The sequence below is a fragment of the Sus scrofa genome, chromosome 13, assembly GCF_000003025.6.
Source record: "Sus scrofa isolate TJ Tabasco breed Duroc chromosome 13, Sscrofa11.1, whole genome shotgun sequence".
In the NCBI taxonomy this organism is placed as follows: Eukaryota; Metazoa; Chordata; class Mammalia; order Artiodactyla; family Suidae; genus Sus; species Sus scrofa.
In genome coordinates, this window is record NC_010455.5 from 83506189 (window position 1) to 83650367 (window position 144179).

The 144179-nt window shown below is 41.5% G+C and overlaps 1 protein-coding gene across 1 annotated transcript; it reads right to left on the reverse strand.

Annotated features, from left to right (window-relative positions):
• On the reverse strand, nucleotides 1419–86741 carry PCOLCE2 (procollagen C-endopeptidase enhancer 2). Its single transcript, XM_005669917.2, has 9 exons — nucleotides 86214–86741; nucleotides 85135–85243; nucleotides 30629–30884; nucleotides 22780–22904; nucleotides 18205–18341; nucleotides 12837–12991; nucleotides 7949–8032; nucleotides 4891–5058; nucleotides 1419–2006 (listed from the first exon to the last, which is right to left on the reverse strand). Exons 1-9 carry the CDS (start codon nucleotides 86294–86296, stop codon nucleotides 1876–1878), a joined length of 1248 nt encoding a protein of 415 aa, XP_005669974.1. The 5' UTR covers nucleotides 86297–86741; the 3' UTR covers nucleotides 1419–1875.

Below are 144179 nucleotides of genomic sequence, written 5' to 3' on the forward strand. Positions count from 1 at the left end.
GGCTACAGCTCTGATTAGACCCCTAGCCTGGGAACCTCCATATGCCACAGGTGCTGCCCTAAAAGGACTAAAAGACAAAATAAATAAATAATTTTTTAAAAAGCACAATACTCAATTTCCAATATCAGATTTTTTCCTTATTTTTTAATTTTTTTACTATTGTGTACTTTGTGTAATTCCCAATTATGCATTTTTGCTGGAAAGTGATGCCTGTGTGATACCAGTTCTTTGAACTTAGATAGAATTTGTTTCAGGGGGCTGTAAGTGGTCAAATTTTGAAACTGTTCCATACTGAGATTAAAAGTGAGCTTTTTGGGAGTTCCCATTGTGGTGCAGTGGAAATGAACCTGACTAGCATCCATAAGGATGCAGGTTTGATCCCTGGCCTCACTCAGTGGATCAGGGATCTGGCATTGCCGTGAGCTGTGGTGTAGGTTGCAGGTGTGGCTCAGACCTGACATAGCTGTGGCTGTGGCGTAAGCTGGCAGTTGTAGCTCTAATTTGACCCCTAGCCTGGGAATTTCCATATGCCACGGGTGTGGCCCTAAAGAGAGCTTTTGGTTTTATGTCCATCAGGTAAACCTAGTTAACTATGTGGTTCAAATCTTCTATATCTTTATTTTTTTCCTCTTAAATCTTCCAATTACTGAGAGAAATGTGTAAAATCTCCCACTATGACAACAGACGTGTCCATTTCCATTTATACTATGCCAGATTTAGTCATATATTTTGAAGGATATTATTAGTAGCATACAAATTTTAGAATCGTTGTATCTCCTTGTAACCCTCTTCATGCTGAGAAATGCTTTAAAGTCTCTTTCCTAATATTAATAAAGCCACATCTGTTTTGTTTTAGCAAGTATTTGTCCGGTACATTTATGTTTTTCTATCCTTTTCAACTTTTCTGTGTCCTTATGTTTTAGATGCCTCTTTCAAATAGTACATAGATTTTGTTTTTCTAATCCAGTCTGATAATCTTTGGCTTTGAATAGAAGTATTTAGTAATGTATATTGAAATTATTGATACATTTACATTCCTACCATCTTATTTTGTGGTAATGGCAGTGAGGGCACTGGGTTTGGAATTAAGACATCTGAACTTGATTGCCTGTTCTCTCTCTTGGGAGGTGTGTGTTTCAGACAGGTCATTAAATATACCTGAGCTTCCACTTCTACCTCAAAAATGAAGGACCTGATCTAGATTCCTGAGGGACAGCGTTCCAGCTCTTACATTCTCTGGTTCTGCAGGGAAGAATTATAGTCTGTTTACATTGCTGGATCTATCTAGTCCCTGCAGTTCTTGGAAAGCTCTCTTAGTAAAGTATAAATTGATACAAGGACAAACTTATAGGTAAAGGGCAGGGAATATTCTTTTTACTGTGTCCCACCTTCTATAAAAACAAGTTTAATGGCTGTTATATAATCATTTTAAAACTTTTTATTAAGCATTGATTTAAAAAATGCGAGAGAAGTCTGTAACACCTCAGAGCAAATGCTTGAAGGTAAAACAAATATCACTATAAATATTGCACATAGAAAATATCTTTTTTTACATCTTCACACAACTCGTTTCTAAAACATCCTTTTACAGAGATGTATAAATAAACTGCTTCCAAACTGTCAACGCTTGATACATTTAGTCTCTTGTCACCCGACTATGTCTGCAAGTTTCCAATTGAATATCTGCTCCTCTTCTATGCAGGCAACAGAACTTCCATCAGCGATATCGGAGGTCGAATACCTACATCATGTGAAGAGTAAATCTTTCTGAATGCTCAATATTTCAGGTTATAAATTTTCTTTTTCTACTGAGAAAAAAAAATAGATCTTTCAAAGGCAGTGACAGAATGCAGCTTAAATGGACATAGTTCACCGTTAGCATTGCTTGTTCTTCAAGGCATTCAGCAGCTTCTGATTCTTGGTCTTGAACATCATGATAAAGCTGTTTGGCATGATTCTGCCTCGCCCGTCTTCGCCCACTTGGCCCATAATAATGTAATTTAGACCTAAAACAGAATATAAGATTAATTTTTTCTCTCTATGCATGTGGGTTTGAACAACTTAGACTATAACGTACCTCTAGGAAAATGCTGTATCGATATAATTAGATATTGATTCTATCTAGGATAAAATCTGCTTTATGGCTCTCATCAGAAAAACATCTAAATTCAATCAAATAGCATGTGCCAGCTCTGCTAACACTAGAAAACCGATGGAGTGACTAGATCCAGGCCTGTCCAGCTCTGCAGTGGGTCTGGTATATTTTACTGAGTGTCACTCTGAACAATACACTGTGTTCCTGTGAAAGGCACTCCCTCCTCAAGGGGCCTCAGTGCTCCCTGAAGCGCTGTCTTTATTAGATGGCCTCTTACGTCCCACAGTGGATCTGGATTTCCTCAGGCATTTGGCAACTGATTATCCATTGTCTTCTATTGTTGTCTTGAGCTTTTTTTTTTTTAACATCTCAAACATTTATTGCTTGCTTTTTTTTTTTTGGTCTTTTTTTTTTTTTTTAGGGCCGTACCCACAGCATATGGAAGTTCCCAGGCTAGGGTCAAATCAGAGCTGTAGCCACTGGCCTACACCAGAGCCACAGCAATGTGAGATCCGAGCCGAGTCTGTGACCTACACTACAGCTCTAGGCAACGCCGGATCCTTAACCCACTGAGCGAGGCCAGGGATTGAACCTGTATCCTCATGGATGCTAGTCAGATTCACTTCCACCGAGCCACAGTGGGAACTCCTCAAACATTTATACCACACAAGTTTTTTTGGAGGCCTAGGTGGATCATATACTTCTTTACATTCTTACAGGCCCTTGCCAAAAAAAAAAAAAAAAAGGTATTAAAAAGTACTTAAAAAGACAAAAAAATTAAAAAATAAAAAAGTACGTATATCTGTTATACTATTTCGTTATATACCAATGTGTCTAGCTAAGTTAGGCCTAGACTGAGCATTGTTGGATTCAACTCTGAAGATTTATATTGCCTCAGAAAAGTGAACTAAAGGAAGTGTGTGTTACCACATCCTTTATTCTCCCTTTCTCTGCTGCGTGTCAAAGAAGAAATACATGTTTCCTTTTTCTCTTGCATGAGCCTTCCTCAGTGGGCTCACACTGTCATCATGGTGGTCTTGAACCTGTGAAAGCTTGGGATGCTGGTCAGGTAGATGCCACTAGAAGGCTGGACTGCTAGCATCATTATGAGACCTTACAGTAAGTACCTAGATATGCATTACTTGCTGTTCCTGACAGTTCTGGAAAGAAGTGTTAACTTTTACAGAACCTTTGCTCTTCCCGCTAAAGAGTCAATGTGAGGAGTTCCCGTCGTGGCACAGTGGTTAACGAATCCGACTAGGAACCATGAGGTTGTGGCTTCGATCTCTGGCCTTGCTCAGTGGGTTAAGGATCCGACATTGCCATGAGCTGTGGTGTAGGTTGCAGATGAGGCTCGGATCCCGCGTTGCTCTGGCTCTGGAATAGGCCAGAGCTACAGCTCCGATTAGACCCCTAGCCTGGGAACCTCCATATGCCAAGGGAGCGGCCCTAGAATAGGCAAAAAGACAAAAAATAAAGAATCAATGTGAGGCTGCTGGCCTCCTGGTTTTTTGGAACAATCTGAATTCATCATAAAGCCTTCTTGAAGTGGGGATTCTGTATTTCTCTCTGTGTGTGGGGTTTGCTATGTTTTGGTTGTGGAGGAGGTCTGCAACAAGACTGAGGAAAGGCATGAGTTGACACTGGATAGAGAAGTTGTGGTATGTCACACAGTGGAATACCAGGCATTACTGCCCTTCCAAACAGAGAGATCGCTATGTGCTGTCGAGGGAAAGATGTCCACATATATGTCATGTGGGGGGAAAGTTCAGTAGAATATGTGTAGCATGATCCCCTTTGTTTACGTGGTAATGTGCATACTTTATAGCAATAGAATTTTCTGGAAGGAACTTTTCAGTGTGCCTCTGGGGAAAGGGAAAGGGCATCACTTTTTATTTTATATCTTTCTCTATTTAAATCAACTTTTTAAAAATCATAGAACATACATTACTTTCAAAACTTCAAGACCTGTTAAACAATCATGTGCCTCTGACTCTGGAGTAACTTTCTTTTTCCAAAATTTCTCTTAATAAACTCATTCCCATCTATGGATTTAACAATCCTATATCTACAAATGAATCCCAGATTTTTAATTCTAGGCCACATATACCTCTATCATCTGAACTCCAGCTCTGAATTTGTTCTTTGATGGATATTTTCCTCTAAACCTAGTATTGGCACCTGAAGTGCAATAATTGAAAACCTCTTTCTCCTGAACTGCTCCTCCTATCTGCTCCCTGTTGGTCCAACTTCAAATGTTTTTTGGATTCATTCATCATTTCTACTACCTCACCACCTTCCACAAGGCACAGGGATTGGAGCCCAATTCTGCCTGATTCCAAAGGTCCTCCTTCTCCTTTTTTTTTTTTTTTTTTTGTCTTTTTGCCATTTCTAGGGCTGCTCCCACAGCATATGGAGGTTCCCAGGCCAGGGGTCTAATCGGAGCTGTAGCCGCCAGCCTACGCCAGAGCCACAGCAATGCAGGATCCAAGCCGAGTCTGTGACCTACACTACACTCACGGCAACGCCGGATCCTTAACCCACTGAGCAAGGCCAGGGATCGAAGCCACAACCTCGTGGTTCCTAGTTGGATTCGTTAACCACTGAGCCACAACGGGAACTCCTAAAAGTCCTCCTTCTTAACCAGAAGGAAGCAATACATTAGCCCTGATTTTATGTCCCTAGATGAGCCATGGCATGGACAGATCCATGACTTGCTCAGATGAGCCTTTCTCATCCCCCTTTCTCCCCCCGAGCTCCCCCGGAAGAAACACTGGTGTTTTCCTCCTACTCACCTCTTCTGAGGAGAGGGCACTGCTTGCAGACTACGATGACCTTGGCACTCATGTTCTTGCCAGCCTGCTGAACTGCCAGATTTCCCTCTTTATAGATGTTGATGATCGAGATTGTGGCGTGCAAACTCCCACCTCGAGGGATGGTGGTGATAACTGTGCCAGCCAAGACTGCAGAAGAAAACGTTTTTGAAATAACGGGACAGTGAAAGCAAATGTAAGAAGAATTGAAAATAATGTATATTCCTCTAAGTTTCAGATAGGAAAGATTTTAATGTTAGAAAGAAGGCCCTGAGAGATTTTGATTCTGCCCCTTCGTCACCACAACTCGGTGAAAAAAGTCGTGGAGCTGTAATGCTACCCCAGTTGTTAGGCCTTGATACAGAAGAGAGAAAGCAAAATACCTGCCATATTGCAGTCAACTGCTGAGACAGGGACTCGTTCCACTGTTTTATCCAACATGTGGATCAATCACCAAGTAAGGAATGGACTCATGAGCCTCGATCTGTGAATACTCAACAGGAACTTGTATCTTTAGAAGCAATACCATACTAAGTGCATGGTGGGGCTTTGAGCCATGTGGATCTGAGTCCCCACGTCTGTGTGGTGAGCACCTTCCTTTCTGTGTCTCCCACTGGCTCATCTCTCCTTGAACTTTGATTAATCCTATAGATCCCCATCTCTAATCAACAGTAAATATCTGTCTTTTTTTTTCTTTTTTCTTTTTTTTCTTGGTCTTTTTGCCTTTTCTAGGGCCACTCCTGCGGCATATGGAGGTTCCCAGGCTAGGGGTCTAATCAGAGCTATAGCTGCCAGCCTTTGCCAGAGCCACAGCAACAACGCAGGATCCGAGCTGTGTCTGTGACCTACACCACAACTCACGGCAACACCGTATCTCACGGCAACGCCAGATCCTTAACCCACTGAGCAAGACCAGGGATCGAACCCGCAACCTCATGGTTCCTAGTCAGCTTCGTTAACCACTGAGCCGCGATGGGAACTCCAATATCTGTCTTTTTCTGGGTCTTTTATATTCTCTTTCTTATCCACCCTGTTGATCTCATTTAACAAGTATAGAGCTGGGGTATAAACACATTTTCTTGCTTAAAAAAAAAAAACTAGTAAAATTCAGTTGCTTTTCATTACATAACTCTCTTTTTACTTTGAGACACTTAGAGAAAAAAAGTGTCATTTCTGAGAAAGAAGCTGTGTTTCTCAAAGGTGGGCTTTTGATATTTTGTCAGGGAGAGACTTGCAAGCGACGCACGACTTGCATGGAATGACTTTTTTATGAACCCTGTCCCTACCTAGAAAAACCAGAAGCACCCCTCAGTCATTGTGACAACCCCAACTTGCCTCTAAAGGATTGTTACCAATGCTGGTTGAGAACCAGTGGGCCACTGGAGATAGTATTGGATCATTTTGCCGTGTGAGTGAGTCACAGTGGAATAAATTGGGCTTTGGACTTGGCTGCTATGACCCTTTGAGGATAAAGTGAGAACTCACTCCTTATATAGTGTGCAAAGCTTACAATGTCAGAATTCTTATCATGCTTTATTCTGATTTCCAGGGGTGAGTGTTCATTGCAAAACATCGGTTGGTAGCTGAGCGAAATCAGAGGGCTCTGAAGGACAGGGAGGGAGATTTCCCCAAGCTCCTACAGAAGTGTTGCTCCCTGGATGTGGGAGCAATGACACCTGGTGCTATTGGTTTTCATGTTCCTGCCAGTTATTTGAATCTAAGCAAGCAAACTCCAGTAAGATTTAGAACCCTAGAGTCTTCAGTGCCTTCACATCTTCACTATAAAATGAACCCTCTGGGCTGCATTTACCACTTGGCATAAAAAAACGCAAGGGAAGCCTCTTCCAGGAACTCCTTTGTTTTGGGTAATCTATTGAGGGTGCAGCAATTTTCTTTTCCTGAAATGACTTTTTTTTTTCCCCCATGACTGCACCTGTAGCATATGGATGTTCCCAGACCAGGGACTGAATTCGAACCACCGCTGAGAACTATGCCACAGATGCAACAACACCAGATCCTTTAACCCACTGGCTGGGCAGAGAACTGAACTCTCTGCAGTGACCTGAGTGGTTGCACAGTCGGATTCTTAACCCACTGTGCCACAGCACGAACTCCTGATAAGACTTTTCTCAAACGTTCCTTTTAAATATAACCAACATAAGTAAACTCGATATCTTTTGCTCTTGAGTGGTTTTCACAGAAAGTGCAATTTTTTTAATTGCAAAAAACTTTTAGAAATTCTTTTTTTTCTTTTTTGTCATTTTAGGGCTGCACCCACAGCATATGGAAGTTCCCAGGCTAGGGGTCAAATCGGAGTTGTAGCTTCCGGCCTACACCACAGCCACAGCAATGCTAGATCTGAGCCACATCTGTGACCTACACCACAGCTCACAGCAACACCAGGTCCTTTAACCCAGTCATCAAGGTCAGGGATCAAACCCAAGTCCTTAAGAATACTGGTCGGGTTTGAGCCACTGAACCAACCACCACGGGAAATCCCTGAAATTCTAAGTCATTAGGTAATATCTTCTCAGGTTCCAATTTATAAGTGTTTCCAAATGGATTTCAGATTTCCAAGTTTTAATTTAGTACTTTGGAAGGACACTACAAAGGAAATACTTGAATTTTTTCTGAGAGAGGCTAGTGTGGATATGTTTCTAATTTACTGAAGTTGAACTACAGATGTGTGAAAATATACTCAGGACGTGAAAACTATGTGAGAAAAAAAGGACACAGATTTTTTTTCAGGAAACCTGAGCCAGCCAGAACACATAGAGCGACAGCATCACATTCCAGGCATCAAATGATTAAGTTTATGTGGAAAAACGTGTCTTTTCTGCATAAGTCTTTTTCTCAGTTGTGAAATCTAAAGCTTTGAATGGCGTAAGTCAACATACTTTAGTGAGCAGGAAAATATTTTCTTGGGTAAATGAAGAGTGTAACTGACCCTGTACCATCACATTCAAGGCAATTCCTTTGAGATTAAGCATGCAGTTTCGGGTTTCTGAGGAAAAAGGAAAGGCTGGGTTTTATTTCTTACCAAAGTTACTTGAACAATAATTGCTCTCTGGAGTCCCAGTCCGTTTACACTTTTGTTGACATAGGGCCACGGTGGGTTTGACACCTTAATTCAAAGAAGAAAGACATAAGATTCAGGAAAATGAATTCAAGCATAATTGGTGTTTATCAATGTAAAATCCGCCTGTATTTCTCTGAGCCACCAATCTGTCGTTGCGATGAAATAATTAAAACACACGCAAAGGAAATTCTTCATGTTACCAACTCCTGCTCTAATTTCCTCAGGGTAATGCAATACCCTCCGCTGATTTTAAACTTGAGATCAAAGATAACCCAAATTTAGCCCTATTCTCTTCTTCCTTTATATATAACTAACGCTATAACCAAAAATAGATAGAGCCTCACCTACCAGGCTTTGAAAAACCAAGTACAACAAACATGAGTGCGGGAGATACAGTTTAAAACTTTTCACATTAGAAAAGGAATCTCACCGGGTTCCCCTTGAGGGCGGAGGGAGCCTTCTTGGTGCACTTGAAATATACAATTGCCCAAAAGTGAGTAGTACAGGTTTGAAGGAGCACTGCTCACATGAAAAAGTGTATTCTATCTCTAATTAGATGCTGCCATCACTAAACATTTTTTTTTTTTTTTGGAGCCTGTCATTGCCTATAAAGATGGGGACAAATTTAAAATTATAACTAAATAGATAAACACAGTGGTTCTCAATCTGAGGTGATTTTGTCCACTAGGTGACTTTTATTAATATCTGGAAATACTTTTGGTGATACTACTGGTATCTAGTGGGTCGGAAAACCAGGGACGCTGCTAAACATCCCACAGTGAACAAGACAGCCCCCAACAGCAAAGAATTATGTGGCCCAAAATGTAAACAGTGCCAAGGTTGAGAAACTGTGGGTTAACAAAATGAAAATATTTAACCTTCAATATCATCATTAAAAATGTTTCCAAAATATTTGCTAATGATTCACTTATATGTGGCAAGATGCTAGGAAGAACAAAACAATTGTTACAGAACTGTATGTGTTGGGTAAGAATCTGCAATTGTAACACTGCCCTTTTAAAGATGTTCTGCTAACTCCTCTGTGAATTTACTCTGAATATGTACCCCTGCTTAACTCCCCAAAGGGTGCAAAGTGCATTACAATATTAAAACATACACAACTGGATTTCCTACTGTGGTGCAGTGAGTTAAAAAGCTGACTGCAGCAGCTTGGTTCAGAGCTGTGGCTCAGATTCAATCCCTGGCCTGGGAACATAGATATGCCACAGGTACAGCCATAAAAAATAATAAAATATACATGATTTAATGTTAAAATACACATAACAGCAAATATATACGTGTGTGTGTGTGTGTGTGTGTGTGTGTGTGTGTGCTTATAAAAGAATGAGAGAATGCTCAGAAAGCATTTAGAGGGGATACTGTTCCAGGAGTTGAGGACCTAAATTTACCTAATTCGCTGGGTCAAAAGGTAGTAGTTAGTGGCTCCCCTGTCTGATGGGAGAGCATCTTTTTACCTGGACCCTGGAAACCAGCTCCTTCTCAGCCTCAGAGCATTGGTCTGCAGGATGGGTGGGCATTCTACGCAGCTCCTTCTCTCCCTTTGGCACCTTCCTGCTCTCTTGCCTTTATGCCATCAGTTACCCCAGCCCAACCCTCCTCATCTTATTGTCCTCTCTCTGCCCCTGCACTCCCCAGCAGGTCTCTGGCTCTCAGCCTCCTCTCCATGTGCCCCTGTGACCTTCTGGATGGGTCCTCCCTCCTTGGGAACAATCCTTACACGTCCCTGAGAGATGGTCCCTCTGCTCCATCTCCATCTCTCAGCCCCAGGCTCACATGTCCTCCTGCTGATGTCCTGTCACCAATCTCTCAGATGTAGACAGCCTGTTTTCCAGTACAGCCTGCTCTCTCTCCAGCTTATTTATTTACTCTCGGACTCTCATGATGACTTGTTTTTCTATGTTTAGAGGTTCAACACATTGACCCTTCTCATTTCCCCCACTCCATCAATCCTGGCCCGTCTTTACTTCCTTAGTTATTCCCTTAGTTTCCGTGGTCCAATAGTTCAGTCATTTTCTTGACAGTACCTTAAACTCCCCTTTCTTCTGTCCCTCAGCCCTGTAGGAGCCTCTGCTTTTTTTTTTTTTCCCCCTGTGTCTGTACTCAGACAGTGGAAAATCAGATCTGAGGCAGAAACTGGTGTGATAAAAATGAGTTAAGTTTGATATGTTTTCATTTAAATGTCTAGCAGCTGCAAAATACGAGGACCCTCATCCACATGACAAGCTGCCTCCAATTTCCACAGCTGTTCTTCAGATTTCCCCAACCCCCAGGGCTTCTACCTCCTTCTCATTCTCAGCATGTGACCTAGCCTATTTTCTGGAGAATAAAAGTCATAGAAGAAGACGTCCTTGAACCCCCACCACCCCTCTGAGTTGTCTTCCTGCACCCTCACTTCCCTTCCTCCCCTCAGAGAGAAGCCTGCCCCGCTCTGGTCTAAGGTCTCCTGCGAGTCCTCTGGAGGCCAGACCCTCCACCTTTGTGGAAAGTTCCTCCTCAGTTTATTCCTTGGCTTCACCAAGTTCAAACCCAAGGGCTGGACCTGTGCATTGAGATGCTGGATTTACTGTTTCTTCACCTTGCTCCACACGCTCCTCACCGCTGCCTGGGTTCTGTCTGCGCAGCTCCACTCACACAACCCTTGTCAGTCTCCAGTAGCCTCCACTCATGAATCGGAGGGGGATGTTTTGGCCCCGCCCTTTGTTTGAAGTCTCACCAGCACCTAGCTCTTGCAACAACTCCCTTCTTAAAACATTCTCTTCCATGGCCCCATGACACATGCTCCTACTTTCCCCCTTCCTCCTTAGCTGCTTCTTTTCTATCTTCTTTGCCAGCAGCCCCTCTTTATAAAGTTGGAGATTCTAGAGATTTGGTTCCAGCCCTTCTTCTCCTTTCCCCATAACCTCTCCCTAGGCAATTGAATTCTGGACCATGGTGTCAACCTCAGATGTTGATGACTCTCAGGTTTATTTGTGTATTTTTTTATGGCTGCTCCCACAGTGTATGGAAGTTCCTGGGCCAGGGATCGAATCTGAGCCACAGCTGCAACTTAACGCCACAGCTGTGGCAACATTGGATCCTTGAACCCACTGAGCTGGGTGAGGGATCCAACCCACAATTCTACATCAACCCGAGCTGCTGCAGTCAGAGTCTTAACCCACTGTGCCACAGTAAGAACTCTGAGGAAAATTTAAATCTCTTGTTTAAATATCTCTTCTGGTCTGGAGGCCCATAGCTCTAACTGTCCACATGCCATCTCCACGTCACTATCTCACAGAGGCCTCAAGCCCAACAAGATCACAGCTTAATTTTTGAATCTACCTCTAAACCTATGAATCTACTTCATGAATTGCATCATTATCCCCAGAGTTGTGCAAGCCAGGGACCTAAGTGGCATGCTCCCTGATCTCTCTTGTCCAATTAACTGCCAAGCCCTGTTAAAATTTCCCAAGGTCTATGGCTACAGGTGCTGTGGACCATGCTTTAGAAAACAGTGGAAAATCAGACCTGAGGCAGAAGCTAGTGTGATAAAAATGAGTTAAGTTTGATATGTTTTAATTTAAATATCTAGCTGTTGCAAAATATGAGGAGATAGTTACAAATTCATGATTGCAATTTCAGAGAAAGTTCAGGACTGGAGGTAAAAGCTGGGGAACCACATGGGCACAGACTCCAAAGAATAAGGCCAACAGGGTCCTCTGAGATGAGCTGGAGAAACACTGCTGTAACACGGGGCAGTACGATTCCAGGCCACAAGGTGGCACACTTGTGGAGTGCTCAGAAAAATCTGTCCTACAAGTGCCTGTTCTCAGTGATGAGAGCCCTACCTGGGTACCAGCGGGAGATGGTAGGCAATAAAGGATTATTTCAACCTATTTCACATTGTAATCATAGATCCTTCCCACTTTTTTTCTCCTCCCTGGATTTAGATTTTGAGATCTGAGGCCTGAAATCCTGGTGGGTAGAGGTGACAGGGTATAGAGATAAGGCACAGGGACCTACTCCTGTGTCTCCATTTCTTGGTTCATACCCAGACCAAAGTTTCCCAGCTGGGTTCTAATAATTCATCAAATATTTTTGTTTAATTTATTCCAATTTGAAAAAATAATATATTTTTGTATGACACATTTTGGAGCACACCAGGAAAAAAAAAAGTCCAAATACTAGCAGATGTGAAAATAGGCAAGTATCAGGGTCCTAAAACTCTAACCTAAAATGCCGCAGTTCTTTGTAATAAAAACATAATTTTGTAAGTTCTAGGGAAGAAAAATTAGGCTTATGATGACCTGTGCCTATAATAGGGTTCCTAATATTTTTAAGTGACCATAATTCTCTTAGACAACATTTAAAAAGTATTAGCTTGTAAGCATTCTTACACCTTTTTTTTTTTGTCTTGTCCTTTTAGGGCCGCACTCGTGGCATATGGAGGTTCCCAGGCTAGGGGTCTAATCAGAGCTGCAGCTGCTGGCCTACGGCCTAGGACACAGCCACAGCAACACCAGATCCAAGCAGTGACTGACAGCTCACGGCAACATTGGATCCTTAACCCACTGAATGAGGCCAGGGATCAAACCTGCAACCTCATGGTTCCTAGACGGGTTCGCTCCTACTGCGCCACGATGGGAACTCCCTTTCTTACACTTTTACTTTATACTTATACTTTTCTTTCATTAATGGAATCATATTTTTCTCTTACCTAAGTTTTCATCTTTATTTAACTGATTTTAGTTTCCAGTATTTTCCTCTAATTTACACTTTTTTTTTCCTACTTCAGAAGAATTATTCTTATACTCCTCAAATTTGTGTACAAATTTCAGAAGAGAAAACTTACTTGTAGTCACAGGGTAGGTGGTGGTAACAGGTGGTGCTATAGTTGTTGGCAATTTTTTTGGCCTGAATTTGTAGTGACCAATAAATCCATCTGCAGTTAAACTTAAGTCTGATAAAAACTGAATGAGAAGTTCATTTCTCTCAGATACAATTGGCCTAAAAGAAAAACAAATTTTAAATGTATATATATATTTAAAAGTTTAAGTGGCATCTCTCTGAAATGTAGAATCTTCTAGCTTTCCATCAATTTCCGACAATAGATTACTCTGATTAAACTGAAAAGCTAAAGTACTTAAAAAGGTGAGTCTTAATCTGCTCAACATTATTGTTAATAGCTAACATTTACTGAATGTTTGCTCATTTAGGCATTGTGCTTTATGCAAACTGTCAAATTCTATCTTCACAACTAAACCCTATTGTTACGATCCCCTGTTTATGGGATAGGTAATTGAAGATGGGAGAGTTTGAGCAATTTGTCCAAGGCACTCAGCTGTTATGTGCAACAGTCAAGATTCAAACCCAGGACTAAGTGACTCTAGAGATGGTGACAGACATTGGGACTGATGTAAACACTGAAGCTGCAGCTGGTTCTTCACGAGCACCCTGGGGATAAGAAAGCCATGCAGGGTTTAATGGGACTTTCATTTCATTTTTAATGTTTTTTTTTTTTTTTTTTTTTTTTTTTTTTTTTTTTTTTGCTGCATCCACAGCATGCAGAAGTTCTGGGGCCAGGTATTGAATCCATGCCATAACAGTGATCCAAGCCCCAGCAGCAACAACATCAGATCCTTAACCTGCTATGCCATCAGGGAACTCCTAATGATAGTTCTTACACATGCTGCAAATGAAAACATTTCTGCTTATAATCTGGGAAGCAAAATGCTGTGAAGGAGAAACAAAGTGACTACTCTGTTGTGGTCATGAACACCATTAAGAATTCTCATTTTGAAGTTATTTCAGGAGCTCCCGTCGTGGCTCAGTGGTTAACAAATCTGCCTGGGAACTGTGAGGTTGTGGGTTCGATCCCTGGCCTTGCTCAGTGGGTTGAGGATCCAGTGTTGCTGTGAGCTGTGGTGTAGGTCCCAGATGTGGCTCAGATCCTGCGTTGCTGTGGCTCTGGCGTAGGCCGGCAGCTACGGCTCCGATTAGACCCCAAGCCTGGGAACCTCCATATGCTGCTGCAAGTGCGGCCCTAAAAAGACAAAAGACAAAAAAAAAAAAAAAAAAGTTATTTCAGAGGCATGCTGGTTAGTTGGTACTAAAGATTTATTGGCGAGTATAACTGAGGCTCAGAAGCTCTCTGAAATCTTAGAGTATAGCTAGATTATACAAGAGCGTAGTTGTGTTTACTCTTCGGCTATTGCTATTTAAACCTTGGTTTAAAAATGCTGTTTGGCTAATTTTATTCTAAAACTATTGAATTCAGAAATAGAAAAAGTTAAAGTTATTTAATTGGGTTAACTGGTGGCTCAGCTAAACTCCTTTTTTGAAGCATCTTCTCAACTGAACCACTATTCTTTTTTCCCCCAATCAAACCACTTCTTAGGCATCATGGACAGTAACTAATGAGGCAACTCTTCCCCCACCTACCAGCTGAGCACAGTGGGTTAGGGGAGGTTACCTCTGGACTTGACAGAACCTGTTAGAAAAACTGCAGGATCTTTTCTGTCCTGAAGGTTATTGTCTTTTGAACCAAAGGATGAGCAAACCTAAGAGCAAGGCTTGTGACCTACATTTAGAGTTTCAGTCACAAAAGTGACCAAGTTCATTTAAATAAAGCTTCTGAGAATCAAGCATTTAACAGAAATAGTTTATCTTGCTTTGGAAAACACATTCTATTAAATAAATACAATGTGCATGAGAACTACATACAATGTACCATACAACTACAATAACAAATAAGATATGTCAATCTTGTTTAGATGATGAAATTACCAAAAGCACTTACTATAAAGCAGCAAAGAAAACCAAGAGCCAATCAGGTCAGCCTTCCAGACATGCTGTTATAATTATAGTGATCATTCACTGCCTGTGCTATGAACTAATCTTGGAAGCGCTATATTGGAAGCTGAATTTTCTCAGGGAAGAGTATTTTAGTAACAAAGTTATATTTTAGTTATGCTGCTACTGAGCTTCAGTATGAATGTGACAGAATCACAGCGCCATAAATGTACTGAGGGCCAAGTATTGCATCTGCAAATTAATGTTACAAACCACCAGCAAGGCAAGAGGAAACCTCATTTGGACCCACTCCCCACTGGCACACCCTAGGAATGAGGATGCTGTTTTGTCTTACAGAGCTGGGTGTGTGAGTTGTCTCTGCTTTGTCATCTCACAGCCTTTCTCTTCCTCAGTCACCACAGCCAACCAGTCACCATGTCCTGCCAATTCTGCCTCATAAATATTCTTTCATCTATCTCCTCCTCTTCAGCTCTACCACTAAAGCTGTACCTGGACCACTGCCACAGCCTCCTCATCAGCCTCCCTGCTCCTCTTTCTAGGACGGGAGTTCTAGAGGCACTGGTCCTGTCACTTCCCTTAACTGCACTTGGAGGGCTCCCATGTGGAGCCCAACTCAACCCCCAGCCTCCTCTCTCTCTGGGCCCCCACTCAAAGTTTAGTCTCCAGAAGAACATATATTTCCCCTGTGTATCTTTACTTTTATTTTTCTTTTTTTCAGGACCACACCCGTGGCATATGGAAATTCCCAGGCTAGGGGTTGAATTGGGGCTGCAGCTGCCAGCTGCAACCCACGCCATAGCCATGGCAATAAAGGGTCCAAGCTGCATCTGCAACCTACACCACAGCTCACAGCAATGCTGGATCCTTAACCCACTGAGCGAGGCCAGGGATCGAACCTGCATCCTCATGGATGCTAGTCAGGTTCATTACCGCTGAGCCATGATGGGAACTCCTCCCCTGTGTATCTTTACTGACTAGTCCCCTCTGCTTGTCTGTCCTCCCATGTGCCTCTGACTAACTCAACTCTTCCTTCAAGATTCAGATTCGAGAGACATAATCTCCTCTCCTAAACCTCTCCTGACCTCCCTACTTCTTGTCCCAGCTGGTCCAAAGGACTCCTTGTCAGAAATCCAACCAGGACACCCTTTACCCATCTGCCCATTTACCTGTCTGCCTTACTTTGGTGCCTCCCACTACTTGCCTCTGTATCTTCTATTTATCTTTGTGTTCCATGTGCATGCCACACGCCTGAGGTGTAATAAGTGTCTCTGAACTGAATTCAGTGGTATTGTCTTGAATCAGGCACAGCGGTGATGAAGTGATGTCCCACCAACCACTACTCTCCCCCCACCCCCTCGAGTCACACATTTAACGGGGGGAGGGGAAGCGCCCCAATTGGGTTTTCTCATTTTCTGCACTGCCCTATGCCTCAGATCCCCTGACGAGAGAAAAATATTCCTCTGGTCAAAGTGTGAGTTGGTGGGCTGGTGGTCCAGCTACTCCAGGCATTGTCTCGGAAGTGAGTGATGCTCAACAGCCCCTCTCCCATCACCCCTCCCCCATCCTCTGGAGGCAACCAGGACCCTGAGTTTTGTGCTGCTCCTCTCCCTTCCTTTACCTGCAGATTTACCTATACACAGGCATCATGAAACAATGTATTCCATAAGTTCACATCCTTTTAAACTTCACATAAATGAAAGGATACTGTGTCTTTAAAATTTTTTTTTTTCTCACCCTCAATAACTGTGAGATTCTTGCTCTGTGTTCACTGATGTATACTGTGAGCTATAACAGAACTTAACTCTTCTCTTGTTGATCAACAGTGGGCAGTTTACTGCCCCCCCATTAAAACAGCACTAATGAGAACACGCTTGGATGTGTCTTGTGATGCACATGGACTAAAGTGTCCTTGGTGGACACCCCAGGAAGGCCAGGTGTATAACCTACAGTAGGTGAGAGGACATAAGCTCATGTTCGATTTTGTCAGATATTGCTAAACTGATTTCCAAAGTGGCTGTACCAATTTACACACTCTTCTCAAAGATTTATTCACTATACAGCTTCCTTCTTTGGGGGATGTCTTTCCACGTCTTTTGCCCATTTTTTCAACTGAGTTATTGTCTTTTCCTTAATTTTTAAGATAGCTTGATATGTTCTGGAACCTAGACCTAGGTCTTCGTCAAATATGACAAATGTTTAACAAATATCTGTTTCCCTTCTGTACCTTCTCTTTTCCCTCTCTTTAAGGTGTATTTGATGGGCAAAAATTCTCATTTAAGTTGCTCATTTAAGGAGTTCCCACTGTGGCTCAGTGGAAACCAATCTGACTAGTATCTATGAGAACACAGGTTCGATCCCCGGCCTTGCTCAGTAGGTGAGCTGTGGCGTAAGTTGTAGACTTGACTCAGATCTGGTGTTGCTGTGGCTGTGGTGTAGGCCGGCAGCTATAGCTCCCATTTGAACCCTAGCCTGGGAACTTCCATATGATGTGGGTGCAGCCCTAAAAACCAAAAAAAAAGGAAGTTTCTTATTTAAGTTCCCAATCCATTTGTAATTGATTTTTGTGTGATATAGATATGAATATAATTCTTTTTTCCTATATGAACCAAAACTGCCCCTACATCCTTTTTCAATAGGGCCCTCCTTTATCTGCTCACCATCTGTGTGTCTCTGAGATGTATTCAATCTGCAGAAACAGATTGGCCTCTCTTTGGTGTTTTAAAATTTTTCTCTCTTTCTGTTAAAACCACACTGTCTTGAGAGGGATAAACTAGGAGTATGGGAGTAACATACACACACTATTCTATATAAAATAGATAACTAAACATGCAGTACGTTTCAGGCTTGCTTGGTGACAATGACCAATAGTATGGAAGCATAAAGCCCCAAGTCCAGGACAGATCCCTGATCACATAAAATCACTGGATCTGTAGGAATCTTCCACATTTCCTCATCTGCATTCGCAATAATCAACCCCCTGATTTTCGCTCAGAATTTTCCTCACTCTACTGTGATGCTTGACGTCATCTTTGCAGGGCAGTGAAGTACCTGGGCCCTGGCTCAGCATCTGCCTCTGGGGCATCACCATCTCTGCTTTGGTTTCTCTTTGGGTGCCGAGGCCTCTCTCCACATTCCCATTAATGTTGCTTGGTCCCTGGGTTGGCTACTGTCTGTGTTGGTGCTGTAAGGCATGCATCCCACTGCCACGGAACTCAGGGATTTGTGAACAAAAAAACCCAGCACAAAACCTTCCAGAAGATACAGTATAATAGGACAGCTTAATGAGACACAAGTTTTGGGCCCCTAAAATATTAACGAGTTAAAACAGGTGCTACTAGAAAAGGCTAAAAAAAAAAAAAGACACACAAAAAAATCGAAAAATAATAAATAAAACAGGTGCTACTTACGCCGGGGGGCTGTCGCCACAATACTTCCCAATTCTTTCCGCGTCATTGATCTCCCCACCGTTGAACACAGCCACGTAATCATACCGGCAGTAGTTGTCACGCTCAACATCAAACTTCTCAAACTCTAATTCTATAAGCTTTTGTGAGAGCACAAAATTAGAATTGTCAAAGGGGCCTTGCAGAATAACCTCAAACAGACTTCTTCCTCTCCCCAGATTTGCAAGGTACCATGATTTTCCTTCGCAAAAATAATTTTAAAAAAAGTATCCACTTTGTTCAAATTTTTCTTCTTCTGTTTTCATACTTTTTCTTTACCTAACAAAACTGTGGTATTCTTTTGCTTTCATTTTTAATCACTCCAAAAGATCGTGTTAAGCCTGGAACAACACTAGTTGAGAACTTAAGCTTGAAAACTCTGATCACTTAACAGCTAACAAAGTAGAGAAACACTACATAACCCCAGGAAACTCTGTTAAGACCTTTTTTTTTTTTTTTTTTTTTTTTGCTTTTTAGGGCTGTACCCATGGCATATGGAAGTTCCCAGGATAGGGGTCAAATCGGACCTGCAGCTGCTGGCCTACGCCACAGCCACAGCCACACCAGATCCAAATCGGAGCCACTTCTGCAACTTACACTGCACCTTAGGGCAACACCAGATCCCTAACCTACTGAGCGGGGCCAGGGATCAAACCCGTGTATTCATGGTTACTAGTCAGGCTGGTTATTGCTGAGCTGCAATGGGAACTCCCCCCCCCCCTTTTTCCTATGTTAAGACTTAAATTGGGTTTGTGTTGGAGTGGGAAGGGGGCTTTATACCAACTTCATTCTTCTCTAGAAGAAACCTAATAGAAGTATAAAATTATTGTCTACGATGTCCTCCATTGCAGTGTGTGTTGGAGTGTGGCGTGAGTGTATGTGTTTGAGTGGGTGAGAGCAGTGGACACAGCTGTCCTCCTTTTGAGGGAAAGAGACTAACATTCCCATCACATGTAAAGAAGTCAAATTCTTTAGGACCAGAGGTTCAGGAAAGTGGGAATTGATATTATGATGTCTTCTGGAAGTTGGTCTGAAAAATGTGCTGGCTGGAGCTCTCACTGTGGCTCATGGGGTTAAGAACCCAACATAGTTTCCGTGATGATGTGGGTTTGATCCCTGGCCTCACTCAGTGGGTTAAGGATTCAGTGTTGCCATAAGCTGCAGCATAGGTCGCTGATGCAGGAGATCCCACGTTGCTGTGGCTGTGGTGTAGGCCAGTGGCTGCAGGTCCATTTCTCTAGCCATATGCCACGGGTGCAGCCATAAAAAGAAAGAAAAAGGGAAAATGTGCCTGCCAAGCACAGTCTCTTGGTGATATGGTAGATTTTTCGGAGGCTGCATAGAAGCATGGATAAACAAAGTCTGAGTTAGATTTCCAAAATATTTCTTTATTTTTTGCACTGGTACCAATAACAGCGTCCTAAATTATTCAAGTCGACAGGAAGTTTTGATCAAAGAGGCAATCATTCCCTTTTATAGGCAGATTTTTGGAGAGTACCTCCAGAGTGTGAATCAAAGGATGTCTCACTGGGTTCATAAATATTCCTGGCACCCAGATGATTGGTCCCTACTCTTGCTGGGTAGTAGGTGGACAGGCAACCCTTCCTGATGCTCATGGAAGGTAATAACTCTATTAGGACAGGCACATTGTTATCAGCTATTAGCTAACAAAGACTCAGTGATCTGAGTGACATAACAGCAATGACATCACAGAGAGACACAAAGGTAAATTTTGGCTTCAAACTTAATTGCTAAATATCTACATATCTGCCAACTTTAAAAAAAAACTGGCACCAGTGATGGGTGAATAATAGCTTATTCATACTTAACACTGCTTTAAATATTTCTGGAGTTCCTGGTGGCCTGGCAGTTAAGGATCCAGCTTTGTCACTGCAGTGGTTCTGGTTGCTGCTGTGGCGCAGGTTGGATCCCTAGCTGGGAACTTCTGCATACTAGGCACATGACCAATAAAATAAAATAAAATAAAATATCTCTGCTTTGGATCCTATAACTTCTCACAAGTTAGTAATAAAATGCTTTCCAGGTTAGTAAAAAATTGACTAAACTTGTTCTACTTAGAAATTAGTCACATATCGACTTCTGCAAAGAAAATAAAAGTAGGAGGTAAAGGCAAAAGAAAAAAAAATGAGTTTTTAATAGAAGAAAATACCTATAGATTTACATAGAAATTACTTAGGACCTAACTTTCTCATATTATTTTTTGCATTTGGACAGAGTTTCCAGTGATTTCGGACATTACAACCATGATTAAAAATTCAATTGGCTGAAGCCAAAAGTCACATAAATAAAACCCCGATTAAAATTTAAATAACAGGAGTTCCCCCTGTGGCGCAGTGGTTAATGAATCTGACTGGGAACCATGAGGTTGCGGGTTCGATCCCTGGCTTCGCTCAGTGGGTTAAGGATGCAGCATTGCTGTGAGCTGTGGTGTAGGTTGCAGACACGGCTCGGATCCCGAGTTGCTGTGGGTGTGGTGTAGGCCGGCGGTAACAGCTCCGATTTGACCCCTAGCCTGAGAACCTCCATCCACCACTGGAGCGGCCCTAGAAATAGCAAAAAAGACCAAAAAAAAAAAATATATATATATATATATATTTAAATAACAAAAAAATGGACAAAAAGATACTAAATTGTAATCTGCAAGTATAACCAAATTGAAATTATTTAATCTAACATAATTACAAATAGAGAGAAGTGATCAGTACCATCTCAAGAATTACACAATGGCTTGAATGTTTGAGAAATTTAATTTTTAAATGTTATTTAAACTATAAAATGTTCAAGAGATTTATCAACTCTCATTATCAAATAAATGAACATATTTTTTCCTCTTAAAAATAAAATTGAGTTTTGAGATTATGATCAAAGTGTGTGTGTGTGTGTGTGTGTGTGTGTGTGTGTGTGTGTATGCTCAAATCACTAACATGCATGGAACATGTGCCTGAACAAATTTTTTTTTTTTGTCTGTTGTCCTTTTAGGGCCACACCAGCGGCACATGGAGATTCCCAGGCTAGGGGCCTAATTGGAGCTGTTGCTGCCGGCCTATGACACAGCCACAGCCACAGCCACACCTAATCCAAGCCATGTCTGCGACCTACACTACAGCTCACGGCAATTCCGGACCCTTAACCCACTGAGTGAGGCCAGGGATCGAATCTGCAACCTCTTGGTTCCTAGTCGGATTCATTTCTGCTGCACCACGATGGGAACTCCAATATGCCTGAACAATTTTCTATTAAAGAAATGAATAAATGGCAAATAGTATTTGTGTAATAAGCAATAAAAAGATCAGTTTAGAAGTTTCTAAAAAGTAATATCATAATGCTCACCTTTAAAATCTGTAATGTCTGTAATAATAACAATTTTTTAAAAGTGATTTTCAAAACTTTACAACACAGGTCTGGTATAGTCCCATGCTAAGTTCTGACCTGCAATTAATACCTGAAAGTGGTCCCTGGAAAGGGTAAAAATACATATAACCACAAACTAATACACAGTGGAAAACTAGACTGTTTCTGTTGATTGTTTTAGAGCAATGAATAGTTATTTGTGGGAAAGCTGCACAAATTTTACTTTATTTTGTTTTATTTTTTCTTTTTAGGGCTGTGGCATATGGAAGTTCCCAGACTAGGGGTCAAATCAGAGCTGCACCTGGCAGCCTACACCACAGCCACAGCAATGCCGTTCCAAGCCACATCTGTGACCTATGCCACAGCTTGCGGCAACACCAGATCCTTAACCCACTGAGCGAGGCCGGGGATCGAACTTGCGTCCTTGTGGATACTAGTCAAGTTCTTAATCCACTGAGCCACAAGGGGAACTCCTGCACAAATTTTACTCTATTTTTAAATTTTATTTATTTTTGGCCACACCTACAACATGTGGAAGTTCCAAGACCAGGGATTGAACCCACATTACAGCAATGACCTGAGCCACAGCAGTGATAATGCCAGATTCTTAACCTGTTGAGCCACCACGGAATTCCACAAATTTTATTTTAAACAAACAAACAAAACCACCCAAACAAACAAATCCAAACACCACAGAGGACACCAACTTTCACATGAGACATTTTGTTCTTAGAAAAGATGATGTGGTGTGTTTACACTGGTTTTGGTAAAGCAAAATGTTCAGTCTGTTTTTGATTTGGTGACTAGGAGGGCTATTATCAGGACCTGATACTCGGTGAGCAAATGGTAACCCGAGGTTACATGTGCTTGGGGATTTGTCACTGCTGCTTATAACCCCAGGCTTACATCTTCCACAGGGTTGAACGATCTCATGTGGGATTTGCTTACCCTTTGTATTTCAAAACTATTTTCATAATTATACGTCTGCAATCTGAAGCTAAATTCATGACTTTGCAAGTCAAACAGAGCAAAGGCCATTTTAATCTGGGTTTTTGCATGTAGAAGTACTGTGTCCAGCAGGACCTCCTCACCCTGTATCCTTAGCCATTCACACCATCTGGGCAATTCACACATGCGAACTTTCTTCATATTTTCAGGGAATCTCACCTGATTCTTTGGGGCTACTATGTGCCACACACACGCGACTCCTGCAGGGTAATCACGGTCTGGCCAGTTGGGGGTTTTGAAAGAGCCGGAAGGTCTTTCAAGGCGTCCTCCACAATACCGATCCCCTGAAGTTATTAAAAATGCAGAAAAAAATCCAAGTTTATGGTAATGCAAACATATGGAAATTAGGGATTTGGAATATTGATAGTCTAGTAAATAAAGGCAATGGGAGAAGCTCTTAAATTTTCTCTTTAATAAGTGATTACAAAAAAAAAAAAGTGATTACATAGTCTCCCCTACACACACACATACACACCCTGCATCAATACAAAAGTAAAGGAGTAAAGTCAGGGCCATAGCTTCTTTTCCCATTTTTTTTGGATGTGACAAAACATGTGGGCATGCACTCATGCAGGCATAACTAATCATACAGATCTTAAGAACTCTCAAGACAAGGGTACTTATTAATAAGGCTAAAATCCATGCCCATGGACAAAGTTTGAATTAGACAATTCTCATTACTAGAAAACTTTTCATACTATATATCTTTAACAATTTTGTTTGTAAAAACAATACAACTTTATACATTTTCAGCAATACAGAAAAGCAATAACAGTGGGAGTGACTTCTAGATTAGGCCTATATGAGGTAAGCTCTCTCTCTTTTGGTCTGAGAAAAGTGACTGCTCCAGAAAAGTCTCCTAGACTAACAGGTACAGGTGTCTTAGGGGGCCGCTCCATCCCTCATAGCTCACCGTGACTTTGGATGGGGTTCTGGGCATTGGCAGTTCTGCTCTGAATGGAGGCTCTCTCCTGGGGCCCTCAGGAAGGGGTATGGGTGTTGCCAGGACCAGCTGGAGGTGCCCTCACACCAGACAGCAAGGCCCTCTGTGTCATGCAGGGATGGCCAAGACCTTGTGTTTCTTCACCCAGCATCCCTCAGCTGCACTCTGTCCAAAGCCTGTGGCTCCTCCCTCACCTGCACAGAGATGGCCTGTGTGGGAGAGCAGACCATCCCCCCACCTCTTCCTCTCTTTCTCCTACCCCAGATCTATAAATTCATTTTGAGTTGAGACTCAGCAGGGCTGGGGCCTCCCCCTTTGCACAAATGGCATTAACTCAGTAGGAGCTTCCAGAAGTTTCACCACAGCTGAACTCAGCAGCATTTCTGACTGTTAGGGTATTAAGATGCAGGTTTTAGTTTCATACTTGGCTTTCTTCTCTTTTTTCTTTTTCTTTTTTTGGCCATGCCCAAGGTATGTGAAAGTTCCTGAGCCAGGGATCCAACCTGTGCCACAGCAGTGACCTGAGCTGCTGCAGTGACAATGCTAGATTCCTGCCCTGTACCAGTACTGGCCCCTCTTCTTTGGGATCGAACTGGGTTTCCCAGACATGCCTGGACTCCTAGTAAAGCTATTTCTTCCTTGGTTTAAAAAAAAAATTTAAAATTAAATTTGGAGTAAAATTACCTCGGATCCCATTACCCAAAACTAAGCACAATTAGTATGTGACAGACATCATTTTGGACATCTCTGTGCATATGTACTTAAAGATTGATAGAAATAATTTTAGAAATATACTTTAATATGTTTTACATTAAGTTTTACTTTGATTTAACCAACAAAGAAAACTGAAAGGAATTAATATACTTTAATGAAATTTTTTTTTGACCCAGAAGCTAATCATTCTTAAAAGGAAACTTTTTTTTTTTTTGGTCTTTTTAGGGCCGCACCCAAAACACATGGAAGTTCCCAGGCTAGGGGTCGAGTCAGAGCTCTAGCCACTGGTCTACACCACAGCTCACAGCAACACTGGATCCTAAACCCACTCAGTGAGGGATCGAACCCACGTCCTCATGGATACTAGTTGGGTTCCTTATTGCTGAGCTACAATGGAACTCCCAAAAAGAGAGTTTAAATTTAACACAATGGTATCATGAAAACTGAGGTTCGAATAACTTCTATAACTTTTTATTCATTGAAAATTTCAAGCACATACAAAGCGAACAACAATATAATGTATCTGTATGTATACATCATCCAGTTTCAACAATTATCATCATTCTACTGTTATTTATATCAATATCACTACCCAATGCCCACCACCTACAATATGATTTTTATTATTATTTTACAGGTTTGGGGGAGGTAAATTCAATACTTGGAAATGCACAAACCTTAGCTGTGAAAATTTGAAAAATGGTTTGCCACCTGCGTGAGCCACATTGCTATGATGACAACAGAATCCATTTCCCACAAAATCCTGTATCCCTTGCCAATCTGCTGGCACTTTTTGAAAACTTTCACCTTAGATTAGTTGTATTCTAAAGGTTCATCTAAATGTAATCATACAATTTGTCATCTTCTGTGTCTGACCTTTCTGGCTTAGCACAAGGTCTGAGTTGCATCCATGTTGCTGTATGTGTGGGTAGTTTGCTTCCTGGCACTGCCAAGTGGTCTTCCAGGATATGGAAACCACAGCTTGTTCACCCATTCTGTTGATATTCATTTGGGTTGTTCCCAGTTTGGGCTACTGTCAATGAAGCTGTGAATGACCATTTTTGTACCCATCTCTTTGTGGACATGAATGTTCATTTCTCTTGCATAAATATCCAGGAACGCAACTGCTGGGCTAAGAGTAGATGTAGATGTTTAACTTAATAGGAAACTACAGAAGATTTTCCCCAAGTGGTTGTAGCATTGTATAGCTCTTTGAGCACATCTTTGCTACCATTTAGTGCTGTCAGTTTTTTCAGCCAACTTGTTGGTTGTGTGATGTTACCTAATATAATTTAATTTGCATTTCCTTGGTAACTAGTGACACTGAGCAGTTTTTCATGTACTTATTAGTCATTCGTATTTCTTTTGTAAAGTACCTGTTCAAGTGTTTGCCAACTGTATTTGTTTTTTGTTTGTTTGTTTTGTTTTGTTTTGCTTTTTAGGGCCGCAGTCACAGCATATAGAGGTTACCAGGCTAGGGGTTGAATCAGAGCTACAGCTGCTGGCCTACACCATAGCTCACAGCAACACCAGATCCTTAACCCACTGAGCAAGGCCAGGGATCAAACCCGCAACCTCATGGTTCCTAGTGGGATTCGTTTCCACTGCGCCCCAATAGGAACTCTGGCCATTTTTATATTTAGTGAGATCTTTATTTTTTTATTATTGAGTTATAGGAACTCTTTATATATTCTGAATACAAGTTTTTTATCATATATTTTTGCAAATATTTTTTCCTATTACATGGGTTGCCTATTCATCTTTGTAACAAAGTCTTTTTATAAGCATTAATTTAAATTTTAATGATGTTTGCATGCACATATTTTTCCATTCTTTTATGTTCAATCTTTTTTTTTTTTTTTTTTTTTTTTTTAATCTTTTAGGGCTGTATCTGTGGCACACGGAGGTTCCCAGGCTAGGGGTTCAATCAGAACTGTATCCACGGACCCACACCAGAGGCACAGCAACACGGAATCCAAGCTGTGTCTGCTACCTACACCACAGCTCATGGCAATGCTGGATCCTTAACCCACTGAGTGAGGCCAGGGATCAAACCCGTGTCCTCACAGATGCTAGTCGGGTTTGCTAACTGCTGAGCCATGATGGGAACTCCTTCAATCTGTTTTTTATGAAAAGTACTTTCTTGTAGACAATTATGGTTGGGCTCTGCTTTTTAACTCATTCTAATAATTACTGTCTTCTAACTGGAGTGTTTAATCCTCTATGTTTAATGTGTTTATAGATAATACTTGGTTTTAGTGGGCCAATTACTATTTTGTTCTATTTGTCTCACCTTTTCCTGTTCCATCTGTTCTTCCTTTCTTGCCTTCTTTAGGCTAGCTGAATAATTCTGGTATTCTATTTTAATCTTTTGGCTTTTAGCTAAAATGTGTGCATTTTAATGGGTTCTCTAGGGACTGCAATAAGCATCTTCGATTTATCACAACCTATTCAGAGTTAACAGCATATTTCTTCATGCCTTAAGTACTTCCACTTGCTTCTCCATCCTTGTCTATTGTTGTCATATATACTACATCATATATTATGTTTGCCACAACACAGCGCTAAAGTTTTTTGTCCATTTCGTTTTGAAGAGATACATGTGAAGAAATTAAGAGAAGAGTTCCTACTGTGGCACAGTGGGTTAAGGATCTGGCATTGCCAGAGCTGCAGTGTAGGTTGCAGCTGCAGCTTAGATATGATTCCTGGCCCAGGAAGGAAGGAAGAAAGGAAGGAAGGAAGGAAGGAAGGAAGGATGGAAGGAAGGAAGGAAGGAAAGAAATTAAGAGAAGAAAAGAAAATAATAGCCCTTTATGTTTGTTTGTTTGTTTGTCTTTTTGCCATTTCTTGGGCTGCTCCCACTCCCACGGCATATGGAGGTTCCCAGGCTAGGTGTCTAATCGGAGCTGTAGCCACCAGCCTACGCCAGAGCCACAGCAACTCGGGATCAGAGCCGCGTCTTCGACCTACACCACAGCTCATGGCAACACCGGATCGTTAACCCACTGAGCAAGGCCAGGGATTGAACCCTCAACCTCAGGGTTCCTAGTCAGATTTGTTAACCACTGCGCCACGATAGGAACTCCCAATAGCCCTTTATGTTTACCATTTCCAGGGGCCTTCAACCCTTCCATTACCTGTGGGGCCATTTCCCTTCAACTTGAGGAACTTCCTTCAATATTATCTGAAAATGTCTTTATTTCACTTTCAGTTTTGAAGGCCGGCTACAGAATACTGGGTTGACAGTTTTATTCTAGCACTTTATCCTCTGCCTCCACTGTTTCTGATTAAAAGAAAACTATCCTTCATACCATTGTTCCTCTGTATGTAATTTGGTTTTTATCTGGTTGATTTTACGACTTTATCTTTGGATTTCTAGAATTTAATTATGATGTGCTTAGGTGTGTGGCTTCATTTTTATTTGTATTACTTGGGGTTTGTTGACCTTCTTGGCTCTATAAATTTATGTTCTTCACTAAATTTGGGTGACCTCAACCTATTATTTTCTTTTTTTTTTTTTGCTTTTTAGGCATATGGAGGTTCCCAGGCTAGGGGTCGAACTGGAGCAATAGCTGCTGGCCTACACCACAGCAACGCAGGATCCAAGCCGAGTCTGTGACCTACACCACAGCTCACAGCAACACCGGATCCTTAACCCACTGAGCAAGGCCAGGGATTGAACCTGCGCTCCCATGGATGCTACTCAGTTTCGTTAACCACGGAGCCACGATGGGAAATCCTTGAGCTATTATTTCTTGAAATATTTTTTTCTGCATTATCACTCTTTTTCTTCTGGGACAGAAATTACACACATGTTAGACCCCTTGATATTGTCCAGTGGTCGCCAAGGCTCTCTTTCTTTGATATTTTTATTCCTGGTTTTTCAGATTGAATAATTTCTATTCAAATCCACTGCCTTTTTCTTCTATCATTTCCAATCTGCTTATAAGCCCATCGGGTAAATTTTAAAATTTTATATTCTGTGTCTTTCAGCTCTAGTATTACCATTTTCTTCTTTTTTAAATAGCTTGTTTCTTTTCTGAGATTTTCAATCTGTTTGTTACACATATGGTTCCCTTTAAATCCATTGTAAACATATTTATAATAGCTGCATTAAAGTGCTTTTCTGCTAATTGCAATCTCTGAGTTATTTGGGGATCAATTTTTAACTTTTTTTTTTTTTTTTTTGTCTTTTTAGGGCCACTCCTGCGACACAAAAATCCTAAATCAGGAGCCCCTAGCCTGGGACCCTCCATATACCACAAGTATGGCCCTAAAAAAGCCAAAAAAAAAAAAAAATCCTAAATTAGATGGTCTCGCAGTCTCAAAAAAAGTACTCCAAGAATTATTTATTAAGTACAATCAGAAGAATGTACCTTCATAATGTGGTGACTTGGCGCTCAGTCCTTTAAGCAAGTAGTCAAGCATGGCCATAGTTGCCAAGAGCAGTAGGGAAGGACTGACTTTTTTTTTTTTTTTTTTTTTTTAGGTCTTTTTAAAGCCACACCCTCAGCATATGGAAATGCCCAGGCTAGAGGTCAAATTGGAGCTATAGCTGCAAGCCTATGCCATGGCCACAGCAACACAGGATCTGAGCCTCGTCTGTGACCTAAGCAACCAGCTCCCAGCAACGCCGGATCCTTAACCCAGTGATTGAGGCCAGGGATTGAACCCACATCCTCATGGATACCAGTCAGGTTCTTAACCCAGTGAGCCACAGTGGGAATTCCTGGGGGTCAGTTTTTATGGACTGCTTTTTTTTTTTTTTTTAATATGGAATACTTTCTTGGTTTCATCACATGATTGGATACTGGATATTATGAATGATACATTACAAAGTCTCTAAACTGAGTTGTGTTCCCATCAAAAGTGAGTTTTATTCTAGCAGACATTCACCTTGGTCAGACCCAAGCTCAAAGTCTGTTGCCCTGGCAGTGGGCAGTAGCCATCGTCTCTGTTCGTTTTTTTCACATTCTATATGATAATTTTGTGCCAGGCCAACTGGGCTCTCCCCCATGTATGCAGAGTTTAGCTGTTAGCCAAAGATTTGGGTGGATTGTGTGTGTGTGTGTGTGTGTGTGTGTGTGTGTGTGTGTGTGTCTGTGAATTTTTTAGTAGCTCTAAGGCAGGATTTCCTCTTAAGTGTTTTGGCTGCTCTGTCAGCCCCGGATTCTGTACGCTAATATCTCAAACCAATGATGTTGCGCTATAGCCCAAGGCAAGAAAAGATTAGGGAAGTGCCCTCAGGCAAAAGGCTGCAAATTTAAAGATCTTAACCACTGCAGGTGTCCTCCAAGGGTAGAGGTTTCCACTCTCAGGAGCTTGCATGTACTGACACAAAAATATTCCAACTTGTAGTAATAGGTGAAAAGTAAAATTTGTGAAACAATATGAATGTATGATTCCACTTACATATTTGAAAAGTTATTGCAAAAGCATATGATACAAGTGCACACAGAAGGTAGGGGAACCATCGGCCCTGACTATTTCTTTTTTTTTTTTTTTTTTTTTTTGTTGTTGTTGTTGTTGTTGTTGCTATTTCTTGGGCCGCTCCCGCGGCATATGGAGGTTCCCAGGCTAGGGGTCCAATCGGAGCTGTAGCCACCAGCCTACGCCAGAGCCACAGCAACGCGGGATCCGAGCCGCGTCTGCAACCTACACCACAGCTCACGGCAACGCCGGATCCTTAACACACTGAGCAAGGGCAGGGACCGAACCCGCAACCTCATGGTTCCTAGTCGGATTCGTTAACCACTGCGCCACGACGGGAACTCCCGGCCCTGACTATTTCTAAGAGCGGACTGCAACAGGGTGAAGTGTCTCTATTTCTATGCAGTTTTACCTGATGAATTTCTACATTTGATTTTTTTTTTTTTTTTTTTTTTTTTGGTTTTTAGGGCCTCACCCGAGGCATATGGAGATTCCCAGGCTAGGAGTTGAATTGGAGCAATAGCTGCCGGCCTACACCACAGCCATAGCAATGCCAGATCCGAGCCTCGTCTGCAACCTACACCACAGCTCACGAAAATGCTAGATCCTTAACCCACTGAGAGAGGCCAGGGATCAAACCTGGAACTTCATGGTTCCTAGTTAGATTCATTTCCTCTGTGCCATGATAGGAACTCCAACATTTGAATTTTTACATTTGATTTTTTATTTTACTTGAATTTTTACATTTACATCTGATTTTTTATTGGTCTCACTGATTAGGCAGCATTTCTTAGCTCTCTGAGAAGAACTCTTAAACTTTAGATTAATAAATCCATGTAAGGTACCTAGAACAGTGTCTGGCACACAGTAGACATTCAATAATTCTGAGGCCTTATTATTGTTGTTATGCAGATACAGTACCTCTTTCATTGGGCTCAGCGGCAGTGAACATGGCCATGAAGCCATTCCCAGCTGTGTTGGCGTCAGAAATCATCTGCACCATCATCTTGTTGCCGCTGGACACGAGGGCTCCAGGCCGGAATGTGCCGCAGAAACGGCCAATGCGCTGGCCGTTGGCGTGGCCGTTGTATACATCCACAAAGTCATAGCGACACAGGTTGTCACTCTCCAGGTCTATGAATCGGAAATTAAGAACTACTACTTTTCCCTCGGGAACCTGCCAAGAAAAGGGCCAAGTGGAAAAACCATGTCATGAAAACATCTGAAGCATTCCTATCTAGCCAATTACTAAAATGAGCAGATAATAGTATGATACCTGAGATGCTGCTTTTTCTTTCCTCTGAACTAAGCCAGGAAAGGGTTTCTACCATAATGCATTCCTAATAAAATCTAAGTATCTGTGCTTTTTCGATAAATTCCAAATTCTCTAGAGATCTTATTCCTAAGGCGTTTGTCTCAACAAAGCTGCAAAAATTGGACCAGTCTCAGTCACTGATAAGTCATTGCTTACAAAGAATACCAAGCCTGATTGAACATCACCACACATTTGCATGTTCTAAAACACCATGGCACCCAGAGATATTGCTTGGAAACATTTGAAATGTCATTTCTCTCAAATAATACAATTGGACAATCTCAAGATATAGAATGTTTCTATGAAGTTCAGACTGAAGGGGTGATTTGACAATTGTGCAGTTAATTTATAGATAATTAACTCTGGGTCCTGAAAAATCCAGATTAACTATCTATACTGATTAGATTGAGTACTTGTTGAATTATCTCTTCTCAAAGCCAGTGACTTTTCATTTGTTTGTTTTCTAGGTGAAAACTGTATATACCAAGCAGCCTTGAAACACAATACACTGATTAAAAAGGTGTGTTTTCACCTTCTCAAAAGATTTTGTTCACCATAATTTCCTCCATATAATGCATTCCTCCCTATTCCCTCACTACGTAGAAAAAAAATGATTACAAAAGCATTTGGAAGGATTCTTATATAAGCCCTGTTTCTTTCCCAGTTCACACTATCTTTGAATTTCCTCATCCAAGCTGTTTATGCATAGTCTTGATCAGATTTGTTTCACACTTAATAGCATAAGATTCATCCTGTAAAAACTTACAGATGACAAACATCAGCGATTTAAAAAAATCTCACAAGCAACACTGGTTGGTTTATATTCATCTTAATTAACTGTCTCAGACTCAAGGATCAACAGGTGCTTTTACATACATATGGCTTCTCCATGTTGGTAAGTTCCCCATGTTGGTGAGTGCCATGAATTTTTTTTCTGATGATAAGAAGTGTTTCAGTGCTATCTGCCCTTTTTTTTTTTTTTTTTTTTTTTGTCAAACAATACACACCCTAACGGAGACACTGTAACAGTATAGTCACGAAAAGGGGGATATTTTGGCTTTGCCATGGTTGCATTCTAAATGCTGGAAGCTTAAGTGTGAATATCAGAAGCTCTAAAGCCATAGACTAAGAAGCTGATAGCAGAAAATGCAATTTAATTTTTAAGCATTCTGAGATAGCTTTTGTAAAATGTAATTTTTTAATAATTTTTTTTTTTTTATTTTCCCACTGTAGAGCAAGGGGGTCAGGTTATCCTTACATGTATACATTACAATTACATTTTCCCCCCACCCTTTCTTCTGTTGCAACATGAGTATTTAGACAAAGTTCTCAATGCTATTCAGCAGGATCTCCTTGTAAGTCTATTCTAAGTTGTGTCTGATAAGCCCAAGCTCCCGATCCCTCCCACTCCCTCCCCCTCCCATCAGGCAGCCACAAGTCTCTTCTCCAAGTCCATGATTTTCTTTTCTGAGGAGATGTTCATTTGTGCTGGATATTAGATTCCAGTTATAAGTGATATCATATGGTATTTGTCTTTGACTTTCTGGCTCATTTCACTCAGTATGAGATTCTCTAGTTCCATCCATGTTGCTGCAAATGGCATTATGTCATTCTTTTTTATGGCTGAGTAGTATTCCATTGTGTATATATACCACATCTTTAATTGTTTTTTTGATTTGTTTTTTCACATACAATCTCTATCCCATGATCAGAAAATTATCAAAATGTGATGCTACATCTGTAACCTTGAATATAAGCAAGCTTTCTGTGAATTAGTTGAAAAATTCCCAGCCAGTGTGCACAGCAAAGGAAACTATAAAAAATAAAAATAAAAAATAAAAAGACAACATATGGAATGGGAGAGAATAGTTGCAGAGAATGTGACCAATAAGGGCTTAATCTCCAAAATATACAAACAACTCATATAACTCAACAACAAAAACCAAACAACTCAGTTGAAAAAAGGGCAGGGAGTTCCTCTTGTGGCTTAGAGTTAACAAGCCTAACTAGTATCCATGAGGATGCACGCTCAACCCCTGGCCTCACTCAGTGAGTTAAAGGATCTGGTATTGCCATGAGCTGTGGTATAGGTTGCAGATGTGGCTTGGATCCCACATGGCTGTGGGCTGTGATGCAGGCTGGCAGCTGAGGCCCTGATTCCACCTGGGAATCTAGCCTGGGAACTTCCATATGCTGCAGGTGTGGCACTAAAAAGCAAAAAAAGCAAAAAAAAACAAGAAAAAGAAAAATGGGCATGGGCAGAGGAACTAAATAGACATTTTTCTGAATAAGACATACGGATGGCCAGTAAGGACATGAAAAGATGCTCAACATGGCTAATTATTAGAGAAATTCAACTCAAAACTATAATGAGGTACCACCTCACACTAGTCAGAATGGCCATCATTAGTAAGTCTACAAATAAATGCTGGAGAGGGTGTGGAGAAAAGGGAACCTTTCTACACCGTTGGTGGGAAGGTAAATGGGCAAAACTACTATGGAAAACAGTATGGAAGTTCCTCAGAACACTAAATATAGAACTACCAAATGATCCAGAAATCCCACTTCTGGGCATATATCTGGAAGAAACCATAATTCAAAAAATATTGAAAAAACATGAATTCAAAAAATTCAAAAAACATGAATTAAATACATGTACCCCAACGTTCAATTCAGCACTATTTACAATAGCCAAGATATGGAAGCAACTTCAATGTCCATCAACAGACAACTGGATAAAGTAAATATACAATGGAATATCACTCAGCCATAAAAAAAGAAAGGAATAATGCCATTCACAGCAACATGGATGGCACCAGAGACTCTCATACAGGTAAAGCAAGTCAGGAGAAAGACAAATACCACGTGAAATCACTTATATGTGAATCTAAAATGTGACACAAATGAAACTATCTACAAAAGAGACTCGAAGACATAGAGAACAGACTTGTGGTTGCCAAAGGGGAGGGGAGAGGGAGTGGGATGGACTGGGAGTTTGGGGTTAATAGATGCAAACTATTACAATTTGAATGGATAAACAGCAAAGTTCTGTATAGCACAGGGAACTAAATACAATCCTCTGGGATAGACTATGATGGAAAATAAATTTTAAAAAAGAATGTGTGTATATATATACATATATATATGTATAGCTGAGTCACTTTGCTATATAGCAGAAATTAGCGCAACATTATAAATCAATTATAGCTTAATAAAAAATAAAAAGAGGAAAAATTCTAAGCCAGGGAAAACATTTTTTTCTTTTTCATTTTTTTGGCTGCCCCATGGCCTATGGAGTTCCCCAGCCAGGATCAGATCTGAGCTGCAGTCATGACCTAAGCCGAACCTGAAGCAACACCAGATCCTTAACCCACTGTGCCAGGCTGGGAATTGAAGCTGCATCCCAGCACTCCCAAACAAGATGCTGCCAATCCCACTTCACCACAGTGGGAACTCCAGGAAAAACATTTTAAACTAAATTAATTTGATTAGGATTATCCTTGCATGAAAAATGACAAATTTTTGGAAATATATAAACTCTATGGAGGGCAATTCAGAGCTATAAGACTCATCCAGCCACAGAATGAGTGTAGATGATAAAGGGAAGGGATCTAAGGATGGAGACCTGGGGCATTCCAATGTCATCAGGCCTTCCCGATGAGGTCCAACCACCATAAAGGCTGAGTCAGTAAGTAGGAGGCAACTCGAAGAATGTGGTGCCCAGAAGCCGGGTGAAGACAGTGAGTCACGGATGAAAGATGGGTTGACTAAGTCAAGTGCTGCTGTTGAGTCAGGAAGATGAGGACTGAGAAATGACCACTGGATTTAGCAACCAGAGGTCACTGCTGACTCCAACAAGGCTGTTGTGGGGGAGCAGTAGGGACAAAGCCTGATAAGAGATAAGAGAAGATCAGGATCAAGGGAAAATGAATGGAGTTCCCATTGTGGTGCAGTGGAAATGAATCCAACTAGGAACCATGAGGTTGCCAGTTCCATCTCTGGCCTCACTTGGTGGGTTAGGATCTGGCGTTGCCATGAGCTGTGGTGTAGGTCACAGACATGGCTCGGATCTGGCCTTGCTGTGGCTGTGGTGTAGGTTGGCAGCTGTAGCTCCGATTACATGTAGACCCCTAGCCTGGGAACCTCTATGTGCTGTGGGTGTGGCCCTAAAAAGCAAAAAAAAAAAAAAAAAGCAAAGAGAAAATGGAGTGAAAGACTGGTGATAATACAGACAAGCCTTTCAAGGAGTTGAGCTGGAAAGATAGAATCATATGGGGGTAGCTGTAGCTGGAAGGGGAGGTGAGGTCAAGACAGGGGTTTTTCTTTGCCCTCACCCACAAAGTGTGAAAGTTCTGGCACCGGGGAATAAACCCACGCCACAGGGGTGACCCAAGTTATACCAGTAACAATATGGATCCTTAACCCACTGAGCCACCAGGGAACTCCAAGATAGGATTTCAAAATGGGCTCTATTCAGCCAGGTTTTCACGCCAATGGGACAAATTCTATAGAGAGAGCGAAACTGATCAAGTAAAGGAAAGGGAGAATTGCTAGAGAAATGTCATTGAGTGGGCAAAGGGAGATTTGATCTAAGTCGAAGATGGAAGGAGCAGCCTTAGATAGGAGCACAGACAGTTCTGCCCAGTGAGAGGAAGGCAGGCAGATGCAGGTGGGTTAGTACACAGGGTTGTGACAGCACGTGAAACCATTCTTCAGACTGCTTTGCTTTCCTTTGGAAAATAGGAAACAAGGTCATCTGTAGCAAGAGAGGATGAGGAGAAGTTACTGGGAGTTTAAGAACAGAGGAGTAGGTGTGTAAATAGATTAGTGAGATGCAGCAGGGCTGCCATGAGTGCAGAAGGTCCATTTGAAGTAAATGATCTAAAAGTAAGTCCTCCCTGGAGTCCCCGTCATAGCTCAGCAGAAACAAATCTGATTAGTACCCATGAGGATGTGGGTTCGATCCCTGGCCTCGCTCAGTGGATTAAGGATCTGGCGTTGCCCTGAGCTGTGGTGTAGGTTGAAGACCTGGCTCAGATCCTGCATTGGTATGGCTGTGGCATAGGCCAGCAGCTGCAGTTCCAATTCGACCCCTAGCCTGGGGACCTCTATATGCTGCAGGTGTGGCCCTAAAAAAAAATAAATAAATATAAGTTAGTCCTCTCTACCATATGACCCAGCAATTCCACTCCTGGGTATTTCTATGAAAAAAATGAAAACACTAATTTAAAAAGCTACATGCACCCTAAAGTTCATGAGAGCATTATTTATAATGGCTAAGATATGCAAGCAACCTCAGAATGCATTAATAGATGAATGGATAAAGAACATGTGGTATATGTAATATATAATGGAATACTATTTAACCATAAAAAAGGGTGAAATTTTGCCATTTGCAACAACATGGATGGATTTGGAGAGTATTATGCTAGGTGAAGTAAGTCCAACAGAAAAAGACAAATACTCTTTGATATCACTTATATGTGGAATCTAAAGAAAAATTAAACAAACTAGTAGATATAACAAAAGGAGGGACTTCCCATCGTGGTGCAGTGGAAACGAATCTAAGAACCATGAGGTTGCGGGTTCAATCCCTGGCCTTGTTCAGTGGGTTAAGGATCCAGCATTGCCGTGAGCTGTGGTGTAGGTCACAGATGCGGCTTGGATCTTGTGTTCCTGTGGCTGTGGTGTAGGCTGGCGGCTACAGATCTGAATTGACCCCTAGCCTGGGAGCCTCCATATGCCGTGAGTATGGCCCTAAAAAGTAAAAAGTGAAATAGGCTCACATACAGAGAGAACAAGAAAGTGGGAGGAACAAGATAGGGTAGGAGATTAAGAGGTATCAACTGGGAGGTCCCGCTGTGGCTCAGCAATAATGAACCTGACTAGCATCCATTAGGATTTGGGTTCAATCCCTGGCCCTGATCAGTGGGTTAAGGATCCGTTGTTGCCGTGAGCTGTAGTGTAGGTCACAGACACGGCTTGGATCCCTTGTTGCTGTGGCTGTGGTGTAGTCCGGCAGCTGCAGCTCCAACTTGACCCCTAGCCTGGGAATCTGCCAACCCCCCTCAAAAAGAGGTATAAACTGTTATGCATAAAATAAACAAGTTACAAGGATATATCATAGAACACAGGGAATATAGGCAATATTTTATAATAACTATAAATGGAGTGTAACCTTTAACAACCGTGAATCAGTACACTGTACATCTGTTACTAATATAATATTGTACATCAGCTATAATCAATAAAAAGAAAAAAAAGTGATTCCTCTGCATAGTCATGTTTTTTTCTCCCCCAACCACATTCAGCTCCCTGGGTGGAGGTGCAGAGTGAGCAGAGTTGACTTTAAATGGTGGTGGGTGGGAGGCAGGGGAGGTGGAGTGGTATTTGCTAAGTGGGGGCTACAGAGGGAAAAAGGACATAGGCAGGGGAATGACCATAATGGTCGGACCATGGAATCCAAGCTGGGTAAGGAGAGAAATCGGTACTCAGTGGGGTGAGGACAGGAACAACCCAGATCGTGGTGGAGGCAAGGATAACAACAATGGAATAGGGGGCTGAGGAGTGTTGCAAGATAAGCTCATTGGAGAAAAGGAGGCTAAAGTCCCCAAAAGATCATCCATGAAGATATTGAAATTACTGCGAATTATGACAAGGAAGGGTATGGAAGACAGTGACCATTATTAGCCAGGAGCTAGAGTGTAAGAAATGAGGCAGACTGCCCTAGGGTCTTTAGATGATTGTGACCAGGAGAGACACAGGGCATCATAGTCCTGTTTCATTGGTAATTTCTCAATTCTCTGACACTGAGAAAATCATGGAGATTCATTCCTGTAGTCAGGCTGCTGATTTGGAATCCAGGCCTTCAATATTCATCCCCAATGGGACAAATCGGTCCTTCTCAAATGTTCTTTATTTGGTCCTGATGCAATAAAAAGTTGAAGCTTCTCTGAGAACAAGACACAAATATATCAGCAACAGAAATAAGGTTACGTCCTATCATTGCAATTTTGAACACAAAACCCAACAACTCTGACAAAAACTCTTTTGAAGAAGGACTGCAGGGGAGGTCTGTACCTATGGTGGGTCTACTGGACCCAGACAAATGCCATCTCACAGTGATGATGAAAGAGAAATTCTACTGCAAGTGAGATGCACACTGTAGCAAACCCTTTGGTGATAGCTCAACAGCTGTTCTTCAAGATTGTCTGCTGCCCTGTGATGTGACCTTCGCTAAGAGTTCCTGGGTTGTCGTTCTAAATAAAGGATTTTGGCAAGTGTATTCTCTGAAGATGACTTCCACTTGAAGAATCTACCCTTGATTTTTCTTTGCTAAGGATATTTTTAAAAAGCACAAAGAGATCAAGAGTAATATAGCAATCACCTGGGTACCAAGCCTCCAGAATTGATTGTTAACATTCTGTCAACGCAATTTTTAAGTCTCCTTTAATAAAGTAAATACATAATTTCAGATAAAATGAGTTTTCTTCCATCCCCATCTCCAGCCTCATTCCCCCTCCTTTCTCAGAAGCAACCACTGTCAAATTTACTGAGTTTCCTTCTGTGCCATTCCCAAATACTTTGATATACATGGACATGTGTGCAATGCAAAATGCATAGCTGTGTTTTCCTGTCTGTTTTAAAAATTAATGAAAATGGGATAATGCTAGCACTTTATAACCTGGACATCTTTGAATTTTCAGGGTGAGGAAGAAAAGAAGGGGGAGACATTTTAAAAAACAACAACACAGGTCTGCCTAGAACACTTTTCCACTTCTGCCTTTCTCTTACTTAGGCTTAGGGTCTCAGTTTCAAGGTCACCTCTTCCTAGAGCCACTTCCAGACCCTCCCACCTCCTCCTCTTGGGATGGTCTTTGTCCAGTTAGCATTTGTTTAGCATTTGTGCAAAGAAGTGAACACAAATGCTGGGGAAGCCTACCCCTGGGGTCTCTGAGCACTGGATGGCTCAACCCACTTACTTGCCTCCTGTCTGTTTACCCTGAAAGATGGAGCTCTAGAGGCTAAGGATCCTTCCTGCCATGGTCACTGTTGCATCTGCAGCTCCTGGACAGTGCAGGGCCCCAAGCAGAGCAACATCATCAAGACTTACTAAATAAACGAAGCCATCAAGAGCTAAATGCAATCAGCTTCTTTGCACAAATGCTGAACAAGGCACCTACTGGGTGGCTCCACCTCCTGGGTTCTAACATCTCATACTCCATCCAGCAGCAAAACTCCAGAATGAATGTCCCGCTTTCTAGGTCACTCCTTGCAAAAAGAAGGCACATATCTTTGGGGAAAATTTATATCCCAAATTGCCTGTAAATGCTAATACTTACTGCAGAAACTCAATGCAGACACTTTTTGGGGTAGCAAATTAGAAAAGGTTACTGATTTGTGAGATTATATTCAGCGGGGGATTCATTATCTGCCTGTAAAAATAACCCTGTGTTTTTCGAGATTAGTAGCCGAGTCCTATGTGGGCCAAAACCCAGCTCTGCAACAATGACCTCAGCTCACCCCACAGCCCTGGGGATGTCCATCCGGTCACAGGCAAGTGTGCCAAGTTGCTCGATGCCAGTGCCAGGCCTGCTGCCAGAGAATGAACGGGGAGCTGCATTCTAAGCCGGTGGTTTGCATTTTCAGGATACTATGAACAAATGCAAATAGAAGCCAGTTTCTTCTGTGTGGAGGCGTAGATTTCTGAAGAAGTGGCAACGCTCCTTTGTGTCTGCAGCTCTTCTTCCCCCAACACATCATTTACTATTTGAGTAAAAAGATCTGTTTCTGCAGCCTGTCTGATTTTTTTGGAAAGCCCTCGTTTTAATCTTCTAAGAGTTGCCTCTTCCACAAATAGACCTTTGGGAAAGTATGTTCTAAAATGCAGGTCACATTTTATTTACATAAAGTTCAAGAGGCTTGGCAGCTCTGTGTCAACTCACTTATACCACCAAATGTAATCCAGAGAAATTTATGTACAAATTATGCACAAATATTTGACTATACTTCAAGAGGAGGATAAATCAGAAGCTTCAAGATCTTACTCAAGCATATTATATACATAATATATATATACACATTTCTCTTTTTAAAAATGGAATCTTAGGGAGTTCCCGTCATGGCTCAGTGGTTAATGAATCCGACTAGGAACCATGAGGTTGCGGGTTCCATCTCTGGCCTCACTCAGTGGGTTAAGGATCCGGTGTTGCCGTGAGCTGTGGTGTAGGTTGCAGACGCAGCTCGGATCCCTTGTTTCTGTGGCTGTGGTGTAGACCAGCAGCTACAGCTCCGATTAGACCCCTAGCCTGGGAACCTCCATATACCGCAGGCGTGGCCCTAGAAAAGACAAAAAAAGACAAAAAAAAAAAAAGGAATCTTATACACATTTGGAAAATATACGTTTTGATTCATGGAAATAACATGTGATGCTTTGACAAAAAGAATTTTTTTTGGTTGGGGATTTTATGGGGAAAAAAAAAAAAATTTATACCCTCATGTCTGGAAGGAAGGTGGAAACTCCCAATCACCTCAAGCCCAGCCCCTCAGAACCAGTGAAGACGGGGTTACACTCTGCTGAAAACTGTCCAAAGCGTTCCCATTGCACGAGCAATAAAATAATCACTGCACACACACACATTCTATCGTGTGTGTGTGTATCCTATAGTTATACACTTAGGTACTATATAAAATATGTCAGGTATTCTTTTCAGTACTTTGCACATACTATTTAACCCCTTACAGCAATTCTGTAAAGTTGATATTGTTAGCCCAGTTTTACAGTTTACAGGTGAAGAAACTGAGGCGCAGAGAGGTTAAAGCCCTATCTCTCCAACCTCCTCCTTCCCTCCCATGTAACAATCTGGCTGTTCAAGGAACCCTCCGAGCTGGTTCTCTACCTCAGGGCCTTGCCTTTGCACAGCCTGGCCCCTCTGTTTAGCACAATTTCCTCCCTAATTTTCACATCTGCCTCTATCTACCTCATCACTTAACTCGCAGCTCAAGTGCTACCATTCAAAAGGGCCTCTCCCAAGCACCTCAGCTACATTAGATCATGTAGACCACATAATGACATTATTTCTTTATAGATTACTCATCATCTGTCTCTCCAGAGACAGAATCCAGAGATCAGAGCTTGTCCTTAGCTAGTCCAATAACTGGCTATTGTAGGAGTTCAAAGAGTAGTTATCGAATAAATGACTATTCATAAAAAAACTATATTCAAAATCCTGTGATAAACTATAATGGAAAAGAATGTGAAAAATAACATATATACGTAAACTGAATCGCTTTGCTCTTCAGAAGAAATTAACATGATATTGTAACTATATCTGAACAAAATAAATTTAAAAAAAGAACCGTTTGTTGTGTTAGGCCACTGAGATTTTGGAGGGGGTTGTTTGACGCAGCTTGACGCTTTGGGTTAATTTACCCTGATTTACAAATGGACAGTGATACAAATCTGCTGTCCTCACCCTGAAGCTCTGTGACAGGAGGCTGAGGAGACATCTTTGCTGTTTTTTGGTGCCTATAAAGTTTTTTGGTGCCTATAAAGAATCAACACTGTACTATACCCACCAAAAAACACCTGATCTCAGGCAGGGTGAATAACAAGGGAGACGACAGAAAATTTGGAACAATCACAAAAGTGAGCGAATTCAGTATGCATCACCAAGGTCCATCCATGCTGTCAATTCAGTGGCCCCTGCAAAGTCTAACTGGCACTTCTGGCACCACCACCAGGAGCGTCCCCCCAACCCCTTTATCTGTGGCTGGTTAGACAAGGTGAGAAGGCAGTCAAGCAGCCATGAGTACTGCTTGGGTCAAGAAAGGAGACAGATGTTCTGACTGAAGACCTGGCTGTGAAATGAACAAGATGCTGGTCATGTGTCTTAAGCTTGAAGGTGGAGAAGAAAAATCAGAGGAGAGAAGGCGGCTGTGGCAGGGCCACTCAGCACTGAGAGGGCTACTGAATTCACATCTGTGGGGGGGTGGGGAATGCAGATGGGAATAGCGTGAAGCAACAACAAAGCAGAACCCAGAGCAAGACGAACTCTGAGGAAATTCCAGCCAGGACAGGGAGACAGGCAACCAGGCAAAGAGCTGCTGGTTTAAGTTTTGCTTGGGCTACAAAATAAAATCAGGTTTAAATATAGAGGATTCCCTTTCACAGATGTGCCTTTTCTGGTCTTCCTGTGGCTATGTCACCAGGACCCTACCATGGACGTTAAATGATGACAAATCTTCTGAGCAATTATGCGTTCCTCATCAACTATTTCGAGAACTGGAAAGTCCCTCCTGAATTTTTCACTAAATGTGAGCTGGCTTTGTAGCTATTTGTTCCTGAAAGGGTTTACCAAAAAAAAAAAAAAAAAAAAAAAAAAAAAAAAAAATCAAAAAGCACTACCAAATAAAGATTTATAAAACAAAGAGCGGTTGGAGTTCTTTTGTGGCTCAGTGGTTAACGAACCCAGCTATGATCCCATGAGGATGTGGGTTCCATCCCTGGCCTCGATCAGTGGGTTAAGGATCCAGCGTTGCAGTGGGCTGTGGTATAGGTCGAAGATGCGGTTTGGATCCTGTGCTGCTGTGGCTGTGGTATAGGCCTGCAGATGTAGCTCTGATTGGACCCCTAGCCTGGGAACCTCCATATGCTGTGGGTGCGGCCCTAAAAAGACAAGAAAAATAAACCAAAAAAGGGGTAGATTTACACCAAGCAATAAATAACAAAAGCATTCTAGCCAGAGCACTCAGACTATTTTACAGCAGGACAGTTCAGCATGTATTTCACGTACCATGAACCTATATTTCTGATGTTGTCCACTGAATCAGACAACAGGTAGCCTGACAGCTTTTTGTATCTCACTGGCCACAGCACTGGTACCACCTTGCTGCTGGGAGCAGAAGCATCAAATACTTATCCCCCCGCTCCCTGAGACTGGAAGGAGTAGCTGAACCTTGTGGCTGATGCCCAATATATTTCACATGATTAGTGGGTGTCCTGAAGGTTGTCCTTGAAAAGTCTTAGCTGTGCTGGGAAGAAAGAGACAAGTTCTCACTGGTTGTCATTCACCCTTTTCCCACCCCCACTCCCCACAGCATATGGAAGATCCCAGGCTGGGGGATTGAACCCAGGCCACAGGAGAGACAACACTGATGCTTAACCTTCTGTACCACAACGGCAACTCTGTCATTCACATTTATCTGTGTGTTGAAGAGAACTCTGCACACTCAGAATGTGTGTGAGGCATTTCCAGACAATCCCAGGGCAGAAGATGGACGCGCAAAGGGAACCATCCCTGATTATTTTAAAGCAGCTCTTTGGAGTTGTATTTCTTCTAAAACAATGAAAAAATCCATGACAATGGTCGACCACATGAGATGCCCTGAAGGACAAGCACACATCAGAACTGTCCAGGGCAAATGAGGACGCCTGGCCATCCTGGCCTCAGGGCATCTGGGTTGCTTTGCGAAAGTTTGAAGCTGCCCCAGTAAAAACCACAGGTCAGTAAATGAAGGGCTGCTGAACAGATAAAAGGATGAAAGAACAACAGAACGGCTTCCTGCTACCTGCAGAATGAAATCCAAACTCCTTAGAATAATGGTGTATAAAGCCCACCCCTCTGACATTCTGGTCTCATCTTCCCCCCATCCTCTGTATCTTGGGCTCAAACCTACCTATCCGCAAACACCGGCCCCTTTCCTTTCCAACCTCTATGCAATCACATGTGCACCCCCTGCCTGAAAGCCTCTCCCCGTGATTTCAAAGTCTGGGCCAAGTGCACCTTCTCTATGGACCCACCTGCCTCCCAAACCTCGACCAATGTCCATATTCAGGGTGACGTTATCTTCTTTGTGCTCAGAGACCACTGTTCCACTGCTCTCCCCTCTCTTAGTAGCTCCCTCAGCATCTACTGGGCCCACAGGGTCCCATGAGGTCTGGGGTGTGTTCTCTGTCTCCAGGTGGACTGTGAACCTACCACAGGCAGGACTATTGACTCATCTGTGTCTTAGTATGCACCTGTAAGCTGGAGGTCGGGCGTCAAAAGAGAGCAGCTAAAGAGTTCACTGGTGGCCTAGCTGGTTAAGGAGCTGGCATAGTCACTGCTGTGGCATGAGTTGGATCTCTGCCAGGGAACTTATGCATGCCATGGGGAAGGGGTGCAGTGAAGTAAGGATGGAGAGGGGGAAGGGTTTTCTATCTTCATCTTTGGTCTGTGAATAGTATGGGGACTTGCTATGCCATTTGATTATGTGTTCTGTAAATCAGTATTCACTAAGTACCAGCTGTCAGTGCAGTGACATACATCTGGCCAGAGAAAACAGACTCCAAGGGGCCTTGTGACCAGGAACCTGGCAGTGCCTCCCCAGGGCAAGTCGGGGCTCCACTAAGACAAGTGAGAAATGGTACCAAAAATCTATAAAAAATGCCCAGTCCCAAGCAGTCTGCTCTGCTATAATCTCCCAATCTGCAGAGTTCCTTTTCTTTTTTATAGGTTTTCGGTGTGGTGACCTTTTTACAGAAAATAGAGTTGTAGCCTCTCCTACTTCTGGAAGGATATTCTCTTTTTTTTTTTTTTTTTTTTTTTTTTTTTTTTTTCTCAGCTGTGTTTCACGATAGAAGACTGTAGATAGGTCATAGCAATTCAACCTAGCCAACTTCGTCATGCCCTCAAAAAAAAATGGAAGAAAGTTCTTAAGTCATTTCAGGATATCTTCCCAGTTCTCCAGAAGATGTGAACATGAGTTAATCCAGAACAGGGTAAACATGATTGTTGGAGACTGTTGGAAAAAAACCATCCTTACCCTAAGCCACTGGCACATGTGGTCTGACAGCAAGGCTTAAGGGTAATAGACATAAAAGCCAGGGTTGGCTTTTTGCTAGCAAGGGGACTTTCTGTCATAGAGCACCCTTGTTTCTCCTTAATGATATATGGGTGTGATTTTTTTTTAATGCTTTTATAGGATAGCACTGATTTCTATGCAATGACCTAAGGAAAAAAAACCCAAAATGAAATTTTCAAGAAAATACTTCTGTAATATGTGATTTCATCTGAGAAATCTGTAATGGCATGGGAACACACATTTCCACAATTTTACTAGGAATGAAACAGAAGGCCCTTCCCTTCTGGGATGAGAGAAAACACAGGAAGGTAATAAACACATTTCAAGCAGAACAGATGCAGAGATGGGATTAAGATGGAGGAATAGAAGGACTGGAGCTCAACTTCTCTCCTAAAAACAACAAAATTCACAACTAAAGGCTGAGCAATCTCCAACCAAATGGACCAGAAACCTTAAAAGAGATATTCTGCTCCAGAAGAAAAAGAGGAGGTCACATCAAGAGGTAGGAGGGGTGATTTCATGATATAAACAACCCCATACCTCCTGGGTGGGAAGCTCCATAGACTGGAAACTAACTGGTTCACAGAGACTCACCTACAGGAGTGAGAGTTCTGAGCCCCACATCAAACCCTCACCTGCGGGGATCTGGCACTGGGAGAAAGAGCCCCTGGAGCATCTGGCATTGAAGGCCAGTGGGGCTTGCGTGCAGGAGCTCCACAGGACTGGGGGAAACAGAGACCCCATTCTTAAAAGGTGCACATGGACTTTCACGTGCACTGGGTCCCAGGGCAAAGCAAAGTCTCTATAGGAATCTAGGTCAAACCTGACTGCAGTTCTTGGAGGACATCCTGGGAAAACGGGGGCGAATCTAACTTGCTGTGAGGAAAGGACACTAAAAGTAAATCTCTTGGGAATATTCAGCAGCGTCCCTCTCTCTGGAGGTGGCCATTTGGGGGAAATCTGACCCCACCCATCAGCACAGAGAAGCCCCAGGGCAAACAACAATCCAGGTGGGATCACATCCCTGCCCTTCAGTAAACAGGCTACCTAAAGAACACTCAGGCACACAGCCCTGCCTCTAATCCCATCCAGAGACAAAGCCCCATCTACCAGAGGGATAAGAATCAGCTCCACCTACCAGTGGGCAGGCATCAGTATCTCCCATCAGGAAGCCTATAGCAAGCCCCCTTACCAGCTTCAGCCACAAGGGGGGCAGACACCAGAAGTAAGAGAGGCTACAATTCTATTGTCTGCAAAAAGGTCACCACTCTGAAAACATATACAAATGAAAAGACAGAGAACTATAACTCAGATGAGGGAGAAAGGAAAAACCCCGGAAAATCAGCTAAGCCATGAGGAGATTCTCAGTCCCCAGGAAAAAGACTTTAGACTGTTGATGCTGAAGATGATGCAAGAGGTTGGAAATAAACTGGAGGCAAAGATGGATAACTTACAGAAACACTGAGCAAAGAGATACAAGATATAAAACTTAAACAAGAAGAGATGCAAAATACAGTAACTGAAATAAAAAATTCACTAAAAGCAGCAAACAGCAGAATACAGGAGGCAGAAGAACAAATAAGCGAGGTGGAGGACAGACTAGTGGAAATTATGGATACAGAACAGAAAACAGAAAAAAGATTGAAAAGAAATGAAGAGAGTCTCAGAGAACTCTGGGACAACGTTAAATGCACCAAATCTGTATTATAGGGGTGCCAGAAGGATAAGAGAGAGAGAGAAAGACAGAAAAAAATATTCCAAGAGATAATAGCTGAAAACATCCCTAACATGAGAAAGGAACCACTCACTCAAATCCAGGAAGTGTGAGTACCATATAAAAGGAACCCAAGGAGGAATACCCCAAAACACATATTAATCAAACCGACCAAAATTAAAGACAAAGAGAAAATACTGAAAGCAGCTAGGAAAAAGAAACCAATAACATACAAGGGAACCCCAATAAGGTTATTGGCAGATTTTTCAGCAGAAACTCTGCAGGCCAGAAGGGAGTGGCATGATATATGTAATGTGATGAAAGGAAAAACCTCCAACCAAGATTACTTTACCCAGCAAGGCTCTCATTCAGATTTGAAGGAGAAATCAAAAGCTTCACAGATAAGCAAAAGCTGAGAGAATTCAGCAACACTAAACCAACCTTACAACAAATACTAAAGGAACTTCTCTAGGCAGAAAAGAAAAGGCCGCAACCAGAAACAAAAATACCACAAATGACAAGGCTCACCAGTAAAGGTATATATACAGTAAAGATACAAAATCATCCATGCACAATTATACCACCAAAATCAGAAATCATGAGAAGAGGTGGATAACAACGGACATCACAGAAATACAAAGGATTGTAAGAGACTACTATATGCAACTATACGCCAATAAAACGGAAAACCTAGAAGAAATGGACAAATTCTTAGAAAACTACAATCTTCCTAGACTAAACCAAGATGAAATAGAAAAGATGAATGGACCAATCACAAGTACTGAAATTGAAACTGTGATTAAAAAACTTCCAACAAACAAAAGTCCAGGACCAGATGGCTTCACAGGCGAATTGTAGCAAACATTTAGAGAAGAGCTCACATCTACCCTTCTGAAACTATTTCAAAAAATAGCAGAGGAAGGGATACTCCCAAACTCATTCTATGAGGCCACCATCACCCTGATACCAAAGCCAGACAAAGATACCACAAAAAAGAAAACTACAGGCCAATTTCACTGATGAACGTAGATGCAAAAATCCCCAACAAAATACTAGCAAATCACATCCAACAATACATTAAAAGGATTGTACATCATGATCAAGTGGGATTTATCCCAGGGATGCAAGGGTTCTTCAATATCCACAAATCCATCAGTGTGATACACCACATTAACAAACTGAAGAATAAAAACCATATGATCCTCTCAATAGACACAGAAAAAGCCTTTGACAAAATCCAACACACATTTCTGATAAAAACCCTTCAGAAAGTGGGCATAGTGGGAACCTACCTCAACATGATAAAGGCCATATATGACAAACCCACAGTGAACATCATTCTTGATGGTGAAAAGCTGAAAGAATTCTCGCTGAGATCAGGAACAAGACAAGGATGTCTGCTCTCGCCACTACTCTTCAACATAGTTTTGGAAGTTCTAGCCATGGCAATCAGAGAAGTAAAAGAAATAAAAGGAATCCAAGTTGGAAAGGAAGAAGTAAAACTATCCCTATTTGCAGATGACATGGTACTATATCTAGAGAATCCTAAAGACTCTACCAGAAAACTGTTAGAGCTCACCCATGAATTTGGCAAAGTTGCAGGATACAAAATTAATACACAGAAATCGACAGCATTTCTATACACTAACAATGAAAGAGCAGAAAAAGAAATTAGGGAAGCAATCCCGTTTACCATCACATCCAAAAGAATAAAATACCTAGGAGTAAACCTACCTAAAGAGACAAAAGAGCTGTACTCTGAAGACTATAAGACACTGATGAAAGAAATCAAAGATGACACAAATAGATGGAAAGATATACCATGCTTGTGGATTGGAAGAGTTAATATTATTAAAATGACTATACTACCTAAGGCAATATACAGATTCAATGCAATCCCTACCAAATTACCAAGGGCATTTTTCACAGAACAAAATATTTTAAAGTTTGTTTGGAGGCACAAAAGACCCAGAATAGCCAAAGACATCCTGAGAAAGAAAAATGGAGCTGGAGGAATCAGGTTCCCGGACTTCAGACTATACTACAAAGCAACAATCATCAAAACCACATGGTACTGGCACAAAGAAATATAGATCAGTGGAACAGGATAGAAAGCCCAGAATTAAACCCATGCACCTACAGCCAACTCATCTATGACAAAGGAGGCAAGGATATACAATGGAGAAAGGACAGCTTGTTCAGTAAGTGGTGCTGGGAAAACTGCACAGCCACATGGAAAAGAATGAAACTAGAACACTCCCTAACACCATACACAAAAATAAACTCCAAATGGATTCAAGACCTAGATATAAGACCAAACACTACAAAACTGTTAGAGGAAAACATAGGCCAAATACTTTCTAACATAAACGACAGCAACATCTTCTCAGATCCACCTCTTAGAGTATTGACAATAAAAACAAAAATAAACAAATGGGACCTAATCACACTTCAAAGCTTCTGCACAGCAAAGGAAACCCTAAACAACACAAAAAGACAACCCACAGAATGGGAGAAAATCTTTGCAAGTGAATCAACTGACAAGGGATTCATCTCCAAAATTTATTAACACCTTCCGCAGCTCCATATCAAAAAAACAAACAAGAAAATGGGCAGAAGATCTAAACAGACAGTTCTCCAAAGAAGACATACAGATGGCCAAAAAACACATGAAAAGATGTTCAACATCACTCATTATTAGAGAAATGCAAATCAAAACCTCTATGAGGTACCATCTTACACCAGCCAGAATGGCCATCATCAAAAAGTCTACAAACAATAAGTGCTGGAGATGGTGTGCAGAAAAAAGAACCCTAGTACACTGTTGGTGGGAATGAAAATTGGTGCAACCACTGTGGAAAGCAGTATGGAGATGCCTCAGAAAACTCAAAATAGAACTACCATTTGATCCAGCAATTCCACTCCTGGGCATCTATCCAGAGAAAACCATGACTCGCAAAGGCACATGTACTCTGATGTTCATTGCAGCACTATTTACAATAGCCAAGACATGGAAACAACCTAAATGTCCATCAACAGAGGAGTGGATCAAGAAGATGTGGTACATATACACAATGGAATATTACTCAGCCATTTAAAGGAGTGAAATACCGGCATTTTTAGCAACATGGATGGACCTAGAAATTATCATGGTAAGTAAAGTCAGCCATACGATGAGACACCAACATCAAATGCTTTCACTGACACGTGGAATCTGAAAAAAGGACAGACTGAACTTTGCAAAACAGATGCTGACTCACAGACATTGAAAAACTTCTGGTCTCCAGAGGAGACAGTTTGGGGAGTGGGGGGATGTGCTTGGGTTATGGGATGGAAATCCTGTGAAATCAGATTGTTATGATCATTATACAACTACAGATGTGATAAATTCATTTGAGTAATAAAAAAAAAGCAGAATACATGCAAATGTGAGTATCCCATGTCCTCTGGAAGGACTAAGAAACAGGGTTCACATGGCCATATTAGGTTGTTACAAGAAAGAACTCAAATTGGTCTTAAACCTAATTATTTTTTTTCTTTGCTTTTTAGGACCAAACCTGCAGTACATGGAAGTTCCTAGGCTAGGGGTCAAATCAATGCTGCAGTTGCCAGCCTGTGCCACAGTCACACCAGATATGAGCCGCATCCATGACCTATGCTGCAGCTCATGCTAACACCAGATCCTTAACCTACTGAGCAAGGACAGAGATTGAACCTACATCCTCAAGGATACTAGCTGGATTCTTAACCCACTGAGCCAGCCACACAGGGAACTCCCTTAAGCCTAATTCTTTTATCCAATAAATTCATGTCTGTAGTTTATCATTTAAAATAGCAATAAAAGGGAGTTCACATTGTGGCTCAGCAGTTATGAACCCAACTAATATCCATGAGGACACAGGTTTGATCCCCAGCCTTGCTCAGGTGGGTTAAGGATCTGGTGTTGCCATGAGCTGTGGTGTAGGTCACAGATGAGGCTTGGATCCCGAGTTGCCATGGCTATGGTGTTGGCTGGCAGCTGCAGCTCCAATTCAACCTCTAGCCTGGGAACTTCCATATGCCACAGTGTGGCCCTAAAAAGCAAAGGGAAAAAAAAAAAAAGGCAACAAAAGGCTTCAGTGGAAAATAAGAGTCCTGCCCCTCTTCCTTTCCCTGATTCCCACTCCTCAGGGACAACTAATTTAACTCTTTTGACTTACCTGGCATGTACCTCCTCGCTTCTTAATAAAGTGCTTGTGCAGCTCTTTCTTTATTTATCCTTTTAAAATTTCAACTCTTTGCACTTATGGTTGCCCTCGTTCCTTCATCAAAATTATATGAATATTTAGGATATCCATTATTACTACCACATAAATGTTATTCACTGCTGAACTAAGTTGCTACATTTCTGGTGCATTTTTTTCCCCTTAGGGCTAAGAAGTTGCCTTGTTCTTTAAGGTTCCTTTGTTTTCTGTGTGGCTGTCACTAAACCTCCTCTCAATCTTGGCCTGTCACGGGTGTCCTATCATTTCCATTTTTCTCTTGGGAACATCGATTCTGGAGCCTTCTACCCATGTGCCCTCTCCCTCTCCAGTCTGGACTGGCTACTCTCAAGACCTGTTGCACAGCTGCTAGCTAGGCTCGGACTCTGGTTCACCATCAACTGAGAAAATCCCCATGGAGCTCCTACGTCTTTTTTCTTGCTTGCCTTATTCCCTCATTTTGCTAGAGCCGATCCTCTTATAGTTTTCTTACAAAGGGTACACAGAGACAAAGTGTTTCATCAGGTCTTGCATTTCTAAAATCACCTTAATTCTGTGCTCACATTTGTCTGCCAGTTTGGCAGGATATACAATTGTAGCTTAAAAGTAGTTTTCATTAGAATTTTAAAGGCATTGTTCCACTGCCTTCTAACTCCCAATAGGTGAATGTTCTTCTCCCTTTCTATATGATTCCCCCTCTCTCCAGAAGCTTGTAGGATATTCTTGTCTAAGTTTAACAAAGAAGTGCCTGTGTCTTTCTGTTCGCATTCATTGTGCTGAGTATGATTCCTTTGATAATTCCCTCCCCTTCATATTCTACTCTTTTCTTCTGCAACTCTCCTCTGTCAGACAGGGGCTTCCTATATCCTCTAATTTTCTTTTCTCTCCCATACTCTATCTCTCCTCCTTTTGTTCTGTTTTCTGAGTATCTTCTTCATCTTCCAACTCTTTTATTAATTTTTTCATCTCTACTAAGTTATTAATTTCCAAGTGTTTTTTTTATCTTATTGTTCCTTTTTTAAAGCATCCTGTTTTTATTTTACATGAACAATATCTTTTTGATCTCTCTGAGGATAACAATATTCATTTTTAAATTTTCTTCTGCCTTTTGCATTGTCTCTGTCCGTTGGAGTTTCTGGTTTCTGTCTGTTTGGGGCACCACTCTGTCATGCAAGGGGCTTTCCTCAAATGTCAAGGAATCCTTCTCTGTCCATATTCAGAACTGAGGCAAGTCTGATGGGAAGCTCTGTAGCAGGGCTCATCACCACAGTGTCACTGGGGACAGACTGGCTTTCTTGTTGGGCCTCACCAAAGTCAGTGTCTGCAGGTCCTTCCTCTGGGGTTGTTATTTTCTCTAAAATCCTTCAATGCCTTGCCTGAGGAGTAAAGACCCTGCTGCAGCTTTTATGACAGGAGCAGAGGGAAAGCGGATTGGGAAGGCCTCCTCATTCTCGATGCAGACTTTAATTATCCTATTTTCAGTGCCATACCTTGGCCTGGCCCCTTCTGGGCGCAGTTCCCAAGTTCAGAACCTCTCTGGTTCCCAGAGAAGAAGCCCTGCTCTAATGGAGGGTGATGGGGACGGGAGGCAGCTCCCTTGCTGCTGGAGTGGAGGGAACTAGAGAGGTTAATTGCTCTTAAAAGGCTTTCACCAAGTGTCCACCTAAAGATGAATGGATAAAGATGGGTGTATATATACAATAGACTATTATTCAGCCATAAAAAAGAATGAAATAATGCCATTTTCAGCAACATGGATGGACCCAGAACTTATCATACTAAGCAAAATACATCAAAGACAAATATCATATGACATCACTTATATGTGGAATCTAAAATATAACACAAATGGATTTATCTATGAAACAGACTCACAGACATAGAGAACAGACTTGTAGTTGCCAAGAGGGAGGAGAGGTAGGGGAGGAATGGATTGGAAGTTTGGGATTAGCAGATACGCACTACTATATATAAAATGGATAAACAACAGGCTCTACTGTATAGCACAAGAAACTACATTCAATATCCTGTTAAAAATCATAGTGGAAATGAATAGGAAAAGAATATATATATACACATATATACATACATACACACACACATATATATAACTGGATCACTTTGCTGTACACCTGAAACTAACACAACATTGTAAATCAGCTACACTTCAATAAAATAAACTTAAAAAAAAGACTTTTAAACCTAACTCTAATTTTTAACTTCCCCTGCCCCGCCATCTTCCAAGAAACCTGAGCCTATCAGGGATTCTGTGGTACAAATCAGTTTGTTTTTCGGTGGTTCCGTCCCCTCCCCTCCAGCAGATACATGATTTTCACTTTCTCTCCTTGGAAATTCCAATACCACTGAGCCTCTGCTTTCTCATCTCCCACAATTTGTTGGTATCTCTCATCTACTGTTAGTTCCATTTCAATTCCCTTTGTCCCTGCTGGTTTAAACTTTTTAATTTCTTTACTGTAATTTTGATGGGATCTTGAGAGGGGGCAGAGATAAACCCGTGTATTTAATTTATCATGCTAAATCAGAAGTCAGTAAGGTGATTTTTATTAAGAAGTAATAAAAATGATGGGAGTTTTCATTGTGGTACAGTGGAAACAAATCCGACTCGGAACCATGAGGTTGCAGGTTTGATCCCTGGCCTTGCTCAGTGGGTTAAGGATCTGGCATTGTGGCATAGGCTGGCAGCTGTAGCTCTGATTAGATCCCTAGCCTGGGAACTTCCATATGCCATGGGTGTGGCCCTAAAAAACAAAAAACAAAAAACAAAACAAAAAAAAAGAAGTAATAAAAATGAGCAGTTCTCATGTGGCTGCTGTGGCACAGATTCAATCCCTGGCCTGAGAACCTCACTTGATGTCAGTAAGGCCAAAAAAATAAATAAATAAAATAATTAAAAAAAAAAAAAAAAGAATGACATGATAATATAGTCTTAGGTTATTTGTAAGAGTATGTTATCTATAACATTATAAAATTATGTATGAGAGTACACTTAAAAGGAAAAGCCAGATTCCATTACGCACTTATCAAATACCAAGAAATATTGTTCGATGCTATGAAGGACTCAAAAGAACTGAAAGACATCTAAATTACCATTTTTAACAGCTTTATTCTAATGTATGCTTTACTATAATTTATAGAAACAATCACATATTTTTCTGCTTTTAGTATGTTTCTAATTTTTCAGTACTATAAACAATGCTATTATGATCAAAATTATATGTCTTCTTGTGTTTAAGGGACTATTTCTGTAGGATGAACTCAGAAATGGATGTGCTAAGTTGAGGAGTATGGGCATTTTAAATGATTACCAAGTAAGACCCCCCAAAAAAAAATTAAAAAAAAAAGGAGTTTCCATTGTGGCATAGCGGAAACAAATCCGACTAGGAACCATGAGGTTATGGGTTCAATCCCTGGTTTTGATCAGTGGGTTAAGGATCTGGCATTGCTGTGAGCTCTGGTGTAGGTTGAAGATGTGGCTCGGATCTGGCATTGCTATGGCTGTGGCGTAGGCCATCAGCAACAGCTTTGATTCACCCCCTAGCCTGGAAACCTCCATATGCTGCAGGCCCTAAAAAGACAAAAGACAATAAATAAATAAATAAAAATAAAAAGATTACCAAGTAACCTCAAGAAAAGCTAATTTAATTCACATTCCCATGTTTCACACCCTCAACCACACTGGTGCTGTCAACACATTTCATTCCAGTAGGTAAAAAAAACTCAACATTTTATTGTTTTAATTTCACCATGGGCATTTGCAGGGGAAAGCTGGGTTCACTGCAGGTGGGGGAGACAAGAGGGAGGGTCAGGGAAGAGAAACTTCATTAAAGATGACCTCAAGGCTTCAAACCCCATAGGCAACCCCCACATTAGAAAAGCAGTGAGAAAGAGAGGAAGGTTTTGTGTTTCATTTTAGAGGAAAAAAGGGTAGAGGGACAGAGGGAATAATTTTTCTTTTGAACATGACAAGATTAAGATGTCAAGGGTATATGTTTCAGCATCAAAACCTTGCAGTTGGAATAATGGTCTGAAGGAGGGAAATGATCTTAAAAGGTATTTCTCTCAGGAAAGAGGACATGGAAAACTTTCACAAGAGAAAACAGAGTCTGAGGCCACAGAAGACTCTTACTCTAGCCAGATGTCTCCCAAATGTGGAGCCACAAGGAGAGGGCGAGAGAGAAAGAGGGTGTGTGAGAGGCTCGGAGATGCCAGAAGCCACAACCCAAAGGGCACGTCCTTGGGATGGCGGTTAGCAGGGTAAACAAAGGCGGCACCTCCATTATTTCCACTCCTGTCTTCCCAAGACCAACAACCTAGCTAACTCTGCTCATAAATTCTCCTCCACTCACCCCCCCCCAACCCCCCAAGGAAGCTTTTCAAAAACGTAAGTGAAATTAAAAAACCAGAGTTCCCGTCGTGGCGCAGTGGTTAACGAATCCGACTAGACCATGAGGTCGCGGGTTCGGTCCTGCCTTGCTCAGTGGTTACGATCGGCTTGCGTGAGCTGTGGTGTAGGTCGCAGACGCGGCTCGGATCCTGCGTTGCTGTGGCTCTGGCGTAGGCCGGTGGCTACAGCTCCGATTCAACCCTAGCCTGGAACTCATATGCGGGAGCGCCAAGAAATAGCAACAACAGAAAAAAACAAAAAAACAAAAAAAAAAAAAAAAAAAAAAAAAAAAAAAAAAAAAAAAAAAAAAAAAAAAAAAAAAAAAAAAAAAAAGTAATGTGGATAAACCAATATGCTATTTAAGAAAAACCCTAGGATTCCCAGAGGAGAGTTTAGTCAGCAGGAGAAAAGACACAGAATCATTTTGCTCAGATGGCATGACATTTAAATGAAATGTTCTGTGACAAAAACACATTTAGGGGAAAACTCATAAAAAGAAGACACTAGTGAAAGGGAAAAAGAAAATTAACAAGAGGCTCTGAACAGACTCATTAGTCCAGACTGTGTGTAACTGGCACAGATGGCTTGAAAAGGCTACAGAGGTCATTACGTTCCAACATGGCCTGGCCATCCATCATGGTGTCCCCTGTCTGTTCTTGTTTCTTCAACTTAGAACATTGCAATTATTCATAAAATGAGAAAACCCAAGTTCCACCAAGCACTCTTTCCTCAAGGTCCTTGGTTGCCTAGGGTGATGGCTGATATTGAGGGGAGGTGTTATTTTGGGTGTTTTCAATTTAAGAAAATGATTGTTTTTTTTGTTTTTTTTTTTTTTGCTTTTTAGGGCCACATCCATAGCATATGGAGGTTCCCAGGCTAGGGGTTGAATGGGAGATACAACTGCCAGCCTACACCACAGCCACAGCAACTCGGGATCCCCAACCCACTGAGCAAGGCCAGGGATTGAACCCTCATCCTCATGGATACTAGTTGGATTCACTTCCGTGGCACCACAATTGGGAACTCCCAAGAAAATGATTCTTTAAACTCAAGTCCTATAATAATGCCAGACACAGCAGCTCTGCTTTTATCACTCCTCACAGGCCACAAGTATCAGGGAGGGTCCCGGAGTTCTCTTGATATCTCAGACCCCGTTCAAACCAGAATGTTTCATCCCAAAACACTTAAACAAACACCTTCACTGAGGTAAAACTTACAAACCAGACAACTCATTCATTTTAAGTGTACATTTCAGTGGTTTTTAGTAAATTTTTAGAATTGGGTAGCTATCATCACAATCCAATTTCTTAACATTTCCATCACTTCAAGAACATCTCACACATTCAGACATTCCTCATTCCTCAACCACTCATCTACTTTCTGTCTCTATCGATTTGACTTTCCTGGACATGTCATATAAATGGGATCATAAAACATGCAGTCTTTTGCAGCTGGATTTTTTTTTTTTTTTTTTTTTTTTTTTTTTGGCGTTTTAGGGCTGTACCCACAGCATATGGAAGTTCCCAGGCTAGGGTTCAAATTGGAGCTATAGCTGTCGGCCTACACCACAGCCACAGCAATGCCAGATCCGAGCCACGTCTGCAACCTACACCATAGCTCATAGCAATGCTGGATCCCCAACCCACTGAATGAGGCCAGGGGTGGAACCCACATCCTCATGGATACCAGTTGGATTTGTTTCGGCTGAGCCACAACAGGAAGGCCTGCAGCTATATTCTCTCACTTAGCATAGCGTCTTTGAGGTTCATATATGTTGTCACATGAATTCTTTTTTATGGTTAAGTAATATTCCCTTGTGTGTCATACCACATATTATTTACCTATTCATCAGTTGATGGATATTTGAGATGTAGTTATTTTTTGGCTATTGTTAATTAATAATGTTTTATGAACCTCTTTGTGCAAAATTTTATGTAGATGCATGTTGTCATTTTTCTTACACCTAAGAATGCAACTGCTGTGTCATTTTTGTAGCATTTGTACCTTAAAAGAATCTGTTTTCTAAAGTGGCTACACTATTTTACATTCTAACCATCAGAGTACAAGAGTGATAATTTCTTGGAGTTCCCGTTGTGGCTCAGCAGTAACGAACCCAAGTAGTATACATGAGAATGCAGGTTCGATCCCTGGCTATGCTCATTGGGTTAAGGATACAGCATTGTTGTGAACTGTGCTATAGGCCGAAGACACAGCTCAGATCCATCATTGCTGTAGATGTGGTGTAGGCCAGCAGCTGCAGCTCTGATTTGACCCCTAGGCTGGGAACTTCCATATGCTTTGAGTGAAGCCCTAACAAGAAAAAAATAAATAAATAAAGTTAGAATTTCTCCATATCTTCAACAAAACTTGTTATCTGGTTTTTGATTACAATCATCCTAGTGGAGCTGAAGTGGTATTTCATTGTGGTTTGAGGTTGTATTTCTCTAATGATTAATGATACTGAACATCTCTTCATGTCCTTATGGCCATTCACACATCTTTTTGATGAAATATATATTCTAATGTTTTACCTGCTTTTTAAAAACCATCAACCCTAAAACAGTTTCAAATTACAAATAGAAAAAAAAAAAAGCATCAAAAAAAGTATCTGTGAGTTTCCGTCATGGCTCAGTGGTTAACAAATCCAACTAGGATCCATGAGGATGTGGGTTTGATCCCTGCCTTCGCTCAGTGGATTAAGGATCCAGCACTGCTGTGAGCTGTGGTGTAGGTTGCAGACTAGGCTCGGATCTGGCATTGCTGTGGCTGTGGTGTAGGCCGGCGGCTACAGCTCTGAATCAACCCCTACATATGCCACAGGTGTGCCCATAAAAAAAATAAATAAATAAAAGGATCTATTTAAGATGAAACACGAAAGAAAGAAGAGAGAAAGAAAAGCATCAAAACTTAACTTGTAATAAAGATGAGCATCTGAGTCACTCTGCAGAATCTGGTTTCACACTACTTTATGCCAAGAGGGTGGGGCAAGGCACCGCTAACAAGTTTGTTGGATGAAGCGACTCCACATGAAATAACAAGTGAGTTGACAACAGCACCTTTTAAAGAATGCGTTGGTTAGGAACATCAGTTTCTCACATTAATTTCTCAATCAGCAAAAATTTCTACAAAAGATATTGGGAAAAGTGGAAATCCACACAGAAAAATATGAATCTTGATTCCTACCTCACATCATACACAAATTAACTTCAGATGAATTATAGACAAAAATGTGAAAGCTAAACCTATAAAACTTCTAGAAGAAAATATAGAAGAGTATCTTTACGATCCTGGGTAGCAAGAAAGCAGTAACTGATAAGTTGGACTTCAAAATTTTTTCAATTTCTGGTCATCAAAAGAAACTCGTAAAAAGTTCCTGCTGTGGCATGGGTTAAGAACCTGACTGTAGCACCTTGGGTTGCCATGGAGGCGGGGATTTGACCTCCACATGGTGCAGTGGGTTAAAGAATCCAGTGTTGCCACAGCTATGGCATAGGTTGCAACTGTGGCTTGGATTCAATCTCTGGCCTGGTAATTTCTATATGCTGTGGGTGCAGCTATAAAATAAAAAAAAATTTTTAACTAAAAAAGAGAACTCATAAAATGAGTAGATAAGCCAAAAATAGAAAATATTTGGAATACATTTATCTAACAAAGAACTTATATTCAGAATAAAGAACTCCTATAATTTTCTTAATGATAAAAGATATAATCCAACAAGAAACCTCGACACAAGACTTGAACACTTCATAAAAAAGACCAATATGCACATGAAAAGAGTTCAACTTTAGCAGTCATCAGGGAAATGCAGACTCAAATCACAATCAGACATTACTATATACCCTCCATAACAGCTAAAATTAGAAAGACTGATGATGACATTAAATGCCAGAATGTGGAGCAAACAAAACTATCTACCATTGCTGGTGGGAGCATAAAAGGGTCACCATTTTGACAACTGATCTGGCAGTTTCATATATAATTAAACACAAACCTATCCCATGGCTCAGCAATTCCACACCTAGCTGGCTACACAAGAGAAAACATATATGCATTAAAAAGCCTTACAGAAGAAGGGTCACAGCAGCTTTATTCATAATAGCCCAAAAGTCCATCATTAGGAGAGTGGATAAACAAAATGTGGTATGTTCATACAATGAAATAACACTTAGCAATAAAAGGAACAAACTATTGACACAACAATATGGATAAATCCAAAAACATGCTGAGTAAACTCTAAAGAAGAAAAAAAGAGTACATTCCAAATTATTCCACTTTTATGAAGCTATAGAACAGGAAAAACTAATCTGTGGTGCTTATACTGTGGAGGATTGTGGAGCTGTCTGGGAAGGTGCAAGAGGGAAGGTGCTGGAAAATTTTATATTGATGGAGGGGTCAGTTACACAGGTGTATGAATTTGTCAAATACACTGAATTTTAATTTTTTAATTTGTGCATTTCACTCTCTATAAAATATACCTGGAAAAAAAAACACCCAAAACTAGAATAAGCATAAATACACAATGCCACACAGGTGGTTTGAAACTTTATCTATCAATCTGTTGAGTTTAGAACAGTGCTTGTGGCTTACTTAATGCTCAATAAAAGTTAGCTAAAATTACCAGTGTTATCTATCATAACACGGCCACTTGTTAAATGCCATCCACATTGTGCAAACTGCTATTTAGGAAGTTCAAAAGTGATATGAATCTGTATAACAGAGTACTATAAAGTCTAGTCAGAGTCTGCAGCCCGGTGGTCTATCGTAAAAATCTCACAACTTATTACATGCCACATCCAATTTATCCTGTCTTCTTAATGAAACCCAGTCTCCCTGGAACTGAGTTCCCCTGCTGAATTTATGATTACTGTCTCTATCCAAAATTTTACTCCCCTTCTTTTTCCTTCCCTTTGAATTGAGAAGTATCAAAGAAAAGAGGGGAATGAAACCAAGCAGAACTCTGCAGGTCCCTCTGAGGTACCAAAGCCCCTCCATGTCCCATTTCTTATTTGTAAAGACTCTGGTATCCTGGGCCTTCCCTTAGTTCCAAAGAGCAGACTCTACCAGTTACTAATTAGAGAAGTGAGGGAATTCAGAAACATAGTAAAAGCAGCTAAGCAAGAAAAACAGTGATAGCCTAAACGAGAGTTCAGTATAAAACAGAATCGTAGTTCCTCCTCAAAGGAATGTACATAACAATCTGATGCATATCTTTGAGTTGTTCTACAGAAACTAAGACCCACGCTCCAGTGAGGAAAGCGATTAAATGCTGACCACAAGCACTAGACCCCAGACTGGTTGGAACCAGAAGGTTGATGGTTAAGATTTCTAAAACATCACCCTGTTGCCTCAACACCAACCAATCAGAAAAGAGTCCACAAGCTGCAGACCCATAGACAATCCCATACATTGCCTTTAAAAACCCTTCCCTGAAAGCCATCAGGGAATTTGGGTCTTTTGAGCACAAACTGCCCATTCTCCTTGCTTGGCGCCCTGCAAATAAATACCGTACTTTCCTTCACCACAGCCTGGTGTCAGTTGACTTTGCTGCACAGTGGGGCAGGCAAGCCGACCCAAATCTGGTTCAATACTATTAATACCAACGGTATTCTTAATTTGATATAACATCCATTCCATACATAAGTAAAAATAGAAAATATTAGTGGTTAATTTGATAGTTTCCCAAGGGAGCTAAAGTTGAATTGTTGTGGAGAGAACTTACGGTCCTTGGTCTCCGCTCAGAAAATCACCTGAAATGTGTGAGGAAACTGCAGCAGAATCTATTGATAATAACTCCTTGTCAGTAAAACATAGGAATGCAATGCCATAAACTCTCCCCAAATGAATGTAAGTTCCTTGAAGACAGGCCCAAAAAAAACCAGAAGTGAACAATGATAATGTTTTCGTTGCTCTTTCTTCTAGGACTGCTATCCAATTTTTTAAAATAAATTAATCAAATATTTATCAGGGAATCTATTATGTGTCAAGTCATATGCTGGGCTCTAAGAAAAGGACAAGGGTAACTGAGCTTCTGCTCATAAGAAATACGTCTTAAATAGTGTTTCTTAAACTTTCAGCCTCCAAGGATCATGTCATGGATACTGAGAATACATACAGTTGGTCAACTTTAGGCCTGTTTTTAAAAGTCTAAAATTATATTCTTTCATTATCTTACAATTAGTAGTGTTTTCCTCTAAACAAGAGGAATGATTCTAAAGTGTGCTAATATATTTGGTAACAGTCCCAGAGGCAGTTTTATTTATTGTTCTTGTCTCTGAAAGTTAGAAAATCCTATCGCTTCTTGGCTTTTTGGTTATGATCAAGTGTAGTATCTTTTCTTATCAGTAAAAGTTAGAAAACCCTAAGAATCATAGGATTTTAAGAATGGCAGCAAGAAAGTTCCTGCTGTGGCACAGTGGGTTAAGAATCTGACTGCAGTGGCTTGGATTGCTATGGAGGAGAGGGTTTAATCCTGAGGCTTGGGCAGTTGTTTATAAAGGAATTGGCATTGCTGCAGCTGCAGTATAGGCCACAGCTGAGGCTCAGGTTCAATCTCTGGCCCAGGAATTTCCATATGTTGCAGGTGCGACTATTAAAAAAGAAAAAAACAAAAACAAAAACAAAAGAATGTTGTGAGCCACATGGGAAGTCCAAGGGGAAAAAAAAAAAAGAATGGCAGCAAGTGTTTGTTGGCTTTGTCAGAAAGTTCTGGAGAGACAAATCAAATTAGGACCCAGAATAACAGAGTGATTTCTCATTGTAAGCGGCAACACTCTGTAAAACGTTCGATTGATGGACTTATACTCAAGGCCTAGAAAGCTGTTTCAATTTGGGCAGGAGCAGTGAATGGTTCCTGATTCTGTGTCTGATAACACTCAGCTCTAGAAAGTAGTTTGTCATGTTCTGCTGCTGCATTTGGGGGTGGCTTGAAAATATGCTCAATATTAAGTTATTGATTTCTCTGAAAAGTGAAGAACATCCAGTACTGGAGTTATGCCAAGCTCTCAGCAACCAAGCCCTCTGTACCACAGTTCAATCTCTAAAGATTTCAGAACCTTATTTTCAATGTAAAACAGTGACACTGTGGCTGTGAATAACAGGATTAAGCTAGGCATGAAATAGGATTTATTGCTGTAATACACCAGAGCAGATCATTTGAAGTTGAAGAAATGTCTTTATTGACATTACCAGTGAGGCAAAGCCATTTTTTTATACCATTCTTCATTTCAAAAGCTTGCACGAGTATCTTTATCTTCAGCTGCCAGTGCACCTAAGCAGAGTCAGTTTACTGCAGCCAGTTCCTAGAACCACATGTTTTAAACACGTGGCTCATGGGCTGCCATTTGACCACCATCTGTATTTTCATTACTTTGTCTGAAGTACAGATTCAAGAATCAGAAGCAAACTGTTACCTGCTGCCTGTTCTCTTTGCTGGTTAAGCAGCATTTGGAATGACATTTTGCTATGGGGTCTGATATGTTGAAACTGCTTCATATATTGAAACAGAACCCTGATCACCCTGCCAAATCCACTCTATCCCACCTTCCTGGCAGTGCCTGATCTTACCTCCAGCCTTCTGGTATGCTCAGGTCAATAGCATAGAAGCCATTCTGGCTCCTCTCTTTCTCTTCATCCATCAACAATTCTTACTGGCTCTACTTTAAAGTATATTGATTGAAAACAAACTGCAGAGACGACAAAAAACAAAAAACTTCAGAGAGGATTTAAATATATATATATAACGAGAAACTGACCATCCTTCAACTCCTCTGTGGCTCCCATGCTGGTCTAAGCCATCATCACCTCTCCTCTAATTACAGAAATAGCCTCCCAACTAGTCTTCTGCTTCCACCCCTGCACCCTGTGCTCTATTCTCTACACAGCACCCAGGTGATCCTTTACAAACACAGGTCATCTTACATTACTCCTCGCCCAGAACCCTGCAGTGGCTCTGGGTGGTTAGTTTCACATATCAGCCTGGTTAGGCTGAAGTACCCAGTGATTCAATCACATACTAATTTAAGTGTTGCCATGAAGGTATTTCATAGATGTGTTCATATATACAATCAGCTTACTTTAAGTAAAGAAACATACTAGAGTTCCCTGGTGGCTCATTGGGTTAAGGATCTGATATTAATCTATGCTATGGTTCAGGTTGCTGATGTGGCATGGGTTTGATTCCTGGCCTGGGAACTTCCACATGCTGTGAGTGCAGCCAAAAAAAAAAAAAAAAAAGAAAGGAAAAAAAATCTTGATAATTTGGGTGCGCCTCATCCAATCAACTGAATGGAGCAAAACTGAGGTTTCCCTGAGGAAAAAGGAATTCTGCCTCAAGACCATAGCATCTCAGCTCCTGAGTGACAGATTCCAGCCTACTGACCTGCCCCACAAATTTCAGAGTAGTCAGGCTCCACCATCCCATAAGCCAATTCTTTGAAACAAATCTCTTATATATGTATGTATGTATAGGAATATGTATTTTTATGTATACATGTGTATGTACTTATACGCACATGAGCATATGTTTGCTGTATCTGTACATGTTATACATGTGTGTCTATATTTATATGCACATACATGTACGTTTGCATGTATAAATGCATAGGTGTACATATGTACCTTCCACTGGTCCTGTTTCTCCCTGTGTCCAGTGTCTTCCATTTGCCCTCTGGGTCCATTCTCCTCCCATCTCTAGCCTACTCTCCTTCCTGAATTTTGACCTGGATGAATGTATCAATCACTGTCTTCCAGGTGCTGTGGCCATGGGAGGCCCCAACAGGAAACTGAAAACAGGGAAGAGAGCTAGGTCAGGATATTAACTTCCCTGGCTCTTTCTCTAGGAGGTTACCTGGGGTGGACCCCTGGCTTCTAGTAATGTGTCCCTCCTTTAGGCTTCTCTATCTTTTTCTCTCTCTCTTTTTTTTTACCATCTTTCTTTTTAGGGCCACACCCGCGGCATATGGAGGTTCCCAGGCAAGAGGTCGAACTGGAGCTACAGCTGCCAGCCTACACCACAGCCACAGTAATGCCAAATCCGAGCCACATCTGTGACTACACCACAGCTCACGGCAACACCAGATGCCTAACCTGCTGAGCAAGGTCAGGGATCGAACCCACAACTTCATGGTTCCTAGTCAGATTTGTTTCCTCGGCACCACAACGGGAACTTTTTCCCTACTTTTTTCAAACCACCTCTTTATAAACACCACCCTTACCCCATCGTCCTATTTTGAGTGTGCTGTTTTGTTTTCTGTGGAGACCCAGACTGACCACACTGATAGATAGGCTTTCTATCTCACTACACTGGTCTATAGGCTTTATAGGATCTGCCCCGCTCTTCCCTGCCTGCACCTTTCTTCTTTGTTCACTCCACAGCCCTTCGTGCTGTGCCCAGCACACGCCAGGCATGCAAAGCTCCTCCAGGGCAAGAGTCTCTACCTGATTCATTCATGGATCCCAGTGCTTAAACAGTGCCCAGAACACAGTATATACTCCGTAAATATTTTTGCATAAATCAAATAAAATAATTTCATTGTTTCCCATACCAGCATCCTTCGTTGTTGCATCCCTAATAGGTGCTCCATCTTGTGTCTTCAACACAGCTCACAAAATAACACTAAGTGGAAAGAAAAATCCTGCCTCTTGTTACCTATCTCTGCAACAGAAGCTACCATGTCTGTGTCCCTCAGAAATGGCCCTGGGATCACTGAGTACATATCTTGGGTGAGTGTGAACATCACTATTCAGATGGAGGTAAATATCATCATCAACAGGATGACAATTTTACTGCTAATTTATCCCCACAAAATGTGAAAATTCCCCTCAATGACTTTTTTCAAAAGATTTATGGCCTAAACGGAATGAAATACCTAAACTTAAATATAATGTTTAAGAAAAAGATATATCTCTCAGATCCACCTCTCAGAGTATTGACAATAAAAACAAAAATAAACAAATGGGACCTAATCACACTTCAAAGCTTCTGCACAGCAAAGGAAACCCTAAACAACACAAAAAGAGACCCACAGAATGGGAGAAAATCTTTGCAAGTGAATCAACTGACAAGGGATTCATCTCCAAAATTTATTAACACCTTCCGCAGCTCCATATCAAAAAAACAAACAAGAAAATGGGCAGAAGATCTAAACAGACAGTTCTCCAAAGAAGACATACAGATGGCCAAAAAACACATGAAAAGATGTTCAACATCACTCATTATTAGAGAAACGCAAATCAAAACCACTATGAGGTACCATCTTACACCAGCCAGAATGGCCATCATCAAAAAGTCTACAAACAATAAGTGCTGGAGATGGTGTGCAGAAAAAAGAACCCTAGTACACTGTTGGTGGGAATGAAAATTGGTGCAACCACTGTGGAAAGCAGTATGGAGATGCCTCAGAAAACTCAAAATAGAACTACCATTTGATCCAGCAATTCCACTCCTGGGCATCTATCCAGAGAAAACCATGACTCGCAAAGACACATGTACTCTGATGTTCATTGCAGCACTATTTACAATAGCCAAGACATGGAAACAACCTAAATGTCCATCAACAGAGGAGTGGATCAAGAAGATGTGGTACATATACACAATGGAATATTACTCAGCCATTTAAAGGAGTGAAATACCGGCATTTTTAGCAACATGGATGGACCTGGAAACTATCATGCTAAGTGAAGTCAGCCATACAGTGAGACACCAACATCAAATGCTTTCACTGACATGTGGAATCTGAAAAAAAGACAGACTGAACTTTGCAAAACAGATGCTGACTCTCAGACATTGAAAAACTTCTGGTCTCCACAGGAGACAGTTTGGGGAGTGGGGGGATGTGCTTGGACTGTGGGATGGAAATCCTGTGAAATCAGATTGTTATGATCATTATACAACTACAGATGTGATAAATTCATTTGAGTAATAAAAAAAAAGAAAAAGAAAAAGATATATGCACCCCTATGTTCACTGCAGCACTATTCACAACAGCCAAGACATGGAAACAACATAAATGTCCATAGACAGATGAATGGATTAAGAAGATGTGGTATATATATATGCAATGGAACACTACTCAGCCATAAACAAGAACAAAATAATGCCATTTGCAGCAACATGGATGGAACTAGAGACTCTCATACTAAGTGAAGTAAAAAAGAAAGTTAAATACTATATGATATCACATATCTGGAATCTAATATATGGCACAAATGGACCTCTCCACAGAAAAGAAACAAACTCATGGACATGGAGAACAGACTTGTGATTGCCAAGGGGGAGAGGGAAGAGAGGGAGTGGGGTGGACCGGGAATTTGGGGTTAGTAGATGCAAACTATTGCATTTGGAGTGGATAAGCAATGAGATCCTGCTGTACAGCACAGGGAACTCTATCTAGATAATCATATTATGATGGAGGATAATGTGAGAAAAAGAATGTATATCTATGTATAACTGGGTCACTTTGCTGTACAGTAGAAATTGACAGAACATTGTAAATCAATAATAAAAAATTTTAAAAATATAATACTCAAGATGATGTTATTGAATGTTATAAATGCTTATTCACCAAACAATTCTACAAATATTCAAATTATGCTATAATCTAATCTCTTTCATTCAGCCTTATAGCACTTACATTTTTATAAGGATTTGTTGGCTTTAAAAGAAAATAATGTTTCAGTGGGTTAAGGGTCCAGTGTTGTCACTGCAGCATCCCGGGTTGCTGCTATGGCATGAGTTTGATCCCTAGCCTAGGAACTTTCACATGCTTCAAGCACAGCCAAAAAAACAAATATATAAGTAAATAAAAGAAAATAATGTTTTCCCAAAGTTAACTAGCTAACAGAATACACCTTTTTTAAAAAAAATTACTTTATTGAAGTATGGTTGATTTAGAATGTTGTGTTAATTTCTGCTGTACAGCAAAGTGATCCGGTTTTATATATATATATATATATATATATATATACACACAAAACTTTTCATATTCTTTTCCATTACGGTTTGTCAGAGGATACTGAATACAAACCTTGTTGAGACCTTGTTTTTTGTTTTTTTTTTTTTTTGCTATTTCTTTGGGCCACTCCCACGGCATATAGAGGTTCCCAGGCTAGGGGTCGTATCAGAGCTGTAGCCACTGGCCTACGCCAGAGCCACAGCAACACAGGATCCGAGCCGTGTCTGCAACCTACACCACAGCTCACGGCAACGCCAGATCCTTAACCCACTGAGCAAGGCCAGGGATTGAACCTGCAACCTCATGGTTCCTAGTCGGATTCGTTAACCACTGTGCCACGATGGGAACTCCGAGACCTTGTTGTTTATCCATTCTATATACAGTAGTTTGCATCTGCTAAACCCAAACTCACAATCCATCCTTCCCCCATCCTAACAGAATACACTCAATTCATATTAACTGTTTATCTATTTCTCTATTTAACTATTATAAATTCCAACCGCAAATGGTTTGACGCATAAAATTAACAGTTTTCAAAGTCAACATTAATACGGCAGCAGTGTACTCTTGCATATAGGCGTAACATACTGTTATATGGTAACTGCAGTGGACCAAATGACAGATAAGAAGAGTTTCCATGATGCATCTAAGAATGTTCATCCATATTGAAAAGTAAATACTCAGAAATCAACATTAAATCCATAGAGTGTGTTTTTTTCATGTCACTGATGTTCTGCTAATGGACTGGTGGTCACTCAGTACAATAGTATGATGACTGATAAGGCACAAACCCAGAGGGAAGTGCAAATAGCACACACAGCAAACCCGGGGGAAGGTGAAACCACCACTAGAGGCAACAGAGGACAGTGGTCAGGAACATCTCTTTCCACTGCAGCATTCTACAGACTATGAATGATTTCAGATTAGGTCTCCTCCAGAGATCTATGGCAATGAATAGATACTATTCCACAGAGATCTATAGTTTCTTTGCTGTTCTGCCTAAAAGCAGGTAGTAATTGATCTATTCATCCATCCATTCACTCATTCATTTATAAATTCATTCTTTCACTTGACTACTATTGCATGTGTCAGGCACTATGTTAGCTACTTGGAGAATAGAACACTAAAACAAGGGTCTTGTCCTTAAGAGCTTTGCAGTTTAGTAGAGGAGACAGATTAGTAAACAGATGATCAGTGACCAGTGCTTCAATAAAGATACTTCCCAGATGCTATTGGAAAACAGAAGAGGAGGAAGTAGATTCCAGTCTGCACTGGGGGATAGAGAGATAGTCAGGAATGCTGTCTGGCAATTCCTTTCTGACTTAGTAATTCTATGATTTGTTTCTATGCTAGGAAGTACAGTTTCATTATTTTCAGATATAGCTAAGATTTATAGAGGTAATGAAACAATATATGTATTGCTAGGATTTATAGGGATAAATACATGACATTTATGGAGAATAATAAGGCAAGTTCACTAAAATTATAACTCATAATTATAATATAGCAATAAAAGCAAGGATATTGGGCAACTCTTAGGGTAGCTGCCTGGTTCCTGATGATTCCTTTGCTCTAAAACTTTTTCTACCACATACATATATGTCCAAACAATACATGCTTAGTTGTAATCCCTAAAGAACAATGGTGCAAGTTCCTATTAGTTTATGACTGTGCCAGAGTCTCTCCCTAAAAATCTCAGTTGTTTTGGAGCATGTCTACACAGGCATAAAGCAGTCTGGCTCCTTACTGATGGTGTTCACGCTCCTTTCCTCTTGCACTGCTGGAAAACAGTTTGGTGGCTTCTCAAAAAGCATAGAACTACCACATGATCTAGCAATACCACTCTTAGGTATATGCTCAAAGGGATTGAAAGCAGGAACTCAAACAGACCCTTGTAGACCAGTGCTCCCAATAGCATTATTCGAAATTGCCAAAAGGTGGAAATAACCCTAGTTATTCCCAGATGAATGGAAAAACGAGGTATTCCTGCTGATGGATGAGCCCTCCAAGTCCCCAGAAAAGGCAAAATGAGGAGGATGCCTCTGTTTCAAGGGTGCTATTTCCTGATGTTCTTAAGATTTTGTACCCTCCAAAGGCTGCAGACGCTTGTGAGTGGGGATGATGACAACACTTTCCTGCCAACCCTGTATCACACTGTGTCACCTGGGACCCAAGGCAACTCTACTCACAGAAACTGACCCTTCAGGAGTTCCCATTGTGGCTCAGTGGTTAATGAATCCAACTAGGAACCACGAGGTTGCGGGTTCGATCCCTGGCCTTGCTCAGTGGGTTAAGGATCTGGCATTGCCGTGAGCTGTGGTGTAGGTCGCAGACATGGCTTGACCCTTCAGCTCCTCCTCTCTCCACATCCCCAAGCACCTTTCAAAAGTGAAAACCAAACAAACAAAACAAAGCAGCAAACCAAATCCATTACCTTCTCCATAGACACTAACTTTAATTCATGAGTAAGGCCTTTTTACTCAGAACCATCCAGAAAATTTTTTGTACACTACTTATAATGAACAAGAAACCTCAGAAATTGCTTAATGCCACATGTCAAGTCATATGCATTCACAGCAGAAATGATCTCACCATTTCTTCAAGAACCATCAGCAGGGAGACGCTTTGCATCACTCAGGTTTCAGCTCAAATGGCACATTATTAGTATCAAGTGCTATTACATCACCTTGTTTTAACTGTCTTCATGGTACTTATTCCCATCCTACTCTTTGTGGATCTATGTTATTGTCTCTCTTCCCCCCTAGAAAGTAAACACCATCAGTACAAGGACCTTCACTACTATGTCTCCAGAATATAAAATAGGGCCTGATGCATATCAAGCATTCAATAAATATTTCATAGATTAATAATACCTATTTTTTTGCGTCTTTATCATATGCTAAGCACTGTTTTGGTTTTTTGGTTTTTTGGGTTTTTTTGGCCACACCCATGGCATACGGAGGTTCCTGGGCAGGGAACTGAATTCCAGTCGCAGCTGCAACCTATGCCACAACTGCAGCAACTCTGGATCCTTAACCTGCTGCACCACGACAGGAACTCCCTAAACACACTGGGGTTTTTTTTTTTTTTTTGCTGTTTTTTTTTTTTGTTTGATTTTTTTTTTAGGGCCACAACCATAGCATATGGAAGTTCCCAGGCTAGGGGTCAAATCGGAGCTGCAGCTGCTGGCCACAGTCATAGCATGTGGGACCCAAGCCACATCTGTGACCTACTCCAAAGCCCACAATAATGCCAGATCCTTAACCCACTGAGCGATGCCAAGGATCAAACATGTATCTTCATGGATACTAGTTGGGTTCATTGCCACAAGGGGAACCCCCATACATTGTTCCTAATACCATACATGCAATAACTAATTTAATGCCCAAAGTGATTCTATGCGGTAGGGGATATCATTAGCCATATTTTAGAGATGAGGGAACTGAGGCATGGAGAGGCTGACTAACAAACTCTAGGTCATATAGCTAGTAACTATTTCAGTAGTCTTCACTGCCTAACAAACAACCCCAAAATTTTATGGTTTAAAACAACCCTGTATGTATGGTTTCTTATGGTTCTGTGAGTTCACTGGTCTCAGCTGGGTGGTTCTTGCTTGAATCATCTTAACTAGGTTGGTCCTCCAAGATGACTCCTTCACTTTGCAGATGCCTGGCACCTCATATGGTAAGACTGGAATAGCTGGGAACTGTCTGAGCATTTTTTTCTCTTTCTCCATGAAGTTTCACTACATGGCTATCTTGGGCTTCCTCACAGCATGGTGGTCCTTACATGGCAGCTAGCTTCCCCCAAAGTTCATGTTTTAAGATTCTAAAGCAAAAGCTTTAAGATTTCTTATGCCCTAAGCCCAGAAGCCACGTAGTATCCCTTCTGCCCCATTCTGTTTTTGCATAGCACCAGCCCAGATTCAATGTTTGGGGGTATTTTAAAAAGGTGTAAATACTGGGAGGTATGGTTACTTAGAAGTCATTTTGGAGACTCACTACAAGAGTGAAGCTGGTATTTGAATCCAGGAAGTCTTGCTCCAGAAACCTCACTCTTACCTACTATATTATGGGGTGTCTCTATTAAGAATAAATTCTCAGCAGACTAAGAATCCAACTAGTATCCATGAGGATGTGAGTTCAATCCCTGTGGCGTAGGCTGGCAATTGCAGCTCCAGTTCTACCCCTAGCCCGGGAAGTTCCATGTGCCACAGGGGTGACCTTGAAAAGACAAAAAAAAAAAAAAAAAAAAACCAAAAACAAACAAACAAACAAAAAAAAAACCCGAAATGAACAAATTCATTACTTAACTGTATAACTAGTGGGAACTAGTCTAATGATCTGAGGTTCCAAAAGTGAATTAAAGGTTCCTCTCTAAAGATAGAAAATGATTTGCAATATTTAATCCTTTCTCTTCCTCTAAAAACCCTAGTTTTAAAAGGTCAAGGGCATTCTTGGTTGGCACTGGGTAGGAGGTGGCTGGTTGAGGGCACATGGCTTGAGGAGAATCAGGGACGGTCTGGAAGCACTTTTGTGGACAAAGTCTTATGAAAGACCATATTTTAAGTAAAGAAAGGACATAGTGAGTAGGAATGGGTATTTCCAATGGGAGCTAGCCATGCCCCAAAGGGATTACCATCCAGCTTGAAATGCACTGGCTTGCAGACAAGTTCTACACAAACACCACACTTTTCTGCCTTATTACATCCTTGGAAGAGAGGTCGAAAAAAAAAAAAATTGAATGCTTGCTTGCATCAAGCACTGTGCTAAGGGCTTTTCATCTACCACCTCCTTCAATCCTCACATCACCCTTATGAGGCAGGTCTGGCCATAATAACCAACTGTGGAAAGTTCTGGAAACAGTATCACATACCTAGTAAATGGCTGAACAGTATTTCGGTAAAACTCCCCATTGCTCATCTTCTTGTCACTGAGTAACGTCTTGCTTACACCCGCCACTGTGAACCCTGTCAACCTGAGCTACTGTTATTCCTTTCTGGAACATCTCCCTGTTCCAGAGAAGCTCCTTACCTCCCAAGCCTTGTTCTGGGCCATGGTTTTCCATTCGTTATGTCTCTCTGCCCAGCCCAACACCTGATCTGTTTTTAAAGCAGGTACTTTAAAAGCAGTTTTAATGAATTATGATTTCTTCACAGAAGGTCAACTGTAGCCCAGGGCTTTTAGAAAGTCTGAGTCAGAACCCTATTAAACCCCTATCAGTTCATTTCTAAGAGCAGGAAACAGCAATCACATCCCCACTGGCTTCCCCATGCTTCTTATCAGCCTGGTCCGTGCAACAGCCCATCTGTGACTAAAAGGTCTCTCTCTCCCTCCACTCTTTGCGAAACACTATTTTATTATAGATCATGTTCAGGAGTGTCTTGGGGGTGGAGGTGGTGAAAGAGAGGTGACATTTAGTGGCAGGGCTTGTGCAGCTTTAACTGCCAACTCCCCATCTCTGTGGGTGTTCCATTTATTTTTAGATATTTATATTGGTTTCCCAGAGACTTGCCACAATGACTCGCATGATCGAATGAATAACATATCTGAAGAAAACACTTCAATTCTTCCAAGTTCCTAGAGTGAGAAATTTGAGTACCCCACAAATGCCACTGCCACTGTAGATAAAGCTGCTAAATTATAAGGTGCAGGTGTGTTAAGCTGAAGGTAGTGATTACATTTTTCATAGGGTCAAGGAATACTGATCCATACAGATAAAACTTGACTGTGAAAGGAACATGAGACAGAAGAAATCCACAGAAACACTTTCCAAGCTCTGAAAGCAAGACAATGTGAGAAAAAGAGAGAAAGCTTTAGAGTTAGGAGCCCTCTAAACACTTTTCAGGTCTCCAGCATAAACCAACCAACAAATGAGACCTCTCTCTCTCTGTCAAAAAACTTATTGATTGTAAGGAATCTGCAAATTTATGGAACAACTCTAGTTTGTCTATAATTTCACATCATAAATTGAACTTGGGGGGAAAAAAGGATGTGAAACTAATTCCATCAGTTTTTTAAATTTTTAAATGATTTTTGTTTTTTCCATTATAGTTGGTTGTCAGTGTTTTCACAATTTCTACTGTATAGCAAAGTGACCCAGTCACACACACATATACATATGTTCTTTTTCTCACATTATCCTCCATCATGTTCCATCATAAGTGACTACATATAGTTCCCTTTGCTATACAGCAGGATCTCATTGTTTATCCATTTCAAATGCAATAGTTCTGCATCTATTAACCCCAGACTCCCAGTACATTCCATTCCTTCCCCCTCCCCCTTGGCAACCACAAGTCTGTTCTCCAAGTCCAAGAGTTTCTTTTCTCCATCAGTCTTTCTAATAACAGTCTTTAAAATCATTTCTGAGGTTTACATCTGTTTAATGTTTTCTTATTACTCTGCTTTTAATAGATGAGTTTTAAATGTTATCTTTGTGCTCTATTATTGTAGTGATAGCTCAGAAAAAAATGACTTTTTTTGCCCCAAATATATTATTAAAGAGAATCTCTTTCAGAAAAAAGAATCCTCAATCAAGATTTCATTTTCATGGTGTCTCATTTTCTTCTCTACTCATTAAGCCCTTTCTAAGCCATCTGCCTGAGCCCAACACTAAAAATACAAGTAGTACAAATGAGCACAGTAACAAAATATCAAGTTTTCAATCAATAAAAACATACTTGATTTCCATGTGAGAGAGCAAAGAAAACAAAACAAAAACAAGCAACAGAAGCCCTTAAAAGAAAGTAGGAAACTAAACAAATTTAGACAAACTGGATTGAGGCCCCACGGGAAAATGTCACCTATTTGCTTACTTATTTAGAGTTTATATTCCCCTGCTTCTCAGAAGGATTTAATGCAACAAGGAAAATGTCTTAATTCTTCCAGTATCTCATCAAATGAAACTTAAAGGGGACAGTGTAAGGGTCATAGGAATCACCAAGTTTCTGAATTTTACTCTCCTAAATAACAAACAAAAAATTGCTATAGGGCTCTTTCCCCACTCATATGGTCCTCGAGTTTGGGTAATGCAGACATTCTCTGTTAGCTATGCTCATCTTTACTAAGGAATTAGATATAAATAATATTAAGTCAAGCACTGGGTTAAATTACTGTACAGGCAGCCGAAATAACGAAGCCTAGTCCAACAAATGTATATATACATTATATATAAAAAAAAAGCCACAGTTAAGACTGGAATTCAAATCTCTATATAATTCTAAATCCTACATGGAGCTTAAAGCCAGGAAATATGTGTTTAAGGCCAAAATTCCATTCCCCTATCTGTCCTGCTCTGGTTATGCCAGGCAAATAATAGTTACAGTAATTTTAGAACCCTTTGCTATACCCTTCGGTATAATTATGTGACTTGAATGTAGAGTTCCTGTCTAAATTCACTATTTTGTTTTCTCAAATTATATACCTAGCACTAATCCTAACAGAACATCAGCATATGTTTCAATTTGCACACAATCCTATGCCCCACCACTGCTGACTTTCTTTTCATGAGGCCATATGACAGTTTTTGGAAAGAGGTAAATCCCCATCACATTTTCATTCTATCATTTATTTTTTTTTTTTAAATTTTATCTTTATTTTACTTTTTTTTTTTTTGTATGTTTCTTTTTAGGGCCAAACCTGCGGCATATGAAAGTTCCCCGGCTGGGGGTCAAATTGGGGCTGCAGCTTCCAGCCTGTGCTGCAGCTGGCGGCAACACCAGATCCTTAACCCACTGAGCCAGGTCAGGGATCGAGCCCACAACTTAATGAACACTATGTCAGGTTCTTAACCTGCTGAGCCACAATGGGACTCCTCAATTTATCATTTCTTTAAACTAAATGAGGAGTTCCCATCATGGCTCAGTGGTTGACGAATCCGGCTGGGAACCATGTGGTTGCTGGTTCCATCCCTGGCCTCACTCAGCAGGTTGAGGATCCGGCGTTGCCTTGAGCTGTGGTGTGGTCGCGGAAGCAGCTTGGATCTGGCATTACTGTGGCTGTGGTATAGGCTGGCAGCTGCAGTTCCGATTAGACCCCTAGCCTGGGAACCTCCATATGCCGTGGGTACGGCCATAAATCAAAAACAAAAACAAAAAAAACTAAACGTGAATGCCATTTAAATTTAATCAGACTTTTTGGAGGATGGATTCACTTGATGACAATAACACACATTAGTAACAAAATCACCCCATGGTATAGGAATATTGTTACATAATTGTTTATTAGGCTATTTGGAAATATCAAGGCATGTGTGATAAAATAGCCCTGTGCTGTTAAAGAGGACACAGGAATAATTTCTCACATCTTAGAGTAGCACGGATCTAAAAATGGGTCATAACATCTTTTACTCTTTGCTTGAGGTAATAATTATTTTTCTTTAAATAATCTAAGAACTTCCATCATTTTAAAAATGTCTTACTGTACATTATCAATACTTAAAACTGCTTACACTGAGCAGAATAATTATTTACACAACATAATTGCTACTGATTTTCTTAAGAGTCTAACTACTCCCTACCAGATTATAAACTCCCTTAAGATATAAATTATCTTTTTACCCCCAGGGCCCAACCCAATGATTAGTACATAACAGATGCTTAATAAGCATTGAGTGGCTATTTGTTAAGTAAGTGCATAATAGTGCATTTGTATCACTGAGTCAGAAAATGCCCTAGTCCTGGAGTTCCCGTTGTGGCTCAGCAAGTTAAGAACCTGACATAGTGTCTGTGAGGATACAGGTTGGATCCCTGGCCTCACTCAGTGGGTTAGGGATCTGGTGTTACCGCAAGGCACGGCACAGGGTGCAGATGAAGCTCAGATTTCGCATTGCTGTGGCGTAGGCTCCTAAGATTTTTTTTTTTTTTTTTTTAATCTTTTTGCCATTTTCTTGGGCCGCTCTCGTGGCATATGGAGGTTCCCAGGCTAGGGGTCAAATCGGAGCTGTAGCCACTGGCCTACGCCAGAGCCACAGCAACATGGGATCTGAGCCGCATTTGTAACCTACACCACAGCTCACGGCAACGCCGGATCGTTAACCCACTGAGCAAGGGCAGGGATGGAACCCGCAACTTCATAGTTCCTGGTCAGATTTGTTAAACACTGAGCCACAACAGGAACTCCCCGGCTCTTAAGATTTGGCTCTTGGCCAGGGAACATCCATGTGCTGCAGGTGCGGCCACTAAAAAAAAAGAAAAAGAAAAAGAAAATGTGCTAGTCTTTTTATACCTTTTGCAGGGATGATGACATTGTACAAGATACAAGTTCTCTAGACCTTAGCTTTCCCATTTGTGAAATGGACATACTTAACACGTATCCAGTGACAGCACAGAATTGGATGCAAATGAACTAAAATAATAACTATGTATTTGAAGTTATGCTGAAAACCGTATGTTATAACTTCAGATCTGTGACCTATATAATAACAAGTATATTCAATTCCAGCTGTATAGAAAAAAAATAGGTAGTTATCAAAATGACAGTATGTGCATTACTTGGGGGATCTGAAGATCTTCTACATGTGACCATTTATGGGGTTTTTTTGTCTGCATGAATTAGCAAAATAAGGAAAATTTTGCCACATCCTTTCAGCTTAAATGGGACTGACTCTACTCATTGCTATAACTGCCCTCCCATTTCTGGCACAGGTCTGTGACTTTCTGATCCTCCCACATTATTTACCTCAGGGTTAGAGGAACCTCCAAAACCAAATTTTAAATGGCTCAAATGTTTGCTGTTTTTTTCCAAGCCAGATTCCTGACAAAAATAATAACTGAAAGCTTCCATAATCTGCTAATTTCACTGCCTTTAAAATATGGAGGGGGGAGATAGAGAAGAGATATAAATAATAAATATCTTGTAATTTCAATAATGATTTATAACAACAGGACTACATACATGAATTATCTCATTTTTAAAAACTGTTTTGTAAATTAACGCCCAGCTTTAAATCTAAGAACAAAACCGGTTTCACTAACATCTGCATACCAATTGCTGTTTCTGTTAGATAATAACAGCAATTCAGAGGCAATACGTAGTTTTAACTTCAGGAACCAATTTAAAATAACAATTCCTACATACCTATTCCAGGAGAGTTCCCAGAAGGTTCTGGGCTTCAAGTTTCCTCTAATTTGCATAGTTGCTATAAACAAAGATTCAGCTGGTTCCACTTAGCTGGCCATACCATATGCAGCCCAAGTCAAACTCTGAATAGAGTTGCTTTCACAAGGTATTATTTTGCTATTAATGCCTATTTTTCTCTTTTTTTCAAAAGTTGTGTCAAATCATCAGTATGAGTCTAAAATGATTATAAAATGAACAAGTTGGGGATGGCAACAATCACAGGACAGGAAAAGTATTGGTGATTTGCCGAGTTTGCAATGAATTTATAAGGGAAACATTAACAGAATGGTGATCTTTGTGCCTGTGGAGCCAAGAAGGCAAGCTGCCTATTGGGTTTTACCTCCCTTCCCACTAGGAGCCTGGGAACATGTCATCCCATGCCCACATCTCCTATGTCTTCAGCTGTGTTTCCCCAGCACCCAGAACGGGACTGGTGGGCTCTTAGTAAAAGTGTCGCCTTGCCAACCTATCAGTGAGCCACACTGACAATGGTCTACTCTTTCTGACTTCCTTCAGACAACTCAGAGATCTTTAACTGTCTCTCCTGCACAGTCCCTAGCAGAAGGACCACTGTGACAGAGAGGTCCAGGTGGTGGTACATCAATACTTGGAGTTTCATTTTTTGTCAGTCTTGGCACAGGTGGAGTTACAAGTTCTCATCCTTCAATCGATTTAGGTGGCTTCTGCATCAACCCAATCATGCTGTTCTTCCAAGCCTGCTTAGAAAACTAGCCAGTCACCATTTTCAAAAAATTTACCTTCCTTACCTATCGAATCATACTTAACCCCTGCCCACCCCCATGTGTGCAGAGTTGGTATTTTACATTGATGCCCCTTAAGTTCCATTCCTGAAAATCATTCCTTATAGGAAACTAAGAAACCCTCAACCCCATCATTGACTACAAAATATTTAACAATTTCTTAACCCTCAAATGCTCTGGTTTAAACTCTAGTCAGACACTTTTCAGAACATACTCAGCAAAATGAATTAGTGAAACCTAAGACTAGTTGAGGTTACCAAGAGCCAGCGGCCAGAAAGATAGAGCTGAGTCAAGAGGCTTGAGTTCCAGGCACAGCTTCCATACTACACAGAACAAAGGTCAGCTTCCTCATTTACGAAGCAGAAGTACGACTAAGCAGTGTGGAGCACCTGCATCCTCAACACATCTTCACATGAGTAAAATTAACCCCCGATTTTTCCTATAACGGCACTGTCCAAAGGAATTTTTTGTGATGATGCCAATATTCATATTATATACTATCCAATATGGTGGTCACTATCTATATGTGGCTACTGAGCATTTGAAATATGGCCAAGATTACTGAGGAATTGGATTTTTAATTTTTTAAATTATAGTTGATTTACAATGTTCCATCCATTTCTGCTGGATTTTTAAATTCAAACAGCCAATGTTGGTAGTGTATTGAGACAGTGCAGCTGTCCAAGAAATAGCAATGAAAATTTTAAAGTACTCTAAATTTCAAGACAAATCTAAATTTCCATTCTGCAAACTGTTTTTCCATTTCAAGAAGTCCAAGACAAATGGCTAGAGAGTTTAGTTTGACCACTAGCCTTAACCTTTCTCAAAGTATACAGATGTTAACAGCAGATTCTCCCCAACCTTCCACTGATAAGATATGGTTTAATGAAAAGGATTTGATGGTGAAAGCCTCTTTGCTGGGACCCTTCTCCAGTCTGGAAGAATGGGCTGCAAGGCTGATGAGCAGTGAGAAGCAGGATATTTTTAGCTACAGGAACTCGAGTTTGAGGGCTCTCTGAGACTCTTACACCTGGAGGGGTCTCTATGATATTGAATCACCAGTGGGAACTCTGTTGGTTTACTGACTGCAGGAGCTGGAAAATGGACTGGATCCACTGGCTTCAGCAAAGCCTTTAATAGACTACCTTGGATGTGGCCACACCGGAGTGCTGCCCTGTCTGGAGCAGCTGTCAAGCGATGGTCCAGAGCCTGATGCATCGGGCCTCTTGGCTGGTGCTGCAGCTGAAATTACTAAGACAACTGCTTTAGGCAGAAGATTCCACGTTTCTTCATCTCCTTTGTTACCACCCTTGCCCATTCTACCACCTTCTCTCTCCTAGCTACACTTAGTACACTTAGCTTCTTTTTTTTTTTTTTTTTTTTTTTTTTGGCCACGCCTACAGCATGCAGAAATTCCTAGACCAGGGATTGATCCCGTGCCACAGCAGTGATGGCACTTAACTCGCTGAGCCACCAGGGGACTTCCCACATACCTTCCTAATTGGTCTCCCTGCTTCTACTCTTAACTCTCTACAATTCACTTTCCACACAGCAGCCAGAACACTCTTAAAATCAGATAATCTTACTCCTTTGCTCAAGATTCTCCAGTGGCTTCGTACTCAAAATAAAATTCAAACTCTTCACCATGGCCTACAGGGCCCTGCCCACCTTTTCTACATACCCTCCCATTGTCCTCCTTGCTCACTCTATTCCAGCCACACTGAACTTCTGGCTGTTCTTCAGCAAGCCAAGCTTCTTTGCACCTCAGGGACTTTGCACTTGCTGGTCCCTCTGTCTAAAATGCTCTTTCCCAGACTTTCACATGGCTGGCTCCTTGTCACTCAGATCTCGACTTAAATGTCACCTCTGCAGAGAGGCCTTTCCTGACCACCTCATCCATAACTACTTCTACCCCACCACTATGTTATGTTTGTTTCACAAATTTCTTGAAGTATATTTAACGTTTTATAAAAATCACCCGCCTTAAGTGCACAATTGAATGATTTTTAGTGAATACACCAAGTCATACAACCATCACCATAGATCAATTTTAGCCCATTTCCACCCTCGAGAGATCACTCATGACCATTAACTGTTAATCCGCTTACCTATCCCTGCTCAGACCATCACTCATCTATTTTCTGTCTCTATAGATTTGCCTTTCCTGAACATTTCATGTAAGTGAATCGTACAATTATTACATAATATTCCAGTGCTTTGTTGTATTTTAGAAATATTTTTACTGTAGTAAAATATACATGACACAAAATGTACCATTTTTGCCATTTTAAAAAAATATCTTATGGCCATACACGCAGCACATGGAAGTTCTGGGCCAGGAAGTGAATCCAAGCCACAGCTGCAACCTATGCTGTACCTGTGGCCACATTGGATCCTTTAAACCAATTGCATCAGGCCAGGGATTGAACCTGCACAGCGACTGAAGCCACTGCAGTTGGATTCCTAATCCACTGCACCACAGCGGGAACTTCCATTTTCACCATTTTTAAGTGTACAGTTCAGTGGCATTAAGTACATTCACATTATTGTGCAACCATCACCATCATCCATCTCCAGAACTTTCTCATCTCTCCCAAGTGAACTCTGTATCCATTAAATACTACCTTCCATTCCTCGAACCCCCAGCCTCTGGAAACTACCATTCTACATTCTGACTCCAAGATTTTGACTACTCTAGGTATAATTAGAATCAGACAATATTTATTCTTTTGTGATTGGCTTATTTCATTTAACATAATGTCTCCAAGGTTCATGAGTTGTAGCATGTGTCAGAACTTCCTTACTTTTTAAGGCTGAATAATGTTCCTTTTTGGGAGTTCCCGTTGTGGCTTAACGGAAACGAATCTGACTAGCGTCCATGAGGATGCAGGTTCGATCCCTGGCCTCCCTCAGTGGTGGAGGATCTGGCATGATCCTTAAGGATTGTCGTGAGCTGTGGTGTAGGTTGCAGACATGGCTCGGATCCCACATTGCTATGGCTGTGGTGTAGGCTGGCAGCTGCAGCTCCAATTCAACCCTTAGCCTGGGAATCTCCATGTGCCGCAGGCGCAGCCCTAAAAAGACAAAAATAATGATGATGATGATGTTCCTTTGTATACCACATTTTGTTTGTCCATTCATCTGTGCACAGATACTTGGGTTGCTTCCCCCTTCTGGCTATTCTGAACAGCGCTGCCATGAACATGGACATGTAAATATCTGTTCCAGAGTTCCTGTCCTGGCACAGTGGAAATGAATCCGACTAGGAACCATGAGGTTGCGGGATCAATCTCTGGCCTCACTCAGTGGGTTAAGGATCCGGTGTTGCCGTGAGCTGTGGTGTAGGTCACAGAAGCAGCTCAGACTGGCGTTGCTGTGGCTGTGGTGTAGGCTGACGGCAATAACTCCGATTCAACCCCTAGCCTGGGTACCTCCATATGCTGCACGTGCAGCCCTCAAAAGACAAAAATAAATAAGTATCTGTTTCACCCCCAGTTTTCACTTCTTTTGGTTATATAATACAGTATTTTTATGTTTAATTTCCTGGGAAAGTGTCGTACTGTTTTCAATTGCAGCTGTACCATTTTACCATTTTACATTCCTACCAGCAACGCACAAGGGTTCCAATTTCTCCACATCTTTGCCAACATTTGTTATTTTCTGTTTTTTTTTTAAATAGCCATCCTAGTGGATGTAAGTAGTATCTATTTTATTTTTATAATTCATTTATCACTATTTAATATTTTCTTATTTACTTCTTTGTTTAAACATCCATTGCCTGTCTCTCCAAATTAGAATGCCAGCTGCATGAGGGCAAGGGGCTTGGCTGCCTTATTCACCATAATTCCAATAGTACCCAACACCCAGCACACATTTGTTGAATGAATAACAGACCTTAAGGCTACAAGCTTCTACAGGCTTTAGCTCTACCGCAGTTCTCCTTTTATAAACCTGAGGATCTACTGGAGCTGGGGAGCTTCCTTCTACCACACCAACACACCAGAGGATCATGAAGAAGAATTGGGAAGATTTTTTACCAATGATTCAGTGCTTTTCCTCCTTGTGAAACCTAAAGAGATGAAGATGTTGTCAAACCAAGACCTTGAGAGCACCATGGGCCTTTATGAGCATTTTGCTGAGACTGTTATAACCAAGAGAACATGCTGTGTTCCTCTGAAAGTTCTTGGTGGCTATTGATAGGCAATTGATAGGCAAACATAAAAGAGGCAGCCCCTTGAAACAGAATCAATTCAACTGGCTAAGAGTGAAGACTATAAAGCTTTTCACTGGAAAAGCAAATTGTGTAGTCCTTTCTTCTGCATTACCTATGCTTTCTAAAAATACATATTTTTCAAAAAAGCCTGGCATTTGTTAATCTACTTTTGAACATTAGTTCAGGCAGCCTGGGCAAACCACAAATAAATATGTCACAGAGACTGCTTGTCGTTTGCTTATTTTCCCTTCTTTCCACAGCTGATAGAAGGCTTTTATTCAGAAGAAGACTTTTGAATTTTAGCGGAGCACATGGATTCCTGACATGAAGCCTTCATTTCAGGGCTTCCCTGCAGCTAGAGGTGGCCACATAACTAATAACCAGCCAAGGAAATGTAAACAGTGAGGTGCATGTAATTCTGCACAATGTCCTTAAAGGGGGGATTTATGCCCTCCTCTCTTTCTTTTTGCTCATTTGAACCTGATGGCTGGAACTGGAGCACACATCTAAGTGGATACTGAGTGCCTAATGACTTGAAGCTGCCATATCAATCTTGGAGAGCCTACTTCCAGATTCCTTCACGGGAGAGAGAACCAAGCTTCTGTTTGAGCTAATTTACTCTGGATCTCTGTTACTAGGAGTGGACCTAGTTTTAAGTCACACAGAATCTCTTCAGTAAGATTACAGGAGAACCCCAATACAGAAATAAGTTCTTCCTAAATATACATGACAAAATCCCTTGTTCCATAAAAGTCTGAGTTGCTTTATGCTGATGCCAAGCCCAACTTAGCCAATGTGGTGAGCAGGTGGCAGTGATCTGCCATATTGCCTGCGGGTTGGAAGGAAGGATGAGTCAATACCAACAACAATGCGAACAGTGGTGGCTAACATTAAATGAGCACTTAGGATATCCTAGGCACTCAGCCAAAGAGCTTTATCTGTACTCTCTCATTTTATCTTCACAACAATCCTGAGGTTTAAAGAAGACAAATCCTGGTCACATCACTTATGAGTGATGGAATGAGAGCCCACATGTGTCATCTTTACACTGCATCCAGTGGAGCATCTCCTATACTTCCCCTCCCCCAACACAAGAATAGGGTGCTTACAGAGTTCCCGTTGTGGCTCAGCAGGTTAAGAACTCAACTAGCATCCATGAGGATGCGCATTTGGTCCCTGGCCTCAATCAGTGGATTAAGGCTCCAGCATTGCCACAAATTGCAGCATAGGTTGGGGATTCGGCTGGTATCTGGCATTGCTATGGCTGTGGTCTAGACCGTCAGCTACAGCTCCGATTCAGGCCCTAGCCTGGGAACTTCCATATGCCCCGGGTGCAGTCCTAAAAAGAAAAAAAAGGGGGGGGGGTGTAATCAGGCCTCTCCTAGGGCACACAACTATTTTACGAAGGAAAACTTTCACTGGATATCTCCTTTGCCACACTAACAATGCCCATACTACCCCAAACATCAGGCTAACCATGGATTTCTGTTGTTAGGCACATGCTGCCTCTCAGTCTTTAATTTCCTTGGATCATTTTGAACTTACAGCCATTCAGTTATAACTGAACTACAACATGAAAAGCATGTGACATGTTTGTTTCAGAGGCTTATTTCACATTTATGCTAATATCAATATTTCAAAGCTATTTTTCCACCCATCTTCTCCTGGCCCCATGTGTTGCAATAGCATATGAAATCTGTACCAGATCAGCAGACAGCCGATATTTTGTTGGAAAGCATCAGTGCCTATAGGAGCCAAGTTTTAGATTAAGGGGAGAAACCCTCCTGTTTGTCAAATGACCTTCTTGGTGGGAAGGTCTCATTGCAAAATAGGTTTCACTTTACATAAAGCTGGACTTAACGAATGTTGGAGTAAGTCAATTCATATAATTGTCTTAAGCCTTAGCTTCCTCATCTATAAAAGGGGGACAATACTACTTTCTCACAGTTATTTCAAAGATTCAGTGAGATTATGCTTGTTAACTATTTGGCACAGTGCCCAGCACACAGGACGTGCTCAGTAAGAAGAACCTACTTTAAAAAATCATAATTCACGTAAGGCACAATCTGACTGAATGAAGCTTTCAATCAACTAATGTATCCAATTACCAAACAACTTCCTGACAATGAAAAAATGAAGAAGATAACATCACTGCTATGTTGACTGGAAAGATGACTCAGTCTAGCTCACTAAATCCAGACTTTTTTTTTTTTTTTTTTTTTAAAGCTGGCTGTCTTCAAATCTGACTTCTTATCTTGACTCAGCATAATCTATGCCCTTACTAGTCCACATGGGCATTTTATTAGTTTTTGTTGGATATGCAGGCTTTTCTCCTCTGAGTTATTTTTCTTCTTTATTCTTAGATTGTCTGTAGTGGTGGTTTTAAGTCAGTGACATCGATATTTTTTTTTTCTTTTTCCTTTTTTCTTCCCCCTCATGGATACAAAATAGTCACAGGTGAGTACTACCTTTGATCTTCTAGCCTCCACTGGAAGACATTTATGAACGGCACCGGCAACAAACAGCTTCTAAAAGTCTTTATGATGGGCTTTTGCCTGCAAATAGCCTTAATTCCGAATCCATGAAACTCAACTGAGGCTGACTGAGTTTTCAGAAACACATCTGCTTTAAGAATATATCCTTCCAAGCATTATCTTGAGTGAGCCCTTTCTAATCACTAATGCAGGGCACCCCTAGTTCTATTAAAAAAAATCTCCCAAATAGTTGAGGTAAATCCAACATTTCACGACTTCAGACATTTGCCCCCCAACCCAAATTCTGACACCAGAGGAAAAAAAGCAGCAGCTTTCCACTGGTTCCAATATTCACTTTTGGAGAATACCCTTTTTAAAAATGCTTACTGTGATTTTCCAAGTACATTTGCTATTTGGAGGGTACACTCCAGGAAAACCTTCGCTGCCAATAAATCCAGACTCTCCGGTAAGAATGCCGCCACATGTAAAAACAGGTCTGGGAAATAAAAGAGAAAAAGAAATTTGAAACAGGAGATAACAATTTAATGTTGATTTCAGAAAGATGTAGTCTATCAATAAAGTTAATACTATTAAGTGCCTGCATCATACAAGGGATTTGAAATACTTGCTAGATTTTAGATTATTTAAATTATAGCCTGATAAAACATTCAGTCCAATTTCCATCTGTCTCCACCATAACAAGATCCATCCATCCATCCATCCATCCATCCGTCCATCCATCCATATGCAATCAAATCCTCAAGTAAGTGGTAAGATCTTATAGGAAAATGGTAAATGGAAATTTTAACTATAAGGAGAGAGAGGATGAGAGCTAGGGTCTGTGAGGGGCATGGTTTTAAAGACGGACAAGAAATTGGTTAACATTAAAAAAGTTTTAATTTCCTGGATTTGGAGAGTTGCCTAATTCTCCCCCTTTCTGAAAATCGCTGGTCATTGGCAGAGCCTCCCACTGAAAAGGGAGGCTGGTGGTGATGGAGGTAGAAGAGGAGATGCCAAAGTCGGCCATGGGGAAAGTCCTCCCAGCCCAGGTCCTGAGGATGGCAGTTCAGAGGACGGCGAAGAGTTAACTTTCCGAGAGCTGCTCCCTGGGCGCCGCGCAACTCGGGTGTTTCCCTAGGCTTACGTCTCTGGGCAAAGCCTCTCCCGGGAAGAAAACAAGTAAATCAAAGTCCACATATTTGGGCCCCAGGGCTCCCCTCTGCCCAAGCAAACCTTCGGAGAGAGGGGACGCAGGGCAGGTTAAGCCCCCACCACGTGGTGGCCGGCCAGCTGCGGGGCCCTTGCGCGGGCCGAGCGGGGGGCGTAGGAGGGGGAGCCCGGCGGCCGAGCACCGTCCTGAGGTCCTGAAGGCGCGTGGGTCCCCCGGCGCCTTGAAGCGGACTCAATAAAGCAAAACAGCGGGCGAGGGAAAAGGAGGGAGGGAGCGCAAGCGGGGGTCGCGTTACCTCTCGGGGGGCTGTGGCTGCGAGGGCTGGGCGGCGGCGGCCAGCAGCAAGCAGAGCGGGGCCCAGGCGCCCGCGCCCCTCATGGCCGGTGTAGACGCTCCGGGCTCGCCCCACTCCGCGCGCACCCCGTAGTACCGTGCGCTCCGCACCCGCTCGGGCTCACGCCCCGGCGCGCCCCACACTCTGGCTCTCCCTCTCCCGCGCTCTCGTACAAGCCGCCGCGGGGCAGCCCAGGTATCCGGGTGTGCGCGGCAGGCGGGGTCGGGGCGCTTTTCTGAGCAACTGCAGTGCAGTCGGCCTCGCAGCTTAATTTCCCCAGAGGAGTTGCTCTGGCAGCCGCAGGCCACTGCTGAATATCCCGTTTGTTCTCGGGCGGTGAGAGGGGGCGGCTCCCAGGCCGGTGCCGCCTCCTCTCCTGGGGCGGGCGGGCGGCTCCTCCCTGGCACCCCGGGAGCCGCTACCCCGGTCACATCCCGCCCGCAGGGGAGGTGGGGAGGGGATGAAAGGGAATCCCCTGCTGAGTGGTACCCAAATGGGACTTGGCTACCAGATGCATAGATGATGGGGTGGGGGGGAGTGGCCTTGATTTGCTTTGCGAAATGTTTTTCCCCAGTTGCTTTCAAAAGAAAAGTATTAGCTCTCGCTAGTTGCTGGAAAACATAGGGTCCTTCCTTCAAACACGCAGATTCAAGGAAAGAAAAGGGAAAGTAGACGAGGGATTCTAGCATATTTAACTCCTACTCTTATTTCTCTTACTTTACACACACACACTTGATTCTTTTCTGTTTTACTCGTGTGTAAGAATAGAGAGATAGTTTCTGCGTGGGTGGGGGGATTAGAAGTGATTTGTCAGTCGTGAGATTTGCGAATGAATTGTCATTGCTGTGTCAAATAATTAAGACAAAATTCAAATAGTATCAGCTCTCACCATGTCATGTTCTGAAAATAGTGTTTCTTTTCAGGCATCTCTCTCTCCTTAAAAATCTTTAACAACAACCTCTTTTTCTGTAGTATTGATTAGTTAAGATTTACAGAGAATTTGTTTTTATAAGAACAATTGCTATCTTATGAAATCAAGGCACATGCTGTGGCTCAGATTCAATCTCTGGCCCCAGAATTTCCATGTGCCAGAGGTCTTCTATATGCCTCAGGTGTGGCCATAAAATTTTAAAAGAGAGAAAAAAGAGGGATTTAGTTTAACTTAGAGGCCTCATTTGTGCTGTTCCTCCTGAATTATTTTCACTACTCTAAGAAAAAAAAAAAGCATTAAAATACTACTTAATTATCAAGACTTCATTTCTAACAATGAGCTTACAATGTTAAGAACATAAACACACCTGATAAGGAAATAGGCAAAAGCTGGCTACAGAGGCTAACCTCACTTTTAAGAGGGGTGGAATCCAGGAGTTAATAGTAGGAACCAGATTTTCCCTGTTGGAGTTTAGATTTTCTTACTATTTTTGAAAAAATTGAAGGAAAAAAACACCAAGAACTACAACTTAAAAAAAAAATTTTCTAAAGGCACCACACCCTGTAGGACATTAAAAAAAAAAAAAAGAGGATTACAAAATTTGGCAAACTGCATTAAATCCTGAAACCTACACCCTCAGCCCAATAAAAATTGTTTTAAAACAGCAAAGAGGAAAATAAATGATCGTTTATATTGCACACATTTCAAGACTATGCTATCCAATAGCTTAAGTGTTTTAGATATTTTATTAAAAAGTCATAGTTATAAATTATAAAGTGAAAATATTGCTCAATTCACTTTCTGGTAATGATTTGAAGTCATCATAGCCAGAAAATACTTCATTCTTAGGAAAAAACTAAGTTTTCAAAATCCAAAATTAAAAAACAAAGTATTAACCATGACTAAACCATTTAAACATAAATATGCAACAATTCTTTCTTAATTTATAGAATGATGACCATTTAGATCCTCACTAAAAAGTTAGGATTCTGACACTGATGGTTCTGTTGTTGTTGAGACCTGTAGAAAGAAACTGGTGTTAGCATGTGATTTTAAAAGTTAACTGAGACCTTATTATTTGCTCTTAAAAATGCATATTTAACTTGGTACTATGGTTCTGAGCAAAATTAGAAACATTATATGTCCTGAGAAGCTTAATGTGCAAAAACTGAGGCAGACCCAAGGGGACCCTGAAGGTTGGTATAAGGTTCCTTTCTGTGAGACCAATTTCTGGACTTTAGTGATACAGAATTTGTACAATGGTAGGGAGCCACAGAACTCCAGGCACCGAGAAAGTAGAGAGGTAGAGAGGGCAAAAGCCCAGTGGGTGCATTCTTGAAAGAAAAGCAGAGTGGTAGGTCTAAGTAATCCTTGTTGTCCAAAGTATATATGACTCCGACCCTGCAGTTAACCAAGCTGCACAGAGAATCAAAGTCATGGGAATCTGAGAATATTTGACAATGAACTGATCACTTATACAATTAGACCCCACTCAAATGTACTCTGCTGCATTGTATTAGTACCAAGCTGGGCCCAAAATATCAACATCTTTGGTCAATTCATCAACCTTGCAAACATCTTAAAATGCAGTATAAATACAGTGCATGTTTAATCCATGATGTATACTGATCTTGTAAGAGAGCCAGAATTTCATAAAATGGATGCAAATCGTATTGAAATAAGTGGGGCAATGATGGACTTTTTTGACAAATGAAGATCTGCATGAATAACTACAGTGAACAACTGAAGGAAAAAAAAAACTAAAGAAGCTCTCTTATCAGAGTTCCCGTCGTGGTCGTGGTGTAGCGGAAAGGAATCCGACTAGGAACCGTGAGGTTGTGGGTTCGATCCCTGGCCTCGATCAGCAGGTTAAGGATCTGGCGTTGCCATGAGCTGTGGTATAGGTTGCAGACGCGGCTGGGATCTGGCGTTGCTGTGGCTGTGGTGTAGGCCGGCAGCTGTAACTCTGATTGGACCCCTAGCCTGGGAACCTCCATATGCCTCAGATGTGGCCCTAAAAGGCAAAAAAAAAAAAAGAAGAAGAAGAAAAAGGTCTCTTACCAAAAATCCCTTCAAAAAAGAATTATTTTTAATGCCAAGAATATTAAAGAGGAGTTCCTGTCGTGGCGCAGTGGTTAACGAACTTGACTAGGAACCATGAGGTTGCGGGTTCGGTCCCTGCCCTTGCTCAGTGGGTTAAGGGTCCGGTGTTGCCGTGAGCTGTGGTGTAGGTTGCAGGCGCGGCTCGGATCCCGCGTTGCTGTGGCTCTGGTGTAGGCCGGTGGCTACAGCTCTGATTCGACCCCTAGCCTGGGAACCTCCATATGCCGCGGGAGTCGGCCCAAGAAATAGCAAAAAAAGACAAAAAAAAAAAAAAAAAAGAATATTAAAGAGAAGCCCTTGCAAAAAATGAAGATTCCTTATACTGTTTTTCAAAGGGAATCTTCTACTATAATATGTAAACATCAAAAGTGAAAGGAAGAATATATTGTGCTCAAGTGCATTTTTGTAGAGAAAATTATGCTAAAAATTCCACATTTGATTCATCCTTTGTTAATTATGAAAACTGGTGGTGTTCCTGTTGTGGCTCCAGCAGTAATGAACCCAGCTAATATCCATGAGGACATGGGCTTGATCCCTGGCCCCACTCAGTGAGTTAAGAATCCGGTGCTGCCTTGAGCTGTGGTGTGGGTCGCAGATTCGGCACAGATCTGGCATTGCTGTGGCTGTGGCCGGCAGCTGAAGCTCTGATTCGATCCCTGGACTGGGAACCTCCATATGCTGCAGGTGTGGCCCTAAAAAGATAACAAAAGAGCTGGCACATTGTTACAAATATAAAATGAAAATTTTATTTAATACAAAATAAATTCACTTTTAAATTTTAAGGTTCATTTTTTGAAGATAGAACCTTAAACAACTTTTTCAATATCTGCTATGATAATTTGGAGTCGCTTTCAGGTAAATTTTAAGTGGCCTTTTCCAGCACAATTAATCTCAGATATGGACAATCTGCAGCTATATTGAAAGGCACCTGAGCAACAATTCACAGCACTAGATCAAACTAAGGGGGAGAGAATCAGAGAGGAGGTAATAGGGTGATGGACTCTATCTTTGGATCCTCCCATTGTTCTTTCAGAAGCATGAGACATATCTGGAACTCAGGTACGTTCTGTGCATCTTTGAACTCTACGTTGTTCCAGCTGTAGAACATGGGTCTCTAGACAGATAAGTGCTACAAATGTATACCAGGAATGAAAAGTATCTGGAAAGCAGAGTTCTTGTCATGGCGCAGTGGAAACTAATCCCACTAGGACCCATGACGTTGCAGGCTCAATCCCTGGCCTTGCTCAGCGGGCTAAGCATCTGGAGTTGCCGTGAACTGTGATGTAGGTCTCAGACACGGCTCGGATCTGGCATTGCTGTGGCTGTGGCGTAGGCCGGCAGCTGCAACTCCGATTTGACCCCTGGCCTGGGAACCTCCATGTGTTGCAGGAGCGGCCCTAAAAAAGCAAAAAATAAAAATAAAAATAATAATAAAGTATCTGGAAAGCAATTATTGTGGAAGTTCTTTTATGCAGCCCAAGTTAGTGACGATACAATGTTCACGACATTTCCATAACCTGTCATTCTGCAAAATTATCAAACTGAAAGCTCCCCATGTCCTTTTATCTAGGAAAATATGATAGTGTAGGGTTGTAATAATACAGCTTTAGTGATGAAATGCCTTTTCTGAATTCAGCTTTTTAGACATAATCAACTTTTAAGAACTCTGTCATCTTTGGATTCTTGTACACAGATCCATCAGTAGACACTCGTGAGTGAGGAGTTTTGGAATTAAAAGTTAAATATTTTCTGATGTTTGTAAACATACATGAGGAAGCAGACCTCCCTCTCTTCCTCCTAAGACTAGAACATTGGAGAAGAATGGTACTGGGTAGGCTTCTTAGCTGCAAACAACAGAGTCTACTCTGGCTGGTTCAAGCAGTATAAGGAATGTACTTTAAAATCAAAGGCAGTTCATTCACATTACCACCAAAGAATTGGAGATACTTTTCCAAGGCTATTTTTCCCTGGAATAATGGCCAAAACTTTGCTTCAGAAATGGCCCATGAGAAATCTGTTGCCAATGCTGTCACCAGGGCTAAGCACTAAATGCAGTTACCTTAACTTGCTGACCCTGCAACGCTATGAGCACTGCAGATGTGTTTCTGCCCTGGGAAGTTCAGTCTTGCAATATGTATACCCCCAAGGGCAGGCAGCTCTGCTGCCACCTACAGAATGAAAGCTCATCACAGACCTTCCTTCCTCAGATTTCTTGAATCAGTCTCAGGCAAGTGCATATGGTAACGTCTGTGTCACATGCCTGCATCCCAGTTGCAAGAGAGGCTAGAAGTTCAACTCTTTGTGGGAGATAAGTGCCACATGCTGTAGAAATTTCCTCGAATACTAAAAAGCTACTCAAAAAATAATGGGCAGGCACAAGTATGATTACTATCCATGACAGAGATATGCAAAGTTGAGATAGCCTGTCTCTGCTGAGAAAAACAGTTCCAAGGTGGTCTTTATGTATAAGGGTCCTGGGGCAATGTAATGTGTGCTGGACAAAACCAGCTCCACTCACTTGCCCACAGCTGGACAAAGAAGTTAGCAGCTTTTTGCTGGTTTGGAATGAAACTTTGTCCAATGGAAGCACTCTATAATAAAACATCATCCTCCCTCACTTTTACTGAGCACTTACTACACACAAGATATGCTGATATAAGTGCCTTTAATAATATGTCATTTAGTTCTCTCAAAAACCTATGAGGTAAGAATGATTATTACCATTCTACAGGTGAAAATTCTGAGATGTATAGAGGTTAACCATTAATCGCAAACCTGCAATATGTAAATGAATGCTGAGACTTGAAACCAGGCTGACTGGAAAACTCAAGCTCTTGATCACATACTGCATGCCAATCCAGCAGAGCCTCACTTAGAACCCATGAGATCAGTGTAAATGGAGAAAAATGCTCTGTATCCACCCAGAATCACTGATTCCATTTATTGCTCCTCCAGCCCCCCCCACCATATGACCAAGAACTGTCCAGTCGGAGAGCCCTCTCTCCCTGTGGAGCATGTGATCAAGGACTGCCAATCAGAGAGCTCCCCCACTCCAGCATATGGAAATTCCCAGACTAGGGATCAAATTGGAGCTACAGTTGCTGGCCTATACCACAGCCACAGCAACATGGGATCCAAGCCATGTCTGCAACCTATACCAGAGCTCTCGGCAACACTGGATCCTTAACCCACCCAGCAAGGCCAGGGAATAGAATCCACATCCTCATGGATACTAGTTGGGTTCATTACCAATGAGCCACAAAGGGAACTCCTCCCAGGACTTTTCTACTGGAGGCATTGAGGAAAAGATTCTCCTACCCTCTTTCTACCTCTAGAAGTAGCATATAAACAAATGTTACAGGAAAAAAGAGTAAACTTCAGGTGAATGCTTCAGACCAACAGGACACCCAACTTTCACATGAAGATGGACCTCTAAGAATTTGAAAAACATTCTGTTCAGAAACCAGGCTTCTACCACATAATACACAGACAGCCATGAAAAAAGATCGAAGTACTGGTGTTAATCAAAGAACTAACTTGATTCTAAGAAATCCTCAGTGTGTGGGCCATTGATGGTAATGAGGGCCATGCAGTGAAGAGTATAATTAACAACACCACAAAATCAAACTAAAATACTTTGGAATTATTTTATTGTGTTGACTTTTGGGGATAAAACTTTGCCTATAGGAATGACCAGTATTAACTGTAAGTAAGAAATATCTTTATTTGTTAGATGTACTTTTCATGTGTAAATAACCTCAACAGACGGATCCAGTTAGCCATTTGAGTGCTTGTTGTAGCTAACTCATCTGACTGTCTCACCAGGATTCAATATTACTCATAATCATGAGTCAGGTCAAGCTGGTGGTTGTCTTGTTAACAAGGAACCAGGAGTCTGGAACAAGAAGTGCCTGAGTACCAGAGGGTATTAGCCCAGATCACTTTGCCCCACATGGGTCCTGTGCCCTCCTCACTGATTCTCAAAGCTCAAGGCAAGAGCTTGGTGTGGGCACGCAACCCCAATCAACACCAAAGAGTGAAAACTGAAGTTCCCTTTTAAGCTGTGTGGGTTTCCATCTTTGGTTATCGACTCTATTTTTTCAGTAAAAAATTTTCCCTGAGCAGAAAGGAAATACATGCTCATTATATAAAAGCTGGAAAATATTAAAAAGGAGAAAGAGGAAAATCACCGTGAACTTTGCCACCCAAAGACAGCACTAGTGTCACTTTAGTTCCCAGTCCTTTTTCTGATATGCCTCTTCTGCTACAAAATTATATGTAGGGATTTGAAGAGTTTTGTTTACATTCCAAGTCCTTCTTTGATTTTAGGAAACTTAGTAATAAAGAAAATCAGTGATATGATTTTATAAGGTCAACATTAACTGCAATGATAGACTGACTATGACTTCCTGAGAGGAATGATGGTGGATCTTTTTCTATTCTAATTCCATTTACAAGTACTTCCTGTTTACTCATTGCTCTTCTAAGCTGTTCTTTGGAGAAGCCAATTCTAATCACAGTCAGAGCTGACAAATCTACCTCGGTTCAGTCTTTTATTCGTTCCTCAAGGAAAAGATTCACATTCACTATTCATTAAATATTTGAAATAAAAGGATTTATATTTCCATTTTGAGCCTCATTTGAGTTGCAAGATTGCTTAAGGGTGATTCCTTTTGAAAAAGAAAGCTAACTATCTAAAAGGCATTATCCAAATAAATATTATATGCAAAGGCATTAGAACTATGAGACTAAGTCATTAAGAGATTCTTTAGAATTCTGTGAAATTTTTTTTTGGCTGTGCCTGTGGCACATGGAAGTTCCCAGGATCGAACATGTGCCACCATAGTAACTTGAGCCACAGCAGCAAAAAAGCCAGATCCTTAACCCCTGTGCCACCAGGGAACTCCCAGAGTTCTGTGAATTTTGCAGTTGGTTTTCTTTTAAGAATTTCTGCAGAGAATTTGAGATTTAAGAATTAAGAAGTAGGAGTTCCCATCATGGCTCAGTGGTTAACGAATCTGACTAGGAACTATGAGGTTGCAGGTTTGATCCCTGGCCTCACTCAGTGGGTTAAGGATCCGGCATTGCTGTGAGCTGTGGTGTAGGTCACAGGTGCGGCTCAGATCTGGCGTTGCTGTGGCTGTGGGGTAGGTTGGCAGCTACAACTCCGAATAGACCCCTAGCCTGGGAACCTCCATATGCTGCAGGTGAGGCCCTAAAAAAAGACAAAAGACAAAAAAAAAAAAAAAAAAAAAATTAAGAAGTAAAATTAAATTAAATTTTAAGAATTTCTCTAAAGACTCTGTATAAAGAATTTATAAAAATTATACATAAAATGTTTGAATATAAGTTATGAATGTTTGTATATAAATATATAAAATAATATATTATTATTTATAACATAATATATATTATAATATATATAACAATAAATAAATTAAAATATATGAATAAATAAAATCATATCTATGAAAACAATTTATATGAACACAGTAATATATAATATTATAACATATAATAAATAAATAATATATAAGTAAAATCGTAGCTATGAACACAATTCATATAAACACAATAATATATAATATTATATTACATAGTACATGTAATAATATATATAAATAAAAATAACACAATAATGTATAATAATATATAATATATATATAAATATATGTTAATATAATTTATAAAATATATCTATAAATAAATAAAATCATAGCTATGAACACAATTCTAAATCCATGATATTAATAAAACTAGTTTAAAGAATGTGCTGCCTTGAGTCCTTTGCCCTCCAGTTTCTAAAAACATTTTAGTCTTGTAAATGCTTTTGAAATAATCCCAACATAAGCTTTGTTTTTCCTAAGAAACGGTCAAACTCTGAATATACATTTTTCCACTAAGATAATTGCAAAAGAATATATACACAGAAAAACATCACTTTTGGTAAATTTAAATAAAGCCAAAATGCCTGAAGATCAACATGTATTTATTGGGGATATTAAGTGGATATTAATTTTAAAAATTAACACGAGACTTGTTTGATGGAATTTAATAGGATTACAGCTCCTGATAGAGCCCAGAGCCTTTCAGGGACACGGCGATTGCCACATCTTAGCTGAGGGATATTTGCCAGACGCTAATGACAGGAGTACCCTGGCTGGCTCTGTAGAACTAATTGCACAAATGGGAAGTTGTAGCAACAGAAGTGCTGTGTCTGTGCCTGGAGCTGGCAATTGTCTGTTTTCTCAGTTGGTACTGTTTCCATTGGCAGTATCTAGAGGAGATTTTTCTGTTTGTTTCATTTTCCTTTTACCTCTGTGTTATAGTATTGGTATATATTGAGAATTCTGAGCAAAGTAATAGGTATATGACTATATGTACAATATACCCATTATTTCCTGCATTTTATTATTTATGCATATATAGATATGGATGCAGGTTGGAATATGTGTATACATCTGTGTTAGTACGTGTCTTCCCCAGGGAGTGCTGGGGGACGCACTAATGAATTTTTACTCTTTAAACTTCCCTTTTCTAAATTCCAAACTGACCATCCTCTTCTGTCTACATGTTTTTCCTTCTAATGCTACAGAATCTTGTTCTGTTTTGTTTTAATAGTCACTAAAACTTGATTAGATTTTTGACCTCAGCTAATCCAAAATCTTCTCTTCTCCCTCTGCTCCTGCTTTTTTTTTTTTTTTTTTTTGTCTTTTTCTAGGGCTGTATCTGTGGCATATGGAGGTTCCCAGGCTAGGGGTCGAATCAGAGCTCGGGATCCAAGCTGCCTCTTCGAACTAGACCACAGCTCACAGCAATGCTGGACCCTCAACCTACTGAGCAAGGCTGGGGATCGAACCTGAAACCTCGTGGTTCCTAATCAGATTCGTTAACCACTGAGCCACGATAGGAACTCCCCTCCGCTCCTGTTTTTGAGAGCCTACTTTATGCTGAATGCCAAGTGCTGCACTAGGTCCTGGAGGTCCAGTGCTGAATAGAACAGACCCAGTTTGTATCCTCACTGTTGAGGATGCCCTTCAAGATTCTCTCTCCAAGTGGTTAATCTCATTCATTTTGTATTGAGTTGGTTTGCGTCCTCTGGGATGCAGACACCAATACAGACATAGGTGTACAAGAGAGATATTGGGGGGAGTGCATATAGAAGATAAAGGGAAGAAGAGGCATGAGTAGGTGGAGGAGACTCAGACTGTAATGCAGCTCTGGCACCTGATAAAGGAGTTAAAGAAAGAAGGGGAATTGGGGTTGGAAGAACTTTAGATAACAGTGCAGCCTGAGTAAAGCTGGGCCGGGGCAACAAGGAGCTCTAGCAAGGAGCCTGTTAGAGGAGACCTGCGTTGGGTAGGACTGGCCTGGCTCGTCCATCACTGACTGTGGACAGCCTGGGTGGCCTTGGCTTCTATCCTCTAGTAGATCCCTAAGCCAGCTAATAACAATCCTTACCCTGGTTTCTCTCTCTCTCTCTCTTTTTTTTTTTTTGCCATACCTGTGGCACATGGAAGTTCTCAGGCTAGGGATTGAAACTATGCCACAGAACAACCTAAGCCGCAGGAGTGACAACACTGGATTCTTAACCCACTGACCCACCAGGGAAGTCCTCCAGCTTCTCTCTTAAAGGAAGATCTGTATGTTGTATTCCATGCTGTCACATGGGTAAATTGTAGGGTTTCATCCGTAGGCAACTTTACCTTCTAGTTTTTCGAAGAGGTGGATGTACAGCAGGAGTAAAAGAAACACCTCACCGTTGTCCCCATGAAAAGATTGCAGCTATCAAGTGTTTAACTTTGTGGCACCCAAACAAGTGTGTACCTGTGTGCTTCGGTTTTAGCAGCAAGGTCAACATATTGGAGCGCAAAGCACTGGAAATCCAACTTCACCGAAAGCAGGTATAGGGCTGCTTGTAATGATATTTTCTTAGGATGCCTAAGGCTCCATATCCTTTTTTTCACTCTTGTCCCACAGCAGACACCAACCGGTAGGCAGGCATAGCATTGAGTATACAGCAGGTATGCTGGGTCACCTATCTCTTCTAGATTACTTATGTCATAATCCCACAAATCTAGGACATCTTGGATTGCCTTTCCTCTTATAAAACAAGATAAAGCCCAACCCACACCATCCCATACCACCCCCACCAAAAGACCTGTAGCTGAGGAAAAGAAAGGCCAAAGAAGAAAAGTGAATTTAAAAAGGATAACTACAAAACCCCGTGATTATCTCCAGAATAATTATCCCCAACTGCACTTCCATTGAACACCCCCTCCAGCTTGCCCTCTCATCAGATAGCTCTAGTGGGTCTGAAAATGTAGGCAGCCCAAAGTATTTTAATTGACAACATACCAGGCAAACAACTCTCCACCTTCAAAATGATTACCACCAATGAAAAATTGAAATACCAAAACCAGCAATCAACGGAACCCTTCAGGCCAGAAACAAAGAACTGAATGAGTGAGTGTCCAGATGGGTAGTATTTCAGATGAAGTTCTGGTGGTTAGAATTTTTTTTTTTCTTTATCTTTGCAAAAAGCACCAGAGAAACAGGAGAAACTTGCTTCTTGGCTTCCAAGAAAGGAAATGTGAGAACATTAGACACAATAAGTAGTCAAGAAAGTGACCAGGAGATCCTCTCTAATTATTGCTGCCCCCTCCTTTTTTGTGTTTGGAGCCCCACTTATTCAAAATACTAGCTTATCTTTGTTAATTTTGAAAAATAGTATTGTTCTGAGAAACAGCAAATTGAAACTGTATAATTTAGCTAAGTATCTAGATCTGTGCTGGTCAACAAAACAGCTGCTAGTTACATGTGGCTATATTTAATTTATATTAATTAAAATGAAATAAAATTTAAAAATTCAGTTCCAAGGTTGTACTAGTCCCATTTTGATTGCCCAGCAGCCACAGGTACAGGACAGCATTGATCTGGATGACTGGTTAGATTTTAATGAGTTGGCCGGATATACAGAATAATCAAACGGCTTCTCACTTGCAAGTGGTAACAAAAGTGCATTTGCCTTTAGCGAAAGCTTATAACTCCTCTCTTTGCAGTGAAAACTTCCTCCCTGTTTCCTTCCTCCTCTGTCCTTCTTTCCCTTCCTTTGTTTATTCTTTTGTTGTGACGACCAGGTATGCTCCTAAACATTTCTCATCTCAACAGGTTTAGTCCGCCCTCCCACCTAAAGCCTAAAGGAAAAGATAGACCTTAGATCATTCAGAATTCCATAGCAATCTTCTGAAGATTTGTGCCCTTCCTTTTGGAAGTGAGCTTTCCTATTAGGTTAAGTTCAAGTTTTTAGAATCAGGCGCAATCGTATTATCTTAATTCCATGTTTTATTTACTCAAGTAAATACTAAAAAGAGCTTAGAGGTACAAAAATTTTTAAAGTATATTTGGAGGTTAGGAAAAACAGCTTTATCTTTTCAGAGGAGATTTTTTTTTTTTTTAAATGACATCTCTCTGAAGACACATTTTGTCTTTTTGTTTGTTTGTTTTTTAGGGCCCCACCTGTGGCATATGGAAGTTCCTAGGCTAGGGGTCGAATAGAAGTTATAGCTGCTGGCCTGCACCACAGCCACAACAACATGGGATCCGAACATCGTCTGTGACCTATACCACAGCTCACCGCAACGCCGGATCCTTAATCCACTGAGTGGGGCCAGGGATCGAACCTGTTTTCTCATCGATACTAGTCAGGTTCGTGAACCCCTGAGCCACGGCGGGATCTCCTGAAGACATATTTCTAAAAATCTTTGCAATATGTAAAAATCTCAACAGTGTCTTAAAGAAATCATAAATATTTTTATATTTACTTTGGTCACATGTCACATATACAATTTGGGACACTAGTTCTATTGCATAAATCATTAATAAAATCTTGCCCATCAAACCAGATGGTAATTTTGAATTGAATAATCTTCACATGAGTAAAAACATTCATTCATTTAATCACTTGTTTAGCACATATGAATACTATAATGACAGACGTAGATGTCACAAAAACAGAAATTTCTTTATTCTTCTATAGCTAAAATCATACCATCTCTCAAGCTCTAGAAGGCAGAAAGCCTCATCTTGCCTATTGAGTCTAAACCTAAATCACTGCCAGTTTCTTCTTGGTTTATTTTGGGTAGTTACTCAGGCAATTCAGTGGTCATCACTTCCCTTCTCTTCTTCTTCTTCAAGGGGTTTCATTCATCAAACATTTATTGAGCTGCTACTCTTCACCAGAAACTAGGCATTGGGGTTATGATGGTTAATAAGATAAAGTCCTTGCTCTTGTAGAGCATACATTCCAGCAGGGAAAGAGGACATAAGAAAGCAAACAAATAAATACATGAAAAATATTGATAGTAGTAAAACTGCTAAAGGGAATTAAAACAAGCCTTTGCGATAGAGGGGCCTGAGTAAGCAGAGAATCCTCATTGTGGTGGTATTTAAGCTGAAAAGTGAATAATAAAAGAGAAAGGGAAAGGAGAACTTCAGGTAAAGGAAACAGCAAGCACAGACTCAAAGGTGAGAGAGCTTGGCTTCCAGTCTCTGAAGTCTTGGCTTTAATGGTCTCTAGCATCGGTAAAAGGGATAGTGCATCTTCTCCTTAACCTCAAGCAATGCCGAGGGCTGCCTCAGTAAGGGAGGCATGGGGGAAACTGGCAAATTTTAGGAAAAAGAAACTTTCAAATTACCTTAGACTTTTACCACATAGGAGTAAACATTCTTTGATAAGTGTGTGCACTTTCTCCCCTCTCAATTTATATTCCCTGCATTGCTTATTGCTAAATGATAGTAAAAAATAGAGATAATATTAGGAAAATCTAGAGCTTGATCTAACATAATTCGAAGCAAGAACCAAGATGATGCTTTCTGTTTCACAGGAGCATCATCTTTCTTGCAGGACCACACTGGCCAGTTGTCACTCTTGCCTCAGTTAAGCACCTAAGGAAGACAATGCATATCTCAAAGTTGTTAAGAAACTTCTTTATGGCAATGGGATTTCTTTTTTAATTTTCTTACTTTTTATTTTTTAATTTTTAGGCCCACACCTGCGGCATATGGAAGTTCCCGGGATAGGGGTCGAATCAGAGCTGCAGCTGCCGGCCTACACCACAGCCACAGCAATGCCAGATCCTTAACCCACTGAGTGGGGCCAGTAATCAAACCTGCATCTTCATGGATACTAGTTGGATTCTTAGCCTGCTTAGCCACAAAGGGAATTCTGCCAATGTGATTTTTAAAAACTTGTATCACAATTAAAATAAATCTAAGATTCTCCCTATAGTCTTTATTTTTTATTTTTATTTTTTGTTTTTTAGGGCCACACCTGTGGCATATGTAAGTTCCCAGGCTAGGGGTCAAATGGGAGCTACAGCTGCTGGCCTATACCACAGCTACAGCAACATGGGATCCGTGCCACATGTGCAACCCACAGCAAAGCTCGTGGTAACGCTGGATCCTTGATGTGCTGAGCAAGGCCAGGGATCAAACCTGAATCCTCATGGATATTAGTCGGGTTCGTTTCCACCATGCCACAAATGAGAACTCTCTCTGTATAGTCTTTATATTATTATTTATTCCTTGAGGCTATATCATCTATCCTTCCATCCCTCCATTTATCCATTTGTCCATCTGTATGTTCATATATCCATCTACCTGTTGGGTGGATTTCATTGAATATCCAAGGGTGAGGTCTACCTCTACTCACTTCTTTAACCCTCATTTCTCTCCCTTCTCTCAAAATCCCTGTAGCTCTTTTTCCTTACTGTGGAGCTTAGTGCTTTATGTTACATGCATTATCCATTCTGATCACTACAATAGTGCAAGAATTAGGGTCGATATTATTCCCACCTTGCTAATGAGGAAATAAAGGCTTGGAGTATTGACATATATGAGGGCTCAATTCACTATTAAATGTCCTTTTGCCTACTTTCTTTTTTAAAGTGTATTTATTTTTTTGAAGTATAGTTGATATACCAATATTACATTAATTTTTGGAGCATAGCATAGTGATTCAGTATTTTTATAAATTATACTCCTTTGAAAGTTATTACAAAATAATGCCTACAATTCCCTGTGCTGTACAATATATCCATGCTGCTCTGCCTAGTTTCTTGTAAAATTAAACCCCACTCCTAGTTATCTTTCCAGGAGAAATAAAAATGTATGTCCACAAAAAGACTTATATGTGAATGTTTATTGTGACTTTACCCCTAATAGCTCAAAGCTAAAATAGCCCAGGTGTTCATCAATAGGAGGGTAATACACTATGTTATATGCACACAATGGAATACTACTCAGCCACAAAAAGGAATGGACCCCTGATACATGCCAGAACATGGATGAATCTCAAAAACGTTATTCTGAACAGAAGAAGCAGACCCAAAATAATACATGATAGGATTCCAGTATTATGAAATTTTACATCAGACAAAAATAATCTGGAGTGGCAGGAAGCATATCAGTGGTTGTCTGGGGCCAGAAAGGGGGGTGAGTGGTTGGTGAATATAGATTGCAAAGGCACCAGGGAACTTTAGGGGGTGGTGGAAATGTTCTATATCTCAATTGTGGTGGTAGTTGCATGGGTGCATGCTTAAAATGGGTGCATTTTACTGTATGCGATTTGTATCTCAATAAAAACAACTTAAAAATACATACCTACCTATCAAGTGTAGATATACCTGTGTGTGTGTGTATGTGTGCATAATTTCCCCCTCATTTGTATAAATAGGGCTATTGAAATATAGGGAACTGTATATAAGTCAGAAAGTTGTAGACAATGAAGAAACTGTACCAAGGATGGGAATATTTTTGAGCTTTGAGGGTAACATGCAATGAGCCGGTAGAAATAGGTTCCAAAATACAGGATTGAGGTCACTGCCCAGACTTGAAGCTCAGCTCCTGGAAGATGAAGTCTCTAGCTACTCCTCCTAATTAGCTGCTCATAGATTCCAATAAAATGGAAAATAGAAAACTGGAGTTCCCATCGTGGCACAGCAGAAACATATCTGACTAGGAACCATGGGTTGTGGGTTCGATCCCTGGTCTTGCTCAGCAGATAAAGGATCTGGCGTTGCTGTGAGCTGTGGTGTAGGTCACAGACGAGGCTCTGATCTGATGTGGCTGTGACATAGGCCGGCAGCTACAACTCCAATTGGACCCCTAGCTTGGGAACCTCCATAGGCTGCGGATGCGGCCCTAAAAATACAAAAAAAAAAAAAAAAAAAAAAATTAAAAAGGAAAAGAAAACCAAGATGGCACTATCTGTGGCCTGGCCTTGGTGGATCCCAGGGCTCCCCTTAGACTCCAGGAACCTCTCCAGACTGCAGCTGCTTGCTAGCTCCCCCTAGAGGCTGAGACCCTCGGGTGGGAATGAAAAGAAAACATTTCCCAAAATGTGGACTCTGGAGGAGCCGGAGAGACTGCCAGAACTGGGTTCTTCTGGAGAATCTGACTTGGTGCTAGTCACCTGGCTCTGCAGTGTTGAATTGCTTGGTTCCGGGTTCCTGGTGAGAATGACATGGAGCTGCAGAGGCCGGCGGGACTAGAGCTGAAGTGAACATCTGTGGTCAATTCCCCAATCCTGTGATCACAGTGCCTGGATTGTCCTTCCCCACTCTCAGTCCAAGTTGTCCTAGTGAGGACAACTCCACCCTGGCTGTCTGGGGAGAGCAATGACTCAGGCCACAGTAAATCAGTGCCTCACCCTCCCCTGACCATAGTGATCACTTTGGGGATGGGCATTTGACTGCTTCCTCCCCAGAGCCCATGGGCTGCCATGAAACATTTTTAGAGAATGAGACATTTCTGAGAAGAGTGGGATGTGGAGTGCATTTTGCTCTGAAGCTGAACCCCGAGAAGATGTAGACTTGGATCTGCTGTCACCATCTTGCTACCATTGGAGCCATCTCAGAGGACATCAGAGAGACAGAGAGGGCAAGTCCCGAAGTCAGTCTTGGGCCCAGAATCTGGCCAGACTGGGCAAGTCCATCCTTGGACTTTTTGTTTTGTCCCTCAGTTCCCTAATAAATTCCTGTCTTGCTTAAACCAGTTGGGTTCAGGTTTTCTGTCTCATGCGACTGGAGTGGCAAACTCCTGCTACTTCCCCTGCCTGGAGTTCCTCCACATCGCCCCCATGGAATGGCAATTTCCTCCATCTCTTTCAAGACTCACTTTATATATCAATCATCTATGAGTCTTTCCTGGCTCCTGCCTTACGTGAAACTGATTCTTCCTTTATTCCCCACCATGCTCTGTACACGTTTACATCACAGCACCTAAGTTGCTTTAGAACCCTTATTCTTATAACTGTGGTATTCTCTCTGTGAGCTGTAAAGCTGTGGAGGGCAGGCACTGTATACCTGTGGGCTTTGTATCCTCAGCATCTAGCCCAATGTCTGACACAGAGTAGGCACATGACCTGCATTTGTTAGGTGAATGGATGAATGAATAAATGAACAACAGGGCAAGAGTCTACACCCAAGATTTCCAATAAGTGATGTTCACCTGTCCTCTCAGGAGGTGGACAGAGGAAAGTCATAGAGACAGAATAAGTCTGGGGTAGACAATGGAAAGAACCAGTCTGTCTCTCAATTAGTGATTCAGTCAGTTTGTCTGTCTATCTGAATGTCCTCAGGCATCACTCACAACTTGGGCTCCCAGGCTGGGGGTGTGACTCATGCTTGGGAATAGGAAGTCTAAGGCTGTTTAAATGCCACCTACGCCTCACACTGGTGTTTGTGGCTACCCTGGCCTAACTCTACTCTCTTTCTCAGCTAGAGATCTTGGTGAGCAGCTGTGGAGAGCTAGGGGGCGCAAAAGCTGAGGGAATAAGGCAGAGGGCGATGGGATCGTTTCTAAGCATTTAATAAATTCTTTTTGACCACCTGGTTTGTTTCTTACAGGCAATTTTTGGTCTCCATTAATATGAGAAGCCACTCAGTGTTGCAAAGATGACCAATGGCAAAATAACATTAGTGGGTGTAAATAGAAAATGTTTGAAGTATCGTATGCTTTCCTAAAATATCCTCAAAACACTATCAGTAAGTAGGTCTGATTACCTACCATGTTATGATGTACTCATCTCATTGACTTTTCCTGTTTCCCAAATCAGAAGACCAACCCCAAGCTCTATCACCTGTTAGCTAGAAAACCCTGGGCAAGTCATTCAGCATAACAAGGGTATAATTTTATCATCCTTCCAATGAGACAATAAAACCATCACCCCTACTTACATCTCATAGCTGTAATGAGGATTAAATGAAGGGAGAGATGGAAACTGAAGTGCATTTGCACGCCTTTTAAGCTCCTTGTCCTGACTGCACACGTTACAGACTGCATCTGTCTTGATCTTCTCAGGTGCAAGTAACAGAGTAAAACAATCCAAAGAGCCTTAAGCAAAAACAATATACACTGGCTCTCATGACTGTAAACCCCCGAGATAGATCTGGGCTCCAGTGGCATCAGTGGAACCCAACCCCTCTCTCACCTCTTTTCTTAGTGCTGACTCCATCTCCAAATATTCCTGTCCTTTGTGGTCACAAGATTCTTCCAGGGGCAGCAGACCTCGTTCAAGTCTATTGGAAAGGAATTATATCCTTTTCCTAAGATTCCTAGTAAAAACTTCATTGAGTTTTATCAACCATTTGTATCATGTGCCCATCCCCAAACCAATCATCGTGACCAAAAGAAATGTCATATGTTTTCTGATTAGCGAGGCTGGGTCACACGCCCATACCTTGAGCCAAAGGTACAATCAACCCCATCATCATTTATGAACTGAGAGGGGAAGAGTTGGTGACTCCTCAAGGGAAATTGTGCTGTGGTTACCAGTAGAGAGAATGGAGGCTAAGTGACAAAACAGCAGATGTCAATTATCCACGGGTAACTCTTTACGACCTCAGGCCACCCAAGAGTGGTGATGGTGGCTGAGGGCAGATGGGAGGGACAAAGAAGGTCACAAGAGCCTACATACTAGGATTCATCTGGCTTTATCCCCACCTACTATGGGAACCCAGCCCCTCATTTTCCTCTCAAATTATTCCAAGTTCCTAGAGACTTTGGTGAGAAGCCGCATTTGAACTTGTGAAACAGTTGTTTGGGGTGGCCCTCAGGACCTGTTACCTCATCCCCCTTTGCTGTAGCCTCCTGTGATGTTTCCTTATTTTATTTTGGCTGAGCCCACAGCATGTGGACGTTCTCAGGCCAGGGATCAAACCCGAGCCACAGCAGTGACAACACTGGATCCATTACCACCAGGCCACCAGGAAACTCCTCCTGTGATGTTTCTGTGACTGCCAGGGCCAAGGTATCCAAAGAATAGGACTGCTGCTATAATCTCCAGTGACCCCCAGAGGCAGCAGAGATGGAGCACATGTCGTTAAAAGGACCCATCCCTTTTAAAAATGGTGTCTCTTCTCACTTCTCCAACAGGGATTCCACATGAGAACAATAACCATCACTTCCATTTCTGCCATCCAGCCCCTCTTCCCTGACAGATGGAGGGGTCAGGGGATGTGTGCCCAGCCAGCAGGTAAGCCAGGGACTTGAGCACAACTATTTGTGGTTGTAAAGCCAAGGGAATGGATCTGTGGAGCCCAGGGGAATTCCCAGATGCAGTGCCGTGTTCAAGCTTCAGTTCACCCAAGTACAAGGACACAGGGGAGCAGAGAGCTGAGGAGGGCCAAGGTGGAGAAATGGACTTGAGCTTGAGTTGATTGCCTGATAAGTATCCCTGCTCGCAAAGTTGCTGGCTGGGCAGGCATCCTGAGAGGGGCAGTGCTTATTTGGCCACTGAGAAATGTCCAACCACCCTGTGTGTTATTACTTACTCTTTCCTGTGGTCCTCTCCCACTGAATCCCTGGGGGCTAGGCTGGGTATCGATCCACAGGATAGACTGCTGAGAACTCCTTCCTCTAGGAGTTGCTTACTATTGCTCCTTGACCAGTCTCAGGGTTACAGCTCTTTCTCTCTTAAGGGTTGCCCTCTTCTTCACACAAATCCATGACAGGAGAAGTTGGTAGCAGTGGATCTGACTGCCCTGCTGGTCCTCTAGTTGTTGTCAAACATTGTAGAGTCTGGGAGTTCCTGTTGTGACTCAGTGGATTAAGAACCCAACATAGTTTTCTTGAGGATGCGGGTTCGATCCCTGGCCTTGCTAAGTGGGTTAAGGATCTGGTGTAGGTCGCAGATGTGGCTCAGATCCTGCGTTGCTGTGGCTGTGGTGCAGGCTGGCAGCTGCAGCTCCGATTTGACCCCTAGCCTGGGAACTTCCATACGCCTTAGGTGCAGCCTTAAAGACAAACAAACAACACTGTAGAGTGAATATTATACATAATAATAACAACACCTAATAGTACTTGAGAACTTGCTATGGGTTTAAGGGTTTTACATGTGCTACATTATTCACTCTTAATTGCAATCCTCTGAGTTAGGAACTATAACTATGCATAGCTTATAGATGAGGTTGTTGAGGCAAAGAAAGCTTTCGTAAATACAACTGTACCTTGAGGCTGGATATTTGTCTATCTCCATCACTGATGTGTTTCCGGTGCTCAGCACAGTGCCTGACTTACAGCAGTTATTTAATAACTGCTTTTAAAATTGATGGATGTGAAGGGGATGCTGAGGTGGCCCTCCTTGATCTCTCATTTAAGACCAAGGCATTCACTCTCCCAGCTGCTGGGCTGTTGGAGGTGGAGGGTTCCCAGCTGACCTATGTCTAGGAATTTCCCACAAGACAAGATTTACAACCCCTCCCCAATGACGGGTACCCAGTGCCTGGTCTATGTGAGAGCTAAATGATCTGCCCCAATTTGGGAATATCCTGAAGGACCATCCCAGTGCACCCTAGAGGCTGGAATCTGAAAGGTTCTTTTTGCATCTACAGCTGCAGGTCAGTCTCTCCCTCTGCCCAGTCTTGCTTCTTTCATTTCTTTGTCGGTGTTGCTGCCGACACATTCCTCACCTTAGAGAACCACCTGCGCACAAGTCTCCATCTCCGAGTTTGTCCCCAGGCAGCTCAACCCAAGGCAGATGGAATGTGTGATTCACTCAGCCGAGTGGCTCTCAACCTCAACAGTCCTCTCTGTATATTGGCTCTTTCTCTAGAGCTGTTTGAGGTGACGTGGCAATGGACTATTGGCTACTGTAAAAGCCTTTGCCATCCTCACTGAAACCTCAGAAGTTCTGGGAGAAGCCAGCTCTCATTACAGCTGCTTTCACCAAAGCTGGAACTCTGTGTTCAGCCCTGATGGCTAGAGATGGCTCTCTCACCAGTGGTAGATCAGGACATAAGAAAGAAGGATTCTTCCCTTCCCGATGCTCTCAGGAGCTCCACTCTAGCTTCACAGCCCTGGCAACCCTTTCAAGTCAGGCCAGCTGCTAAGGCTTCCGTAACTAGCACCAGTGTTTTCCAGTGAACAAATGGCCATGAGCTGAGGTTGCTCCTTCCTGCCAGGTGAATTCACTCAGAGCTGTCTTGCTTTTCCTTCCCAGCTGCCTAAAATCAGGGCCATGTTATGCTCGTCTAAACCACCAAATGAGTCCACTTCCTCCACTTAGCTCCTCTTTCAATTTGCCTGACTGTCCAGCCCTCTTGCTCCTCCTCAGGAACCCCGGAGCTCTGAGGATACTGAATGCATTAGAACAGGGAAAGGAGGGTAAATGTGAGAGGAACATCTGCTTACTGAGACATGATCCAGACAATGTCTTGTTATATACAGCAGAGGAGAAGTCAGATAAACCTGGCTTCCTTACATACCCATCTGTGAAATGGGGATAATTCACTAAGTTGCTAAGATAAAGTAATGCATGTAAAGCATTTGACCTTGTGCCAGGATGGAGTGAGTGCTCAATACCTGGTATTTATGCCAGTTACTTGGTTTGTGTCTCTCATTTCTAAACCTACTGTCTTCTGCTCTGTTTTGTGGGGCTGGGTCTGTCTGGGACACTGCATGCCATAGTTCTGCTCTAACAGCTACTCCCTGTGGGTTCTGCCAATGGGGAAACCAGAGGGAGACCACAAGGCTGGAGGAAGGAGAAGGAATCCCCTCCTTCTAGTAGGCATGGATCTACTTCTTATTCCTGGGAACCTCACATCAGCAATGCTTATTCTTCCCAACAGAGGCAGTTTCTTCCCTGAAGAGCCTGAATTCAGGATAGAGTTTCTCCCTCACTTGCAGGATAACTTCATTAAACACCCCTGGAAATACCAGCTCCAGCCTGCTGGTGCCCCATCCTCAGAGATCCTAGGTCCCTCCCACTTTCCCCCTTTCTTCCCTACCTCTAGGGGAGGTAGCAGTTTCCCATAGTTGCTACTGCTATGGTTTCTTCGTGTCTTCTTTTTATTTTTTCTTTTTGTGGCCACACCTGAGGCATATGGAAGTTCCCAGGCTAGGGGTTGAATTGGAGCCACAGCTGCCGGCCTACACCACAGCCACAGCAATGTCGGATCTGAGCAACGGCTGGTTCCTTAACCCACTAAATAAGGCCAGGGTTGGAACCTGCATCCTCACAGACACAATGTCGGTTACTTAACTTGCTGAGCCACAACAGGAACTTCTATTAGTGTCTTCTTTTTACCTTTTCGGTCTCCTAGGTAACACCTTTACACCTAGTTAATAGCTTTTTAAAAAATATTAACTGGCATGGTTTTTTGTCTCCTCACGGAATCTTGATGGATATAGCAGTTTTTCCCTTTTATGAATGAGAAGACAGGGGTTCACGTTGGTTAAGGAATTTCCCAAGGTCACAGAGTGGTTCTTTGGGATTTGAATCCTGGTCTACTATGATGCCAGCCCTGCACTGGCATACTCTACACGAGCTAACACAGCTGAAATAAGCCACTTTTGTTCCCCACCCCTCCAGGGCACCCTTAGGTTTTCATCTCTGCCTTGGCCTCACCCAGTTGCATGATGGGATGGACTCCACCCTTTGCCCTGAGGCTTGGTACCGGGATAAAGCACAGTTGCTGCCTGGCTAAAAAATGGGGCAGGACATGGAGTGCCTTCAAAAGCTAGGTTCTTCTCTAAAACCCTCTATTTAAGAAAATTCTTCTAACTTCTAAATGTCTCATTGGGCAAAAAGGCATAAATAGTAAATCAGTTATAAAATATAGATTTATAGATGCTAGTGATGCTGAAAGGATTCACTAAGGGTTATAAAAATTATCTCGAAGGAAACTCATTCTCTAAGCTTGACCCAGAATTCTGGAGGGGAAAAAGGAAATCTCAAAACACAGCTATTTTAATTTCAACTTTATTTTTAAGTGTTTCCTGAAGCACTTTTTGTTGGAGGACAGGCGGTGAGAAAGGAGAGACAGAGTTAGGCCCATCCTTTACATCAAACAAGGATGGACTGCTCATTTTAAAAAGATGAAGAACCAGCATCCAAATAGACTATTTGGGGAAAAGGCACAATGGCATTACTGGGAATCTGGCCAAAGCAGGGACTATTACTGGATGTTTCTGACTTTGTTCAAAATATTCCTGGCACTTGATGTCTTTCTAATGCCATAGAGATAGAAGTGTTTCCTAATATGAAGAATGCCATGGTCCATTAGCAGAAATTGAGCTCTGCTTTAATTTTATTATAATAAATATCTAGTTAGAAATGGTACCCCAAAGAAAAACAAATGAGTTGTTAAATGATTATTGTCAAGAAGTAATGAGCGATGTTATTAGATGAATGGAGAAAAGCCGACCCCAACAGATCTGTGAAAACAGAAAATCCAATCCAACTCCTGGATCACAACCTAAGAATGAGGGCAGGGTTCTCATTCCAGGCAGTGATAAGTTGTTATGCTTGATGTTTCTCTACCAGAAAAACAAAGTCGGGCAAGCGAAGAGGCCTTTTTACAAGTTTGGAAAAACTAAGGCCACCTAATTTTGTGTCACCACGAAAGAATGTTCCTAGGAAACAAACATAATTTGTATAAAAAATTGGTTTTCAGAACTATGCCAGGGAGTTGAACATTCAGAATTTATTAAATATTAGATGTTGCTGGATAAAATCAAAGAAAAAAGAATATTTGTCCTCTCTAGCTACTTCCCTCCTTTCTAGGGTTCCAATATCTTGCTTTCTCAAAGACTATATTCTACTTGGATATTTCTTAGAGGTTCCGACTGTTTATGCTAGTTACTCATTACGGAATTTTAAAGAAGGAAAAATGACAGAATCCCCTGACTTTTCTACCAGTCTGAAGGGGCTTTCTAAAGTAACATATTTTACAAACTTTTGTATGGCTGTTACTGAAAGCAACATTAAAGCTTTTCCTAAAAAAATTTTTTTTTTCACTCTTTAAGGCAGCAAGGACAGCAGAGAGAAGATAGCAATGTCAACATGCTGTCCTGGATAAGATCACAAGCTCCAAGGCCCAAGAAATCTGAATTTGGAGTTTGGCTTCAACCAAGCTGTGTGACCTTCAGGCAGGTTACTTAACCTTTTTGAGCCTTAATGTCGTCACCTATAAAGTAGGGTGATGATAGTAGCCATCTCATAAGATTGATACATAAAAGAGTTTATATGCCTGGTACATCGTGTGTCCAGGGAGTTACTATTTAATGAAAATGCAGGAGCCCAGAACAGGATCGGAGTGAGCATACAGAGCACCAACTGTGTATGGTAAAGAAACGCTTCCATGAAATTCATTGAAACTTTTACTCATTCATGTTTATTGAACTCTTACTGCATTAAAAGAGCTTATAAAGTGCTATGTAAGCTACAACCCATGCTTTCAAGGAATTTGCAATCAAGTACAGGCATGAGGGAAATAGCCAAATACCTTAGGAACAGGAGACAGGAAGGGTCAGGAGAGTGGGACAAGCAGTGAGCCCTGGAAAGGCTCAGGATGGAGGTCACAGGGGTTTCCAAGAGCCAGAGGTGGGCTGGGGTGGTGAGGGTTGCACCAGAGGTCTGTGACAGGGACATTTCAAGGGAGGAAACAATATAAACCAAGAAAAGGAGGTGGTGTGCTGTGCAATTTATTTGCGGAACTAACTTGTTTGGCCGAAGCCCAGGGTGACAATGGGAGAATAATAGGAAATAAGCTGGTTGGAGCCAAACTTTGGAGAACCCTGAGTTGTAAATAGATTAGGGAGTTTTGTTTGTTTATCGGGGTGGTTGGTCGGTTTTGTTTGGTTGGTTGCTAGCTTTTCCCCTTCAGCCAGGCCTCCCCGCTCTCTTCTCTCTTTCAGTCATATTTCTTGAAAGTCTTGCCTAAATACTTTGAAATTCAGAGGTTTCTGAACTGCTGCAGCCTGGCATTCTGCTTGGAGCTGCCTTATTGAGGGCACCAGCAACATTCCTGATGCCCCTCTGCAGGTCACATCACGTTGACACACTGACCTTTCCTCCTGCACTGTCTTTGCTCGGTTTCCACAGCCCAGAGCCTCCTTGGATTTCCTCCAACACCGTGAGTGGCTGCTCTTTTCTCAGCTCCTGAGGAGGCTCATCTTCCTGTGCCCATCCTGAACCATCAGGACCCTTGGGGATCTATCTGACCACGTACCAGCTCCTCTCTCCCATCTCTTCCTGAGGGATTGCACTTCTCCTCTTCAGTTCCACCTACCTTAACCGCTTCCATGCTGAGGATACCTAGAGCCCCACCTGCTTCTGAGTGACATTTGTATTTACTTTATAGGCAATTTACTTGGATGTTCCTCAGCCGTCTTAATCCCAATGTGCCCAGTTGAACTCATCAGCTTCCCCCATCCTGTGATCTCTGTCTTAATAAATGGTGCCACGATCCATGCATTGCTGAAGCCAGAAGTCCGGGGTCATCTGACCCTCTTTCTTCTCATTTGCTTCCCACACCCAGCCGCAAAGGCTTATTGCTTTTACCTGTGCCTGTTCCTTGAACCCATCTGACTTTCTTCATCCCCCTTGCCGTTCTCTTATATTCTCTGTTAGTCCTAAATGGTCTTCTTTTTCCTTCCATTCTTCACATTGCAATCAGATTGGGGTTTTTTATCGAAATGCAAATATTGTCCCCTTAATGGTACCCATTTCTCTTAGGGATGAGTTGCAGACTCATCACAGCTTATAGGCCCTATAGGATCTGTAGATTTGACCCTGAAATGGCAAATGGGTTTTACTCTAAGAAGGTTTAATGGTCCCCATTGGCCACAGGATGCAGGCCAAATGTAGGGAGTTCATCAGATCTTTAATTCCTGGCTCCTATCTGCCTCTTGGGCTATATCTGGACTTTTACCCATGTGCACACTGCTCTCCAGTCATCTTGAATCACTTCCAGGTCCTGGGATGTGCCACCATCGCCTCTGTGCCCAGTCATGCACCTGCTGCTTCATCTGCGTGGAGAGTTTGTCTTCTTTTCTGTACTTGGCACATCCTGTTTATTTTGCAAATGATTTTCCTTGGTCTCTTCCTCCAGGGGGCCTTTCCAGGTTATCAAGTCTAGACTAATGGCCTTTACTAAAGGCTCCAATTTTTGTTCAGTCTTTTTTGTTTCCTATAACATCTATGCTTCTGTACTAGCCAAATCCCTTGCCAGATTCCTCTTTTGGACTGTAAGCTTGGTGTGGAAAGGACCATGGCCAGCTTATTCATCGCCATATTCCCAGTACCATTCACCAGTGCATGGCACATAGTAGGTATTAAACAAATATGTGTGAGGTGAATGAATGCATGTATTTAACAGAAATCATTACTATAATAAAAAGATTAGAAACAGCAGCTAGTAAATATTGTAATTACGGAATTCCCTTGTGGCTCAGCTGGTTAAGGATCTGGCGTTGTCACTGCCATAGCTCTGGTTACTGCAGTGGCACATGTTTGATCCCTTGCCTGGGAACTTCCACATGCTGCCTGTATAGCCAAAAAAAATATTGTCATTCGTTCATTCATTCAATCTCAGTCTACCAAGGATTTATATGCCAGGCACTGGGTTAAGAAAGTGGTACTAAAAAAGCTACAGGAATAAGAAAATATGTTTATAATGCAATATACTGTAGAATAAATAAATAAACAAAACCAGAATACCAAACTGGGTGTACACTATGATTACAACCCTATAAAATATGGAGGCAGCATCCTGGTATTGTGCAGTGGTTTTTAAGGTTTTCTATTTTTAGTTAAATGCTTTTTTTTTTTCCTTCTCCAAATGAAATCTGAGAAGCCTAAAATATGAAACAAAACAAAAAACCAGAAATATTCTGCTTGATATAGGGGTGGAAGCCAGTGCCTGCCCATGCTTTTTCCTCCGTTCTCCTTTCTGCCCCCACACCCCTACCCCACCCCCACCCCTACCCCCACCCCGAGCTGGAAGGCAGTCCCTGTGGCATGCTCAGAGAGGATTATTTGAAAATCCCCAGAATAGACTTCTGGTGGTTAAACATTTCCATTTAAAAACATACACTTTTCTTTGATCCCTTCCAAAATTCCGCGAAAATGACAGCCCCACATCCACAAGGACAGAGTAAAGGGGTGAAGAGTCAATGTCAACCCTGTGGGGAACAGGGACAAGGACTAGATGAATGATGACTAACCCAGTGGGGCTAGGAAAACAGAAACCTGCATGTCTGCAGATGGGAAGCTATTAAGAAGGAAGCCAGATCAGTACAACATCCCAGAAGGGCCCTGGGACTAGGGGGCACAGATTCTTCTGAAAGAGAGAGCAGGAGGCAGGGCTGCAAATAGGAGGTTTATGGAAAGTCTTTTGAGGGAGCCATCAGATCCCCAAGTTCCCTCACTCAGCAGCCAGATGACTCCCTTTCTCCCACCCCAGCAGAAGCCAGGTTTACTCTTTGAGGTAAGTGACCCCCAGGAGGTTCCAGACTCAGGAAAACTGCGTCTCAGGTGTTAAGACTTCAATATGAATTTTGCGGCTTGAGGGGAACGCAAATTAACCCATAACAGCAAAAACAGACAGCAAGTAAATAGCATTTTCTTCTTTCTTTCTCTCCTCCCTCCCTCTTCCTTCCTTCCTTTTCTCTTCCTTCCTTTCTTTTCCTCCTTCCTTCCTTCCTTCCTTTTTCTTTCTCTTTCCTTTCATCCATCCTTCCTTCCTTCCTTCCTTTCTTTCTTTCTTGTTTCTGCCACTTAGACCCAAAGAGGTCTGCTTTAGTTCCCTCAGCTCTATGTCCTGCCTGGTGAACGTTATACTCCTCTTTAACTGTTCCTTAAATCTGCACTGGCATTCACCTTTCCTATATTTATGTTCCTTAAAACAAGAAGTGGATCATAGTTTTCACAGCATATAGTGCCAGATGATCAGATTAGTAGAGATCTGCTTATTCACTCCGTGATCTTGGTGAAATTCTCTGTGCCTCAATTGCCGCATCTGTAAAATGGGGCTGATGATAATAGCAGGGTGTTGTGAAGATCGGTGTATTAATGGATGTAAAGTATTTAGAGCAGAGACTGGAACATGGTGTATGTTATGTAAGTGTGTCTATTATTTATTCATTCAGTAGTGTATAAAGGGAATAACTACATGTCATATACATGGTAGATGCTCAATAAATATTTTTAAATTTTACATTGTAAATGTATATGCTATAAACAAGTTGTTCTTAAGGATATCTTCAAGTCTTTATTAATCAGTATCTTGTTATTTGCCCACGTAGGGATATCTTTTAAATTTCTTTTTCACTGAGTCAATGGTCACCATAAACAGCTGTAAGTCTGGAGCACCTTGCTTAAATACTTTAAGAAAGTTGATACAATAAACAAGTAAAGAGCCATTTCCCCGTACTTTATTTATTTATTTTTTTTATTTTCCCACTGTACAGCAAGGGGGTCAGGTTATCCTTACATGTATACATTCCCCGTACTTTAGAAGCTTGGTCATATAGGGGAAGTAAAAGGGTAAAAGTGAGGGCTGCTGACTCCTGGTCCTGGCTCTCCTCATACACTGTGAGACTGAACAGAAGTCTTATGTTCTCTGGACTCTGGCATCTTTATTTACAAACTGAGGCTGGATTGTGTAATCTTTAGGGCCTTTAATATTCTATATTATTTATCTGTGAAAGAACATCTTATCTGAGCTGCTCAGATCCTTTACTTTTTATTTATTTATTTTTTGGTCTTTTTGCCATTTCTTGGGCTGCTCCCACGGCATATGGAGGTTCCCAGGCTAGGGGTCGAATCGGAGCTGTAGCCGCCGGCCTCCGCCAGAGCCACAGCAACACTGGATCCGAGCCGCATCTGCAACCTTCCCCACAGCTCATGGCAACACTGGATCCTTAACCCACTGAGCAAGGGCAGGGTCGAACCCGCAACTTCATGGTTCCTAGTCGGATTCGTTAACAACTGCATCACGACGGGAACTCCTCAGATCCTTTAAACGTGACATTCTCCCTCTTTTACTACTCTTTTAGGCTTTTTAATTTTTTTTTTCTTTTTTCTTTTTTGGTCATGGCAATCAGGGGCTTGATGCAGCATCTCATTTCTCAGACCAGGAAAATGCAGGATCTCATTTCCCAGACTAAGTGAAAGTGCTGAGTCCTAACCACTAGACCACCAGGGAACTCCCTCCTGTTCTAATTTGAATATAATCTTTAGTAATACTGACACATAGTTGTATTTCCAGGCATCAGTTATATAAATGACCAATAAATTATTAAATTTTGGCAAATATTATCAGAAGAGTGTCTTTTATTTATGTATTTATCTTCATTTTTTTATTTTTTGTCTTTTGTCCTTTTTTAGGGCCACACCAGCAGCATATGGAGGTTCCCAGGCTAGGGGTCCAATAGGAGCTGTTGCAGCCAGCCTGCACCAGAGCCACAGCAACACTAGATCCTAGCCGCACCTGCAACCTACACCACAGCTCACCATAATGCCAGATCCTTAACCCACTGAGCAAAGCCAGGGATCAAACCTGCAACCTCATGGTTCCTAGTCGGATTCGTTTCTGTTGCGCCACAACAGGAATTCCCAAGAGTGTCTTTTAATAAGTTGAGCATTTTATTTTCTAGTGAGTAGCCCTCCCTCCAAAAGAAATCAATAAGAGGGTAAGAAGAGATTTTTTAGAATGCTATTTTTTTTTTTTGAGTTCTAACTCCTTGGCCATTTTTCAGTTCATCAGAATAGTGTTTTGAGTCTTGACCTTGTAGTCAGTTGGTTAATCAGTCTGCGACCATGGGGTCTCTGGCACTGCTGGCAGGTAAGAGAAGGGGGGATGCGAAGGAAGCAAGATACATGACGTCTGCCTTTAATGGGGTCCCGTCTTATGCTGAGAACTGAGGATGCTTGGACAGACACGCAGAAACAGGAACACATGCACACACCCATACATGCCAAGTGATGCCGCACTCTTTTATTTAACAAAAATGTGGTGCTCCCTGTTCTGTTCTTGGGGAGCAGTGCTGACAAGACAAAGTTCTAGTCCTCATGGAGCTGTCATTTCAGTTAACTATCCATCTCTGAATAAAAGAAGAAGATGAAGGTAAAGTGAGGGTTAATGTCCCACCATCAGCTTTGTGGGCAGATTCACACCCGAGCAGCAGGGGGCAGTCTGCTCAGCTGGGGCAGCTCTGTGGCTCCACACCATAGTCTTATTGTGCGGGGAAGCAACAGTGTGCCCTGCGTATCTGACACACAGGGTAGATCATTATTTTGTTTATTTGTTTTTCTTCTTCTTGTTTTTCAGCTTTGCCCTTGGCTTGAAGTTCCCGAGCCAGGGTTTGAACCCACACCACAGCAGTGATATGAGCTACAGCAGTGACAACATCAGATCCTTAACTACTAGGCCTCCAAGGGACTCCCAAGCTCACTGTTTGACAGATACTCCTCTCTGCATTATTTTCAGTAATAATAGTAAAATAAAATGGAATAACAGGGAGTCCCCATCGTGGCTCAGTGACAATGAATCTGACTAGCATCCATGAGGACACAGGTTTGATCCCTGGCCATGCTCAATGGGTTAAGGATCCGGTGTTGCTCTGAGCTGTGGTGCTTGCAGACGCAGCTCAGATCCGAGGGGCTGTGGCATAGGCCAGCAGCTGTAGCTCCGATTGGACCCCTAGCCTGGGAACCTCCATATGCCATGACTGCAGCCCTAGAAAAGGCAAAAAAAAAAAAAAAAAAAGAAAAGAAAAGAAAAAAACAATTCTAATTCACTCAGCTCCAGGAACAGAACATTGAAGACCTGAATGTTGGGCATGAACAGCTCTATGCCCTGAGGCCTGCCTGACTTCAGTTTTTTCTCAGCCTTTCTCCTTTGAACTGTGATGGTATAGCCGCTCCACCTCCATTACAATTTTCTTTCATTTTAGACTGATAAAATGATGAGTGCAAAGAAAACTGAAAAGTTGGACAATCATGAACTTGTTTCATCTGCTACTCTGTACTCAAAAAATTTCTGTATGTCTGGGCAGATTTGTCCATTCCCCATGAACTCTGGAGACATGCTCCATCCAGCTGGCAAGAACTGGACCATGGCCCAGCTGATTTTCATGTTCTGAAGACAAAGCTAAGGACTTCTGTGGCCAAGAACCTGTCACTTGCCTGGTTGGTACACATTTTTTTTTTTTTCTTTTTGGGTCCACACCTGTGGCATATGGAAGTTCCCAGGCTAGGGGCTGAATGGGAGCTGTAGCTACCAGCCTACACCACAGCCACAGCAATGATGGATCCCAGCTGCATCCTTGACCTTTGCCATAGCTGGCAGCAATGCTGGATCCTTAACCCACTGAGCGAGTCCAGGGATCAAACCTGCATCCTCACGGATGCTACATTGAGTTCTTAACCTACTGAGCCACAACGGGAACTCCCTGATTGGCACACATTTGAGTTAGCACCTCCAGGATTCATTGAAGGATGATGGGGCCTCCTGGCTGGATCCACCTGGCTGGACTCATGGCAAGTTGGAGGTCAGTGTGTCACCTTCCCATCCCCTTCCCAGTGCCATGGGAGAAGAATGGAGTGGCGTCCAGGTAAATGACGCCCTTGAGTACTTCCAAACTCTGAGGAAGCAAAAAAGAAGACTTGGGAGGAACTAGAAATGATCTGGCTACAGAGCCATCCCAAAGCCTCCTCCAGCAGCAAAGCTCAGGGGCAGGGGTAAAACATCAAGAAGGAGAGAGGTTTAGCAACGCAGGTCCAAAGGGGCACTTCTCCGAGAAGTCTCTCTACCCTCTGGCAAAGCACAGGAACAAATAGTGCCCCATGTTGAGCACTTACTCTGTGACAGTCTCTTCACATGGAACCACAAGGGTTGATAGTATTGTTAAATATTCATTTATTTGGGGGTCCTTTTAGGGCCACACCCATGGCATATAGAAGGTCCCAGGCTAGGGGTCGAATCAGAGCTGTAGCTGCTGGCCACAGCCACAGCCACAGCAATGTCATGTCCGAGCCACGTCTGCAACCTATACAGCAGTTTGCAGCAACACCGGATCCTTTAACCCACTGAGCAAGGTCAGGGATCAAATCCATATCCTCACTGATGCCAATCAGATTCTTAACCCACTGAGCCATAACGGGAACTCCAATAGTATTATTATTTATTGTTGCTTTTGTTGTAGTTATTCCCATCTTCTAAATGATGTGTCTGAGCACAGAATGGCTGAAAAAGTCTCACAGGTCAGACAGTTAGTAAATAAGGTACCTGGGATGGGAACTGATGCCCTTCTGACTACAGGGCACCAATCACACCACTCCAGTGCCATCCTGGGAAGATCTGTCTCCATCAGGGCTGTTTTCCTAGTGGTAAAAAGTTGGGAGAGCCCAGTTTGAGAGACAAACACTCCCGATGGTAAGAGCGACTTCTGAGCAGCCTCTGTGGTATTTTGAAGGTGAAAAGCTGTTTGGGCATTTAGCTCCAAAGCGGCAACACCAGCTCCAGAAAAGAACCATAGGAGAATCTTATTTGAGCAGAGAGGAGCATGAATTGCTCCTGGAGACAAAAAGGACTTCAGAAGGAGGGGACCTGGCTGGAGGAGGGCGAGCCAGCCATTCCTGCAAAGCCATTTTATTGCATAAGCAGCATTCTGTGGGTACAAAACAATTTTATTTCCCCCTCCATGGCCTTTACTCTCAGCCCCGAGTGAACTCTCTCATGAAGCGTCCACTGCTTGTTCAATCACTTTTAGTTACAAAGCAAGGTCTCAGGTCAGTAATTTAAGTGTCTAGTTGAGACTAATAATCAAACCTTTTCAGCTCAAAGTTCGGGCTTCTCCTCTGCCCTGATTTAGATCTGCCCCTGACTAGAGGGCTTGCAGGAGGAGGGAGGATGAGTTTGAGTCCTTGCCTTTTTCCTGAGCTCTTTCTGCACTTGGGGAGGTTGAGGAATCCTTGGTCACAGGTAGGGTCCAGGGGAAGGGAGGGATGGAGAACAACACTATCTTAGATGACCTGTCCCATCACGGTGTGGCCTTGCTGCTCTCTGAGTCTGACGATGCCCAGAGTAGCCCCTTTCTTTCATGGGCCACTTAGATGGGTTTCCTGAAGAGTCTCTGCTCTGAACCTCAACTCTGGCCATTTCCCCTCCTAACAGTGGTTGACAACTCCAAACATTTGGCCCCTAGATATCCTGAGCCCACCCCTCTGCTTGGTCAGTCCATCTGGCACCCCCTTCTTTGGGGGAAGCCCTTTATGAGATGCCTCTAGTCACTCCTTCCTGCGAAATGTGTGCCCACTCAATGGACAGGAACCTCCCTCCTATTCCATCTTACTCTTGCACCTTCTTTCTCTCTCACTCTTGCTCTGCCATCCTGCAACCTTAGAGCTCTAGCCTCAGCCTCTTGCCTTTGGATTTCTCAGGTCTATCATACTCCAGTGCCCCCCACCCCCCCGGGTGCAAGGAGGTGTCCCTTGGAGGTCATTTTCATTTGTCTTGATAAAAAATGACCTCCTTGCCTTTGCCCAAAAGGGGAGCATGGAGAAATGTCATAGCACAGAGACAAGTCTTTCTGAAAGACTTCTCTGCTGTCTTCCTGTTATAGACCAGAGTGCAGAGATGGCTGTAGCCGGCCCACAGAATGGATCCCCTAGACTCTTGCAGATCCTGCATAGGAGGTCTGGCCTGTGAGAATGTGAGCAGACACCTATAGCACTGTCTTGTCACACCAGCCAAGTAAGACAAGAGAGGCTAAACATGCAACTCGTCACTCCCAGACAGAAGAAAGTAATGGACCTTAAAGGAGCCTGGTAGGGAGTTCCCGTCGTGGCGTAGTGGTTAATGGAACCATGAGGTTGTGGGTTTGATCCCTGGCCTTGCTCAGTGGGTTAAGGATTCGGTGTTGCCGTGAGCTGTGGTGTAGGTTGCAGATGCGGCTCGGATCCTGCGTTGCTGTGGCTCTGGTGTAGGCTGGCGGCTACAGCTCCCATTCGACCCCTAGCCTGGGAACCTCCATATGCCGCGGGAGCGGCCCTAGAAAAGGCAAGAAGACAAAAAAAAAAAAAAAAAAAAAAAAGATAAATGATTATGGAATCAAAAAAGAGGAAAAAGTAATGGATTACCACTTTTTAATTGCAATATTATTTTTCAAATGAAGGGGGAAGATATACCTACTATTAGTCTGCCACGGTAATGAATAACATTGCAGGTGAATCATAATTGAATAACAAATAAGAAAAATGAAGATTAAAAAGGAATTAATTTCAGAGTTCCTGTCGTTGTGCAGCCTAAATGAATCCGACTAGGAACCATGAGGTTGAGGGTTCAATTCCTGGCCTCGCTCAGTTGGTTAAGGATCCAGCGTTGCCGTGAGCTGTGGTATAGATCGCAGACGAGGCTCAGATCTGGCGTTGCTGTGGCTCTGGTGTAGGCCGGAGGCTGCAGCTCCAATTAGACCCCTAGCCTGGGAACCTCCATATGCTGAGAATGTGGGCCTAAAAAGAGAAAAGACAGAAAAAAAAAAAAAAGGAATTAATTTCAATTATTTTACTTTTAAAGATATTATTCAAATGCTGTTAAATTTCATATATGAACTAAAATTTGCACTTACCAGACAAAAATATTCCACCTTGAAGTTTGCTTTGTCTTAAATTTTAATCACAAATTAGAGATCCAAATGGTCATAGCAAAATGAGAGAATTACATTGAGTGAAGATTGAAGTAGTTCAAGGTCTATTACGATCAAGACTAACATTCCTGGGAGGGAGTTCCTGCCATGGCTCAGAGGAAACAAATCTGACTAGTATCCATGAGGATGCAGGTTTGATCCCTGACCTTGCTCAGTGGGTTAAGGAACCAGCGTTGCCATGAGCTGTGGTATAGGTCACAGACATGGCTCTGATTTGGTGTTGCTGTGGCTGTGGGTAGGCAAGTGGCCACATCTCTGATTTGACCCCTAGCCTGGGAATCTCTGTATGCTGTGGGTGCAGCCCTAAAAAGCCAAAAAAAAAAAAAAAAAAAAAGAGAGAGAGAGAGAGACTAACATTCCTTTTTCCAAATCTAGTGTTGGAGTTAGAGACATGAAGTATGCCCAAAGCAAGCATAAATGATTCTGAACCATTTAGGAACTAAATGCAAACAAATGCATGTAGGTAAGTATGTTTATGCCAGGGTTTCTGTGAGTTAACTTCCATGTATTATTGGAGGATAAGCAATAAAATGTGATTTGATTTTTTCCACAATTGAGTAGTAATCACAGAACTTTTTTTTTTTTTTGCCTTTTAGGGCCACACCCGCAGCATATGGAGGTTCCCAGGCTACGGGTCTAATTGGAGCTATAGCTGCTGGCCTACACCATACCCACAGCAACGCTGGAGCCGCATCTGCAACCTACACCACAGCTCACAGCAACACCGGATCCTTAACCCACTGAGGGAGGTCAGGGATGGAACCCGCAACCTCACAATTCCTAGTAGGATTCATTTCAGCTGCACCACGACGACGGGAACTCCAATCACAAAACTTTTTTAGAACTTAAAAGATTTAGGAGGAGAAATAGTATTTCACATTGTGTCTGACATTGGGTAGACTTGCCAGTGTGTGACTATGTAAAAGCAGGGCAACTTTGTCTGTTTTATTATCGTTTTAAAACTTTCTACAGATAATTCACTCCCTTATTGCCTACCACTAACTACTCTTGCCCCAATGCCACGGGAAATGAGGAAAATTAATACAGGAACTATAACTTAAAGCCAGGTGTATTGAATTTGTAAGGCTCTTCCCCACCACCTGATTCTAGGCCAGTTCCCACAGCCACGGGAGCCTCAAGAAGCCTTTGCAGATACTCTGGATCTTGCAGCAGGGCAAGGAGCTGTTCAAGGCTGCTTATCAGAGATTTTATTTTATTTATTTATTTATTTTTTTGTGTGACAGAGGGGATGATTTTATTTATTTATTTTTATTTTTTTTTATTTTCCCACTGTACAGCAAGGGGATCAAGTTATCCTTACATGTATACATTAGAATTACATTTTTTCCCCACCCTTTGTTCTGTTGCAACATGAGTATTTAGACAAAGTTCTCAATACTACTCAGCAGGATCTCCTTGTAAATCTATTCTAAGTTGTGTCTGATAAGCCCAAGCTCCCGATCCCTCTCACTCCCTCCCCCTCCCATCAGGCAGCCACAAGTCTTTTCTCCTAGTCCATGAGATACCACCTCACACCAGTCAGAATGGCCATCATTAATAAATCCACAAATAACAAGTGCTGGAGGGGCTGTGGAGAAAAGGGAACCCTCCTGCACTGCTGGTGGGAATGTAAACTGGTACAGCCACTATGGAGAACAGTTTGGAGATACCTTAGAAATCTATACATAGAACTTCCATATGACCCCGCAATCCCACTCTTGGGCATCTATCCGGACAAAACTCTACTTAAAAGAGACACATGCACCCGCATGTTCATTGCAGCACTATTCGCAATAGCCAGGACATGGAAACAACCCAAATGTCCATCAACAGATGATTGGATTCGGAAGAGGTGGTATATATACACAATGGAATACTACTCAGCCATAAAAAAGAATGACATAATGCCATCTGCAGCAACATGGATGGAACTAGAGACTCTCATACTGAGTGAAATGAGCCAGAAAGACAAAGACAAATACCATATGATATCACTTATAACTGGAATCTAATATCCAGCACAAATGAACATCTCCTCAGAAAAGAAAGTCATGGACTTGGAGAGATTTTAGAATGATAGCAGAAGCCCTGTGTCTACTGGGTGAATGCAAAACAGGAGTGAGGGTGTGTATGCATGCAGATGGGAGGGTTTGCCTGCAGGGGGAAGGGCACTAAGAGTGAACATAAAATGAATTTGTGCCCTCTCCTGGAAACAATGGGAAATTTTGGTTTTAAAATTAATGTGGATTTCAATAGACTCTCTAAGAAGTTCCAAATACCTCACAGAGACTGTTTAATTCACAATTTCAGTTTCTCTATGGCAAGAGATTTCTATAATCAGGAGAAAACTGTGGAAGGTCTAGTCAATGACTTCTCCTCCCCCATCCCAGAGTGAATGTATTAAGCAGTACGTGAGTTTTAGCATATGCGTAGGAAAGGAAAAGAAGGAGACCAAATCAATAAAAAGTAATTATTTAGGAGTATAATATGACAGTACAATTGAAGATAGACATTCCCAATGACCTAGACATTCACTTCTTATTTTTTAAAAAATTCTTATTTTTTATAAATTTTTAAAGGTTACCACACCCATGGGAGTTATCTATTTACAGTTATTACAAAATATCAGCTATATCCTCCGTGTTGTACAATACATCCCTTTAGCCCCCCTTATACCCGATAGTTTGTACCTCCCACCCCCACTTCTACATTTCCCTCCCCCTCCCCCACACTGGTAACCATTATTTTGTTTTTACAGAGTCTGATTCTTTTTTGTTATATTCACTAGTTTGTTGAATTTTTTAGATTCCACATATAAGTGATATTATACAGTATTTGTCTTTATCCGTTTTATTTCACTTAGTGTAATGCCCTCCAAGTCCATCCATGCTGCTGCAAAAAGCCAAATATTGTTCTTTTTCATCAACCATTCACTTTTTTTTTAGCCACACCCAAAGCATGTGGAAGTCCCAGATCAGGAATCAAAGCCTTGCCACAGCAGCAACCCAGGCCGCTACAGTGACATTGCTGGATCCTTAACCCATTTGCCACAAAGAAAGTCCCATTCACTTCGAAATATAAGCCCAAGGGAAGTATCCTGTATGTGCTCAAGAAGACATGTGTGAGAAGATTTTGGAGAGACTGAGTTTATTAGGCTCAGCCATGGTTTTCTCAATGTTCCTATGGACCCTCCAGGAAGACCACCTTCTCTGAGGCCACAAAAAGGTTGTTTGGGTCATTGTTATAGGGAAGCTCAGGGAACTCCATTTCTGTGGAAGCCATGTTGTCATTGCGGTCCTCCTGCTCAGCCAGCTGGCCCATGGTTTAGCTGCTTCCGGTCTTCCAGGTTGCACATGGTACAGCCCAGTTATCACCCTGCCTCGAGTCTCACATTGCAGCCTCTTCTGTCCCCCCTGGGCCCTCCCTGTCATCACGGAGGTATAAGATACAAAGGACCACCAGGGCACACTGGCTTGATAGTGCCCAGATGCTGCAGGCTGCGGTCAGAAAGGGGATGGCCCTGGCTTGTGCCTGCTCATGGGGTGGCAGATGCCACTACTGTCACCTCATGGCTGCCAGAAGAGGCCCTGAAATTATGCCAGAAGTGCAGGAGGTTAATACCCAATAAAGCACAATTTAACCACTGATTTTTTTTGTTATATTCACTAGTTTGTGGTGTGTTTTAGATTCCACATATAAGTGATATCATACAGTCTTAGTTGTTCTGTGTCTGACTTATTTCACCTAGCACAATGCCCTCCAAGTCCATCCATGTAGCTGCAAATGGCAACATTTCATTCTTTTTCTTAAAAATTTTTAATTCCTGTTGATTTACAATATACAGTCAATTTTTTCTGTATAGCAAAGTGACCCACTCATACATATATGTCATTCTTCTTCTCAAATTATCTTCCATCCTGTTCTATCACAAGTGATTGAATACAGTCCCCTGTGCTGTACAGCAGGACGGCATTGCTTATCCATTTTAAATGTGACAGTTTGCATCTACTAACCCCAAATTCCCCATCCACCCCACTCCCTCCCCCTCCCTTTCCCCCTCCCCCAAATCTGTTCTCCAAAATTTTTGTATATATGCCACATCTTATAGAGAATAGGCTAGAGGTTACCAGTGGAGAGAAGGAAAGGGTAGGGGGCAATATAGGAGTAGGGGAGTAAGAAGTACAAATTAGTTATGTATAAAATAAGCTATAATATAAGGACATATTATACAACACAGGGAATATAGCCAATATGTTATAAGGACCATAAAAGGAGTATAACCTTTAAAAATTGTGAACCACTGTATTGTACACATGAAGCATATAATAGTGTACATCAATTACACCTCAGTAAAAATTTCAAAGAAAAATTTAACCACCGAGAGGTAAAAGATGGGAGAGAATCCCTGTATAAATTCGCCTCCTTCCTCTCCCCCAAAGGACTCTTTTTTTTTTTTTTTTTTTTTTTGTCTTTTTGCCATTTCTTGGGCCCCTTCCACGGCATATGGAGATTCCCAGGCTAGGGGTTGAATCGGAGCTGTAGCCATCGGCCTTCGCCAGAGCTGCAGCAACACGGTATCCGACCCGTGTCTGCGACCTACACCACAGCTCATGGCAACGCCGGATCGTTAACCCACTAAGCAAGGCCAGGGACTGAACCCGAAACCTCCTGGTTCCTAGTCAGATTCGTTAACCACTTAACCTCTGCGCTACGACGGGAACTTCAGGACTCTTTTTTAAGAAATTTTTCCGGAGTTCCCGTCGTGGCGCAGTGGTTAACGAATCCGACTAGGAACCATGAGGTTGCAGGTTCGGTCCCTGCCCTTGCTCAGTGGGTTAATGATCCGGTGTTGCCGTGAGCTGTGGTGTAGGTTGCAGGCGCGGCTCGGATCCCGCGTTGCTGTGGCTCTGGTGTAGGCCGGTGGCTAGAGCTCCGATTCAACCCCTAGCTTGGGAACCTCCATATGCCGCGGGAGCGGCCCAAGAAATAGCAACAACAACAAAAAAGACAAAAGACAAAAAAAAAAAAAAAAAAAAAGAAATGTTTCCACGTGGCCTCTGGAAACTTCCCACAGGACCGAGCACCCGTCTGTGCCCTCTAGTGAAGTGGGGGCCAGCGCAGTCACAAAGCACCTTCCATCTGCTTCCCCTTCCTCCCGCCTCAGTGCCCTGTTCCCCTTCATTCTAGCTTCCTCTGGGTTGCATTCTTCCAGTAAAGCTTCAGAAAGTCAAATTTGCTTCAGGCGGTAATTTCTAGGGAACTCAAAGAATGTTGACAGCAGCAAAATTGTCACGATACCCAGACACTGTTTTATGGTCACAAAAAAGTAATTAAACCATTAATAAAAAGAGGAAAAATAGAGAGGAAAAAGGGAAATTCAAAGCTGGAAACTAAAATGAAAACAAACGTGGACTCACAGTGCAAAGATGGCCTCTGACTTGGAAGAGTTCATGTCTATTCTTTCTCTGCTGCTCACTGGTAAGGTGTCCTGTAAACCTTACATTTTAAATGCTTACAGAAAAGTTTTCAGTTCCTTAAAACCTGCTTAAATGTATGAACACTAATGACTAGTCTAGAAAAGAAAAAATAATATTTGGAAGAGTAATCATTGTTTCAGGTACAATATGGATACATTTTATTTTTTAAAATAGACAAGAATTTCAAAGGTTCATCCAAGAGCTCTGGGGTCAGGTGACCTGGGACTAAAAACTCAGATCCAACCATCACTTAAAAGTTACTCCATCTCTTTAAGCTTCAATTTTCTCTTCTTTCAGATAAAGATAAGAAAGTACCTAAGTCAGATGGTTGTCATGGGTTTTAAATAAGATAATTCAATGTCTGGCACATGTTGCTCAATGAACATTATTACCCACTATAGTCCAGATGAGGGAAAACAATTCTTTGTGAGCAAAACTTGGCACTGAACACTGAACAAAGCTACATTTATGCTGGTTATCTTGAGATAGATGAATTCTAGTTGGACCTTTTACCATGAAAAATGTGTATGATTTCTTTCACCACTGTGTGTGTGTGTGTGAACTCAACCCATTTTATCAAGCACCTACCTAAGGCCTGGCATTTTCTAGGCAGAAGTTAGATCAAGATCAAGATAGACTAGGCTCCTGTTCTCAAGGCTTTCTTATTCATGAAAAACAGCTTGTTATTGGTTCGATTTATTTGTCTGCTGTTGCAGGAGGCAGTTAGCACTTGATAGGGTGACAAGAAGCTAACACTCTGGGACAGAATGAAAACTTGGGATTTGTGTTTTTGATACACCCGGTACCCTTTGAAGGAAACCAAGAAATATCTGATCACAGCTTGGGCTTTCCTATCACTCACCCATCCCCATGTCTATACACAGATGCCCTCAGGGAGCCCCTGCCACTGTCCTGCCCTTTACCCAGATCATTTCTCCTAGGCGAGTAATCCCCTCACCTTCAGGCTGTGGAAGGGCCAGTACATGTTGCCCGGTTGTTATCTGTTCCTACTGTAGCTAGGCTCCCTCACCGCCCTCATGTTATTCTGCAACCTCTGTCGAGCTGCTATACTTTGTCACAAGGTGGCACCATGCCAGAGACAGTGGTCAGGGAGGGAAAACTCTGACCTCCTCTGCTTGGTCTATCATTTGCCTACAGCAGGTCACAACCACTCATTCTCTCAGCCCAGAGTTCCTTGTGGTTCTTAGATTTCCACAGGTTTGAAGGAAATGTTGCCTCTTGCTTCTGAGGCAATATTGGGGTTGGTTTCTTGTTTGTTTGTTTTCTTTCTTTCTTTCTTTCTTTCTTTCTTTCTTTCTTTCTTTCTTTCTTTCTTTCTTTCTTTCTTTCAGGGCTGCACCTGCAGCATATGGAGGTTCCCAGGCTAGGGGTCGAATCAGAGCTGTAGCTGCCAGCCTACACCACAGACACAGCCACGCCAGATCTGAGCTGTGTCTGTGACCTACACCACAGCTCACAGCAATCCTTAAAGACCACGTCAGATCCTTAACCCACTGAGTGAGGCTAGGGATTTAACCTGTGTCCTCATGTATACTGGTCAGATTTGCTTCGACTAAGCCACAACGGGAAATACCCTGTTATTTTCTTTTCCATTATAGTTCATTATAAGACATTGAACATAGTTCCCCAGGGTTGGGTTTTATGGGGAGCCTCATATTCTTTAAAACACCAATCATATCCTAAAATTATCCTCTGTTTGTTTGGTTTACTTGCTTGTCAGTCATCCTCACTGCTAAGCCTAATTGCATCATGAGAAAGGACTATGACCATCTTCTTTATCTGGCTTCAGTTCCGTGCCTGGCACACATTGGTTAAGAGTGATACAAAAAAGAGTCATTTTTTAAAAAAGGAGCTCCCTCATGGCTCAGCAGGTTAGGGTCCAGCATTATCACTGCTGTGACTCTGGTTACAGCTGTGGCGTGGGTTTAGACTCTGGCCCAGGAATTTCTTCATGCCACGTGTGTGGCCAAAACAAATTGTCATGTTTTCTATACAATCCATTTTGCTCCTTAGTTTCCTTTATATAAATTTCAAGGATCAGGAAAATACAACTCTTTTTAGTGTAATAAATGAGATTGTGGATAATGTTCTTTAGCTCTCTTTTGTGGGAAGAGCCATGTTTGCAAAGAGATGGCTGCTCAGAGAAGTAGGGTGGACAGTGAGCTTGTCTGATATTTTACTCGAAGTGTGGTCTGAAGACTCCTTGGAAATTCCCAAGACCCTTTTAGGCAACTCGTGTGGTCAAAATCATGCATGCACAAAAGATACAGATTAAATGCAGGATAGATCAATGAATTTAAGTGTAACAGGAGTTCCCATTGTGGCTCAATAGTAAGGAATCCAACTAGTATCTATGAGGACACGGGTTCGATCCCTGGCCTTGCTCAGTGGATTAAAGGATCTGGCCCTGAGGTGTAGGTCAAAGACGAGGCTCAGATCCTATGTTGCTGTTTCTGTGGTGTAGGCCAGCAGCTGCAGCTCTGATTTGACTCCTAGCCTGGGAACTTCCATATGCTGAGGGTGGGGCCCTAAAAAGACAAAAATATAAAAAGAAAAATAAATAAATAAATGTAACAGAGTGCAAAATGTTCATCAATATAGTTTCACCCTCCATACCTCAACCCACCTGTAAGAAACAACCACTTGTGTTAAGCTGTGGTGTAAGTAGCACAAAAGAATATCTTCAATTATCTGAAAAGTCTATTAACATACTCTTCCATTTTCCAGCTTCATATCTGTATTAGGCCAGATTTCCTTTGTATATTTCAAGCAAAACGATATATGCCAACAAATGATAGTCAGAAGCAAATACATGAAGCTAGTTGTCTTCTATTGAGCCAGACATTAAAGAGATTTATAAAAATCTTTTTTTCTTTTCTGGAACATACAATTATTTTTCATAAAAAGGTATCATTTATATTAATATGTAATGGGTTTATTATGGCTACTTTAAAATTAATTCATAAATAAGTATTTTTAAATGCCTCAGTTTTAATAACCCACCAAAAATAGTTCTTTGGGTTCTCCACAGTTATTTCAGAAGCATAATGGACTTCTGGAGCAAAAAAAGTTTAAGAACTTCCACTTTACTCCATTGTAGGGAGATGAACCACAAATCGATGAACTGGCTGTAGAAAGTCTCGGTTCTCAGAAACTAGAGTCCTAATTTTGAGCAATTTTGATGTCTTAAACAAATCATGTTCATTCCCAGAAGAACTGATACAAATAATTAATAAATAAGCTGGGTGTATTGATTAGATATTTCTATGAAACAAACATCCATAAAAATCTCAGAGGCACATGACAAGACACTTCTATAGCTCAGGGACCTAAGGGATGAACGTAGAGGCTTCTGAGGCCTCAGCTTGGACCTGCACACTTTCAACTGTCTAGTTCTGTTGGCCAAACTCAAAGTTAAAGGACACAACTTTAGGGAGAATCAGTGCAAAGTCACACAGCAAAGAGGGTGGCCTTAAGGAGCAGGAAGGATCGGGGCCATTAGGGCATTGTACCACACCAGTATTTGGCCGGTCCAAATTCCTAGCTACTGTTGCTTAATATTGGAGGCATGACACTGCTTTCCTCACTTAGATCCCTGGAAGCTGAGGGGAGTCTTTAAACACTTTTTTAAAAAATTGATGCTGGAGTTCCCGTCGTGGCGCAGTGGTTAACAAATCCGACTAGGAACCATGAGGTTGCGGGTTCGGTCCCTGGCCCTGCTCAGTGGGTTAACGATCCGGCGTTGCCGTGAGCTGTGGTGTAGGTCGCAGACGAGGCTCGGATCCCGCTTGGCTGTGGCTCTGGCGTAGGCCAACGGCTGCAGCTCCAATTGGACCCCTAGCCTGGGAACCTCCATATGCCACGGGAGCGGCCCAAGAAATAGCTAAAAAAAGACAATAAATAAATAAATAAATAAATAATTGATGCTAAACTACTTATGCAGATGGACGCTCATTTCATAAAACTTTGCTTTTGCCAAATATCCAAGTTAATTATTTAAGTCAGTTACTTATTTAACTCTCAATGGATGTTCAAAAAACCCCCCAAACAATTTCTCTACAGTGCTCATCTGCAAATAATGAGAGAATTAGACAAGATTGGTCTCCAAAGTTCTTTCTTGCAGTGAGAATTACTGAATAGTTAATTGAGTAAGAATAGTAATTATAATGTATATTATCATATCAGTTCACCCAAAGGGGATTAGTTTTAGCACTAAACTAGGCAAGGCACATTTTTGAAGAAATGTGTCTCTCCTAATAACCAACTGTATTAATTGCACTGTAGATTGGGGTCAGAAAAAGAAAGGGGTAACAAAATTAACTAAAAACATAATCACAGAGGCAACACAATAAATACATACCTCATAAATAGGACTTTTGTTAACAATTTTAGCACTCAAAGGAAGATAATTCTTACATTCAGATGAAGACTTTTCCCCAAGAGGTCCAAAACTATTTAAAAGGAATCCCTATAGTACCTGAAAGATAAATGTTTTATTCTCATGGAGTTCCTGTTGTGGCTCAGTAGGTTAAGAGCCTGACTATTATCCATGAGGATAGGGGTTTGATCCCTGGCCTTGCTCAGTGGGTTAAGGATCTGGTGCTGCCACAAGCTGCGGTGTAGTTTGCAGACTCAGATCCTGTGTTGCTCTGGCTGTGGTGTAGGCCCCTAGCCTGGGAACTTCCATATGCTTTGGGTGAGGCCCTAAAAAGAAAGAATAAATAAATAAAATGTAGAGCTTCAATACTTTAAAGAAACACGTTTTATTCTCATTTGGTGAATAAATCTAATAAGTTTCTGTGAAAAACTTAAGTAACTGGTGAAAAGTCTAATCATTTAATTATTTGACTCAGCTTTATTTTACTGGTCTTATTAATTGATCATTGACAGTGAAACAATGGAGAACTAATCTTTAATTTACTATGATTTACTGAGTGTCTATCATGTATTAAATATATCATATATATTATATAGCTAAGATTATAAACTTAATCCTTATTTTCATGCATCCTATAATCTATTTGGAAAGGTAATTAGTATATATACTGCCCTCTGGGCGCAAATGAAGGGATTTCTGGCAATTCACAGAATTGCTATGCCCATGGGGACTGAACATGGCAACTCAGTCAGCAGAAAGCTTGGGACTTTCACGGAACTTCTGGGATGTAGAAGCTCTCCTTCCTTCTGAATGAATGTGATATGTGGATGCGAGGCCTGGACCTGCTTCTCAACATCTTGCCATGTCTGGGGATATCCCACCACATACATATCAGTGGGAGATGGAGATGCCTCCCAGGGTAGAAAGAAATACCCAGGGCCAGGTATTCACAGTTTCAGTCTCAGGTAGCTTCATGGCTAGGGCTCAGGCTTTTCCTTATGCTCAGCCATCAAACTAACCAGCATGGTACCATGAATTCCAGGCTAGTGATGTGAAAAAGTGGGGCAGTGAAGAACTTACTTTGTTAGCAGCAGCTGTGGTGATGGCAGCAGTGTGCCGTGGCAACAGTTTCAGGAGTAGCATTTAGTATCCTGCCTTCAGGGTCAGATGCAGTGCTCTGTCTTTACCAAAATGATTCTGTGGTCTAATTTGGGCTGTGGATTTTTCTACCTAGCCTTTGAGCTACCCAATATTCTTTCATATCAACAAATTTGCAGAAGACAAGCAAACAAACAAAACCCAAAACAAAACCAGAAGGAAGTCCCTGGTGACTCAGTGGATTAAGGATCTGCCATTGTCACTGATGGGGCTCAGGTTGCAGCTGTGGTACAGGTTTGATCCCTGGACCAGGAACTTCCACATGCTTTGGGCGTAGCCAAAACAAATAAACAAACCAACAAAAAACAAATGTGTTATTTTCTAAATCAATTGGAATCAATTTTTAGAGCTTAGACCGAGAACCTTATCTAGAACTTTTAGTGGGAACATCCCCTTTGATTGTCTAAGCCCATCTGATCTGGACTTTCTATTACTCGAAGCCAGAAGATCTCTGAGGCAGGAGTCCCAGCAATAAGTGTTATCAGAGATCTGAGCAATAAGCGATATTAGAGCAGGTCATGTGCATCATTGAATTTAATCCAATGCATCTACTGCAGAGCAGGCAAGAAGGCTGTGGCAGGGAATAGGCACGTGGTGACTGTGTGGAGGGGACTGCAGGTCCGAACTTAGCTCTGCAGCCCGGCTTCTCCTGGAACTGAGGGGAAGCAGCATGACAATGCCACTGCCCTCTTTGTTGTGGGGAAAGCAGGTAGGAAGAATGACAGGCTAGCTTATCCTTTCCAATTATTGTGTTCTCTCCTTACCCCAACCCTGCCCTACTTTGATACTGTTAGCTCAGGGTTTGTAGGCCTATCATTGTACTGGTCCAGCAGGGTTGGGTGTCTGTGGTCTAGACTTTCAAGAGACAGATCTATTTCCAAGATGCCCAGGAAAGTGCCCGCCCTATTGGCCTCTACCCAGACAAGCCCACCTATTGAGTATCCCCAGGGCAACCAGGACAGCTTTTCAGGGTTGAAGCCTTGTTCTCAGTGGGGTCATGAGGTGATGAGGCAATGTCCCCACTGAAAATAAGAGTACATTTAGAAATTATTTTGAATAAATAAGTAGTAGCTTCATAACTATGCTTATTTTTATGTCTTTCCATTTGTATTTCGATTTTGGCCTGGTTACGTCTTACTGTGTATATATATATCGCTCTTTGATGCCTCTAAAACTTTTTTTTCTAATTTAACCATATTTGCTGTTATTTGCGGTGGGAGAGTGGTCCAAAATGTCTTGGGAACCATATTGTCAAAAATGGAAATCTTCCATTGAGTTTTTAATTTTGTTATTATATTTTTCATTCTTGTTTTAAATGGTGTTTAAGTCTCTTTGACAGTTTAAAATGATTTCTTATTGACTGCCCTGTTTTTTTCTGTTTTTTGTTTGCTTTTTTTAGGGCCACACCCAGGTCACATGGATGTTCCCGGGCTAGTGGTAAAATCGGAGCTACAGCTGGTGGCCTATGCCTACAGCTACAGCAATGGCAGGACTGGAGCTGAGTCTGTGACCCACACCACAGGTCCACGGCAACACCAGATCCCCGACCCACCGAGTGAGGCCAGGGATCGAACCCACAACCTCATGGATGTTAGTCAGATTCGTTTCCGCTGCACTGCAACGGGAACTCTGACAGCCCGTGTTTTCATGTTTGATGCATTTATCTAAAATTGTTGAATGTCGATATTTCATATTTTGTGGCTGGTATATCCGCTATGGGGACTTTGGAGTACTTTACTGACATTTACTCTTTCTGCTGGATCTTTCTCATGGTGCCATATTTCCTAGTATATTTAGTTATTTTTGCCTGAGGGCTTTCTGTTTTTTGGATTTTATGTATGTTTGTGTGAAACTCTAGAACTAATGAAAAGAAAATGTGTAGATTCACAGAGCCTTCTCTACTCCCACCTCCTCCTTGCTCCACTACCCCTCCCCCAAAGAAAAATCCCTAAGAGGATAAATCTAAAAACATATACATGTATACACATCTGCACTATAAGACTATATCAGCTTGAATAAAAATATGGAAGCATTCACAACTTATTTTGAACCTGGGATCTCTGGACATGGAGGTTAAAGGGAGGATGGAAAAAAAATGATGTGGTGATGAGGAGAAAAAGATTGGAAATAGCAAAGCAAAAAAAGGAACAAAAAATGCAAAAATTATGATTATATTTAGAAATTTTTATACATGTGTATACGTAGAACAAAGCTTAAAAATAAAACGTATAAACAAAGAAAAACAATATATCTCTAAGAGAGATTCAAAATAAAATAACTAGAAACTGAATCTAAAAGTGGATTGAGAATAATGCTCTGTGGTCACATGCAAGACGATTTAATCTTACGAAATAATTAAAAATATATAATCTTATGTTAGAACAGATATATGTCCCTAGAATAGGAATTGATAAAATTTAGAAACCATTCCTAAAATATAAATAACTTATAAAGTTTCAGCAGTCAAAATTAAATATTAAGCCAAGGACATGAAGAGGTTAACTGCAGAAGAGGAAAGGTAAGTAGCTAATTAAAATATGAACAAATTAAATTGCTATTAAACTGTTAAGAAAACTCAAATTAGGAGTTACCAATGTGAGGTTAAGGATCTGGTGTTGTCACAGCTGTGGCTCGGGTTGATGTTCTTGTGCTGGTTCAATCCTGGTAGAGACTTAAACCTTCATTTGTCATATCTGCAGCAAATATTCTCTTCTGGTCTGATTCTGGTTTTCAAAATTGTTTTGTGGCTGTGCCCATGACACGTGGAAGTTCTAGGGCCAGGGACTGAACCTGAACCACAGCAGTGACAATACCAGATCCTTAACCCATTGAGACACCAGGGTACACCCAGGTTTTCAAATTTTTAAGTTGTCTTTTTACTGACATGGAGATTTAAAGTGTTCCTTATGTATGTAGATTTGTCATTTTTTTATGAGTGCGATATCATCTTTTGCCCTTGAGATTGGCAAAAACTGAAGGTTATGATAACATACACAATAATATTATCAAGGATGTGAGGAAACCAACCCCTGTTGGTGATTGGAGTGCAAACTGCAGATTTTGAAATATAATCAGCCATATGGTTAGCATAACCAAAGTCATCTTGGGCCCATTCAATTCTTCCTGCCCCTACACTGAAGGTACTTAGGAGCATACTGTATAGTAAATCACTTCTTTATTGACAAGGGCTTTGTAGTTAACAGATATTGTTTCATAATCATTAGGACACCAGGTGGCCTCTGTGCTCTGTTAGTCTCTAAACAATGATGAAGACCTTCACTGACTATTTCCATTGACCATGAGACAAGTTACCCATTCATAAATCTTGATTTAGGACTGCATGTCCTGTTTCCAAGCACCTACCCCTATATCCAAAGTTAACTATAAAGTTGTCCCAGTGGCCCCTCGGTGGTGCTGAGTGTAGCTGCAAATGCTGGATCTTTGTCCATAGGATCCCCCTCCCATGCTGTAATAAACTGATCCATTGATCAGATGGAGCTACCTTCTCATTTTTCAGTCTCCAGATGCCTTCACAGTTTGGGAAGCACTTTTCCTTCCCTTTGTCCTCCAATATCAGGTAACAAATATTAAATCATTAAATATGTTCATCTTTAGAACTTGTAATCTGCTTTGAGAAATCCGTATTGCAGAAATAAATGAACTAGACAATATAAAGATGCTTCTTGTGGCAGTGCTTCTAATAAAAAACTTGATGGGAACTGGGGGGAGCAGAGACAGCTGAACATCCAGCAGTAATGAAATGCTATACTCTATAGGAATTTATAAAAATGAGGGGTTTTCCTCCATTACTGACACTACATTTATATTGGTTACTTTACATGGAGGGATATTCATAAGGCACTATTAAGTGAAGAAAGAGAGATACAGGATATAATAGGCAATGTGTTGTTTTTGCTAACTTAGGATTCATTAACCTTGCTGGTAAATCTGGGTTTCCCTTTAGGGAGTGTTATACTGGATGTTTATGCCCATGTCTTCTACCTCATGAAATTCATATGTTGAAGTCGTAACTGTCAATGTGATGCTATTTCTTAGAAGGTGGGGCCTTTTTTTTTTTTTTTTTTTTTTTTTTTGGTCTTTTCGTCTTTTTCTAGGGCCACACTCTTGGCATGTGGAGGTTCCCAGGCTAGGTCTGATCAGAGCCGTAGCTGCTGTCATGCCGGAGCTACAGCAACACCAGATCCCAGCCTCATCTGCAACCTATATCACAGCTCACGGCAACGCCAGATCCTTAACCCACTGAGCAAGGCCAGGGATTAAACCCTCAACCTCACGGTTCCTAGTTGGATTTGTTAACCACTGCGCCATGATGGGAACTCCAAGGGGCCTTTCAGTATTAGTTCATAAGGGCAGAGCCTCATAGATGCCCTTATAAGAAGAGACATTGAGAACTCTCTATCTCCTCCTATTCTTCCTCTTTCTCCTCATTCATCTCGGTCTCTTTCTCTGTCTCTGTGACTGTCTTGTTTCTCTCTCTCAGAGTCTGCAAACCAGTAAGAGAATCCTCATCAGACACCAGATCAAATCCAGACCTTGATCTTGAATTTCCAGCCTCCAGAATTGTGAAAGGTAAATGTTTGTTGTTTAAGCCACTCAGTCTAGTATATTTTAGAGATGGCAGCCCAGACTAAGACAGGGAACCTATTCTTACTCCACATGTGCCCATGACACATGCCTTAATGATCACAATCAGAACATTCCTCTGGCTACAGGGATTGATTTGATGGCCCCAATAAAAGGTAGTGAGCAGAAAATCTCAGAACTTTGGCTGATTCTATTGAAAGAGAAACATATTTTTTTTTTCCTAGGTTTGGAGCTGTGAAGATGTAAGCCTGGAGCTGTAGGAGCCCTCTTGTCACCACAGGGGAGACTTGCCCAAAAACGGACTGACATCAAGAAGAACAGAGCCACGACAATCAAAACCAGGTGCTGATGTAAGTCCCTAGATCCAGCTATGCTTGAAGCCTTCCCAGGTTTGTGAACCAATAAATCCCCCTTTCTACTTAAACTGCTATCTATTTCTGTTACTTGCCACCAAAATAGTCCTGATTAGTATGTAGAATGATGTGAATGATTTGATTCTGATTTTATAAAACAGAGCCTTTATAATTATGCACTTGTGTTTGAATAAATGCATATGTGCATATTTGTTTAGTGTGGAGAATATATACTAAAATGTTAATGTAGGGCTTCTGAGGGGATGGAATTGGATGGGGTGAAGGGAAGATTAATAACTTTTTCTTTACACATATCAATAATGTTTGACTTTCACACAGGTGTTTGTATCTTTTGCAATTTTAAAAAATTCTATAAACATTTAAAAAATAGGTGCCATATATTTTGTGTTTTTCCAAATATGGAAATTTATAGAGGGGAAATGATGTAAGTAACCTAGAAAAAGAAAAAATAAGCTTAAATTTGATCCTAGAAGCATTTTAAAACAAAAAATCATGTTGGGTGATGAAACTCTAAGCTTTTCTGAGTAAATTCTTGGTTTCAGATCTCAAATATAATTGCTTATTCTTTTTATAGCTTTATCTTGAATACACATGACTACCACTCTTTAAATTATCCTTCCTAGTTAATCAATGCACATCAATATATTCAGGAATAGGAAACAGGATTTCTCCTCCATGATTAAAATATTCCTACTCATACGTTAAGAAAACAAAACAATGAAGTATTTCACCATTATCCTGGAAATTTGTCTTTCTCAGATTCTAATTTTGAATTAAAAACTAATTATAAGTCCTGGAGTTCCCGTCGTGGCACAGTGGTTAACGAATCCGACTAGGAACCATGAGGTTGTGGGTTCAATCCCTGGCCTTGCTCTGTGGGTTAAGGATCCGGCATTGCCATGACCTGTGGTGTAGGTCACAGACACTGCTCGGATCCCGCACTGCTGTGGCTGTGGCGGAGGCTGGCAGCTATAGCTCCGATTTGACCCCTAGCCTGGGAACCTCCATATGCTCCGGGAGCAGCCCTAGAAAAGGCAAAAAGACAAACAAAACAAAACAAAACAAAAAAACTAATTATAAGTCCTTATAATTTATTGTGAAATTTACTTTGAATTATTCCTTATGATAATATTTGAGACTTTTCCCACACTGGCATCTTTTATTTCTCGATTATAAATGTAACTAAGTGTCTAATCAGCCTAAATGATTAACAATCTTGATCTCATAATTGTATGAAAACACAATTTGAGGCATATGTTGTTACAATATTCACATTATCATTATTTAGTACGATAGTTTTCTCCCTCCTGGAGTTTGAAGAAGGAAAATCAGTGAGAACATTAATGACAGAGTCAGAAGAAAACTCTGCCAGCTCTTACCTTTGAGTGGCATTTTACATGTCTTAACCTCACAGCCCATTTGAAACCCACAAAAGGTCATTTACCTTCTTACGCAAGCCTTTAACTCACTTGAGAGATGGGTTTAGCCAAAGGTAAAGCCCCTGTGAATTGGTAACCTGGTTTTGGGAAAGGACTAACATAGTAACTAAGGTGTTGGATAAACAGACACTTACCAGTATTTACAAAGAAACCTCATAGTTAGGGTTATTATTTTGATTTTTTTCTTTATAGCACAAGGCAACTGTCTTGAAGCCCTTTTTTCTAAGAAGAAGATCAGTTTAAATATAATTAAAAGTTGGGAATTGCTTCCTTAAATTGGGTATATCAGGTTATCACATTGTATATGCAAATCCAGTATACTACATTGCAAAGCTGCTACCAAAAAAAAAAAAGCTCTCATAAATAGAGTGAGATAATTTTAATTATTCCAGGGAATTGAGTGTGTCAGAAAGAGAGAAACAAAAGGAAAAAAAATTATATACATATGTGTGTAACTATAATCTTTTGTTAATTCATTTTCAAAACTCATGTACTTGAGTTATTTTCATTAGAATAACTATTTGGGGGAGATTTGAAATAAAATGGGGAAAATACATATCTCTTAATTTGGTGGTTTCGTTCTGTTGAGTCTTAAAAGTGAGTACTTTTGATCTTTGGGAATTTATTCCAAAAAAAAAAAAGATTCATGAGCAAGAATATTTAGTATAGGATTATGAAAAAACTGGAAATTCCTTAAATATTTGTGGCTGAGCCATGACTATCACCAGGCCTCGTGAGACCCTGAATAGAGGTCTCTTCTTTATTCTATGCTATATCCTCCCATCTGAACCATAAAAATATTCCAGGTAGAAGGACTCTTTGTCATCATCTTCCCCAACTTCTCTTTTGATAAAAAGGAAACTGATAAATCACCCACATGTACAGCCATTTACAGTCACCATAGTTTTTCCTTACATAGCTCAGGCACGATGGTTCAGAGGTAGAGATGGCTATGTCTATTAGGAACTTATAGGAAAAATGGACATTTTTAGCAGAATAGGACTTCTGTACTATATATTACACATTATCCATTATATTCACCAAAGCGAAAATCTTGACAATGAGTGAAATCATGACAGTGAGTGAAATAAAGAATGCCCCCTGAAAAAAACCAAAATAATACGTAAATAATTTTTTCTTATAAAATCCATCCCATAAGAGAGCATAATTGATTTTATTGATTTACAGTACCGTCAACATTCTTGTAATGTAAAATTTAGTAGCTAGCCTGGACATTAAATTTTAAACTCAGAATCACCATCAATCTTTTATTTAGATCTGATAAGCTTCTGGGGTTGCTCCAGCAGTGGAATCTTAATACACTTCTCCCTCGTGGAGCGATTCACCTTCAGGATATTATGTCCTCTTTTACAAATCTATAAGCAGAAGTATTACCTATTATAATGGAAATAATGTATGACTAAAATTTTTTTCATTTTACATTGGAATGAGGATTATGTTTTGACTAACAGCTTCTATATACATAGTTTTCTCAGCTTTCTTAACTCTAGCCAAGTCCTCATTTTCATGAATGGAATTGAAAATGCTTTTCTTTTAATCTTCTGGGTTGAATTCTGGGTCATGCAAAGATTAAGTGAAGTGATTCCAAACCCAAAATCCTATAATTACAAAATGTCTGTTTAAGTTGCTGCTTGGTCTTCTTTTTCCCTTTGCTTCTAAGATGGGAAGAGAGCTCTCTGAACTGCAAATTAAGATAGTCTTGTTGAGGTCATCTGTGGTAAAGCAAACAGATTTAAAGAGGCCATCTATTTAGCTACCATTTGTTTTGTTTAATCTGAGATTAGCCTTAGGTTTACAAAAAATTTACTAAATTTAGGGTAGACAAGATGCTTTAAGACAGGATAACTTGCAAGTAGTTTCTTCCCACAGCCTCTTCTAAGTGATTTGTGAATACCGAAAACCACGTAAACAAGTCCTGACGAATTTGAGGATGCAGTTTTAGAGGGAAGAGATGTCTACAAATTGATCAAATAACTTACTAAGAGACTTCTAAATGGCAGCATATGTTCTTTCACCAATTTTTAAAGAAGCTGGTAGTAACTCCTCTACTGATTACTTAAATGTGTGTTTACCACTGACCATCGCCTAAGGGACGAAAGATCCTGTGACTCATTACCTTAATGGCCTGAGTAAAGAAACCCCTTGGGAAGGAAAGACTTAGAACTACAGCCTCATTTCTAATTGGAGTGCAGTGAAAAAGACACTAGTCACAACTGGGAAGAGGGTCCGGGACGCCTGCTTGTCTGTCTGGGGCAACCAGCAGTCAGCAAACTTTGCATCAGCATCTGAGACACTTTTCATGGCCAGTTGGGAATTTAAACTGTAGAAACTCTCAAAGGGACTTAATCTTGGACATTTCCTAGATTTAGAATCTGACAGTTTGTTTTAAGAAAGACTATGGTTAAGCAATGTGACCTTCCACCTTAGAGACAGTTATTAATTAATGAAAGTTTTGTTTGTATAACTCTGATAAAGAAATGTCTTCATGGTCCTCGAAACTGAGAAAACATATTTATGATGCTGTGCTTTTCTGCTTGTTGCTTTCTCTGCTTGGAGAACTTGCTGGAAACAGGAAGATGAAGGAAGGAGTAAGGACTTGGGGCCAGGCAGACAGATAGACCTGTGTTCATATTTCAGCTCCTTAGGTACTGGCTGGATGGTTGTAAGCATGAAACCCATCCTCTCTGTTTCCTCAAGTGTTAAGTGCAATCAGTGATAATTCTACTGAGGGGAGATAATGAAGAAACATATACAAAGTACCTAGCACATGACAGGGGAATTCACTGGTAGCCTAATGGTTAAAGATCCAGCGTTATCACTGCTGTAGTGCAGGTTCGATACCTGTCCCAGGAACTTGTGCATCCTGCGGGAATGGCCAAAGCAGACAAACAAAAACAAAGTACCTGGCACATGGCAGATGCTCCAAAATGTGGCTTTACTTTGGGAGCTCTTTTTCCATGTCTGCCTGATAAATCACTCATCCGTCAGACTGACTCAACAAATCTCCTACTGCAGCCAAAACAAACAAATGAAAACAAAGTACCTAGCACATGGCAGATGCTCCAAAATGTGGCTTTACTTGGGAAGTTCTTTTTTCATGTGTCTGCCTGGTAAATCACTCATCCTTCATATCGACTCAACAAACTTCTCATCTTTCAGCTCTCAAGACTCTTAGCATGAAAATGGAAAGGTTGGACCACAGTCGGAATATTATTCCCAGGTGGTCTTTGGAACACAGAGGACTGTGCTCCCTCCAAAAGACACAGAAGCAATTGTCTTCAAACAGCCAATATTCCTTCAAAAGCTGAAGAAGCAGAATACTTGGATCTTCAAAGAACTGGGGCCCCAAGTTAGTTAAGGAAGGTCTCTTGTTCTCTTTTGTACAATGCAATCATAGTCAAAGTCAACTGACTAATAAAAAAACTCTGCCTTTATCATTGACTGGGTAACCTAATAACATTTCGCAGACTAATCTTCCCAATTGATTTGTCCTTTGGTCTAGTTTTCTACCTGCTGCTTGTCTGACTGAACCTGACCAGTCAGCATTCACACCCACTCAGGTTGCTACATTGGCTGTCCTCTGATAGACTTCCCTCTGCCAGCCCAGATCTTCAGTGACCTTCAGTACCCTGCAGAGGTTTCCATCATCTGTCTATGAAGAAGGGCAGCTACATCAATATTTTTGACCTGCTTTGCTGCCAGAATTTGATGATGTGTCACAGTTCTTGCTCAATTTGTCTAATCATTATTGGTAAGTGTTTTTAGCTTTGTTTACACTCTTGGGTTAACTGGTTTTGAAACCTACCTCAGAGCTAAACTTTGAAGTAGGACTTTAGCAACATTTTACTATGCCTTTCCATAACCCAGAGCACACCGTATTTTATGCTGAATGGTTAATTAATTGCATACATTTTTTTGCAACTACCCTCCGAGATTTTTTTCCAGTCTTTTCCACCTGTGAAAGTTTTTCCTGTTCACCAACCTATCCGGAATCATCCCTTCCATCGTACATTACATTGCTTCTAACCTATAGACCAAGCATAGCTTACTCTAAATGATGTCGATTAAGATGTGATGGTTCTATAAAGTCTTTGCTATTCACATCTGAATGCAATCACTTATTGATTTTCATAAAATAAATCTCTCACTTCTATAATTGGAAGTGTTAATAAGTTGTTCCTGTTAAACAGTTCCCCTACTGCGCTTTTCATATGACATAAAGTAACCCTTTCAAATGGACTTTCTGCTGTATCCATGATGTAATCATTTGCTGGTATAGGTCAGGGTTGGCAAGCTTTTTCTGAAGGGCCAGATAGTAAATATTTTAAGTTTGCCTGCCATACAATCTCTGTTGCAAATGCTCAGCTCTGCCATATAGCATAGATAATTTATAAATGAATGAGCATGGCTGTGAACAAAATAACTTTAGTGTAGATATTGAAATTTGAATTCACATAATTTTCACCTGTCATAAAGTATTATTCATCTTTTCATTTTTTTTTCTATCATTAAAAATGTAAAGACCATTCTTTTTTTTTTTTTTTTTTTTTTTTTTTTGTCTTTTTAGGGCTGCATCTGCAGCAGCATACAGAGGTTCCCAGGCTAGGGGTCAAATTGGAGCTGTAGCCACTGGCCTACACCATAGCCACTGAGACACCAGATCTGAGCTGCGTCTGCGATATACACCACAGCTCACGGCAACGCTGGATACTTACCCCACTGAGCAAGGCCAGGGATTGAACCTGTGTCCTCATGGATACTAGTCAGATTTGTTTCTGCTGAGCCATGACAGGAATTCCCTAAAAACCACTCTTATAAGCTGTATCAAAACAGGCAGAAGACTGGATTTCTCAGTAGCTATAGTTTTCTGAGGACAATATGATTTATAGCCAGAAGCAGATCTAGGTTTTATCAGGAGAGAACCCTTTACAAGGGGATCTAATCCTTTTTTTTTTTTAACTTTTAATCCTTTAATGTTTCAATTTGCATTTACTAAGAATGAAGATATTCTTTTAAATAACCTCAGCAAAATTAATACATTTATGAAATTTAACAGTAATACAATACTTTATTGCAGTGCCCACTCCAGTTTAATCAATTGTGCCAATAATGTCCTGTGCAAGACTGTTTTCAGTACAGGATCCCATCCAGGTCACATAATGAATAAAGTTTGCATGTCTCATTAGCTTAAGGGGACCTTCTCTTTTTAAAAAAGAATATTAAATTACAGGTAAGAAATTAGATACAGGGCTTTGGGAGGGACTTATGCAGATGTGAGACCCTTGAAAATGGAGCCTCCTTGGTGAATCTGCCTCTGGTGATATTTGGACAATTGTGTTGCAAGGGTTTCTAGGCCTGGCCGATTACTGACAACACCAAGAGAGTTTTTCTTTTCTTTTTTTTTTAATTATTTTTTTTTAAATTT

Bases quoted from the DNA above. Each gene is read 5' to 3' on its own strand.
- PCOLCE2 (XM_005669917.2), bottom strand. From the start codon at position 86,296: ATGAGGGGCGCGGGCGCCTGGGCCCCGCTCTGCTTGCTGCTGGCCGCC. The intron at 22,905-30,628 runs GTACTGTATCTG...TAATAACTTCAG, and splicing joins CGCTGAGCCCAATGAAAGAG to GGGATCGGTATTGTGGAGGA. The intron at 2,007-4,890 runs GTGAGTAGGAGG...ATTCTGTTTTAG, and splicing joins GTGCCCTCTCCTCAGAAGAG to GTCTAAATTACATTATTATG.